This window comes from Acomys minous (genome assembly GCF_964271855.1).
Source record: "Acomys minous genome assembly, chromosome: 14".
NCBI lineage: Eukaryota > Metazoa > Chordata > Mammalia > Rodentia > Muridae > Acomys > Acomys minous.
In genome coordinates, this window is record NC_140496.1 from 47,622,763 (window position 1) to 47,750,474 (window position 127,712).

General features: G+C 47.1%; 1 protein-coding gene and 1 long non-coding RNA gene across 8 annotated transcripts; both read left to right on the forward strand.

The window, feature by feature from the left end:
• Nucleotides 1-3,554: 3,554 nt before the first annotated feature.
• On the forward strand, nucleotides 3,555-13,270 carry LOC311582591. Of its 5 annotated transcripts, none has more exons than XR_014774149.1 (4): nucleotides 3,555-3,803; nucleotides 9,180-9,547; nucleotides 11,601-11,742; nucleotides 12,824-13,270. It is a non-coding gene; the product is annotated as an uncharacterized lncRNA (long non-coding RNA). The 5 variants fall into 5 exon arrangements; XR_014774152.1 differs by lacking the exon at nucleotides 12,824-13,270 and adding an exon at nucleotides 4,574-4,662 and having other exon boundaries at nucleotides 11,601-12,375; XR_014774150.1 differs by lacking the exon at nucleotides 11,601-11,742 and having other exon boundaries at nucleotides 12,414-13,270.
• Nucleotides 13,271-22,636: 9,366 nt separating this feature from the next.
• Nucleotides 22,637-90,231, forward strand: SMAD1 (SMAD family member 1). 3 transcript variants are annotated; one of them, XM_084757527.1, is made up of 8 exons: nucleotides 22,637-22,871; nucleotides 42,681-42,800; nucleotides 50,349-50,927; nucleotides 68,771-69,028; nucleotides 71,679-71,795; nucleotides 75,956-76,177; nucleotides 82,594-82,850; nucleotides 88,847-90,231. In XM_084757527.1, exons 3-8 carry the CDS (start codon nucleotides 50,528-50,530, stop codon nucleotides 88,988-88,990), a joined length of 1,398 nt encoding a protein of 465 aa, XP_084613653.1. In that variant the 5' UTR covers nucleotides 22,637-22,871; nucleotides 42,681-42,800; nucleotides 50,349-50,527; the 3' UTR covers nucleotides 88,991-90,231. The 3 variants fall into 3 exon arrangements, with proteins under 3 accessions (XP_084613653.1, XP_084613652.1, XP_084613654.1); XM_084757528.1 differs by lacking the exon at nucleotides 22,637-22,871 and adding an exon at nucleotides 41,514-41,528; XM_084757526.1 differs by lacking the exon at nucleotides 42,681-42,800.
• The last annotated feature ends 37,481 nt before the right edge of the window (nucleotides 90,232-127,712 follow it).

A 127,712-nucleotide genomic window follows, 5' to 3' on the forward strand; every position in this document is an offset into this window, starting at 1 on the left:
TGAGCATAAGGTGGCCTTTGGAACAACAACCCCCGAGAGAGAAGTTAACAAAGTAAGCCCCGGATGATCCCAACTTAGTGCTCTTGGGAAGTTGCCAGGCTGTAGTACAGGAAGGACAAAGTGACAGCCTGGTGGCTGCTGGGGTTGAGGACACACAGATGGGCGTTTAGAGAGACCAGAGCACCCAGGATCTGTAGGCTCAAGTACTAGATCGATGGTTAATCAGAGTTTGGGACATCGGCAGAGGGAGCCCCATGAACTGTCGAGTAATTATTACATACTTATGCTGAGAGCCGTAGAAAGAGCCACCGGAGGTCGGGTGAGATGGGGCAGTTGGTAAAGGCACTTGCTGCCAAGCCTGGCGACTTGAGCTTGATCTCCAGGATTGACATGAATACACACACATACACACACACACACTCACTCACTCACACACTCACACACATACAGGTGAATAAATAAACTTTAAAAAATATTTATTTATTCATTATGTATACAGTGTACATTAGATCACATTATAGATGGTCATGAGCCACCGTGTGGTTGCTGGGAATTGAACTCAGGACCTCTGAAAGAACAGACAGTGCTCTTAACCACTGAGCCATCTCTCCAGCCCTAAATAAACATTTTAAATGAGGTTTATTTATTGTTGTTTTGGTTTTTTTTTTTCAGAAAGGGACAGAGGGTCCTTCAAAGATCACACTAAGCTATACAAGCTATACAAGGCACTCAACAGAGTACTTGAAGGAGCAGTGCTGAAGGAACAGGGCTGAACTAGCCCTAGACTAAAGTCTGTCTCTGTTCTACCTCAAAAAGCTGAGCATTAAGCTCTGCAAATTGTCAGTCTGTCTTCTGGTGCTTAAAGGGATCCTGAAACAGCATCTGAGAATATTTAAAGAAATACTCAGATTACAGCAAGATGAAATTCACAATGCCTGGTATGCCTCCAAAGTTTCCAGAAGAAAATAGCTGAGCGACAAGGGGAGTGTGATCTGTAACATGGAGGAGAAAGAGGCTGGGGATGTCAGTGCCGCCCAACAGTGTCTCCATACGTCCTAGAAGGGAAAAACCAACAAACAAAACACTGAAGCATGTTTAGAAGAGACAGGAAACAGATTTTTAAAAATCCAAACAGAACAGATATAAGAAATACAAAGATGGAGATGAAAAATGCATTCATGAGATTTAAAGAACAGTGGAAATTATGGGGGAAAGACTAGTAAATTTGAAAATGTTGTAGCAGAAGCTATTCAAAATGAAACACACAAGTAAAGGAGATTATGCAGTTAGCTTGAATATGTGACAATATATTGGAACCTCTGAAAGAGGAGAAGAAAGGGGGAAGACAGAAGACAACAAATAGCTGAAGTAACTCTAAGCAGGAAGTATCAAAATTCCTGACCTCAAATTGTACTACAGGGCTATAGTGACAAAACCAGCGTGGCACTGGGGCTTGCTCTCTCTCTCACTCTCTCTCTTTCACTCTCTCTCTCACATGCACACATGGGGACACACACATAGACAGAAACAGAGAGAATAACACATAACCCATGCAGCAATGACCACCTAATTTTTTTGACAAAGGGGTCAAAAATGTACACTGGGAAAAAGACCCTATTCAACAAATTGCTCCAGCAAAACTGAGTGTCTACCTGAAAATGAATGAAATTAATTCCACATCTATCATCCTGCATAATGATTAATTCAGAGTGGGTCAAAGATTTTTATTTAAAACTCAAAACACTGAAATGGCTAGAGATAAGCATAGAAAACACATTTTAAGATACACAAGCAGGCAAGACCTTTCTGAACAGGACTCCAACGGCACGAGAAATACCTCAAAATTAACAAATGAGACTACATGAAATTAAAAACATTGCACACAGAAAAAAACAAAAAAAAAAAAACAAAAACCATCAAACTTATCAGCACAGCGAACAAACATCACACAGATGATTAATATCTAGAATTCATACATAAAGAATTATAAAATCTAAGCATCACTCTCCCCCACAGCCCCTAGCATAGCTGTCCTCTGAGAGCCTCTACTCAGCCAGCAGCAGATCAAAACAGGTGCTGAGACTCACAGCCAAACATTAGGAGGAGCTTAGGGAACCTTGCGGAAGAGTCGGGTGAAGGTTAGAAGGACCTGAATGGGACAGGAGCTCCACAAGAAGACCAACAGAGTCAACTTGCCTGGGTCCAGGGGGCTTGCAGACACTGAAGCACCCACCAAGGACTGTGTGTAGACTGACCCTAGGCCCCCTACACAGATGTGGCAGATGAGCAGCTCAGGCTTTATGGGGCGTGTCCTACTAAAGGGAGTGGGGGCTGTCTCTGACATTGGGGGCTGCCTTGCCAGGCCTCAGGGGAAAAGGACAGGCTTGGTCCTGATGCTACTCGATGAGCTGGGGTGGGTGAGTAGGGGGGGGCTCCCCTTTTCTAAGGGATGGGGGGCAAGGAGGAAGGGAGGAGACAGAGGGTGGGGCCAGAAGGAGGGGAAGGAGGGGGGAATCTATGGTTAAATAATTAATTAATTTTGTTTAAAAAAATAAAATTATGAAAGTTATAGCATCCAAACCCAGAAAGATAAAAACCAAATGTTCTTTCTCAAATGCAGATCATGTGAGTTATGGGTAAACCCTGAAAACAAAAACCCAAACAGAACAAAAACAGAAAAGGCAGTCCAGAGGGAAAACAAGGGGCCGAGGAAGGGAGAGGAAACATCATATGATATGAAAGAGGAGGAAGGAGAAGGAGAGGGAAATCAACTAAAACCGCTCTGTTTGAAAAGACTGCGATCAGGCTGGGCGCGGTGGTGCACACCTGTAATCCCAGCACAAAGGAGGCAGAGGCAGGCAGATGCTGTGAGTTCGAGGCCAGGCTGGTCTACAAAGTGAGTCCAGGACAGACAGGACTATGCAGAGAAGCCCTTCTCAAAAAACCAAAAAAATAAAAAATAAATAAACACAAAAACTGAAAAGACTATGATGAAGCCTAACACTTTACTAATTTAAACAAACGAAAACATAAATAAACATTGTAAGCAGGGCATGGTGGTGCACACCTTTAATCCCAGCACTTGGGAGGCAGAGGCAGGGGAATTTCTGTGAGTTCAAGGCCAGCCTGGTCTACAAAGCGAGTCCAGGATAGCCAAGGCTGTTACCCAGAGAAACCCTGCTTGAAAAACCAAAATAAAATAAAAACTAAAATAAAAAATAAAATAAATAAATACATAAATAAACATTGTAGTTGAGATGCAGGGGAGGCGGTAGGGTACAACAGAGGGGCAGGAAGAAGGGATAGATCTCTGAAGGAATCCATGGAGCACTGGAGGAAAAATAACCAAGATGTCACTTCTCTGGCCCCAAGAGTGCGGAAACCATTAACAGAACTAAAGCTGTGAGGAGCCCGCTGCGGTCATGGCGTGCTAACTTTGAAGTCAAGTCGTTGCTGTGACTATCAGCTAGCTAGCTGGCACTGCGGAACTGGAGAGGTGAGTTCCTGTCAGACAGGTGAAGTCAACCTGTTTATAATTGTGGGAACTGAAGACATTCTCCAGAGAGATCCCAGAGCAGATAGAAGGAGAGAGCAAAAGCCCCTGGAGGGCAGCCCTGGGATAAAGGAGCGTCCTGAAGGCGAGAGGAAGGACCAGGAGGTTGTCACAGCTCAAGAGAACAAGAATGTTGGTTAAAAAAAAAAAAAAAAGAGGTCACTGTACCCAGAAGGCTATAGAGTGAAAAGCTGCTAGAAAGTCTGTGTGGAGGGCTTGCCTCAGGACCTCAGAGGGAATTTCGTCACGGGTGAGTCAGGCCGTGAGTGTGGGCTCAGGAACGCCGAGGAGACACTTAGCAGTAGATGGGGGCGGGGCATGTTAATCAAGTCAGACAATGGAGACGCTCTCAGACTGGGAGCAGTCCAAGAAAGAAGAGGATTCGGAGAAACTCAGAATTGAAATCAGAAAGAAACAGGTTGAAAAAGAAGAGAGGACTCTGTTGGTGTCTAGAAAATGGCATCGGTGTGTGTGTACATGTGCGTGCGCGGGAGGGGGGTGGGGAGTGGCGTGGGGGCGGATTACAATGGATGCCCTGGGGCAGTGAAGAGGCACAGTAGGCAGGGCGCTTGCTGCCAAGCCTGAAGACCGTAGTTTGATCCCCAGGACCCACACAGTGGGAGAAGAGAGCACCTTCCAACCCTGTCTACACACTACCCTCCCCCACAGCACACACCCTGAGAAACATACATGTAACAGCATTTTAAAAGGCGATGCAGCTATGAACACAAGCATAGGGATGGGACTACCTGGGCACGCAAGACTTACAGAGATGCCAAGATCTGCTCCTTGCAAGCATGCACATGAACACAAACGCAGGTGTATACACACACATACATGCACACACAAAACCCTAAAGCAGTATGTTTATAAAACGTACAGCCATTTTTATAATGGTAAAATTTTACAGGGTTTTTTTTTTTTCTGGATTTAGTGGCATTTTATTTTGTATTTATTATTCTGTATAAATTAGAAGTTTGGCATGTTTTTCTTTGTTTTTCCTTCTTTTGTTTTCTGAAGACATTTTCACAGTGTTATCCAGGCTGGTCTTGACCTCTCAGGCCAGAACCACCCTTTCACCTCAGCCTCCTGAGTAGCTGGGACCACAGGTATATGCTATCAAAAGAACCTTGAGCATTTTACAGGTTTCAGATCATAAGTCTTGCATTTCTTTTATAGTCGAAAGCATTCATGAGTTTTAAAATATTATTTGTCAAGGACACAATTTTAAACAAACTCTCCTTAAGCTATAGGCTGAAATAAATGAGAAGGCATATTTCATTTATTTCCTTATGTCTTTGTACTTTAGAATTTCTTTTTTCTTTAAACCCAGCACCTGGGATGCCAAGACAGGTAGCCTGGTCTACAGAGTTTCAGGGCAGCCAGGGCTACACACAGAGACACCTTGTCTTGAAACTAAAATTATTTTATTTTTAAATGACCAGGGTATGTGCATGTGTGCATGCTCCTGGAGGTCACAACATGGCTCCAGATCACCTGGGTCTGGAATGATAGGCAGTTGTAAGCCAGCCAGCATGGCTTTCTGGGAAACAAACTTGAGTCCTTTGCAGTGACAATGTGCTTTCTTAGCCACTGACCATTTCTTTAGCTCCCTGAAATTTCTTAATGTCCATTAACTTATTCCATAATCTTTAAACACATAAGGCTTTCAAGGAAAGCAACTTCAGTGTCCAACTGATGAACAGGGCAAAGAAAACCTAGTAATAAATACATTGAAAATCTGTTCCGCTCTAAGAAAGGATGAAACCCTTTAATTCATGACAACTTGAATGGAACTGGGGGATACTGTGTTAAGTGAAACAAACCAGGAGGAGAAAGACAAACGCTCCCCAAATTCACCAATATGGAATCTTAAAACATTGATCTTACAGAACTTAACAGTAGAACAGTTGTTAGCAGAGGCTGGGGAGGGAGGACAGTTCTTTTAAGAATAGTGCTTCATTGTAGAAGACCAGCTAAGATCCCTCAATGCTATAAAAACACGACAAAGAGACAGTCCTCCCTGTGAGCGTTTATATGTAGGTGTCCGTGGTCCTGAATGCGTGCGTTTGTCTGTAAGCAATGCCCGCCTCTCCCCTTAGTCTGCATTTGTTCCAGTCATGGTAGGATGTGGCTACCTGGCCCAAGATGCTGAGACAGACAAAACCAGTCTTTGTGGGAATGGCATTCTCCAGCATGGCGTCCTGTAGGTAGCTGGTTCTTTTCTAGCCTTGACTCAAATGGCAAAGTGCAAAGCATTATGGGCAATGGTTGAGCATGTACAATCTAAAATGGATTATGGCCTCAGAGCTCAAGTGCTGTGGCTGAGGTCTTGAGAGGAAACCAGGTGACTCTATAGAAATACCCCCAGTAGCCATGAACGAATGTTCTAGCATTGGGAAGTTCAGGTCCCATCTTTAACTTCTGGTGACAAGGACTCTTCTGATTTCTCTCTCCTCCTGGCTCTGTAATGGGACTGGGCTCTTTCAAACTCAGTAAGTTGTAAGGTGGTGGAGGAGACCTCGGGAATTCAGAGGACCTCCTGTCAGCAAGGGCAGGTGGGTACCCACACACATAAAAGTGAGGCATTGCAAAGGTCAGTCCAGACACCTGAACCTCTGCAGAGTGAGTCATCCCGCTCCTGGTCTCCTCTGAGCTCTCCTAACGCCTGCATGCAGATAATTCTGTGCACATCTCCTGCATATTGGTAGTGGGTGTAATGAAAAGCAAGCATCACCTCACCTATGAGAAAAGTGGACCCAGAGAAGGAGCGTGGGAGCCCTTGGGAGAAGCAGTCATGTTCAGTCCTTCTCTTCAAAGTGCTTTTTCCCCAGTACTAGTGAGGTGCTTCTTGGGACCCAGCTCCCTGAGTATTTCCAGGATCCACAGGACATTGGTTCTGTGGAGGCAAGAGTCCCATGTGGCTTGCTCACTTATGGCAGGCCCAGTAGATGCTCAGTAAGTATTTACTGAACAAATAAATGGTCTAGTCAGTTAGCAGACATGAAAACACCCAAGCATGACAAAGGGGGATTGGAGATGAATGCTATTTGTTTCTGCCCACTGAGGCTCTCCCTGGGGAGTGAGAAACAGGGGCTTATTTGTTGGCGTAATGTTCTTGTGGACTGTGTAGTTTACCCTTGTTCATTCAAATGCTGATTTCTCCACCCCACTATCTGGTTTCAATCCAGATATTGCATTGTGATGTTTATTCTAAGTATCTCCTGTCTCAAGTTTGTGTAAACACGTCACCATTCGTTCTCTGTACTGCCAATAAAAGCCAACTAGCCAATGCTGAGCAATACCAGAGAATAGAGTGGACATCCTGGTCCAGCAAGGGAAAGAGGAAGGGCAGGAAGGACAGGAGGGATGCACACGGAGAGGACTGGGAAACACCAAGAGAAATGAACTGGACCTAGTAGATGAATAGAAAGCAAGTGTAAAGTGGGAAATCTAAATGAGAGGTTATATTAGCTTAGAGGCTTAGGATGGAGTAATTATTGCCCAGGAGTGTGCTTTAGGCTAATTAAGCATAGTCTCTCTCTGTGGTTATTTGGGTATATACCTGGTTGAGGAGTAACACTGATTTAATAAAATAATATCTCAATATTAAATATTAATAACCATTCAACAACATTGATAAACATGCTCTGAGGAGAAAGCCCATGTGACAGAGGGCTTCAGCCACAGGATCTCTCTTTGCTAAAAGGTTTATTCCTTGTCATGGTGCACACCTGTATTCTAGTACTTTGGAAACTGAGGCAGGGGGATCACAGGTTTAAGGCATTCCTGCACTGTGCAAGAGGCCATATTTAAGACAAAAAAAAAACATTTGGGTGTAATTCAGAAAAAATAAAAGAGCAAGTGGGGGCCTTCAGCTAGGAATTGTAGCGCACAGGGCTTTGGAAAGCTGAGAAAAAAACGATAGCCTGCAACAATCTTGTGCTTAGAAGTTTGGGTGCGTTGCTGTCTGTGGGTATTCACAGTGCGGAGCTAGGACGCGCAAAGGCGACTCATCACAACAGCAGGGAGTGTCTGAGAATCAAACGCAAGGTGCGTCATTTGGCGCTGGCTCCCAGCGTTACCGTTCATATGAACTGTCCCTGTGTTGGACTCCTCCCTATGCGATGCTTGAGGGTAGCAACGTGCTCAAAACACCGTGCACAGTTAGAGCTGTTCTGGTTCCCTTTCCGCTGCGGTGATAAGACATTCTTGACCGAAAGCATGTTAGCAGAGGAAAGGGCTGATTCTAGCCTGCAGGTCATAGTCCGTCCCTACGGGAAGTCAGGGCAGGAACTCAAGGAGGAACTCCAAACCATAGGAGGGGAGTGCTTGCTGGCTCCCAGGCAGGCTGCCTAACACTCAGCTTTCTAAGGCAGCTTAAGCCCACCTGCCCAGGGAATGGTGCTGCCCACAGTGGGCAAGGCCCTGCTACAGTAAGCAGTAATCCAAAAACAAAAACAAAAAACAAAAAACCAACCAACCAAACACAACAAAAACAAAAACAAAAACAAAAACAAAAACAAAAACAAAAAAACCCCAAAACCTCACAAACACGCCCACAAATGAATCAGATCTGGGAAATCCCTCAAGTGAGACTTTCTTCTTTGCAGGCAACTCTGGGCTGTGTCAAGTTGGCAGTTAAACAAGACAGCGTTCAATATTTGTGAATGAGTCAATGTCTTTGTTGTTGAATTCATTCGATTCAACTGTGTAGGACTCAGGTTTTTGTTGCAAACTGTGTAACCTATTGCTCGTGTAATATGTGTGTGTGTGTGTGTGTGTGTGTGTGTAATATACATACTCAAGTGTATGCTGAATACATATCATAATTTGGTCGACTTTATCCCATTTGTCTACATTTCCTTCACGTTAACTCTGCTGTTATGAGTAACAGTCTCCCTCGCAGCTTACTGGTCTGCAAAGGCATTTTAGACACCTAGATGGCCCTTTTACTAATAAAATACATGTAGATTTTGAATATCATCACCTGCTGAGTTTTGCAGTCATGACAGGCATATGTAAACCTCCTAATTTCCCAGAAGCTTGTGACACGGGGGCTATTAGTTCGTTTTCAGATGAAGCAAGGAATATAAGTTTGTGGGTGAAACTCCCATGGCTCATCCGGCTCCAGGGCCCTGGAAATGCCCCAATCACAGTCTATAACAATGTTAAAATAGCCGGGCGTGGTGGTGCATGGCTTTAATCCCAGCACTCAGGAGGCAGAGGCAGGTGGATCTCTGTGAGTTCGAGGCCAGCCTGGTCTACAAAGCGAGTCTAGGACAGCCAAGGCTACACAGAGAAACCCTGTCTCGGAAAAACAAAAAACAAACAAACAAAAAAACCCAACCAACCAACCAACCAACAAACAAACAAAAAGAACCAAAAACAAAAACAAAACAATGTTGAGATAACTAGTTTTGCCTTATATTTTATTACAGTTTGAAATTCCAAATGTCAAGTATTATTAATGACATGATTGTGGAGACTAGTTTTTCTTTCTTTCTACCCCCACCCCACCCCCACTCTCTTTATCCTTAGGTTATATCCCACTAAAGATTTAAATCAGTTGACTGTATCTTTGTTAATGTTTCTTTCTTTGTTGTTGTTGTTTTTTTTTTTTCAGAAATGGTCTCAGAGTCTTGTTTGTCCTGGAACTAACTTACTGTGTCAACTAGGTTGGCCGACCTTAAACTCTCAGAGATCTGTTGGAGGATGTTTTTGTGCGCTGTGCATTCAAATGCTGATTTCTATACGCAGAGATCTGCTTGCCATCTGGGCTTTGGCATTGTCATTTTTATGAAGCCTCTGCAGTCTAGGGCTGCTGTAAACCTCGGTCTCCATCACCTTCTGATTAGTTAAATAAAGAGCTGAGTGGCCAGTAGCTGGCTGGAGCCCAGAGAGAGCTCACAAGGGTCTCAGGAGGGGACCCTGAAAAGTCGCCATTGGGACGTGGATGAAGACGGAGGTGCCAGGGCAAGACTGAGATGGCAGGTAAGGACCAGGCGGCTGGGAAGTGGGCCAGGCCAGTATTGTCGCGTTAGAATAGCTGAGTGTCTGCCCAGCTATAGTGCCTGGAGCTTTCAATAAATACAAGGATCTCTGTGTCATTCAGAGCAAGGGTGGGCGCAGAGAGTCATGCGTTTACAGAGATATGCTTGCCTCGGCCTCCCGAGTGCTGGGAGGAAAGGTGTGGGCCTCCATGCTTAGCAAGATGACTGTTGTTTTGTTTTGTGACTGTCTCTTTGTGAGACACTTGAAATAATTCCTCTCTGCTTCATAGGGAGCATTCACAAGTTGATTTATTTCATGTTTTACTTTTTTCAAAAGAGTACTTTTGCTTTTTAATTATGTGAAATATGACTATGGTTCGATGTTGTAGTCTCAAAACATGTTATAGTTAGAAAATCCCAAATTCCATTCTATTTCTCTGTTTTTAAAATCTATGCAAATTTTAAATATGTTTTGGTTCATTCTTTCATTAGCCTTTTAGTTGGGAGCAAATGCTCCCTCATGGGCCATGACATTTTTGTTTTGTTTTGGGAGGTTTGTTTTTGTGTTTTTGTTTTTTGTTTTTGGTTGTTTTTTGTTTGTTTGTTTGTTTATTTTTGGTTTTTTAAGACAGGGTTTCTCTGTGTAGCCTTAGCTGTACTGGACTCGCTTTGTAGACCAGGCTGGCCTCGAACTCATAGCGATCCACCAGCCTCTGCCTCCCGAGTGCTGGGATTAAAGGCCTGTGCCACCACCGTCCTGCTGCATGATTTTTTTTTTTTGAGACAGGGTTTCTCTGTGTACCCTTGGCTGTCCTAAACTCACTTTGTAGACCAGGCTGGCCTCGAACTCACATGATCTTTTTTTTAAAGATTTTTTTTTTGTGTGTGTGTGTGCATGTGTGTGTGTGTGCACATGTGCACACATACATGTGAGGGCAACAAGAGATAACAGAAGACACCATTTGATTCCCTGGAGCTGGAGTTACAGGTGGCTGAGAATGTCCCACAGTAGGAGCTGAGAACAGAGCTTGGGGTCTCTGAAAGGACGGCACGCACTCCTAACAACTGCGCCATCTCTCCAGCCCCAGATCTCCATGTGCAAAGAGAAACAACAGCCTAATATATACTTTTGTTCCTACTTAACTTTCTTCACTTGATATACCCTGAAGCATAGAGAAATGATTTTAATTCCTTATTGTGGCTCTAAAATACTACATTCATTAACTGGTCCTCTAGGAGTGAACAGATGATTTAATGCCAGTGTTTTAGGAAACGTTGACAGTGAGAGATGGATTGGTGTGTAGTGAATCTGGGCCATTCAACAAAATGAGGCCCGAAAAATATCCATTAAGTTTGGCGCTATGAAGGCCAAGGACATTTTAGCCGAGGAAGGATTGTAGACACACAGTCTAGCCAGCAGGATACAGTGGCCTGGCTCAGTAAGGACGGTCCACTAGCGGGGCACAAATCGAAACTGGGCTCCAGAGGGTGCTGAGGAAATGGGAGATCTTCCTTGGTCTTCTCGTTACTGTGACAAAACACCGGACAGAAGCGCTGTGAGGAAGGAAAGGTTGGTTTTGATTGACAGTGTAAGAAGGGATATAGTCCGTCATGGTGGGAAAAGAGCTTTTAGGGAGTGGCTGCACACTTGTGTGTGTGTTATGTACAGTTTCCTCCGAGATTGAAACCTCCCATCCTGCCACAAACTCCTTCAGCAGGAAGAGAAACAGCTTGAAATACCTTTAGGAAGTCCCCAAAATGGATCAGATTCATTAGGGCCATAGTGAGCAATAAAAACTGAATGTTCCTGTCAGACAAACAGCTGCCAAGAAGACTCTCCCACAAGCTAAGCTGCAAAGAGAGATGGCTCAGTGGTTAAGAGGGCTGCCCGCTCTACCAAAGGTCCTGAGTTCAATTCCCAGCAACCACATGGTGGCTCACAACCATCTACAGTGAGGTCTGGCGCCCTCTTCTGGTGGACAGGCATACATGAAGGTGAAACACTGTGTACTTAAATAAATAAATCTTTTTTTTTTTTAAATCCCTTTAAAAAGAAACCTTAAAACAAACTGGCGGCCTAGAAGAAGCAAAGCCATGCAAGCTCCCTGGAAGAGGTTCAGACCAGCCAAGACACCTGGAAAGGACACGCCTTCCCACCCTCCCACCTGTTGAGCTGCCTGCAGGCTGTGCAGTGAGGTCAGGTTTCCGAGTCTAAGGGCTGTCACCCATGCTGGGTGGGCTTTGATGAGGCAGCTGTCTTTGCATCATTTCCGATCCTATAAGTGACCTCTCATCCATATTCCCCAACGTAACCCCAAGATTGGTTCACCAAGTTGGACTTTGGTGGTGTCTGTACTTTGGTCTGTAGTGGGTTCCCTATCTGGGGTGAGTAGATGTGTGTGTGTGTGTGTGTGTGTGTTGTGTCTCCCCAGCAAATGCTTTGTCACCCAACACTGTGCAGGCAGGAAAGCAGAGAGTAGAAAGTAAACGGAGCTGGAATACAAAGCCTTGAGGCACACACTATATTTGATTACAATGTTAATGTATGTATTTGTGTTATTAAAATATTAGAGCAAGCTTATTGTTTAGTCTTCATTTTTTAGTTATGGGAAGAATGGCTGGGAAAAATAAATGTGGGATGAGTTTTTCTAAAAAACAAAAGAAAAAAAAAAACCTACTTTTCCTGAGGCCAGTGAGATGGCTCAGTGGATAATGGTGCTTGGGGCCAAGTCTGACAGCCTGCGTTTGACCTTGGGAAGAATTACGTGATCAGAGGGAACGGGCTTTAGTGCAACGTTCCCTGGCTTGCCACAGCACGGGAGCACCCTAAATAAAATAATAGAAATGATTCTTCCTGACATTCCCAGGCCACCATAAGAAGACACCGTCATCCACTTGGCTAACTGCGGCCCATCTGACGTTCTCATTAACCCACTCTCGCTGCTCTACTGTTTCTGACGCACCAGTCTCACGCACCGTTTGACGCACCGTCAAACGACCACTGGCCTACCTGAGTGTGATGGCTCCTGTTGACTGTGATCCTGATGATGGAATCTAGAGACCTGGGAGATCATTTCCAGGGCACATCTGTGAAGGGGTTTCTAGATTAGGTTCACTGAAATGAGAACCTTAAATCTGGGTGGCTCCATTCCATGGTGTGTGTGTGTGTGTGTGTGTGTGTGTGTGTGTGTGTGTGTGTATAGGGGTGGTGGTGGTGTCATCAGTGAATGGGGGAGCTGGGGACCAGCATTTATCTCTCTGGGCCTCTTGACTGTAGACGCTGTATGACCAGTTGCCTCATGTTCTGGCTGCCGGGATGCACTTGATGGACTGTATTCCTGAAACTGTGAGCCAGTGCAGCCCTCGCCTCCCTGAAGCAGCTTTGTCCCCGTCTGATCACCGTGGCAACAAGAGGAACTTATAAACACACCCAGCTGCTTTCTACTGTGTCTCCTGAGACTTTATATAAAGCGTGCAGATTTAACAGTCATGTCTTTGGGGGTCAGTACAACTTTTGGTGTTTGTAGCTCTTACTTTTCTGTTAAGAATCCTGGAGAAGGGGCTGGAGAGATGGCTCAGAGGTTAAGAGCACTGACTGCTCTTCCAGAGGTCCTGAGTTCAATTCCCAGCAACCACATGGTGGCTTACAACCATCTATAGTGACGTCTGGTGCCCTCTTCTGGCGGGCAGTCACACATGCAGGCAGAACATTGTATACATAATAAATAAATAAATCTTTAAAAAAAAAAAAGAATCCTGGCGATGTGGTCTCAGTCCTTCTTTCTCCTGCTTTAGGCCATATGACAATTTCCCATCCATGCTTAGAATAAACTCTGAAGTCCAGGTGAGGACTTCAGCAGAATCCATAGTTTGTTGGCATCTGCGTTGGCCCCACCCCAGCTCAGAGGCCTCAGGGAAGCCATTGTGATCTCCTGCTGAAACAGACCCCTGCCGGGCCTCTAACAGCCCTATTACTCACCGTGTGATTTTTCTCCACGCTTAAATGACCACATAGAGGTAAATCTATGTCCTTTGCTCATTAGGTCCCCAGTGGCGGGCGGCACAACTGCCAATCCAAAATGAAGCTTCTTTACACATCATAGACAGCCCAAGGCTGTGAGCCGCGTCCAGCATGCAGCGGGCACTCAGCAAATGCTCACTAGATAAGCCTTGTTCTCCCCGTCCCTCTCTCTCTCTCTCTCACACACACACACACATCAGCATTTCTTATGATAACTTTTCCATCTATTCTTTCTCTAATTTAATACTGATGGCTATTGCGGTGATACAACTATAACAAATTTAAATTTGTAAATAAATTTAAATAAAACAAATTAGATCTTCTAAAAACCCAAACTTTATAGAGAGATTTATTTAGGTATAACAGACTACTCCTGGGTTCATTTGGGGGGTGGGGTACCCAACACAACTAAGCAAACCTGCTGTTTGTCTCGATGGAAAAGCTCAGTGCCAGTCTGTAGCCTGTGCTAGCTCGCCTTTCCCTAGCGAGGAGACAGTCAGGGTGGGCGCTGCTGCAGGGTGGCTGCTGCTGCAGGGTGGGTGCTGCTGCAGGGTGGGCAATGCTGGAGGAAATAAGAGAACACTCTCCTGTGACAGGGAGCAGCCTGTCCCTCTGCCTCTACACTGCTGCTGGAGATGGAACGTCGCTATGGGCAGGTGAAGCTGGACAGAGAGCTGAGACCACATCGCCCGTAGGTGACAAGAGTCTCATTTAGCCTTCCACCTCTGCTTTTTTATTCCACTTCACACTTAGGAGAGGAAGCACATGTATCTGTGTACATTTGCTTTTAAAAATGAATTTTATTATTAAAAAAGTTTGGAATGGAAGCTGTAAAGCCTCACACTAAATTTTACACTTTCAACTTGGAGTAACTGCAGAAACCAGGAAAGTAAAACGGAGCCATTGTAGGGGGCTGGGAGGGCACTAGGGAAGCAATTGTGGGGGTAAGGGGGCAATAGAGGGCTACTATGGAGGCTAGGAATGTCTTGGGGGGCATTGCAGGATCTAGGTGGCATTGTGGGGATCAAAGGGGCAATAGTGGTCCATTGCAGGGGCGGGAGAACCACTGTGGGACTCAGCGAGGGGCTGGGGGGCCACTGTGGGACTCAGCGAGGGGCTGGGGGGGCCACTGTGGGGCTCAGCGAGGGGCTGGGGGGGCCACTGTGGGGCTCAGTGAGGGGCTGGGGGGCCACTGTGGGGCTCAGCGAGGGGCTGGGGGGGCCACTGTGGGGCTCAGCGAGGGGTTGGGGGACCACTGTGGGGCTCAGTGAGGGGCGGGGGAACCACTGTGGGACTCAGCAAGGGGCTGGGGGGCCACTGTGGGGCTCAGTGAGGGGCTGGGGGGGCCACTGTGGGGCTCAGTGAGGAGCTGGGGAACCACTGTGGGACTCAGCAAGGGGCTGGGGGGGGCCACTGTGGGGCTCAGTGAGGGGCTGGGGGCCACTGTGGGGCTCAGTGAGGGGCTAGGGGCCACTGTGGGGCTCAGTGAGGGGCTGGGGGGCCACTGTGGGGCTCAGTGAGGGGCTGGGGGGCCACTGTGGGGCTCAGTGAGGGGCTGGGGGGCCACTGTGGGGCTCAGTGAGGGGCTGGGGGCCACTGTGGGGCTCAGTGAGGGGCTGGGGGGCCACTGTGGGGCTCAGTGAGGGGCTGGGGGCCACTGTGGGGCTCAGTGAGGGGCTGGGGGGCCACTGTGGGGCTCAGTGAGGGGCTGGGGACCACTGTGGGGCTCAGTGAGGGGCTGGGGGCCACTGTGGGGCTCAGTGGGCAATAGAGAGGCCATTGTTGGGGTTGGGGGCAAATGGAGGGGTTGGTCATTGCAGGAGCTAAGGGGGCAATAGAACGGCCATCATGGGGGCTAAGGGGAGAGTTGGGAAGCAGAGCACAGGTCATCTGAATTGGGAAATGAAAACAACAGAGTAGAGCTCTAATTAGGGATGGTGTTGGGGGAACATAAAATAAGCAGTAAGGATGTCTGGAAAAAGTCATAAAGTGGCTGGAGAGATGGCTCAGTGGTTAAGAGCACTGCCTGCTCTTCCAAAGGTCCTGAGTTCAATTCCCAGCAACCACATGGTGGTTCACAACCATCTATAATGTAACCTGGTGCTCTCTTCTGGCCTGCAGGTGTACAAGCAGACAATACTGTATACATAACAATAAATAAATAAATCTTTTTTTTTAAAGTCATGAGGACTCAAACTACTAACTACCTAAGAATACCAATAATACCTGTAAATCAGTGTACAACATATATACATAGCTTAGATGAAAATTTCCCATCTGTGCTGAAAATGTTCCCACCAAGAGTCAAAGACCATCTAAGAAATACCCCAACTCTGGCTGTAAGATGTCCCTTTCAAATGATTGGTCTGGATTGTTCCACAGACTCCCAAAACATCACAGACTGTTGCTCTTGCCCTTGGTTGCCCCCAGATATGGAAGGTAAGTCCCCATTGCTGAATAAGGGGCTGAGGTAGGCACAGATCTGTGAGTTCGAGTCCAGCCTCCCAAGTGCTGAGTAAAGGCATGTGCCACCATGCCCAGCACAGGAGTAAATTTTGAAAGCTAGATTTTTTTTTCTTCTACACAGAGTCTCTCTGTGTATCCCTGGCTGTCCTGGAACTCTCTTTGTAGACCAGGCTAGCCTTGAACTTGCAGAGATCTGCCTACCTCTGCCTCCCGAGTGCTGGGAAAGCTAGAATTATTTTACACCGTGTGGTACGCTTGAGTCAGGTAATCCCTGTAATTAGAAAGGTGGACTGTCTTAGCGATAGTGGGACTATGGAAATCAGAGCCTGTTTCTGGCCATGTTTGGCTCTTACTGGAAAAATGGTGGTGCACGCCTTTAATCCTAGCACTTGAGAGGCAGAGGCAGGCCGGGGCCAGCCTGGTCTAGAGAGTGCATTTCAGACCTATACAGAGAAGCGATGTCTCAAAATAACCAAAACCAAACCAACAACAACAACCACAAACAAACAAACAAACAAACAAAAATCATAAAAACAGAAGAACAACCTTTAAGTGACTTGAACAGAAATGTAAACAGCTTTACAGAACTTCCAACGTACTTGCAAGAATGCTGAGCCTTCCCTAAGGGAATAATAGAAGCCACTGTAGAGGGAAGGGCCTGGACCATTATGTAAGGAACAAGGGGTTGCACCTCAAAAGTTCACCTAATTAATCGTTAATAAATTTGACTCATGAGTCAGAAACAACTGATGAAGGGCTGGGAGGGGTTGGGGGTGGGGTGGAGCCTCCATAGCAGGAAGCCCTGGTTGCTTGCTTGACTCTGGTGTGCTGGTAAATGTTTAACAACTGGCTTTCCAAAGAGAGCCAGAAGGACCTTAGCTCGTGGTGTTGTCTGTTTTGTTGTTGCAGACATCCCCACTACGAGTAACTTCTACAACTCATGGGTTAAAAATGTTTACAAAAGCTGAGCCTGGGGACATGGGTTGGTGGGTTAGTGTGCTTGCTGGGCAAGAGGACCCGGCTTTGAATATCGCCTTCCATGTAAAGCCTGGCATGGAGGCACATGTGTGTGTGTGTGTGTGTGTGTGTGTGTGTGTGTGTGTGCGCCATAGAGCTCACTGGCCAGCCAACCTAGATGAAAGGATGAGCATTAAATTCACCGAGAAAAACTGTCACCAAAACAAAACAAAACAAACAAACAAGGCAGAGAACGATAGACATCTAACCGTGATGATGATATGTAAGGACATTTGAACAAACACAGGAGCACACATCATCAACACCCCCCCCACACACACACATACATACATTCCCCACACACACACACACACACATACACACACCGCCATCAGGGATGATGAGCCAGTGCAAGCCTTCTGAGCAGACTGCTGCTGTATCTGATTTCACCTTCTTCCTCACAGGGACCATGTATCCAGACTTAAAAGGCCGGACATTCCCTCGCCTTCTTTGTGGACAGGAAAGGGCAGGGGAGAGCTGCCACCAGTGAGTGTGGGCAGAGGTGACAGGAGTGGTGGCAGCCACTCACAGGTGGCACTAAGTAGTGAGCGTCTTCCTTAAAGGGGGTTTAGGCTCAGATCACCTCGCCGACTGAGGCTGAAGCAGGCATTTTGTAGCTAGCCATGAAGGAAAAGCCAAGGGAAAGGCGGAGGGCTTCAGTTTAACGGTCTTAAGTTGTCTCACAGGTCCTGGAATTCTCCCTTGGGTCTTTAAGCCATGGCTTATTTAGGCTTTGGGTTACAAGTAGGCAGCTGCCCATATAGACAGAGCTCTCATATACATAAAATAATTTTTCTTTTTTAAAAAAGCAGGCAAAGTCAGGTTTAGTCCGTTATCATCATGGCGGGAAGCATGGCGGCAGCATGCAGGCAGACATGGAGCTGGAGGGGCCCATAGCTCTCTCTACATCTCAATCTGCAGGCAGCCCACTGTCTCAGTGGGCGTGGCTTGAGCATATATAAGGCCTCAAAGCCCACCCCCCACAGTGACACACTTCCTCCAATAAGGCCACACCCACTCCAACAAGGCCACGCCTCCTAATAGTGCCACTCCCTATGGGCCTGTGGGGACCAATTACATTCAAACTACCTCATCGTTCAAGCCTGTCTTTCTCAAACTGCTCTCCAGCTTTGGGAATGCCCCTCAATTCTAGAAACTTACAAAGCCCACTAGAGACTGCCAACCCACTGACCTACCATCTTCCCAGCATTTCACCATCTCTCTTTGCTCCTCACCGCCCAGTTCCTTGTAGCCACGCCCCCGTCTATGCTCTCTAGTGTCTGACTTTCGTTCTATTGGGCTCACCTGCAAAGCACCCCCACCACCAACCCCGATTGCGTGAAGTTCAGCCTGGCTTCCTCCTGCTTTAAAGCTTTGATTGCTAACCTCAAATGGGTACTTAGCAATGAGGCCTGGCACGCCCACCACAATTCCGCACTTCCTGAGCTTTCTGACTCTCAGGAGATGACGCCTTAGGACGCTCTTCTCTCTTCTGGCCTCCCAGCCACCCTCTCCATTCTCAGGAAGCTGCCCCGGGTCAGTTTCATAGAGAGCGGGAAGCAGAAAGAGCCGGTCCTGGGGCTCACACCGGTGCAAGCCACCAGCCTGGTGCATCTGAACCTGCCTGCTGTTGTTTCTGTCTGCACCACTGCTCTGGCTTCTGATTGGCCATGAGTCTATGAAGTGGACTTGTTCTTTCCTCTGCTGGGAGGGTCGGAAACTGTTTTGCTCAAGGTTTTCTAGAAGAACGGAATAGGATGAATATATGCTGTGAAATGAACTTATTAGATTGGTTTACATGAAGGGCTAGGTAATCCAGCCAGGCTCATAAGCAGGATAGAGAGAGAGAGAAAGAGTCCTATAGCCGCCAGTCCACAAGGCTGGATGCCTCAGTGGTCCCAGTGTGTTGCTGAAGGCTTGGAGGAGTGCTGGTTTTCAGTCCACGTTGGAGGACCAAAGAAGCGAGGCTCTGACTGCACCGAGGAGTGGAGGGAGGCAAAAACGCCAAACCAACCAAACAAGAACCAAACTAAGCCGGGTGTGGTGGCAACACGCCTTTAATCCCAGCACCCACCAGATAGTGATAAGTGATGGGTGGATGGGGTAGTAGGAGTTTCAGACACTGAGCAGGGAAGTTCTCACTGAAACACGCATGACAGGAGTGAGGGCATGGGATGGCAAAGCTTTCATGGACATGTCTGGGAAGGGCTGCCCAGGGAGGTAATGGCGAGCCATTACGATTGAGGTGGAGCTGTGTCCAAATCGTTCTGCAAGATGGAAAGTGGCCAGGATGACCTGAAGAGAACAAGAGGGAAAGACCAGGCTGGAGTGGGAAGGGATGTCACGGAAGGTCACTCACGCATGGCCTCTACACATGCTAAGGCTGTTACTTTGAGCTAAGTGGGAAGCCAGGTTTTTAAAAAAATTAAATAAAATGACTTTAATAGTGAGGTTAGTCAGAATTTACCACTGTCTCAAAAATGCCCTTTTTGAAGGAGTATCCACATTTTTTTATTATTACCACTTAAAGAAATAACTTGCACAAGGTAAAATAAAAATTTATAGTGTGTATAATATTAGTAATTATCATTTAGGGACACTAGGGGTACACTAAGAAAGGCCATCTGTACTTTTTATAAATTATTTTAATGAACAGTTATATAATGACAGTAAGTATCTCCCCTCTAGGAGTTTTAATTTATTTTTATTATATGCACATGTGTGTTTTCCTGGCATGTGTCTGTGTATCATGCGCATGCCTAGTGCCTTCAGAAGCCAGAACAGGGTGTTGAATCCCCTGGAACTGGAGATACAGCTGTGAGCTGCCATGCAGGTGCTGGGAGTTGAACCCAGGTCCTCTGGAAAAACAGTCAGTGCTCTTAACTCCTAAGCCATCCTCCAGCCCTCCCTTTAGGATTTAAACAAGAGTCACACACTGCCTTTAGTTGCCTGCCCCCCCCCTTTAAAAACAGCTTTATTGGGAGAAAATTCACAATTGTTTATTGCAGTCGTTTAAAATATGCAATTCTATGGCTTTTTACTATATCCATACAGTTGTGTAACCATCAGGCTTCATTATTAATCTTATTTTGAGTTCATTTACCACTCTGCAACCTTTGGTGAGCACCTCAGGTCCCTCAGTCCTGCACCCCCAACACTCAATCCCAGAAAAGTTTCTGTTCCCACGGATTTGTCTCCTGTGAACATCTCCCATGGATGAAGCAAATGCCATGTGGTCTTTCTTCCTTTGCTTGGCAGAATGCCTGCTGTTTGGTTGCTTATATCTTGCTTTTGAGACAGGTCTCACGCAGTTCTTGTTGGCCTCGAAATTACTATACAGCCAAGGATGACCTTAAACTTTTGATCTCCTTGCTCCAACCTCGAGAGCCTGCGATTACAGGCGAGCATCATTCCACCTGCCTTATTCTGTGCCAAGGTTCAAACCCAGGGCTCTCGTTCCATCTGTGGAGAGAGGAGCTGTGCTCCGTTCCTTCCTATGGCTGGCTAATGTTCCTGAGAGGTGTGCTGCTCCGTTCCTTCCTATGGCTGGCTAATGTTCCTGAGAGGTGCGCTGCTCCGTTCCTTCCTATGGCTGGCTAATGTTCCTGAGAGGTGCGCTGCTCCGTTCCTTCCTATGGCTGGCTAATGTTCCTGAGAGGTGCGCTGCTGCTCCATTCCTTCCTATGGCTGGCTAATGTTCCTGAGAGGTGCGCTGCTCCATTCCTTCCTATGGCTGGCTAATGTTCCTGAGAGGTGCGCTGCTCCATTCCTTCCTATGGCTGGCAAATGTTCCTGAGAGGTGCGCTGCTCCATTCCTTCCTATGGCTGGCTAATGTTCCTGAGAGGTGCGCTGCTCCATTCCTTCCTATGGCTGGCAAATGTTCCTAGGAGGTGTGCTGCTCCATTCCTTCCTATGGCTGGCTAATGTTCCTGAGAGGTGCGCTGCTCCATTCCTTCCTATGGCTGGCTAATGTTCCTGAGAGGTGTGCTGCTCCATTCCTTCCTATGGCTGGCTAATGTTCCTGAGAGGTGTGCTGCCCCAATCCTTCCTATGGCTGGCTAATGTTCCTGAGAGGTGCGCTGCTCCATTCCCTCCTATGGCTGGCAAATGTTCCTGAGAGGTGCATCGCTCCATTCCCTCCTATGGCTGGCAAATGTTCCTGAGAGGTGCACCGCTCCATTCCTTCCTAGGGCTGGCTAATGTTCCTGAGAGGTGCGCTGCCCCATTCCTTTCCCATGGCTGGCTAATGTTCCTGTGTGTGGATGTACATCATTCTTTTCATCAGTGGAGGCTCTGTAGAGGGTAGGGGAGTGACTCAGTGGCCTTCAACCAGGCCCACTCCAGCTGCTGCATGAAGGACCAGAGAACAACCAACTATGTTAAATGCTGCTTTTAAGGAAAATAAGAAGAGATCCAAGAATTGACCAGTAAGTGCTCAAATAGTTTAATGAAGAAAGGAATTTAATTAGCAGAAATATTCTTCTGTATAATTTATAAATGGCATTTTATGGGTTTATGGGATTTGTTGCATTTCCTTTGAATAATTAAATATGGAATACAGATATAATACTTAAATAATTAATAAGAATTTTAAGTGGAATGCTAGGCATGTAAAGGTACAGGAGTAATTGGAGAGTATCATTAATTTGTAGTGGTCTTTGGTATTTGGTAATGATTTTTTTTTTTACTTTTTTTTTGGTTTGTGGGGCTTTTACTCCTAGAATAGTTCTGCATTGAACATAACTCAACATTATGATAATTGTCCAAGATTTAATGCCAGTTGATTGTTTTGTGTGTATGTGTGTGTGTGTGTGTGTAAACAGATCAGGAAGATGTGAGCTCATTTTTTTGTGGTTATTTTGTCTGTTTGTTTGTTTGTTGCACCAAAATTTTACAATATTAAAAGGCTATTTCCTAGTTCAAGACCAGCCTGGGCTCTACAACGAGATCCTGTCTCCAAGCCAACAAGCAAACAAAGCGGTTGGGGGTGAAGCCCAGCCCCCTCCCCCCCCTTCTCTTTCTGAGACAGGGCTTCTCTGTGTAGCCTTGGCTGTCCTGGATTCACTTTGTAGTCTAGGCTGGCTGAAGCTCAGTTGTTAATAAATAAAACGATGTGGTATTGCAGACCAACACTTAGGATGTTGAGGCCGGAGGAACAGAAATTCAAGGTATTTTTCCCCTAAAAAAGCGAGTTCAGTGTCATCCTGGGCTACAAGAGCCCAGGTATCAAACACACAAATGGCTTCTGTCATTTGATGGGGCAAGAAACAAATGCATCTGCCTAGCTGAGGTTGGTGTCATCAATAACAGTAGTTAACAGGCCACTCAATCTGGGGCTCATGCCACTAGGAAGACCTGTAAATCACTGGGTCAGTGATTGCAGGGCCTTTAAAAGGCATTTTTTAGGACGGCTGGGTGGGTTCGGTGGTCGTGTTGGGGAACATTTCAGAAAATAACACAGGCTTTGGAACTTGACTGGCAGCTAGGCAGAGACTGCAGAGTCGGAGGCAGGCTCCGGCCCGGAATTTGGAGAGGATCCCTAGACGGCAGCGGGCGCGCGCGGTGCGCGTGTGAGCGAGGGCGAGCGGCGGGCGGGCGGGTTGTGCGCCGGGTATTGGCAGGCGGGCTGTGGAGGCTGGGCGGTTCCGACTGCCTGACGCCAGCGCGACCAGATCAATCCAGGCTCTGAGAGCGAGCGGGCGCACCACGGCAAGGCCAGGGCCGAGGCTCGGGGACGGCGGCTGGGAGCAGAGCGGAGCGGAGCGCGGGACCCGGCGCCCGGTCTCGTGCGTCCTCACTGATGGGCGCGCCGCCGAGCCGGTAAAGCCGAGCATACCCGAGCTGATTCCAGAGGGACTTGCCCTGTGCTGCACGGGGCACACAGGGACAGGGACCAGCTCCGGGGGGGGTGGGGAGGGGGTCGGGGACTGGCTCCCGGGGGCATCCGGGACGGGCTACTGGGAGGATTGGGGACGGGCTCCGGGAGGATTAGGGGCGGGCTCCAGAGGCGATCTGGGACGGGCCCCCGGGAGAATCCGGGACTGACTCGGGCACCCGCGCTAGGGGAATCTCGGGCGAGCTCCCGGACGCGGTGCCCCCCCCCCCAACCCCCATGATGGCGCCTCGCGGCCGCGAACCTGCCGCCAGATCTCCTCTCCCGTCTCCCCGCGCCTTTGTCGGGCGTGTCCAGCTCTCCCGGGACCCCTGTTTCGCATCGGGCCGCAGTCCCATTGTGTCCCCGCCCGGGCCTGCAGATCTTCGCGGGGACAGCGCTGCGCGCAACTAGGGTCTCCCTGGATGGAAGCGCGCGCGCCCTTCGGGGTCCCCACACAGCCTTGTTTTAGGGATCGAGGTTAAGGAAAGTTCGCAGCGCAGTTCCCTCGGATTTATTCAAAGGTCTGGCGGCCTCGCTTCTCCTCCCCCCCCCCCCTTCCGCCTACACCCCCTGCGTCGCCCAGTGTCGCCTCATTCCTTTCCCTTTACCGGATTCGATTGCCTCACTGCGCGTTCCGAGCGCCGGGAACAACTGTTCCCGTCCGGACCGTCTTTGTTAGTGTTTCTGTCGCGGGGTGGGGGCGGTGGGCGTGAGAGCGCGGGCCTGTGCGGCCGCTTTGCGGACTGCGTACGAAGGCTGCGGGGGACAGCGTCTTCCCGAGGTGCTTTGAGGAGCCAGGGGGTGGGGGTGGGGGGGAACCATCGCCGACTACATCCCGATCCGTGGTAGTCGGGGCTTTTGTTTATTCGGAGGTGCATGCGGTTTTTTGATTTTTGTTTTTTTTCTAAATGAACGTTACAAAATAATCCAGCCAAGAGCCCCAGCCTGTGCCACAGCCATCTGAGAGCATCGTTATAGAGTGCGTTTTGTCATCCCCCTATTCCCGTCTCTTTTTCCCTCTCTCTTGGGTTCTTGGGTGACATCTGAAGTTTTCAAAGCAGGGACCGGGACTGAAAGGAGTTGCTTGGTTTATGTAATGTCTTCCTGTTGCTGGAGTGGAATCACAGCATGCCCTTTACAACATCTCTCGCTCTAAGGGCCTGTGGTGTATAGCATGCCCACACCTCAGCACAATGAGAAAGCTGTTCCCTGACCAGGTTCATTTCTCATCATGTTTATAATTACCACTTTAAGTTGTACCGGAAGCAGGTGAGCTGTGCCGGAACAATTCACAAAGAGTCGAGGCAGGGGCGATGTTCACTGCCCTTGTTTTCAATTGGTGCAGATGTTTTTGCACCAGCCTTACTATAGTGTAGGTGTCGGGCCTGTATAGGCTGTATGACTTACGTGTTTGCCCCCCTCCTTCCCTGCTTTGCTCGTTTCAGTTACATATTTCTGTGAAGGTGAGGTGCCATTTGTGTAATTCTGCATTTCGTAGGAAACTGTAAACCAGGGTCCTGGAGAGATGATTTTTCCAAGTCTGGGGATGCCAGAGCCTTCCGAGGCCGATCCGGTTTCTTCGGTGGATAGGGATTTGCCCTTGCTTTAGTTTTGACCCTTGCAAGCATAGGTAGTAACCCTATACGGGTCTTCCCTTTGCGGTACCCTCTAGCTGTCTACCCTCGCAGAGATGGTGGTCTCTATTTTGGAGGAAATGACAGGGTTTTTTTTTAGGCGATTAAAAACATGCTAAACTCTTGTTCGTCTCGGGAGTTTAAATTCCTTCTCTGGTAAATTCCTGTGAACATGAAGAGGTAGCAAGTCTTGGGTTTCCCAGCCTCACATCTTAGTTAACAACGAAATTTCGGTTTCTACTCTTGATTCCCAGCGATTCTGGGCTCAAGATGAAATGCAGTGGGTGACGGGGAGATTGGAAGATGAATAAACCCCAATGTAATTAGATGAGCATAGTTAAGCTGCAGTCGCCTACATAATCAAGACCCAGTTGTGTGTGTATAAAGGATCTCATTTGTGTGGTCTTACGAGGCTAATGGAGGCATCTCCGAGACTTTATAAATAATGTAAGTTGTGTATAACGTAGAGTCCCCAGAGAGGCAGAGAGAGCATCATTACCAGCCTTTTCGGCCTGCTTGAGATCTTAAATTGATTTACAGCGCTGAACTGGTGCAAAATGATACATCAGGCTGACATGGGGTCAGCCCGTAAAAGTCTATGATGTCAGCCTATTAGTTCAGTCATCATAATTAAACCGTATTATAGGGGCAGCTAAGCAGGATATGGGTGGCGCGTGGATTTTGTTTATAATGGAAATGGGGAGATGGTCAGGAACCCCAGTGTTTCTCCAAGAGGGGAAAGTGTTTTGAGCTTTGATTTCTTAGGGGGGGGTAGAGGAGAGACAAAGTAAGTGATGGTGGCGCTGCATCCGGTTAAGGATGTAGCTTTTTCATTTGATGCTTTTGGGTAGTGATAAGGACCTTGGCAGGTCTGGTCAATGTATCCAATGGTTCTTAGGACAACACCAATTTTAACGTGGCCTTCTGGATCCCCTAAAATACCGGAGGACCGCATACTTCGTTGTTTCTGACCACTTATTAGCTGTGAGCTTGCACTGTGTTGATAAGTGAGTCAACATGGTACAGTTTTTAACAGGTCATAGGCGCAAGGCTTCTGCTGGAAACGTCACAGCCCCTAGGGCGGGGGAGACCCTCTCTTCTGCTTAAGTTTTTATGAAATGTATCCAATTTAAACACGCTGCCTAATAAGATAGAAATAATGTTGTCTATACAGCGAACCATTATTTATGATAGGATGTTGTCTTTAGCACCCACATTTCAAGCAGCCACATGTGGTGGCCACGTTGAATGGGATGTGCGTGGGATAGTCCTTTCCTCACAGAAAGTTCTAGACTCTACAATCTAGAGGGTTGACCCAGGACCTTCTTCTGTACAAATAACTATTCTTCAGAAAGGCGGTTTGGAGTGACAGATGAAGACAGTGGGTAAGATGCAGTTGGCTTCTCGGTAGATCTTATTTACTGTCATTCATTTCCATGATGTAGAGCAGTAGGGAGGTGGAAATTGTTGTGGTTTTATTTTTATTTTTATTTTTTTCCTTTCTGAGTTTTCACTGTGTGCCAGGCATTTTTATGGTGGTTATAACCAATTTAAGCTGGAGCACCCCAGAAGGTTGTTAGCCCCATCTTACAGGTAATGAAGCTGAGGCCGAGTGAATGCGTTGCTTCTGGCAGCACAGCTAGCAAGTTACGGTTTACACTCTATGCAGGGATGTGACGCAAGCAACCCAGTTCAACCGTGAGCCTCAGCCTTAACTCTGTTTTCTGTTTAGAACAGGGCTTCTTAAATTTTTTTTCCTCTTGAACTCTCATGCCCAAGAAGTTTTTCTGTGACCCTGAATATACAGGTATTTGAAATAGGTCTACAATTCAAATACTCACTGTTAATAAATCATAAAGGAATATGCATTGTGAAAGGCTGATGACCCGAGTTTGACTCTAGAACCTACACGGTAGAAGGAGAGAAATGAATCCCACAGGTTGCCTCTGACCTCCCTAAATAAATTAAATATAAAGACATCTTGAATTTATTTAAAGATAATTCTTTGGTATACATCTAATTTCACCACTTACTAAAGAGGAAAGTAAATTGGCTAATTAACCAGATGGATGGTCTTGTTTGTTCATTTTACATTAAAACTGGCATGATGGCGCACACCTTTAATCCCAGTACTGGGGAGGCAGAGGCAGGCGTATCTCTGAGTTCGGAGGCCAGCCTGGTCTACAGAGGGAGTCTAGGACAGCCAGAGCTGTTACACAGAGAAACCCTGTCTTGAAAAAAACAAAAACAACTGGCTGGCTATTTGACAGTGCAGGGCATGGAGCTCTGACCGATGCTTTGACTTTCTAATTTGTCAGTGCTGAGAATGCCACTTCAACCTAGAGGTGTGGTGCGGAGTGGCGGAAGTGTGTTTAGGCCTGTTTTAGAGATTATTGGGGATCTAACCTACTACTACCAAGTCACATTCGTTAGACATTTTATAAGCTCCAACATCGATTTTTTTTTAATTTTAATTTTTTAGAATCAAACATTCTAACACAACACAACACTGGGATACTAGATTTTAATACATGCTGAGGGGTGCTGTAGGGAAACACCGAAAGTTTTGTTTTCCAGAATTAAACTATTACTTTAAAGAAAAAAAAAATCCAAAACCCAAGCATTGATTTGTGTGTGTGAAGGGGGTGAGTGCACAACGCAGGAAGGCTAAGGACAACCTGATGCGGTCTGCTCTGTCCTTCACTTTATGGGCTCCAGGAATCACGCACAGGTTAGCAGGCCTGGCGGTAGATAGGCGCCTTTACCCACCGAGCCTTCTTGCTGTACCAAGGCATTGCCGTTCTATACGAGTTGAAATTTTGTCTGTAGTAAAAAATCAAAAAACAAAACCACATACACCACACACACACACACACACACACACACACACACACACACACACACTGCATTTCATAACATATGATAGTCTCAAATTTGAGCTGATGCCCTTGGTGTTTCTGTGTGGCATGAGGGTATGGGCAGTGCGAAGCATGCACATTTGCATGTTCCAGTCCAAAACTGCAGTGACGTACTATGATGCAGCAGAGGATGCCAGAAACACCTCGGATTCATTATGCGTTTGGTTTTGAATCATTTGGCTGATGCGTGCTGCCCATTTTCTTTGAGACCCTCAGGTTCACTTCCGCTGGGATTTGGAATGCCCAGTAGGCTTTGTGGGCAGGGCTCTGCTTTCCATTTTAGGCCTTTTGTCAGATTCATTTTGTGTCTTCCTCTTTCGGGGGTGGCCTTCTATCACTACCCCTGTTTAAAAGAGAGAAACTCATGTTCATACTTTTTTAGTTTTTCGAGACGGCGTTTGTCTGTGCATCCCTGGCTATCCTGGACTTGCGTTGTAGACCAGGCTGGCTTTGAACTCAGGGATCTGCCTGCCTTTGCCTCCCAGGTGCTGGGATTAAAGGAGTGCGCCACTTGGCCTTCATGTAGCTGTGATGCTATTGAAGAAAGTTGCGGCTATTGAAGGAAGTCTAGGTTATCTGTCTTGTCAGAATTGCTCTGCTTCCCCTGAGCAGCTAAACAGAGTTGTTTGAGATAAGAATAAGAGTTCATTTAGAATTCCTTGGGGTCTTTTTTTTTTTTTTTTTAAGGATGGGTGTCAGCTTTGGTAGAGAGCCTCACAGTTCACTTGTTCTTAACTCTTTTGGAGGAAGGGTCAGAGCTGGTTAAGGGTCTGACGACAGCGTCTGTTCCTACATCTTTTTTTTTTTCCTGTTTTCCCATCCAGATATCTTGATGTGCACTGGTGAGTTGGTGCGTGAGGCTGTGTGCTTCCGGGCGGAGTACACTGTTTGACTTTAAGACTGTCTTGCCAAGTGCTTCAGAGACCACAGATGCTTATTGTTAAGCATTGCCTTTTAAAGAGTTTCTAATCCGATTGGTTTCCACCAAGTTGGGCACTCTGAGGCCAAGCGAAGTTACCTGGCTTGTGTTATGTATTCCATCGAACTGATTGAAAGAGAAAGGCAGACCTGAAGCCTCTGATTACAGAAGGCTCGTTTATTTGTTTTTTCCTGTTGCGATCGGTGTTCCCGGGGGGCATCAGGTGAGCATATCCTGGATCATTGTGGGGAGGGGAAGAAAGAAGAATTTTTTTGCCATAATGATGTTTTTATACCTAGCGTTGTTTGAGCTAAGGAGCAATTAAACCTGACAACCATGGAGAAATGCTTGCTTTATACAGATTAAAATTGATTTTTTTTTCATTCTAGAAATTGAAAAGAAAAACCCCATGTCTGATTTTACCAGTGGGATCTTATTAGAAATGGGTGACCTGAAGTTGTACAAAGTACAAGTTAAATCAAACAGTCATGACATACCTAGAAAATACATGAGGTTCTCTTTTTCACTCTCGGACCACTATACTCCTTGCTGAAAGCTGAAGTTGGGAGTCTTTAGGGAAAGGAGTAGGCGGGTAATAAGAGAGAGTGGAAAGGCATGGGAAGAAAAAGGGCAATTTAACTATAAAATGGTGGGAGAAATAAAAGTCAAAATGATGTTGAGATTGGTGAAATGTCTTGGGTATTTCTGTGGTCTTATAATTTTGGTACCAAGATTGCAGGATATGTTTCGGAAACTCCTAGGCACGTCTCTTCTGCAGTGCAGCCTTTTCAGTCCGTGGTCCTTTTTGCCGTTATCTGGTTGTAGACATATTTAGTTGAATCTAGCTATCAGTGATCTGATTTGTAGCAAAAACGCATGAAGTCTTTTCAGCAATTACCTAGCTCTGCAATTGCTTCCTTTAAGGAAAGAGATGGAGCTAGGAAGCGTAATACTGTAACTACTTCAGGTCCAAACCAGGCTTCCAGGGCTGGGCTGAGAAGGGGCACAGCTAGTCCACAAACCACCCTCGCAGAGCATCTCCAGGGCGTTCATTTGCATAAAGGTTGCTGTCCTTCCCTCGAGAAGAGCTTAAACTTCCCGAACAGTTCACACTTCGGTGCCTACATCCGTTTTGGGGGAGGCTCGGAAACTGCCACATTTGGATAGTGTAGCCACTCAGCTTTGTACTCTTCCATTATAAACTAAAACCAAGGCTTGAGGAATGGGAGGAGAGCGCCAGCCCCCCTCAGGCTCCAGGGGTGTTGCCTGCTGAGCCTCTCCTGTCTCTTTTCTGTGTGGTTCCTAGCGTCTGAGATGTTTCTCTTTGAAGAACCACATCTGTGGTGTGGGAAATCAGTGGTAGTGGCTGTTCCTCCTCTTCCTCCTCTTCCTCCCCCTCATTATTATTGCTATCAGAGACACGCCTGAATTGAAAGAAAACACCTAACACATAACCCTTAATTAAACACCCATATGTTTCTTAGCTCAGGGTATCAAAGTATCTTCATGGTCATATTTGGGAAGGAGAGACATGTTGGTTCAGAAACACGTTCTTACACACCAACGTTTTGAATGCTTTCTTTACTTAGTTTTCCTTAATTTTAGGGCTCCCTTGCTATATTTTTTTTTCTTACAATCTCAGGTAGGTTTAGGGCCTAGCTGTTGAAACTGTCCGTTCTTCCTGCTGTTTGCAGGATGTGTGGGTTCTTTATTGTCTGTGGTTTCTTTACTGTGTGCCTATGCAGAGGAGAAGTATTTCAGACCTGTACAGCCATTTTCCCTTTCAGTTTCAAACACCACAAGAAGAAGAAAAAAAAAACTAGCTAATTATCTTCAGCTACTATTATTAGGCATTAAATTAAGTCATCCATTTAGTTAAATGTAAGTTCTTTTATTTGTTTACATTGAAAGAAAACTTTTTTTTAATGGAAAAGGGATCTGAGCCTCTTATTTGGTTTTTGGTGAAATGTTGTAGTTAGTGTATGCTTCATTCACCCATGTTTTTTTTTTTTTTTTAACAATTACAGTAATTGATGAGAAGACATATAAAAATGAAAGAAAAAGAATGATCAATGCTATAAGAATTGTTACAGAGCAGAATTTAGTCTTGCCGCTCATGTAGGACTCGTGTGGGGTGGAAGTACACGGGGCCCGTGTGGGTAGTAGGGAGCACAGCAGATCAGCAAGCGTGTGCTCCTGCTCCTGAAGCAGCCCCGTCCAGTGGAAATTCTGCTGCGGTGTGTTGTCCTCATCCACCTCCCAAGCCCTTAGCCGTGGGTGACCGTCGAGCACTGTATGTGGACAATGCAACCTGAGGGGTGGCCTTGATTCATGCCCGTTGATATGTGCGGCAGGGTTTTCACTAACAGTATATGGCTGCCAAATTGAGCCGCACACACTTAACTCATCAGTGAGCTGAGCTGTCTGACCTTGGTGGCCATTCCTGACAGAGCCTGAGAGAGGGCCTGGGCGGTGAGCGGGAGTTGAGATGTACATCTGAGGGCTTGCTGTGTGCCGGAAGGCAGAAGCATTGGGAAGTCACTGGAAAAGAAAAACTTGGTCATGAGCTTGGACTTGGGCTGGGTAGATGCTGTATGCAGCATTTTTTTTTTCCCTTTAAGCTTTGTTTTATAGCCCGGCACGTTGATGCATACCTGTAATCCCAGTACTCTGGGAGGCAGAGGCCGGTGGATTTCTGTGAGTTCGAGGCCAGTCTGGTCTACAGAGTGAGTCCAGGCCAGCCAAGGCTACACAGAGAAACCCTGTCTCAAAAACAACCAACCAAGAAGAAGCAACTGTACAAAAAATGTAATGCGGGAGGAGTAGAGAAGCCGGGATTCCATGAGACTCCAAAGTAGGCGCAGAGAGGGTGTGTGCCTGTCACTTGGGTTAGAGGGGAAAGGGCGTAATCAAGGGGATGTAGTTGGGGGAGAGAATGAGTGTATTAAGAAATGAGATCTACGGGACTGGAGAGATGGCTCAGAGGTTAAGGGCACACTGACTGCTCTTCCAGAGGTCGTGAGTTCAGTTCCCAGCAACCACATGGTGGCTCACAACCATCTCTGAGGTGGTCTGATTTCCTCTTCTGGTCTGCAGGTGTACATGCAGGCAGAGCATTGCATGCATAATAAATAAATAAATAAATAAATAAAATTTAAAAAGAGAAATGAGAACTAGATTCTTATACCCTGCTAGTCTCTTATTTATTTATTTTTAAATATGAGACTGTATAGAGAGGTTGAGGAAAAAGGCTAAGAGAGCAATTAAAGTGTGATTGTGATCTAGAGCACAGATGACAAAGTACTGACACCTGTAATGACTGGGCGAGAACCGGGTTATAGGAAGAAACACCCCCATCAGAGCGCACACCAGCTTGTCCCCAAACTGCTGTTCACCTGTGTTTAAGACCATGCCCCAAACACACGCACATTGTAACTTTTGGAAAACTATTACTAGCGTGTGATTCTTCCTCACTAGGAAAAAAAAACAGAGCCAGTGGTGCAACCTAAGGATGAAAGAGATGCGTGTCTGTAGTTCATCTCATTCGAGGCCTTATGTCATGTTCTGCTGAGGAAAACCACCTGCCTAGTTAAAGACAGCGGTTTGGGAAGGATACTCTCTGTATAGCTTGGAGAAACTAAAACGGTGTGAAAATGTAGGAGTTGCATCTCTTCAGGGCCAAGCGCAGAGCACATGACAGGCTCAGTGCCGGACCAGCCACCCTAGGAGCATTCGGCTCTGGTAATAAACCGATGGTTTCTACAGCTGAGAACGTTAACGAGGGCAGTGCCTCGCCCAGTCTAGTTGAGGGAGTGCCCAGGTGAGGAGTCCGATGGACTAGGAAGAGCTCAGCGTTGGGAATCATAAAGAAATGGTGGGAAACCATTGTAGTAATTGAACTACAGGTGTAGTAATTGAACTGAGCGGTGATCCCCTTTAAAAATGTTCTACATAAATTACATTGCTCAAAGCCTTTAAGATTTAGTATTCTGAGTTTCTCCAAACCCTTTTGAGTTGCCCTCCCACTCCATACTGGGATTAAATCTATGTCTTCTGCTTATTTGTTCCTTTTACACCATTGACGACTACTGTTAATTTTTCTTTCCCACTCTGACAACGCATAATTAATTGATACGGATTCTGGGATAGATTCTTACCGTCTTGGATGGGAAGAAGTTGGCATCTGGCAATCCGAGGGCGTTGCTAGTAGGTAACGGCTGAGCCTTCTATATATGGCTCCACGGGCAAAGGCCAGAGGAAGAAAGGTTTTATTGACATGACAAATGTCCTGTCAACGGGTATGCACCAAGTGTGCGGATAACCCGACAGCAGGTCTCAGCAGTGTTACCTCTGCCATTAAGAACCTTCTAGACGCAACAGGAGGCAAGCAGAGGTTGCAGGGAGGTGTACGATCCTTGTAAGCTCCACCCACTTCCTCCACAGTAGCCTGTTTCTTCCATGACAGGTCTTGGGGCTAGGGGTCACCTCACTAGAAGTTCACGTTTCTGGCCCTGTTAGGGTTCCTGCACGTGCACACTGCTCAGTCAGCTGGCAGCAGTAATGAGCCTTGCAGACACCAGTCTGCGCTAGCACATTTTGAAGTGGGCTCCTCTTCTACCTGCGCTGTGATATTTGATTTCACAGTGGCGTTCGCTCCTTTATGTGAGATCCAATGATGTTTTTGAATATGGCTTTGATTGTCAAGACAGACTGGTCAAAGCAAGAAAGCACCCCTGCCCCCCATGTCACAAAATCTCAGAAGGCATCCAAATTTAATCTCCTGATTTTTTTTTTTTTGTTATGGATAATAGTGGCCAGGGATGTAAATTGGCTTTTTAAAAAATAGATTTTATAAATTTATTCATATTACATCTCAATTGTTATCCTATCCCTTGTACCCTCCCATTTCTCCCTCCCTCTCATTTTCCCCTTACTCCCCTCCCCTATGACTGTGACTGAGGGGGACCTCCTCCCCCTGTATATGCTCATAGGGTATCAAGTCTCTTCTTGGTAGCCTGCTATCCTTCCTCTGAGTGCCACCAGGCCTCCCCATCCAGAGTACGTGTGAAAGTCAGACCCTACTCTCCACTCAACTGTGGAGAATGTCCTGCCCATCGGCTAGATCAGGGTAGGGGTTCGAAGTTTACTGCACACATTGTCCTTGGCTGGTGCCATGGTTTGCGCAGGACCCCTGGGCCCAGATCTGCCCATCATAATGTTCTTGTAGGTTTCTGGGTCCTTCTGGATCCTTCTATTTCCCCTAAACCGGCTTTTCATACACTGCCCAGAGGGGGTCGGCTGGTGGTAGACAGGCTGCTGACCCGACTAGATCAAATTCTGCCTTGCCCCAGCATAAGGTGCCTGCATAGCTACTGGACCGAATTTGTTCATCTTCTCACCTTTGCCTTTAAGTGGCCTGAAAAATATTTCCTTGCTCGGCCTGAGGCTTTTTAAGTCAGAACGATAAGTGACATGAAGAGGGACATGAATTGGTGTGCACTGGCCAGATGTGTCACTCAAACACTTTGAGCTGAGTTGGACAGGAAGACTGAATGTTGAGATGCTAATTTTGTCAATTATAGTGGCTTTTCTGCTGTGTGTGTGTGTGTGTGTGTGTGTGTAGGTCTACAGACAGCTTTTGGGAGTCAGTTCTTACCTCCCACCTTGTTTGAGGCATTACCGTATTTGAGGTAATTGATGTTTCTGTCCTTTTTTGCAGGGTGGGGGGGTGGTAGGGGGTGGTAGGGGGTGGTGGCGGTGATTGGCTTTTGGTTGGTTTGGTTTTTTGAGACAGGGTTTCTCTGTGTAGCCTTGGCTGTCCTAGACTCACTTTGTAGACCAGGCTGGCTTTGAACTCAGCCATCCATCTGCCTCTGCCTCCTGAGTGCTGGCTTGATGTTTCTGTCTATGCACTGCTTACTCCAATATAGCTGGTCTGTGGGCTTCCGAGCAATCCTCCTGCCTCCACTTCTCACCATGAGAATGCTGGGGTTGTGGGTGCACACTACCACATTTTGCTTTTTACTTGGGTTCCGGAGATGAAGCCTGCCAGGCAAGCACTTTTACCCGCCGAGCCATGTCCCTGGCCTGGTAGCTTTTCTTTTGGAAATTAGACATGACCCCTCATCCAAGCTCAGGCCAGTTGGTGGTATGTGGCCTGCTGTCTCATCTGTTACAGCTTCCTGTTTTGTAGTTGCCCCTTACAGGCTCTGCAGTCTCCACTAATGAATAACAGCCTGTTGTGTTTAGATAGTTTGTTTAGTTTGCCCAAGTTTGAAGGAATCTTTGGTAGATTTTAAATGTCTTTTTGCTAATTGAAAAAAAAAAACTTATCCAAATGATTGGCACAGAAAGTAGATGCCGTTTATTTGTTCTTGAAGAGAGTGTCATCAGATTGTCTGGGATGAGATGGTCCATGCTTCAGGAAAACCTCCTTCCTAGAGGGCACCATCTTGTGTGGGTTTTTTAAGTCAGCATGAGCCAACTCAACCAACACTCTCTGCATTTCTGCTTGGCCTCCTGCGCGAGGCTGTGCCGTGTGAGAGGGAGACAAAGTGTGTAGTTTCAGTCCAGCTGGTAGGAAGGTTGCACGGTAAGTAACAGGAGAGGCTGCGTTATAAGCTGTTGTTTAATATTATGTGGCTGAGTTTAAAGGCTGTTCACGTATGCCTGGCATAGTCTCTCAAAAACCAAGGGATTGGGAAGGAAATTTGATACAATTGGTAGGGTGTTCTAAAGTGTGTGTGTGTGTGTGTGTGTGTGTGTGTGTGTGTGTGTGTGTGTGCGCATACCATGTTGTGCCTCTGGAAGTCAGAGGACAGCATGAAAGGGTTGGTTTTCTTCTTCCTCTATGTGACTCCAGGAGATTGAGGTTAGGTCACCAGGTGTGGAGGCAAACACCTTTACCCGTCTCGAACCATCTTACCTATCTGGGAAACTGGTTCCTGCCCCCCTAAGTTCTCTAGCAAGTTTCAGGAATGCCTAAAATGTATATTTATACTTCAGCACATCTTATTCAGTTCGATAAAGTTGGGATAAAGGATCATGAACACAGGACTTGGACGGAGGGAGCTTGTAACCGCGGGGAACAGCACAAACCTGCTCATCAAGTCTGGCCTCTGTTGTAATTCCTTTTATTTCGGTTATCATGTTAAGGCCGAGTTCCTTGAGGGTATGCACGGTGTCTTCGTGATCTCTGTGTGAAAGCATCGTGGTTCCCACTTTGTCTGTTCCTCAGGGTCTCATCAACTCGCTCCATAACTGGAGTACCTGGCCCCTCCATAGGGAGCCCCACACAGGCAGCAGTCTCCCCCCCCCCCCCCACGCACTGGCTACGTTCAGAGTGCGTTCTTCCATTTTGATGTTTTTTTAAAAAAATGTGTTAGGAAATGTGCCGGTTGTGTTGTAAGTGCCTTGTGGGTATGAACCATACCTGGCTTTCATGCTTGGTAGCTCGTCGCAGGGTGTGGGATAAGTCTTGAAGCACATTGGTTAAACACTGAGGACTCTTGCTCTGTTTTTCTTTAAGGAGAGAGGAGACAGAAAGAATGTGGAGCTGGATAGATCGTTTCACAGCTTTTAAGAGCACAGGAAAAAAAACAAAACAAAACAAAACAAAACAGCACTTACTGCTCTTCCAGAGTATCCAAATTTAGTTCCCAGCGCCTGCATCAGGGAATTCAGTCACCTGTAACGTGCGCTCTAGGGGATCCAGCGCCCTCTCTTGGTCTTCGTAGGCAGTGCACTCGTGTGCACGTACACATACACATATTTAAAGAGAAAGGATGTGTGTATTGAACATCATTCCCTCTACCCTAGCCGGAACCAGAAACCCCTCAATTTGAAGAATTAGCAGGGCAGTGAAGTAAAGCTCTGGAGGCCCCAGGTGCTTACACTGCAAAGAAAACAGGAGGTGAGGTGTGGAAGAACAGTGCGTCGTCACCTGGCAACAGTCTGGGGCCAGAGCGCGGGATTGCAGCTGACTTGTAGGAGCTAGAGGCCAAGGATGCATCTCAACTGCTGTCCTGTTGGGCTGGGAAAATCTTGGAACAGGGAGGGCAGGGAGAGGAGGACGTGGAGGCAGGAGGATAACGGAAGTAGTGTCACTGGCTGGTGCCTGGCGTACCGCTTTCTCTCCACTCTCCCACTCCCCCCCCACCCCCACCCCCCACTTCTTGAGAGTACAGACAGCATTGGGACATGCAGCTGTGTCTGTGCAAGGCTGTTACAGTATTTTTATCTTACTAAAATAAGATGCTTGGAAAAAAATTCTTGGCTAAATTTTCTTCACTTCTGTGCTTGCTCAATTGGAAAAGTATTATCCCAGGAACAGGAAGTGAGCCAAGTAATTTTTTTTGGTACTTTTATATTTTTAATAAAGGACCTGGAAAATAAAGATTTCAAATTATATGTATATGTGTGTGGGTGTGGGTGGGTGCATGTGTGTCATGGTGTAGAGGACAACTTTCAGGAGCTAGTTCTTTCCTTCCATGTTGGTCTCTGGGATCATGATTGGCAGCAAGCCCTCTAGCTGCTGACTAGTATTGCTAGCAGAGAAAATGAATTTCTAAGAGGGAGTTCAGTGTCCCACGGGCGGCTAAGAGGAGGATGCCAAGAGCGGCGCCGCTGTGTGGACCGTCGTCGGTGTGGCGGTCCCTGGTCTCGCTTCGCTCTTCCTCGAAGCCCTGCAGATCGATGTGAACAGAACTTGGTCACGGCCATCCTGATCCAGCCTGGCATCTGTCCGTGCTCTAAGGAGATGGAGCCGTACCAAGAAGGAAAACGACAGCGACAGAAACACGTTAGGAAAGGCAGGGCTTGGCGGGATTAAGATAAAAGACAAAGCAAACCCTTCTGCTTCGTGCATCAAGCAAAAGGAGCTGTTGTTGAGGAAGGAGGGGTGGCCGCCCCCCCCCCCCCGACAGTGTCCCTCGGCCCACCGGCCACTCAGGTCTTAGTTTTGCAGCCTCCAAAGTAACGCAGACCGTACGAGATTCCCATTGGGACGAAGGGAATTGGTGTCCGTGGCTGGCTGAGGGTCCATTAACCTCCTCTGGGTTTCCACCATAAGGGGCGCACAGCTTAGGTTACGCAGGCAAGATGGTGGCCACGAAGAAAACGACAGCACTGCCTGTTCGGCTTGCACGGGTGTGTTCCTCCGTAGATAAGTAGCCCAGAAACGGCCGTGTGCGGGTCTCCAGTGTCCTCCCTATGTGGTGCAGGCTTCCTTTTTCATTCTTGTTTTTTTGTTGTTGTTGTTTGTTTGTTTGTTTCCTTGCTTTTGGGTCAGTGGTGCGCCCTTTAGGGATTTGTTCAGATAGGAGTTAGTGGACGCTAACACTGTCCAGTGCTTGAGCAGAGATACTGGAGAGAAACGGTTTGTGTGTACTAAGTGTTACAGGGTTACTGTGTAGGACAAGACTTACTCCGAGGCAGAAAGGCCTAGACTGTGGGACAGCCAGACCATTTGGTCTGTTTGTGTATAGCTAAAAGCTTAATTTTTCTAAATATAGGTGGAGGGGACGCTCACTAATGGGACAGAAGCCACCACTCTCTCATGTCCCTCCTGAAGTGGCCACGTGCATCAGCTCGTTCATGTATGGAAGGTGTTAAGGACTGTCGTTTATTCTGTGGGAGAGGGAAGTCCAAAGTTCATTCTCCACAGTCGGTTTTCCCAACTCGGAGACTGACTCTAGAAAAGAGACCGTCTGCTGTTGAAGATGTTTGGGTAACAGAAGATTTCCCCCTCTTTTCTTGATGATAATTGCATGTGCTGAGAATCTTGGTGTTGGTGAGCTGCTGGCGGAAAGAGGATTTAATGGGAAACAAACGTACCTCTCTATAATAGGCTGCCGTTGTGTAAAACTGAATTTTTGATCCTATAGCTGAACTGTTTAATTAAGAGGATCCGTTTGCACCCCCTGTTTATCTAGGCAAGATCGTGGATTCTAAACTGGGCGCAGGGATGCGAGCGTTTCTCTGAAGGTCCCTTTTGAGTGCTTCTTCAATTCCTTTCCTCTTTTATGTGTGTGAAAAAAATCAATTGCAGCAACCTGTTGGTCACAGCGCTGTCTGTCTTTGAAGCTGTGCACAATGAACCCTTTACCTACGTTCAGCTTTTATTATTAGGGTTTTAAACGTGATGCGAATCCGAATCTGGTCAGTGAAGTGGTTGGCTCCCGCAGCCCCAGCTCAGACCTGAAGGCCACTCACCACCAACTTTCAGTTTTGTTTGTTTCCACCGACGTTTGCAGCGCTCACATGCCCTCTGTGCACAGGTAGCTTTTGGGTTTTTTTTTTTTTTTTTTTTTGCTTTTGGTTTTTTTTAAAAGAGTTTTTAAAGAGGTTTCGAGGGAGAGACGTGGATTTGTAGCACCTTTTAACTGAGAAATTCATTTTCTCATGTGATTCATATGTATCTTTTTTTTTTTTTTTGTATATTTAGCAGTAACCACGCGTACCCAGTGTATTAAATCTGGTATTATTAGACGTCTGTGTTCTTGTTTGTTTGTTTTTTTTTTTGCGACAGGGTTTTTGTGTGTCACCCTGGCTGTCCTGGACTCACTTTGTAGACCAGGCTGGCCTCGAATTCACAGCGCTCTGCCTGCTGCCTCTGTCTGTGTTCTTTAGGCCAGGATACGAGCACAGGTCTTCACTCGTGTTCACCTGACGAACCTGCTTTCTTTCCTTCAGCTCTCTCAGCTCTCGTGCATTTCTGTCGCATCCTTTGCCACCTCTAGACCATTTCCCCCCACCCTCCTGAAAGACTGCAGTTTTGAGGGGCTCCTTCCATCCCTCTCAGCCACTCAGGGTCTCACTGTGCGTTGGTCACCTCTCTCCTGACTCAGGTTTGAGACTCCTTCTCCCGTACTCAGTCTCTTGGTCACCATAATGAACTGGCTTTTATACTTCAGAAAATTCAGTAGGTTTCTCTGGCCCTATGTTTAACTGTTTTCTGTTGGCGCATGGCTTTCTTCTCAGGACACACCCAGGATCTGACCACCTCTGACATAACACGATAGTCCCTGGCCTTTAGCACCTTATGTCGCAATGACTGCCAACCTTTTCCCCTGGGACTGTCCCACTCACAGAGTCCCTTCAGTCTGTCACAGCCCAGCAGGCTGCAGTAATCCCGTTAAACGGTCAGTCAGATGGGACAGAGTCAGCCCAGATCTTACAACATCAGTTCCCACCTCAGGCTGGTCCCCCGCTTGCCCAGGTCCCCCCCACCGTCACCTTCATCCAGGCTCCACTCCAGCCATATTGGACTGCTGGCTTTCCTGGAACATGGCAGGCAGTTCCTGACAGATGGTGTTTGCGCTCGCTCCCTCTGTTTACAAAGCATTTCCTGGATCTCTTTTCAGGGCGGGGTTCTCCGGGAGGCTTCCTTGACACCAGAGTGTGGGTGCCACAGACTTCAGAACACTGCCTTTGTATCAGTACTCAAAATAGTTCTCAGTCCACCCTTGGTGTTCGTTGAGTGAATTGAATAACCGTGGAAGCTATTTTTTTTTTAAGTATTAAAAAAATAAATAAATAAAGTTAGACCTTGATTAAACAAAAGGAAGATGAACAGGTTTCAAGAAAATCACTTGGCAAATTGCTCCAGGAACGGAATATGTTCAAATGTTTCAGTGTGCTGCCGTGCCCAGGCTGCTGGCATTACTACATACCACACGTAACCCCTGTGACCGCGGAGTAGGCTTGGTGGTGGCCTCAGCATGCTATGGTAGAGTAAACTGAGGACCAGAAGAGACAGCAAGTACACAGTGGGGAGCAGCAGTTTAAGCATCTTTGAGTTAAGGACTCTTGGCTTTTTATTTAGAAACCATCATAAAATGACAGAGAGAGGGGAGGTGGGGGATAGAGAGAGAGAGAGAAAGAGAGAGAGGGAGAGACTGACTTTATTTGAAAGCCTGAAAAACAAGCTCTGGCTAATTTTGGTTTTAGTCTGCCTTTTGTTTCCATTTTGAAAACATAAAATAAATGGCTACTGTTGAAATTCCTGACAATGTCAAAGCAACAAGTTTTATTTCTCTCACCTGTGGAGGAAGTGGCCTCCACCCAGCTTAACTGAACTCGGAGGGAAGTGATTTTTTTCAAGTGATAAAAAGAAATAAAATTCCATGCTCTTCCCACAGGAGGGGCTCAACAATTGGGAGAGTGGCGTGAGACCGTCTGCTCGTTGGCAAAAGGATATAACTTGCAAAGATGTTTCCTTTGATGCCTGTGATGGACATGGACGCGTTTCCCTTCTAGAGGGTCCTGATTCAATTAAGCAATTAAGAACCGAGCTAAATATAGGTCGAGAGTTCAGGCCGTCCTGCCCAGCACACACCATCACGCCCCGCAGATGTGCCTGTTGTTACAAACAGCACCTGCAAGTTCAGCAGAAAAACAGACAAGTGTACGATGCTAGGCAGCGGGAGTTGGAGGGAAAAGGCGGGTGCCCCTCCGGCCGGTGCTCAGATCCCTCCGCATCTGTGGGTTGCTGTTTAAATTTACTTAGTTTTTAAAACCCAGTTCATAAACTTGTAATCTTATTTCTTGCTCTTTTGGGGAGGGTGGGGGGGGGCAGTCCCATTACATAGTCCCTGGTTAGCCTTTAACTCACATCTGCCTGCCTCTTCTTCCCAAGTATTGGATTAAAGCTGTGTACCACCGAAGCCAGCTGATTATTGTGCCTTTATGTTAATCAGTACTGGTGTGTTCCAGAAGTTACTGAACCTCTGAGCCTCCAGACCCTAGGAGGGCCTGTGAGTTGCAGAAACAGCCACTGTCCTCCTGGGCAGGTACTCAGCTCACAGCACTGCTGCTGGTCACTAGTGGGGATTTGTCTCATTTAGCTTTCTGCAGTCTGTAAGAGACTGTTTAAGATGACGGTTCAAAGAGGATAGTGGGTTTGTGTCCGTCTGTCTGTTTGTCCTTTGTTTGGTTTAGACCATGACTAAAGGGCTCCCCTTTCCTGCATTTCAGGAGTGAGTACCCGGGTGAGCTTTTTCAGAGAAGGTCGCGGGGTTCGGCATCTGCCTGCCCAGGGTCCCTGCGTGAGAAAGCATGAGCTTCTAGCGGGGGTCACGGGCAATGCCAGGGAGATGGAGAAACCAAGTCTGGTGGTTGAAGTTGGAGATGGTATGGAAACTCTGAATTGGCAATAATCTCACCCAAAGAAGTAATTATCTAAGGAGATAAAGGAAACACAATGCTGAAACTTGCTATTCTTTGGGAATCTAAGTGCAGTGAGCCAGGCACCTCATTAGGTCTCGCTGTGTTGTATATGCAGACGGTAGAGTTTTCTAATGCAGGAAAGCTACCTTGAGATGCAGTCCTGATCCTCGAAGTATATAAACTCCAGTTGTACCCCAAGATGCCCCACTGTGGTGACACCCATAAACCCTTTGATTCTTCCTCATAAAGGGGACACTCCTTTTGAAGTGGTTTGCAATGTCACAGCCCCTGTAGGTTTGAAAGAGGTAGTCTGGGCCTCACTGACACTCCCTGGACCATATGGCAGCCCTGATAGCCTGTCACAACTGAGGCTGGAAGCCAGTGCTTGCACCTTAAAGGCAACTGTGCCTGCTGAGCTCTCTCTACCTCCCGGCCTCTCTCTTTTTTCACTGCCTACTACCTCTCCCCCATTGGGGAAAATCAAACTCTGGAAAGGATTTTTTTAAAAAATGAAAACAAGGTAAACTAGATACCATGAGCCATCAGTCCCGTGATTGAGTGGACCAGGGAGAGGCCTGTGGTCCCTGGACATCTTCATGTTGTTTTCTTATGTAGGAATCTTGTAAACATACCCCCGCATCCCACCCCACCCCCCACCCCGGGACTTGACTAAGAGTTCATTTTAGCTTGATTTTTCTGGCAGCGACATAATGTCTTTAAAACATGCGTCCCGGGGAGGGCGCTCAGTGGCAAAGGTGCTTGCTGCCCAGCCTGACTGCCAGAGTCCCAACACAAATGGTGGAAGGGGGGACTGACGCTGAAGAAAGGTGTTCTCTGACCTTTGCATGAATGCCCGCACGCATGCGCAAACACACACACACACACACACACACACACACACACACACACACACGCACACACGCACGCGCACACACACGCATGCGCGCACACACGCACGCATGCGCACACACACACGCACGCACACACACACGCACACACACACGCACGCACACACACGCACACACACACACACAGAGTTTAATTTTAAATTTTAAGTTAGATGACACAGAAGGAATATTAGGAGGTTGTATGACTTTCAATTTCCTTTTCTTCTAGGGTTTTCCTTCCTTATTTGGGCTAGCAGTAAGTAAGGCTTACTATCTGTGCTTGGCCGGAGTTCTGACAGGACATGTGGAGAGCTGACTGCTGTTCTAAGTGGGAGCAAGGAACAAGCAGGTAGTTCACTTGTTTCCTCCCTCGAGCAGAAACTCCTCCAACTGCGAGGGACCAGATCACAGCATCCCTACAGAAAAGATGCTTCCTGAGCCTAGCCCAGTGAGGCCACCTTCATTTTCATGCTTGGGTCACGGCATTGAATTGCATGGCGCTTTTAACTTGTCTTTTCTTTGGCCTGCCTTACCGTTTTGTTTCCCTTAATGAGAGCGACTTTTCCTACCTGACAGCTTTCTTCCTCTTGTTGGGGGAGGGGAGGTAAACGTGCCAGACGGTCACACACTCCGCCTCCATTTTGAGATAATGTGTGGCCTTAGTTCAAACTCTGTATGTAGACTAGGCTCAAACTCACATATTTCTGCCTACCAGAGTTCTGAGATGAAAGGGGCTCATGACTCTGCCTGGCCATTCCCCTCACCCCACCCCCTCTCACGGGGGGGGGGGGGGCAGGGGATGGGAGGGCGCTCTGTCAGGGCTGCCCACAATCAGCCAGGACTTCTACCACCTTCAGTTAATTGCCTCTGGAAGATTCCAGGACAGATAGACCCAGAGGTGTGAATAACTCATTTGGGTACTTCTTAACCTAATCAAGTTGAGAATTAAGATTAATTAACAAAGCCCCGTGTCTGTCAGGTGATGGGGCTGTAGCCATGTCTGGAGGCCCCTGTGCCGGCCCCATCCGATGGGGATTCTTTTGTCTGCCTTTTTAAGTAAGAAATGCTTGACTTTATTGAAAGTTTTGAGCCCTTTGGCCTTCTGAAGCTCTGGTTAATCCAATGGCCTAATCATTATAATGATAATTTTGCACTCATTTTTTTTTAACTTCCCCATCGTATTCTGACCAACAAAACTCATTGTATCTCTTCGCTGAATTATAGGTTTTGGTGTTGAGTTTTTGTTTTGTTTTATCATATATTACTGGCAGTAAACTCGTGAGGGAAAACTTTCCTGACATCTTTTGTCTTTTGACTCTGCAGCATCTGGTCTTCTGGTAGCCTTTGGTGTCAGTGAGTGTGAGGAATTAAGTTTCTTAAAATCCATTTTAGAATAATGAAAGTTACATTATAGGCCCCGCTGCGCTCCTCTTCGCCCCCTTTGGGTGTTCCAGTTTAAATATTGCAGGGGAAGCAAGACAGAACTCCCTGAACTCGGACGCTGGGCTAGGTCAGGTGTGCCTTTCTCTGATGCTGCTTCTGCAAAGGGGTTGAACTACCCTTTCACAGGAGTCAACCGAGACTCTAGGAAAGCACAGATTTACATTACGATTCATAACAGTAGTAAAATTACAGTTATGAAGTAGCAACAAAATAGTTTTATGGTCAGGGGCGGGGCGGGGGGGGGGGCGGGTCACCACAGCATGAGGAATGGTGAGTGTTGGTAACCAGGGGCGTGATTCCATCCCACCGTACAGCTTTTAACGGTGAGAAGCCTGCCCCATACAGTGGGTTTCTACAGTGTGTGCACCGCTCTGCTGTCCAGAGTCTATGGCAAGATGGTTTTCTATTCTAAAAATAAACTGGGCGTGGTGGCACAGTCTTTAATCCCAGCACTCGGGGAGGCAGAGGCAGGTGGATCTCTGGAGTTCAAGGCCAGTCTGGTTTACAAATCCGAGTTCAGGACAGTCTTAGACTACACAGAGAAACCTGCTTGGGGGGATGGGGATGACAGAACTGGAGAAGCCTCTCTGTGGGTCTTGCTTATTCTGTGTCCATAGGATCAGTCCATCTGTGTAACGTGTGTGTGTGTGTGTGTGTGTGTGTGTGTGTGTGTGTAAGTAACAGGCCCTGAGCTAGTTTATTGAATTACTAGAAACTACTTTCTTTTTTAAAAAATGCATCAAACAAAATCTTTAAGAGTTTTCTCTTGAATATCTTTACCCAGCTGTTAAAAAGTTTCAAAGTAAAAGTTACTGCATTCTCTGCGCCTTGGGGCGGGGGGCGCGGGGGGGGGGGCCCACTTCCTGCTCTTATCTGTCAGTTACTTTTTTAAAGGTAGTTCGAGCCTTCGATGTTATTTTTCTCAGTCATTTTCTGAGACTATCTTGCTAGAAAATGTAATGATCTTCTCCATACATATGAAGTCATGTGTTCTGTCTAGCCCACTGGTTTCTGTGCCCAGGTAAGAATTGACAAACAGCCTCCATGTCCTAGTGCAACCAAGAGAGGCGGTCTTGTCTCATTTCTCTCCGGCTTATTAAAGGCTGAGTCAGGCCTTTGTGCCTGTGGAGATCTCAGACTCTGGGGTTCTGAGGTAAAGCTCCATAACTACACATCTTCCTGGGATGCTCGAGTAGGCTCTCTGTTTTTTACAGCACCTAGTTCAGCAAGGATGCTTTGTAAAGAGGCCTGTTCCACCATTCAAGGAAAGTGTAAATATTACATGCCGACGAAGCTTAAAAATGAACAAGTGTGGTGGCACATGCCTTTAATCTCAGCACTCGGGAGACAGAGGCAAGTGGATCGCTGTGAGTTCAAGGCCAGCCTGGTCTACAAAGAGAGTCCAAGGCAGCCAAGGCTACACAGAGACACCTTGTCTCAAAAAAAAAAAAAACTTTAAACAACTTTTAAAAAATGAGCAAGTGTGCATATGTGTATAAGGTGTGTGCTTGTGGACATACAGGCCATGGTGTGTGTGTGTGTGTGTGTGTGTGTGTGTGTGGGTGTGGTCAGTTTTCTCTTACCAGGGGTCAAACTCAGATTGCTAGGATTTGGGGGCAAATTCTTTTACCTACGGAGCCATCTTGCCTGCCCTAGATCCAGTTTCCTACGGTATCAGCTGTTGGTTGAACCCACAGATACCGAACTCATAGATCTGGAGAGTCAGCTGTGCCTTCAGATACAAGCTAGTAAGCCTGTTAAAACTTCCTGAAGGAACTCAAGGCATTGGATGCAGAGATTTCACCGATACTTACGCAATTAGGTAATTACATGCTTCTTTGCTAGATGCGACAGAGACAAGGAAACTGTCCATTATGCAAATCAGCTGATTTAATTTCCGCTAAAACAAAGCAAATTAACGCAGCAATTAAGAGTATTTAAATTTTACCTTTTCTTATGATAAAGAATACCACTTAAGTTTCCAACTTAGCCATTTAAAAATGACTATTCTAATAACTGACTTGGCCTCCAGTGGTACGAACTGACTTTGTGAGAGAAGATCTGAACCATTTAAAAATTATCCTTTTATTTCTGGATCCCAGTCACACTGTCAATACAGTTGTGTGTGTGTGTGGATGCCTGTGAGTGCGGGGAACCCACAGAGGCTTGCGGTTAGAGACAGTGGATGCCCCTGAGGCTGGGGTCGTCCATTGTGAGCCCCTGGATGGGGGTGTTGGAACCAAGCTCTGGGTTCTGCAGGAAGAGCACTCGCTCTTAACTGCTGAGCTGTCTCTCCTGCCTCCCCTCAGCCCGTCTGAGTGCACAATACAGGCAGCTTCAGCGCCTGAATTAGATTTGTCTGTGCATGCGTGTTGTTTAATTAGCAAATATTTGCATATTTCCAAACCTTTTTGTGAAGACTTCTTGGCAAGTTTGGGGAAGTGGGAGACGTCGCTCTGTAAGGGCAGGCTGCTGTTGCTGTTGGCACACTCACAGAGTCCAGAGTCCGCTCTGTGTACCCCACTTACACTGAGAGTTTGTCTGCTTTCCAGCGGGGGTCTGTGAGTGTAGCTTCAGGGCTGATACGGCCCACACACCGGATGTGTTCTTAGTTATTGTCCAGTGATAAATAATTCTACGATGAAAATATTGATGTGAAGGGTTTTTTTGTTTTTGTTTTTTTTGGTTTTGGTTTTGGGTTTTTCCCCCCCCCCTTCCCCTTTCCCATTGAGAATATCTTTGCAAGTAAATTGAAGCTCCTGATGAGGTGGCTGCGTTAATTAGAGTGTTCCTCACTGCATGATTTTTCCCTCCTTTGGTCAGTGTGAAATGTTTGTATTTGCACAGGAGGGAAGGAAATCTCTGCTTGCTGACTCATGTTTTTACTCTGAGCTTTAAACTGATAAGGCCGGTTAGCTTCTGACATAAACTAAGGCAGGAAGTACCAAAAGGACAGGACAAAAAAATCTAGTTGTGTTGCCAAGTGCATAGTGAGCGCTCACTTTGGGAGTCCCTCGTGTGAGGTGTGTTGCCCGTTTGACTTGCACCTGGAAAAGCCTTAACTCTCTTAGGTAGCCATTGGTCACGCTGTATTTTTGTGGCTGTGTTTAGATTCCAAGGCCTGTGATCTTTTTAGTGTAATTATTGTGCTCGCCATCCAGACCTTGACTGCCCAGGTGAACCCTGTGTTGCTCCCAGCGTGGTGTTTGCTGAGACCCTGCCTTCCTGAAGGTAGTACCTTCCCTGTGTTTCTTGTCACATCCAAGCTTTGCCCCAACCTCCGCTGATAAGCTGGTAAGCCCTCCCCCGCCTTGCCTCGCCCCCCCCCCTTGTCCCCCTTTCCCTGCCTTGCCCCACCCTCCTCTGGTTTGCCCCGCCTCCTGTCTTGCCCCGCCCCTCGCCTTGCCGCGCCCCCCACCTTGCCTTGCACCCCCGCCCCTGCCTTGCTACCCCCCCCATGCTTCTTCGTTTTCTGTCACTCCACACGGGCTGACCTTTTGGATTCCTGTCCCGCGTCTGAGCCCACGCAGGTTAGGGTGGCGCTTTAACATAAGTCTTAGGGAGCAGACTAAGGGAATTAGGTGGTCAGACCTTGTCTTTGCCTCTAGGAGATGGACACAGATCGTGAAACAAAGCATGTAACTTTCCAAAACTCTACTTCCTCCTGTCTAAAGGGAAGAAAATGGAAGCCCTTTTCAGAGTTTGTGGTTCGATTGTGCTGCGTGCTAGGAAGTGCTCAGGGCGTCTGTCATAGTCTGTTGTCTGCAGAATCCCTTCACCGGCTGTCTGAGCCTTTCCTCTTAGGAAAAACTACCTGAAATCCCTGGAGTTAATTCTTCACCCCCATGTGTCTTTTCTGTTCTGTATTGGTGTTTCACTTCATCTATTCAATAAGTTTCTGTAGCCGGTAGTGTTCCAAGATCAGGAGTGACAGTTGGGGTGCTTACTCCCGCACAGCATCTTCCCCTGCACCCCAAAAGAGTTTAGTGGGGTATTTATTCCCAGGACATGACCCCCTCCCAGGGGCCACACCTCCTGATACTGTAAGGAGTTGGGGTTTCAACTTTTGGGACACACACACACACAAGTACCAGCCCGTACCCTTGCTTCCGTGTGTTTGACAACAGCATGTCGTGTTGTCCTTGGAGCTGTCAGCACTCTGGCAGAGGCCCAGGAAGGGCTGAAGAGGGCTCCTCCAGGCCTGTGGGGGCTGCCCATGGATCAGTCCGCCATTTGCCGGTTTGGAATTACCTGGATGTTTTCACCTTGTTCTTGCCTTATACCGGAAGCTCCTTCAGGGTGTGGGTCACCGCTCCACCCTCCCCCATGTTGAGTTCAGTCCCAGGTCTGTGATAGCTGTTTTGAGGGGAACAGAGATCCAGAGTGGTGGTTCTTAGGCAACCCCAACACCCCAACATTTCATACGGTAAAACCCTCATCAGAAAATAAGCCTCAAGTGACTTGAGGGTAAGCAATCCCTTCTATTTGAAAGTCATTTATTAAAATATTAAAAAGCTACTTGGGGGGGCTGGAAGAAATTCAAGGCCTCTCTTCTATTTTGCTACTAGAGACCTGGAAAGAACCAGTCTTTCCAGTCCTGAAACAAAACAAAATAACAAAACAAAACACCCCGCCCCCCTCCCTTTACTGAACACGGATTTACCATATCAATAGGTGGGCGCTAACCAAGTGTGACTGCTGCTAATGGCGTCACTTTTGTTTCCTCTCTTCTTTCCTGTTAAATGAAAGCTGCAAAGTGACTAGTAAGTTTGGGGAAAGCTCTTTAGAAAGCGCAAGCATTTCCCTGTGACTGAAGTGGAGCCTTCAGGTTGGAGGGACTTAGGGAATGTGGAATCTTTTCATCTTAGTAATAAGTCCTTCCTGGAGCCAAGTTAGTCATCCGACATTTGCAAAGAGTCTGTCCAGGACCAGGTACCATGCTGTGCTCCAAAGATAGGGACGTTGTGAGATGGAGGGGCCGGATCACTTCCTCCAGTAAGGAAGCAGGCGTGCTGATTAGCCCCACTTAGCTGAGGGGACCATTCATAACCATTGTCACTTTAAGTTTGAGGGCCAGAAAGATTTCCCCAAACTTATTCCTGTTATTGGTTATTTGTGATTCTTCTATTTTATTGATCAGTCTTGCCAAAAGATTATACACTTTTACTAGTGTTTTGATTTTTATAGGTTTTTCTCTAGTACACTTTAAAAAGAATTTCTCAATTCCTTGTACTTTTCTTTGGGCTTAAATCACTGTCCACCTTTCCATGTTGAGTATGTAGAACATAGCCTTTAGGCTTTTTTTCCTCTTCCAGTAAATGCATTTTAGCTATGAATTTACAAATGATTATGGCTTGTCACATCTTACTGTAGTTGGTATCATTTTTATAATCATCCAGTTAAAATGTTTCATCTCCAGTGTAATTTCTTCTTTGACTCATGGTTAAAGCATGGTTATTTCCCATAACAACAATACTGTTGATTTCTTAGCTATGTTAAGACTGAGGGACCCTTATTTATTATTACTGATAGTGTGTGGTTGTGTGCGCATGTTACAGACATCCAGAGCTTTCTACCTGGGTTTTGTTTGCTCATTTTCGAGACAGGGTCTGTCACCAACCTGAGCTTGCCAACCTGTCTAGGCTGGCTGGCCACAAGTTCAGAGACCCACCGTGCCCTCCTCAGGCTGGGATTACAAGCATGCAGCACTTCTGGCTTTTAGTGTGGGCTCTGGATATCGGACTCAGGCCTTCACACTCACGAGGCCAGTGTTTGAGATAGTGAGCTAGCTCCTCTGCCCCTGAAACCTGGTGTTTCAAATGATTTTACTCCTTCACATGTCGGGTTTGCCTATACATTTGGTCCCGTTTTTACACTTCATTCTTCTGTACCTGCCAGTTCTTACCAATCAGGTAATATGTCAGTCTCCCACTAGGACTGTGGGGTACAAGAGCTGCTTTGATTCTGCCAGTTTCCTGCCTGGTGTCTGTTGAGGCTTGTCAGTTGCGCATACATTTGAGGTGGCGAGATGCAAATTGCCTGAGTGGATCACTGTGCCCGAAACACTTCACATGCCCTTTGTCCAGGGCATGGGTGCTGCTGTGTGCTTTATTCGCTTCCTCTTGTAAAACAGCCAATCCTATTGCCTCAAGGCCCCGCCCACCCGGATAATCTAATTTAACCCTACTAATCCCTTAGAGGCTCCAAGCCCAAATACTTACAGTTGATACCAATGGGTACTGGCCCTTTAAGGTGTGACTTTTAAGAGACCATACTTCGTTTCCTGGCATCATAGAATACAAATGCTCATCAGGTCAGCATAAGGCGAACAATGTGAGCTGGGGACCACCTGTGCAGAGACGCGGGTTGTTAGTTCTGGGTACATAGGAATCAGCTAATTGTGACCTGTCTAGAGGTAATTTTTAAAGCCAGTTTCTCATCTTTTCTTTTGCAGGTGCTAACTGGGTCCCTTCTTGGAACAAGAAGAACGGCGGCATTTTCTACCTTTCAGAACCACAGGCCAAGAGGCTAAAGAGAATCTATGTAAATCAGCTGGCCCCTCTTTTGGCCTGGACCCACCCTGGAGAGTCCCTTCGCCCTGCCTGAGGAGTGTGGAGAACCAGACCAGGCGCTATGAACGTGACCAGTTTGTTTTCGTTCACGAGTCCAGCTGTGAAGAGACTCCTAGGGTGGAAACAGGGTGACGAAGAAGAAAAATGGGCCGAGAAAGCCGTGGACGCGCTGGTGAAAAAACTGAAGAAAAAGAAAGGGGCCATGGAAGAGTTGGAGAAAGCCCTGAGCTGTCCCGGGCAGCCCAGTAACTGTGTCACCATCCCCCGCTCTCTGGACGGCAGGTTGCAGGTGTCCCACCGGAAGGGGTTGCCTCACGTCATTTATTGCCGAGTGTGGCGCTGGCCCGACCTCCAGAGCCACCATGAACTGAAGCCCCTGGAATGCTGCGAGTTCCCTTTCGGTTCCAAGCAGAAGGAGGTGTGCATCAACCCCTACCACTATAAGCGGGTGGAAAGCCCTGGTGAGTGACGGCGTGACGAACGGTGTGTGCCCAGTGAGCCCTGCCGAGGTCCAGACAAAAGCACCTTTCTGCTTCGGGTGTAGTTCCAAAATACTGGGTGGAAATGTTGCGTGTATTCATTCGTACACGCGTGTGCAAAAGAGAAAGAGCACAGGGATGCTCGTATGTTAGCGGGCCGTCGCTCGCTGTGACACGTACCTGCAGCAATCACTGTATAAAGAGGAAAGGGTCACTTTTGTTCCGGTCTGCGGCATCCTGGGGTGGGATGGGCGGTGAAGCAGAGCTCATATCAGTAGGAACGAGAGCGCCCATGATCTCCCCTCAGTGGCTAGGAGACCTCCCACTAGGCTCTGGGGACAAGCCATCCCCAGTGGAACATTTTGGGGATGCTTCCAGGTCCCAAATTTTACCAGCCCTTGATTATTTCATGCATGTTAACAGCCTCCTTCTCTCTAAGTGATTTTCTTAGGAGCAGGCTCTTTTTTTAAATTTATTTAATTTTATATGCATTGGTGTGAGAGTGTCAGGTCCCCTGGAACAGGAGTTACAGACAGTTGTGAGCCGCCATGTGGGTGCTGGGAATGGAACCTGGGTCCTTTGGAAGAGTAGCCACTGCTCTTAACCACTGAGCCATCTCTCCAGCCCCAGAAGCAGCTTCTTAAAGTTGACTTTCGTGTCTGAAGTCGCTTCGTATGGTGCGCCTTTGTGCTGCATATCTCTCTAGCAAGTTTAGGTGTGTGACAGAAGCATAGGCTGTGGCCTGGTGCGCTGAAGGTAGGGCAGCACGGGACAGCCGTGACTAGAGCCACTTTATACTTCAGGACGGCGCTTTTTGTCTTCCATGCGGAAGTGTGTTGTGGTGTGTTCCCTGCAGGACTGTGTTCTCCTGTGCAAGGTCTTGATGCTGTTTGCTGTATAAGAATCTGTTTCCATGTGTCTGGTATTGGTGTGTGGTAAAGGCCGTGTCGTCAGCCTCTCATGGCTGTGAATTCCGCATCCAGCCATGGAGAACATGTTTGTCTCTGAAGGCGTTTTGCATTTTTGTGGAATAAGTTGTGAAAAAGTAGAGACTCAGGGAGTAATTTACCAACTTTTCTGTCCACCTCCTAGTTTAAGAAAGAAAGCAGCCAACTAAAACCAGGTGTTGTTTCCTCTGACTACATCCCCGTTAGTAACCACCAGTCTGATTTTGACATTTATCTCCCTAAGTATCTCATACTAATATATTGGTCCATAAGAGAACATATCATTTTGTGTATTTTAGAATATCACATAATGACGTTAGATTTTCCTGGAACCATATTTTGTATGCTGTGTGGTTCTAGAATGTACATTTTTAGGGTTGCTTTGTCTAGGGCTACGAAGGGCTGTCTCTTTTGCTGGAATTTCACTTGGGAAGGATAGAATTAGGCCCATCCCATAATACTGTTTAGTACTCTTAAGTCTTCGCTGTACATTGTTGCACATCTTCTAGCTTTACTTCTGGGTGACTTTTTATTGGACACGTTGAAAATTACAGGGTTACAGGTTGCTCTGGGCTAAAACGGTCCTCCCTCTTTCTGTAGCTGGCCTCGAACTCACAGCGATCCGCCTGCCTCTGCCTCCGAAGTGCTGGAATTAAAGGCGTGCGCCACCATCCCCGGCTTGGTATTGACATTCTTTACTGTTTGTCAAACCAGATGGGATATAAGGTTTTGTTTTTGTTTATTTTTAGGAACAGGCTAACATACAGACGCATGGTTTTCTTTTTTAGCCAGAAACGGAAAAGGAGATGGGCGTCTCAGAAAGCAAAGAGTACTGTGCAAGTCATACGTACAAATTAGACGCTTTGGGTACACGTGTTTAGGTCCACACGGTCCACCGGGTATATTTTACTGTTGCATAAGTAACAAAAGCGACTCCTCCAAGTCAAGGGACCTGTGTGTCAGACGTGTGGAAAGCAGAGGAGTCTGGACACGGGAAGTGCGCTCACACCCAAGGTCACTCACTGTTATAGGAACACTGTGCGCATGTGTCCTCTCAAACCACCCCGCTCTCTTTCACTGCCAGCATTTTGCGCTGCGCTGCTGGAGCCCCAGCCTCCGTCGGCTCCGTGACCTCTGCAGCTTATGGTCCGCTAAGTGGCTGTGATGGAAAAGTCCTCTTCCCCGTTGCTCTTTAGTAGAGCTAGGTCCATTCTGGTTTTTGTCCCCGTCTCCCACTTCCTTTCCCATTTTTTCCCATGCTTGAGTTCTGTGCAGGCACCCAGCGCCTCTCTGTGTGTCCGCAACTCCTTCGTCCTGCCTCCTGGTCCAGCTCACTGCTGTTTCTCCGTCAAGTCTAAATTTAGCAGAGATCCGTTTAGGTGGGACTCTTCCTTGACTCCGCCTTGTTCTTAGCCCAGAGAGATTATGCCTTTTCCATAGCAACCCACGCTATGGAGTAAAGTGAGAGCCCACGTCAGGCACTCTATGTACAGAAAGCGTAGGGCAGGCAACGTCGTACGTGCTGACGTCACTGTCTCAGGCGCCCCCCCCCCCCGCCCTCCCCCCAGTAACTCCGAGCATTGTTGATCATTGAAAGCGATGTGACTCGTTTATCCGTGTGGACATCTGTCTGTCTTTCTGAAGATGAGTTTTCAGCTCGTCTGCGGCCTTTGAGAACCATCTTCCGTCTTTGGTCGTTTCTTTGCTGGTGTAAGATAAAAAGGGAAGCCATCCCTGGCGCGACTCTGTTGTTACTCGGTCACTTGTTCTGACCAAAAGGTTTGAGGAGGAGGTGGAGGGCTGGCCAAACGTGACCGAGTTTCATGACCTTTCTCCTTGTCAGCCAAGAATGTTACCAGACGTTCACAGGGCAGTTCTGGAAATCAGTTAAGGGTAAGGCTGAGATGGATTTGATTTAAATATATCAGGGGGTTTAACTTTTATTTTTCACACTGTGAAGTGGTATTGTGGCCTCTCAGTCGGGGTGTGTGTGTGTGTGTGTGTGTGTGTGTGTGTGTGTGTGTGAGAGAGAGAGAGAGAGAGAGAGAGAGAGAGAGATCAAATGACAGCTGTGCTTTGCTGGGATTCTGACCATTGAACCCCTGATTAAGTATCCACGCCTTTAAATCCCAGCACTCCGGGAGGCAGAGGCAGGTGGATAGTTGTAAGTTCGAGGCCAGCCTGGTCTACAACAGGAGTCCAGGACAGCCAAGGCTACACAGAGAAACCTTCTCTCAAAGAAGCAAAACATAGCAAAAAGTATCCGGGCTAGTCAAGCCTCACAGTCCTGGTGAGCTTCTCCCATTCATAAGGTGCTAATGAGTCGGTATTTTAAGTCATTCAGCAGTTGGGGGTTTTCATGCTCTGATACAGATAAAAACTTGATGTTCTCTTTCTAGATTTTTCCTTTAGCCTTTTCCGTCAAGGTTAGTGAGAGGAAGAACTGATTCTAGTTTCATTTGTTGCAGATTTTGTCACCATTTCTTATTTTCACCATTTCTTTGCTCCCAAATAATTTGATCAATTTAAGTAATTACAGTTTCACAACCTGTGGCATGTATCTTGTTACAGATAAAATGATGTGAAAATGATGGTAGGGAAATCCCAGCCCTTTCAGAAACATTGCCTCCTGTGTTTACTATAGCTTCGGAGACCCTTTCTTTCTGTGGAAAGGTCCTACTCTGGCCACCATTGGAACATCCATTTCTCAAGAATGCGTTTGGCTTCCCCGCTGCACACATGTAGACACTACAGGGAGCAAACAGGTCTCAGAGGCCCCGGGACGCTAATCCTGCTGCTGGTGTTAGCAGTCCCAGTGCTGGGACTTTACTAGCCTTCAGAGTGGAGGCCGCTTATTCGTGGTTGGATTGAATATTGCTCCTCCTTTTCTTTTCCCAAAGTAAATGCTGACGGAGGCTGAGTAAGTCAGTCTCCTCACTGTGGTATTTAGAGGGCCCTTCGGCTGTTGTCGGCTGCTCCCTCAGTGACTTAATGGGGCTTTCCTGTCCACTGCCTCCCTTCTTTTGTTTTTTTCTCATGTGGTCCTTGAAAATTATTTTTGCACTTTGAACTTCCCCATGGAAGCCCTCATCAAACTTGAGCTTAAAAATTCTGAGATTTCTGTCTGGCATGCTGGTACATACCTATAATCCCAGCGTCACTCAGGAAGCTGAAGAAAAAGGTTGCTTGGGGCCACGTAGCAAGACCCTGCCTCATAAGACACCACCCCTATCCAGATACGGTCTGCGACTTCCATTCACAGTGAAAACGGAAGTCTCAGCTTAGGTGGCAGCCTAGGCGGCTGGCTGCTCAGAATTGAAACACCCTGATTTCATCTTCCTCACCTGTTGGCTGAGTATGTGCCCCAGCTGCCCGCCCAGCCTGTAATTTGTGGCACGGTACATTTTACCTGGGAGAGAAGGTTTTCAATGTTATAGAACTGAGAAGGATTTCTCTGAATGCCATAGCATCGGTGTCAGACCCTATTGGTGGCGTAGAGCTGCATATGAGTCTGTGGTGGTTGCAATCCGGAAAGTGTTCTGTGGAGTCACGCCAGTGGGTCTCACAACTCAGTCGCCCTCGTTCTCTGCCCGGAGTCATCCAGGGGGCTTGCAGCATGGTGCGGAAGCCACTTCTACCTGGTCCCAGTGCAGCCTCCAATTTTGGTTCTTTCCTGGGCTTGTAGTGAGCAGCACAGTGCTGGGGATGGTGGGAGACGCACGGGGCCTCCGTTCCAGTCACACACGCCACCACTTGAGATTGCAGAGGGGGCTGACCTCCCCGCCCGCAGTGCTGCCCAGGTGAGCTTGAGGGTTAGCTGCTTAGGTGAGCATGCCTCTCCAACTTAAGAGTATGTTGCGCTAAAGGTTTATTCAGAAGCGACCCATTCATGAAATGCCGTGTGTGTAATACGCTTGCGGGGTAAGGGCAAGGATTGGCTTGACTTGAAGGTTTTGAGGTTGTAAGTCAGATACCAAGGTTTTGGAGATTGGTGATACATTAACTATATATTAACTTGTAAAACTTAAAACGGGGCAGCATGCCCTGTGTTCTGGAACATCTAAATTTCTCTTCCTTCTGACATTTACAATAAACACCAGAGTCTACACAAACTGTGCCCACCAAAAACGACTGGCATGTAATTATAGTAGCTTGTGCCGAATTGAGTGACAGGTGTGGGCGGAGGGTGATCTTAGGTCATAAACCTCAGAATAGCACTGAGAAGACTTCCTCAATCGAAGCACACCTGAACACCGTGTTCTCGCTAACCCTGGCCCACAGTTCAGTGCGCAGATGCCCACATGTGCCCACTATCCCAAGGGGTTTTGTGTGTGTGTGTGTGTGTGTGTGTGCGCGCGCGCGTGCGCGCGCTCGCGCGCGCATTTGAAGGCTGGAGTACAGCTTCGAGCGTCATTCTCAGGGACATAGTCCATTTCCTTTGCAACAGAGTCGCTCACCAGGGTTGAGGTCACCAGGCTTGGTTATCTGGCCTGAGAGCTTAGGGCTGCTAGTGTCTCTGCCTCGTGTGTGTGTGTGTGTACACACTCGAGCGCGCTGGTGTGTGGAGGAATTGTAAGTATGAGTCATTGTGCCTGGAATCATGTCGGTTTTGGGGGTGGAATTCAGGTCTTTGTGCTTGGAAGCAGAGCACTTTATCAGCAGAGCTGTCTCCAATCCCTATACAAGGGATTGTAATCAGTTTTTAGGTGGAGAGAGACTAAAGTAACTTGAGTATTTTTTCCCCCTTTGAGACAGGGTTTCTCTGTGTAGGCTTGGCTGTCCTGGACTCACTTTGTAGACCAGGCTGGCTTTGAACTCACAGAGATCCTCCTGCCTCTGCCTCCCCGATTGCTGGGATTCTAGGCGTGTGCCACCTTGCCCGCTGTAAACGAGTATTATTATTATTGAAGCATGCCAAGGAAAGCAAGTCTAAATGAAAAGGCTAAGACCAGAGAAAATAATGAATATGAGTCCATAGGCGTTGCTGTCATACAAATGCACTACTGTGTGCCGGTCTGGGAGCCACTGCTGGTGGTGTCTGGTGGGAGTGAGGTCGCTGAGGTGTGTTCTCTTAAAGGGGTATTGGACCTGGCAGATCGTTGTGGTCCTTGCTTTCTGTGAGGTTGGGCAGCTTTGCTGCGCCGGGTGCTCCAGCTGTAGTGTGCTGTGTCACCATGGCCCATAGATCAGAGACAACCAACCTGAAATTGTGGGAAAGCCCATGACCCTGCCCCCCAGCTCCCCCACTTTCAGTGTTTTATTCTGTTAAATTTGCATTGGCAAAGGAAAGGTAACAAATTATTTGATGACCTAAAGACCTTGCACTATGCCCGCCTCTGAAAGGTTCAGCCCGACCACGACACAGGAAGAGAATTTGAAGATTGCTCTTATTCCGTGGGAGGAGCACAGAGTTGGCACCTGCCTCAGCCAACACAGAGGATGACATCTCAGGAGATGGCTCCCCTTCTCCACCTTGTTTTTGAAGCAGGGTCTTTCTTGTTTCTGCAGCTGGACTCCATGGAGTGTTTCGCTTTGTTTTGTTTCTTCTTGAAAGCCAGATGTAGTGGCCCACATCTGTAAGCCCAGCGCCGCTCCGGCAAGATGTAAAGCCAAGACAGGAACCAGACGCTCGAAGACAACACAGCAGTATTGAGGCCATCTGATCAAGAAAGCCCTTAAAACAGAAACAGATTGTAAACCATTGGTGATAGGTCAGAAATCCTGAAACTGGTAGAGTGGAATTTCTTAGGGATTCAGGAGGGAAAGTGCCACGTAAAGAAGACACCGTCTTCCTTTCCTAGGTGTGAAGACATGGTGTGACATGGGATAAGCAGGGTTAGGCTGCCATTCACGTGTCTCCCTTGAGAGTTCCTGGTTACTGACCCGTTGGGGAAAGAAGGTAAGGCTGGCAGTGGCCTCTTCAAGGCGGCTGTCTGTATCACAGTCTGTGAAGAGGCCTCTGTGGTACAATCTTGGAAATGATGTGGCCTACAGGGTGAGGAAAGTCAACGTTTTCCCTCCATCCCTTCTGTAGAAAAAAATGAAATTTGCGATGTGAGCAAGTCTGCATAAAGCGAATACGTCCAGAAAACTAGTGGTACGCGTTACAGGAACACTAGTGACAGTGAGTGCTGCGTGGCGTAATTTCAACCACACGCACTTCTCGTTTGCTTCTGACCCAAGAAGCACGTGCCAAGGGCTGCTGAGATGGAGTGTTTGAGTAACCTCCAACTTGAAACCGGAGAGATATAGAATCCAACTTCAAATATCCGCCTCTTAGCACAGATCGGCACTACTTCCCGTGACCCAAGAAACGGTGGTTTTCTCTTGAACAGCGAGCGGAGCCGGACATAGAGAATTCCTTGGTAACCGGCATGCGTGGGCTGGAAGCGGAGAGCCCGGAGCATCCACGCCTGCGCCTTGGGTGCTTAGGAAGTTCCGCTCATGCGTAGTTCCCAGGCATCAGGAATCGTTAGGAGACCAGTGCCTCCACGTCGCAGGACGTATTTGCTGGCATCCGCTTTGAGCTCAGAATAAACTGAATACAGTTAATTGGACTGTGATTGTTAATGAAGCCAGTGTCTCAGAGGTCATTGTGAACATATTGGTGGATTATCAGGTAGATGAGCCAGCTGCTCAGAAACAGAAACGTCCTTAAGACCAAGGTGGTCCGGAGTTTAGCAAGCCGGAATCCTGACTCTGCTGGATATTAGCAGTATAACCGTAGGTGATCTAACCCCATTGGGTGTTGGTTCAGTCTTCTGAACCTGCCAGTATCTCCATTTTATTATCATTTTAAATTACCTGTATGACGTTAGTCTGCATGTGCATGTGTGCATGCCAGTGCGGATATGCCCATGGAGGCCAGAGGCGTTGGATCCCCCCAGATGTAGGTGTTGGGAGCCAGACCCCAGTCTTCTAAGCCAGCGCTAAGCCAGCGCCTCAGCTCCTCGGTTTCTTTTTTATGAGGCATAGGTAACTTAGGATAATGTGTAAGAGCCCCGGAACATTTGGTTAGCGTATGACATAGCGCACCTGAGTGCTGAGTGTTGGAGAGAACCGTTGTTCCAGGGCTGCTATTAAAAAGAAAAAAGGTCTTTAAAATCTCCCGATATTTGTCTGATAAATAGTTAAGCAAAACTGTTAAGTTTGAGGATCTAAAAATAAAACTATATTGTTGTCTCATGCATTGCCTACAGTGGCTTGTTTTGGGTTTTTGTTGGTTTGTTTTGAACTCCTGGTGTGATCATTTTAGCTTACGCTCTGAAGTTATTTTCTACCCCATGGGCTCCTGGACTCTTAAAACCTAGCCCCTTTCCTCTGGGGAAGTGAGGCAGATAAATGTTCGGCAAGAGAAAGGAACCTGGGCTAAGAGCGGAAGAGACCAGGCCGTTGCCGGGAGACAGCTGTAGCCAACTCCCGCCCGTGGGATCAACCTGCGCGAAATCCAGGCAAGCGCCTATGTTGCCTAAGTTCTTGCAGTGGGGGCCCTGGGCTGCCTTGGCGTGAGAGAGACAGTGATTCCCCACCCCACCCCCCCACCCCACCCCACCCCCGTGACATTACGCTACCAAAGAAACTGGACACTGTTTTGTTTTGTTTTTACATCCGTCTGTCTGTCTATGTGGAGAGAGGCATACACCATTGGGTGTGTGGAGATCTGAGAGCAACTAGCATGGAGCAGTCCTCTTCCTTCTGCTGTGTGGATTCCGGGAACCAAACGCAGCTCCTCAGGCTTAGCACAAGCACCTTCACTTGTTAAGCCATCTCTCCGGCCCCCGACACTGCTTTCCGGTGAGCAGTAGAAAGCCCAGCTGGCCGTTCCCGTAGCCTACTGGTTTGAGTCTTAGAGATGCAAGGGGTCATCACTCGGTATTTGACACAGGGGAGAAGTTTGAAGTTCGGGTTCCGTACGTAGCTAGAGACATACAACAAGAGACCCGTGTCTTACGCCAGGGTACGGGGACCCCTTCACCATCCCTCACCCAGGCTGAATTCACCCTAATGTCCAGCTCCGGATTAGTGTGTCTGGGATGATGTTCACAGTCTGTTGCTTTTAAGTAAGGATGCAAGGAGCACTATATTCGTCAGTTGTAGTAATTGTAGTAAATTGTAGGAACTGTAGTAAAACTCTCGAGCATATTAATTGAGAACGCGTTAGGGACCTTTTTATATGTCCGACTCTGGGTGATACATGAGAAGAAACAGCAATTCTGCCACCCTTGGCACGGTGCTCTTATAGGTAAAGGAAGTCACGTGAGTGATAAAACATGGCAGCTGCCACCAGGAAAGCCCATGCAGCCACAGCAGGGCACAGAGAGGAAGGTGTGCCTGCAGGGGTGGAGCGGGTGGGGAGGTGCCTGCAGGGGTGAAGCCGGCTGAGAGGTGGAGATGCAGAGAGAGGTGGAAATTGGACAGCAGAAGCCTGGGGTAGCTAGGTGGGGAGGATGAACTGACCTCAAAGACAAGGTCATGGCAAGAACCTCAGTCAGGTCCCCAGTCATAGCCAGCATGTGTGGGCACAGTCTCACAGAGTCACAGTTCACAGGAGCCATCCATGGTGGATCAAAAATCACTGGCCTGCCATTGTCCAAGAAGTTGAATTTTCAGAAGTCGAGTTATAATTAGGCTATTTTTAAAGTAAATTGGAGGTTTGGCTTTTATTAAAACAAAAACAAAAGCCTGCTACTGGTATTGAATGCAATTCATTTTTTCTGCTTGTGTTCAAACTGTGTTTGCATTCTTGCTTTCTGTGAATATACTTCTTCATAGTAATTGCGACATTCCTACACAGTAGATACTTACAGTGTCCTCCTTAGGTAGAAACAACAACCCAAGCTTGGGTGTGGGAAGATGGCTCAGTAAAGTGTTGGCTGTGCGGACCTGAGTTCAGCCCTCAGCACCCACAGAAACAATCTGGCATAGTGGGGTTCATGGTTGTAATCTCAGTGCGGGGAGAAAAAGACAGGCGGTCATGGGCTCACTGGCGCGGCCGATATAGCCGAAACAGTGAACTCTAGGTTTTGTGAAAGAGCCTCTCGGAGACATGAGAAACAACTGAGGAAGGCAACCTCTCCCCTCTCTCATACGTATACAACACCTCTTTCTGTCTCTGTCTGTCTGTCTCTTTTCCTCTCTCTCTTACACACATACATACATACACCCCACCCTTTCTCTCCTCTCTCTCTCTCTCTCTCTCTCTCTCTCTCAGACACGCCCCTACTCTACCCTCCCTCTGTCTTTCACATACACACATCACCCACCACCACTGTCTCACATGCACACACACGGACACACACATGCACATATGTACCACTCCCTCACACTATCAGAAAGCGGAAAGAACTTCTGTAGTGACTTTCACACACTCCTCTCAGTTTTGTAGGTCTACATCCTAAAAGCCTGCTGGCTGTGAACAGGCTGTCACTCTAGCCTTGGCTCCTCTTTCATCAGGTGCTGGATCCAGAGTGAGTTACTTAGCTAGGCTGAGCCTGCTTCCCCGGAGAAACACAGATGGCAGCTGTGAAGAGGGGAAACAGCCTGCGGTGGAGCTGCGTCCTCCCACTGACTTACACAACCACAGCTCAGGAGACCTTATCTAGTACTGCAAACCCTGCCCGCCCTCAGCTCACCAGCAGTGAGCAAACAGAAAGATAAAGGGGCTTAGCTGTTGCTTATTGCTGTTAAAATTTAACCTTGGTGAAGATCCCGAGAGCCATTTCTTCAGTTTCTGAGGCATATCTTGAAGTAGGGAATTTAATTTTCTAAACAAACATACTATTAACACGGAAGCCATCCTACCCCCATGTACCCTCTGTACATGAAAGTTTCTGTCCACAAGGTCACCCAGCACACTCTCCATCAGGGACATCGGTCCTAGGCGGCTGCGTTGGCAACTTGCCCTTTTGGTAAGAATTGCCACTGCAAGGCTGGTCGGGCCACCCCACTGTTCTTACCCGAGTGAGGTGTCCTGAGACGCTGCTTTGCACCCTGCAGACTTAGAACAAGGTGCTCACAAAGTCATGGCCAAACACATGCAGAGCTTAGAGCAGGGCAGCCCCAGGGAAGTGAGGATCTTGCTTTTTTTGCAGGAGGTGAGCAGGAAGCCCCAAGAAGTCAAATGATTTGGTCGGAGTCACAAAGGTGGTCATCCTGCTCAGCTCGCTTAGCCAGCCACCCCCTCCGGCCACGCAGCACCAGCAGGCAGGAAGCGTTTGGGTAGCTTGGATCGCCATTCTGTCTGCGTGGACAGACACAGGCAAGAGGGCCTGGCAACTTCATCGCCAGAACTCTCCTGTGTTAAAGCAGAAACCAGCTGCCTTTTGGAGAACATTTGGAGGGTCACTGCACAGCTGAAGGCTCGCCAGGGTTAGACTAGAACACGTTGCCACTGACCACTTGGTGTAGAATTTCAGGCCACGCTTGGGACTCTGGACGAAGCTCCAGTCTGGGGTGTGTGAATGCTGTTGAGCTCTGCTGTATAATTTTAGCTGTTCTTGGTCGTTCCTTTCCCGTGCGCCTTGGCAACGCAGAAAAGCAGAGCCCAGTAGTAGAATCACAAATGTCTCCTCAGACTTAAGCATCCTGTAGTTTCATTCTTGGTTTGGGTTTATTGTTGCCTAGAAAAGGGAGTTTTATATTTTCAAAGAAAGAGATGCAGAGTTTGAAGAGCAGCGAGGAAGGAAATCCAACTTGTCCCCCCCCCCCCTATACCCTCACCAGAAGGTCAGGAAAGGATGGGAAGAGAGCTCATCCTACTCTCAAAGATGTGAGGCAAAGGGCTGGAGAGACGGCTCAGTGGTTAAAGAACACATACTGTGCTTATAGAGGACCCAAGTTCGAGTCCCAGCACCCACATTTGTAGAGAGAATATCTTGTGTATTGTATGGATGCATTGGCTGTCAATTTAAAAACCTATGGCCTATAGGAAAGGGTGGAATAGAAGGTGGACATCTGGTAGGCAGAAAGGATGTTGGGATAGAGCCAGGTGTGAGAGATTTGCCCAGGAAGATGTGAGGAGGACAGACGCATGGTACCTGAGCAGAGGTAACCAGCACGTGACAGAATGTCGATTAGCATAAATGGATTAATTTAAGTTATGAGCTAGTCAGAGAAGAGCCTAGCGATAGGGCCTAAGTATTTGTCAATATAATTGGAGTCTCAGGAGTCATTATTTGGGGAGCTTGGGGAAGGGAGGAAAAACACACACCCCTATTCCACACATTGCGCATTTTACAACTGCCTGTAACTCCTGCCACAGAGGGCACCAGCACTCACATGCATGTACAATGTGTATATAGATACACACAAACACCCACATAGTTAAAACAATAATAAAAATGTTTTAAAATAAAGACTTGGCAGAGGGGGGGAGGGAGATATTAGTTGACAAAGTGCTTATTGGACCTAGGTTTAGATCCCAGCACCCACCCACAGGCCAGAGTTCCCCGGGCAGCATGGGCCTTAAATCCCAACAATGAGGGGGGATTGAGGGAAGAGCCCTAGAGCTTCCAGGCCCAGCCAGTCCAGCCAGAACGGTGAGCTCCAGGTTGGGTGAGACACCTTGTCTCAAAAGGTAGAGTGGGAAACAATTGAGGTAAACAACTGATGTCAACCTCTGGCCTCCGCATGCCTGTGTACATATGTACGCACGTGCGCGCGCACGCGTGGACACACACACACACACACACACACACACACACACACAGACTTCAGGTGGTTGTCAGGGACATGAGAAAGGCTCTACTCATCTAGGCCCTTGTCTTAGGGAGAGCACAGAGCTCAAGCAGACACAGAACCTGGTCAGCTTAAAGACAAAGCTTTAGTGAAAAACCATAAGGCTTCATAGTCCAAAGAGAAACGTCGGGCCCTAAGGCAAGAAAAGAACAGATTACTGATAACATTGGGAAAAGCAAATTTGGCATCTGGCTTCTCAACGGTGTCTTGTAGAAAGAAGCATTTCCAAAAACTCAAGGAAAGCAATTCAAAAGCAAGCAAGCACACTGTGGACGACACTGCATGTGACTCCACGGGCCAGGTTGCGTGTGTCCTAAATTCACGCTGAAGCCCTAACCTCAAGTACCACAGAACACGGGTCTTAGAGACAGAAGCAGATAGCTAGGATGAAGGAAGGCATTGTGCGGGCCAAGTGTAGGCTGCTTAACATCCTGGGAGACGCGTTGGGCAATGCAGAGCTGCACCAGGAGCCGAGAACAGAGGCCTCGGGTGAAACCAGCCTGCCACTGCCTTCATTTTGGACTTGAGCCTCCTGCCCCAGGAAAATGAATTTCTGCTACTGCAGTCACCACTGCTGTTTGGTATTTTATTACTGCTGCCCTAGGAAACTAACATAGAGACAGTGTCTACCAATCACAGAGACTCGACCTTCCTGGTGCTTTTCCTTGGTACTCCAGTGCTGGAGATGAACATGGGCCCTCATGCATGGCAGACAGGCGCTGTTACTGCTAAGCTGTACCTGCGCCTTTCTCTCCATTATAACAGTGTGCACATGCGTGCAGGTGCCCTCCAAGTCCAGAAGATGGATACCTCAGAGACTGGGTTATTCATGTGGACCTGAAAGAACAGCATGTACTCTTACCTGCGGAGCCATCTCTCCAGCCTCTTTACTTTTGATTTTGAGTAGGGTCTCGCTAAGTGTCCCAGGCTGGCCTAGAACTCATTCAGCTAGCCTTGCACTCAACGTCCTCCTGCCTCCATCTCCTGCCCAGTTCTTCCTTATTCTAAAGAAGACGTTTCAACATCAGGATACTTTACTGTCAACTTGTAGTGACCCCTCAATAAGAGCTGCTTTGTTTCTGAAAGGTAGACAGAGTGATTACCAAAGCCGTTTGCAAAGAGAAGCCTGCAGCTCAATACTGAGAAGAAAAGCCAACAAGAGCTGGACCTGCCAGTTATTTAGGAAAACACACACACACACACACACACACACACACACACACACACACACACACACACACACCCCTGTTGAGGTGGCACGTGCCTTTAATCTCAGCACTCAGGAGTCAGAGGCAGACAGATCTCTGAGTTAGAGGGTAGAGGACAGCCTGCCCAGTCTACAGAGTGAGTTCCAGGACAGCCAAGGCTATACAGAGAAGCCCTGTCTCAAAAAACCACACACACACACACACACACACACACACACACATTCTCTCTCTCTCTCTCTCTCTCTCTCTCTCTCTCTCTCTCTCTCTCTCTCTCTCTCTCAACTAACAAAACAAAATGGTGGCACGGGCACAGCCTAGAGTAGAAGGAAATGTCTGGAAACAGACAGAACATTACGGAAAAGGCAGCCCTCAGTCCCAGGCCAGAGATGGACCTTAAGGGGGCTGGCTAATGATTTAGAAGGCAAAATTAGATGCAGCCCTCATATCCCCAAATTAAACTAGTAGATCAGAAACCTAAACAAATTGGAAACTCTGCATGCCCCAGAAGGGCGCAGGGATGAATTCGGCCATTCAGCATGAGTGTGCATGACTCTATAGCTTCACATTCATCACACACACACACACACACACACACACACACACACACACACACGGGGAGGGCGTGGGGTGGGGTGGGCTGGGAAGAGAGAACAAATAACCTGGGTGGCCACCCTTTGAGGACGTTAGGATGAGGGAACTGAACAGATGAGTCTGGACAGATATGTGGTTGTGACCTTCACACCAGGTTAGTGTTTTCCGGATTTACAAAGAACTGGGGAGATAAACTCCAAATTCGTAGGTATAGGTCATAAGATGGTATAAATATAGTAGTTTTGAAAAAATAAATTTAGTGTATTTAGAATTAAGGGAATTCTTGAATATATTGAAACTGGGCCAGACTTGACTCCTGCCTATAACCCCTGCCTGCAGGAAGTGGAGGCAGGAGAATCGGGAGTTCAAAGTCATCCTCAGCTACAATTTTTTTTTAATTTTATTGATGTATTTATATTACATCTCAAAGGTTATCCCATCCCTTGTATCCTCCCATTCCTCCCTCTCTCCCATTTTCCCCTTACTCCCCTCCCCTATGACTGTGACTGAGGGGGACCTCCTCCCCCTGTATATGCTCATAGGGTATCAAGTCTCTTCTTGGCCTCAGCTACAATTTTGAGGCCAACCTGGGCTACATGAGCCCCTGCCTCAAAATACTCAAGATTAATATCTATATATATCTATATCTATATATATCTATGAAGGAGGACAAATAAAAAGTTTGTGAGAGTGGATTGAACTTGGGAGAAATTGGAAATGAAGGATTTCTACCCATGTGGTGCACACACAAACCCAGAAGACACTAGAAGATTACGAGAGCCCAGGTTTGGGGTTCTATGACGTCCCTCATTACTAGGGACAAGGGGTCCAGGGATGAACAGAGAAGAGTGAGGTAGGCGCCCAGAGCACCGTGTTTAAAGAGCTGCCTAAAGAGCAGCAGTATGTTTTTAAAGGCACAAAAGGCAAATAGCGCCCAATTGTTGGACAACACGAGCCACAAAAATAGACAAGAACAGCGCACTTATCACGAACTCCACCGTACCTGATGGAGCTATGGTCAGTCACCTAAGAATGCTGGTTGGTCTCTCCGTGATGTACACTGGGGCCATCTAAGCACTGTGCCTTGAAGCTGATCACAACAAGGAGGTGACGGCAGGACAGTACAGAAGCACAGTGCCCTTTGCCCTCCATGGCCACCGCCACCTGCTGGCAGCGGGGACAGTCGAGTCCCTAGTTCTGAAGCTGTTAGGCAGTGAGAGCCGTGAAAATAAGTGCTTAATATAAGTCAAAGCTGGTCGTGCTGCATTTGGAGCAAGTGGTTAGCTGGATCTCTCGCTGATGATAAGAAAGGCAAGATGAGAAAGCCAGGCATGCTGGGGCGTGCCTGGAGTCCCGGCACCTGGAAGGTTCTTCTCAGCTACGTAGGATATTCAAAGCCAGCATGGGTTGGTTCCATGGCGCCCCTGAAAGGAAAGAAGGAAGGAGCAAGCAAGCAACGGCTGCAGCTGCTAAAAGACAGAGTGTTTACGTACACATAAGGACTGAGCTGCTTTTCATAGCACGCAGTTATTTCTCAAGACACATTTCTGCTGGCAAAGAGGGAGGCCTTTACCAGGGATTTCCTTTCCATGGTTTCCATCTCCAGTTGACTGTTGGAAGGTAGAAGTAGGAAATAAAGACTTGCTTTGGGCAGATTTTATCGCTATGCTAGAAGGAAATTTTATTATTATACTCAAACAGCAGGGGAATCCGCAAGTGTTATCATCACTGCGGGATAATTGACACATGGGGTGTGTAGTATGAGGAATTTTAGTACTTCCCCAAATCTATTTTACCAACGGTTCACAGCTTAAGTGAGCGATAATCTAAGTGTTCCTCATGCCTTCCAGCGGAAGTACTGGAAAGCAGGAACAGGACTCCCGGAAAGCACCAAGAGTCAACTCCATTTCTGATGTCACGAAATACTTCTTCAGGGAAAAGCACCAGGGGCCCTAGCTACCAGTGGCAGCAGCCAATTTCAAAGCTCCCTTCTCTCGTGCAGCTTTAAAATGTGTTGCTTTTCTCTATTGTTTTGAGGCCACAAGGGCAGGAAGGCTTCCAGAGGTCTTTGTCACTAGGAAGCCACCTGGTGACTAGCAGCATTCCCCGGGGTGGGGTCCTCAGGTCGCCGTTTCCGTGGTGGCTTTGCCAGGCTCTGGGGAGTTTCCCATGCCGGTTTCTGCCATCTTAGGCTTTTCACCTGCATCTGTCCGTCAGCACTGACAGCGCATTATGGTTTTGTTCAGGTGCCTGCCTCTTAGCCCCTCCTCACTTGAGGCTTTCAGTTAGCAAATGTGCCTGTAACCTCTTCGTCCTCCTTGGCCCTGTCATGTGGATCTCCGAGAAGTGGGTACTTCCCTCCAGATCCTCAGAGAAAGGATGTTTGGAAGTGTGGCTGCCAGGCCATCCCGGATCCTCAGAGGCCTTATAACTAACTAACTGACCACCCTCCCTGGCCTTTGAGTGTCACAGACTCACTGTGTTTACCTCTTCAACCTTCTTTATTCTGCTTCTTTTTATTTTAAAAGGAGTTAATGTGTCAATAAGAACACTTTCTGGTGAGTTTAAGGCTAGCCTGGTCTACAAAGCAAGTCTGGGACAGCCAGGGCTACACAGAGAAACCCTGTCAAAAACCAACCAACCAAAAAAACAAAACAAAACAAAACAAACAAAGACAAAAGTACCCACTTTCTGGTAAATAATATCATTCATTACATATTAATTCAGATCTTAGCAGTGAGAGTGCCAGTGGCGCTTTATAAATATGCAAACAGGGTAGCCTAGGCTAGACTACAGCCTCAGATCCCCTTGCCGTGGCTTCCTTCCTGAGTTCATGCCACTGTGCAATCCGCGTGCTCTCCCTCCTTTCCTCCCCCCCTCTCCCCGCGCACGTGTGCAGTACATATGTATAATTTGTGTGTGCGTGTGCAGTATGTATGTATAGTGTGTGTGCGTATGGAGGTGTGCACACGCCACAGACCTACACTGTGAAATTTATTCTGGAGCTCAGGTCGTCCGGCTGTGTGACAAGCTCATAAAGCCATCTGGCTAGCCAATTATGTGTATGTGTGTGTGACGAGGACAATTAAAAATGGAATAAAGCAACACATTTTCACCCGAGACTGTGATTTTGCGGCTTCCCTGGGTCAACAGGCCAGTGGCACTGCTTGCGGGCGGGGGGCCTGTGATCCGGGTTCTACATGTTCTGAGTAGACTTGCTTTCCCCCTGGTTGCTACTGTTGAGTTGGCAGTTGGGGTTCAGGTGGTTTGCCCTCACTTACTGTGAGGTAGTTACCAGTTTTCACCTTCCTCATTTGTCTCTCTCTCTTTTTTCCGTTTCCAGTTCTCCCTCCGGTGCTGGTCCCGAGGCACAGCGAGTACAACCCGCAGCACAGCCTCCTGGCTCAGTTCCGCAACCTGGGACAGAACGAGCCTCATATGCCACTGAACGCCACGTTTCCAGACTCCTTCCAGCAGCCCAACAGCCACCCGTTCCCCCACTCTCCCAACAGCAGTTACCCCAACTCTCCTGGCAGCAGCAGCAGCACCTACCCTCATTCCCCGACCAGCTCAGATCCAGGCAGCCCTTTCCAGATGCCAGGTAGGAAGGGGGGCTGTTCAAGGACCCCGGAGCTTTGGGGAAGTGGGTGGGCGTGGCCTGTAGAGAGCTCCGCCCCCCACCCCCCCACACACAAGCGAGAAAGCCCTGTGAGGTGGTGCTTCAGAGCATCAGATGCAGAGAGAAGAATCTCACAGCTAGCGAAGGGGATGGCCTGTTTGGGTCCCGCTATATTTTCCCCTTGTTTTCAAAAGTTTTGAAACAGCTGCACCCTTCTGGGAGTGGCACCAGTGTCCCCACTCTCTCTGCTCCCCATAAAAGAAAGAGGAAAGATGTCGTGGTGCCCACAGTGCTGTTCTGAGAAGCGTTTCCGGCATTGAAGAGTCCTTGCTTCTTCAGTGCAGCCGCAGAAGAGCTGTTTCCCGAGGGATGGCACCCCCAATTTAATTAGACTCATGTAGCCGGTGAGGTAATCCCGAGAAGCGTGTACTTTAAACAACAAGGGATTGCAACAGAAGCGCTGGAGACCACATGCTTGTTTAGCTCAGCGAAGACAAAAACAAAAAACAAAAAAAACCACAGTTCTTTTCCCGCTTTAGTCATAACGGATGGTGTAATAGTTATCAAAATAAGCGATGAATTAGAACGCTATAGGTTTCAAATTACAGGTTAGCAAACAAACATCTCAACTATCACTGCCTGAGTTCTTGCCAGTCAATGCCAGGAGGGACACTGAAAACGAAAGAGCTTCTTGAAATCTGTGAATGTTTTTGTGAGGGAAAATGGCTGGCCAGGCGTGTTTATGGAGCCACTTAAAAGTGCTTTTAAGTTACAATTTTAGTTCAACATCCGGGTTGAGCCTTCAGAAACTGACAAGTGGTACACCATCCTCCTCCTTTTTAAAATCACTCTTATTTTTCAACCTGTTTAATGTGGCATTATGCTTTTCTGTTTGGGATGAAGAGGGAAGGTCGATTATTTTAATAACCAAACTAAGTTACATTCGGTGGTTTCCCACCTACCTGTTCCCCAGCAAGAGTTGAGTCTGACGGATGGGTTGGTGGTGAAACGGTCATTTCTGAGGGCTTCTGGGCAGGGGCAACCCCAGTCAAGAGAATCAAAGACTACTGCTAGAATTTACTCTTGTCCTTGGCTGCCAGGCATTAAAGCAGAAGCCCAGATAATCAAAGAGGAAGGGCGTGTGCTAGTGGAGATGGGTGAGCCCCGTCAGCAGTGGCCCGGGCCCCTCTGTGGGTACCACGGTTGCTAGGGAGATGTTCTCTTTGGGTTCTGCAAGCAGAGTTAACCTTAGGGCTGCAGCAAGAGGCTGGAGTGAGGGGAGGGCAGACTGAGAAGTACAGGAAAGGTCCCTGGAGCTGGCTGGGCTCTCTGCTTTTTAGCAACTGGGTTATAATTCTGCAGGCGTTGGGAGTGGGAGGTGCCAGAGAGCCCTGAGGAAGGAGAGTTTTGTTACTTGGGTCCCACGGTTGCCACTGAGTACTTACCTGAGCATTCATGGATCCCTAAGGTAAAATTTCCTTCTCAAGACTCGGCTGTGCATGGTGGTTGGGCTCACAGGCCAATGAGGAACTTGGCTTTTGAGTGCAGGGAAACGAATGTCCTACGTTTTACAGCAAGAAAAGACCAGTCTTGCATTAATGTGTGTGGTTTCAGTGATCATATTATATGTTAGGAACTGTTAGAGAGGACCTATGTAAATTCTGGAGCAGAAGACAACTGAGTTAAACTGATTTGTTTCCTAGTATTCTGTAATTGGGGATTTTTAAGCTAGTCATTGCTTAAATAGTTAGGGCAAAAGTAGTCCCAAGAGGTTGCTTAAAGTCATAGGGAACCAAGTCTCAGTAGGTCGTAAGGAACCTGGACAGCAAATTCCTGCCCATGGTTTTAATGTCAGAGGCATTAGTTGACATAAGTTTCTCCCTACCAAGTCTTGTGGTTTGCATACCGCTGAATCCAAACCTGAGCGTTCTCAGGGTTGCTGCATGGGAGCATGCTCAGATGTTCTCAGTGGCTTGAAGGGACCTGACCCTCGATAAGGAGGGTTTTCCCTTCTCACTGAAATGTCACTGGGTACAAAATTTGGGCATGTAATCATTTTCAGGAACTGTACCTAAAGTCCGTCTAGTCTTTGACGAGAGCATGGGAGTGGGTGCGGAAGAGACAGGCTCTGAGTTTAGCCTTGACCTTCCCCATCATCCTGCCTCCATGCCCCAGCTGCCAGAACTGCAGGGACATGTCACCCCATAAGCCAGCCTTTTGTTACGGAGGTCGATTCAACTTTAGTGCTTAATAATCTCAGCACAGCTAGGCAGATCCCTGGGGCTCACTGGCCCAGCAACCTCGCCTGCTTATTGAGCTCCAGGCCCCTGAGAGGCCTTGTTTTTGCCCCCTCCCCAAGAGAGTGAGGGTCAGCCAGATGGTTCAGTGGGTAGACATTTGCTGCCATTGTGAAAACCTGAATTTTGTCCCTGGAACCTGCGGGGTGGAGAGACCTAACTGCCTAAGTTATGCCCTGAGCCCCCATGTTCCTCTTCTCCCCACAATAAGTTAAAAGGATGTGCCCAGAGTTATCCTGACTCCCTACATACATGTGCACACATGCATAAAGTTGTCAACACAGAAGAGAACATGCCTGAAGCATGTCATTATTTTTTTCTTTAAAACTTTGTAGCTGACACACCCCCGCCTGCTTACCTGCCTCCTGAAGACCCCATGGCCCAGGATGGATCGCAGCCAATGGACACGAATATGATGGCACCTTCATTGCCTGCAGAAATCAACAGAGGAGGTAAAATTGGTTGCTACTTTCTCCCTTTTACTGTCTGTATGTCCAAATGTTACTTTCACTGATACAGACCCTTAAAAAGTAGCTACTGTATTTTTTGGACCATAGGACTTACTCCCCCCCACAAAGTGTGTGTGTGGGGGGGTGATTAGGGTATGTCTTGGTCCAATTGCTGTTTTTACTAGGGTTTTTTTTTGTGTGTGTGTTTTTTTGTTGTTTGTTTGTTTTACTGCTCTAAAAACTGGGTGCGTCTTATGGTCAAGTGCGCCTTATAGTCCGAAAAATATGGTATTGAGAAACATAGAAAAACAGGGCTTTTGGTTGTTGTTGTTTTAAGCCTAATGGAAAGAATTCTATAGAACGCAGCCTTAAACTGTTACTGTCCCGAAAGAGATCTCAGAACTGAATGGAGAGATCTCGGATTTTCAGTAGTTTCTTTTTTTGTTGTTGTTGGGTTTCCTTGTTTGTTTGTTTGTTTGTTTTGTTTAGACTTATTTATTTTTATTTATTTATTATACAGTGCTCTGGCTGCATATACACCTGCAGGCCAGAAGAAAGCATCAGATCACATTATAGATGGTTGTGAGCCACCATGTGGTTGCTGGGAATTGAACTCAGGACCTCTGGAGGAGCAGTCAGTGCCCTTAACCTCTGAGCCATCTCTCCAGCCCCTTCAGTGGTCTCTGAAATGGCTTTAAGCATCCTTCTGCCAGTTAGGTGAAGTGAGTCCTCATCATTGGTGTTTAGAAAACCCAACTATCAGTGAACTCTAAAGACTACCAAACACATAGGACGCCCATCAGTGCTGGCCGTGGTAGCACGCGACTTTAATTCCAACTCTAGGGAGGCAGAGGCAGGTGGATCTCTGAGTTCAAGGCCAGCCTGGTCTCCAAAGTGAGTTCAGGACAGCCAGAGCTACACAGAGAAACCATTTTCAAAATAAAAACAACAACAACAAAAAGCAAATGTATTTCATTAGCATGCTAATTTTCTTTTACCTTTTGTAAATGGTTAAGTGAGATAGATAGACAGACAGAGATATATGCCAAAGAACTGTTTATTATTAGTCAATATGTGGTTTGTATAACTGTGTCACGTACCTGTGTATACATGAGGTTGTTAGCAAGCTCTTGGCTAGGCAGAGCCAGCAGGAAGGAAATGGTTGAGTTCTATTTTACATAACAAATATATCTGTTATTTAGATGGACTTGTGTTCAGGTCTTGAGTAATTCATAACTTGGGGCTGATGCCACAAAAAGTGTTCTTAGATGGCCAAGAGGGACAGGCCACCCACAGTAGCGCAAAGCAGGCTTCCCGTGGGTGGGGCGATCTCACTAGCAATCCATACAGCGGAGTCGCCAAACCATTGCCTTCGTGTTAAAGTAGACGTGCACATGCGGTAGAGGTGGCACACGCCTGTAGTCCCAGCACTCAGGAGGCAAAGACAAGTGGATCTCTGTGGGTTCGAGGCCAGCCTGGTCTACAAAGCGAGTCCAGGACAGCCAGAGCTACACAGAGAAACCCTGTCTCGAGAGAAAAACAAACAAAAAAGAAGAAGCCTCATGGACTTTACAGCCCTTATCTGTCATCGAAACACATAATAGTGCTCGTTTCCTTCTTTCTGTACTCGTGCCTAAGCCTAGTTACCAGAAGAAATTAAAAGATAATAACTTGCCATTCTCCCTTCAGAGATTTCACAACTAACCTGAAGTTCACCCTTCCTCCTTGGGGAGGGGCTGGTCTCACTGCCAGGTCCATTTCAGCCCAGTAGTGACTTGGTGGATGGCCCCACCTGCTTCCCAGGGCCGCAGTGGCATGCGGGGTAGGCTTAAGGGAGCAGAGAACAGAGATACTAGACTCACTGACACCCTGCCACAAACAACAAAGCCACACTAACCCCCCGTGCCACGAGGTGTCACGCTGCCCTGGCAAGCCAAAGCTCCCGGTCAGTAACTTCTGGGGGAGGCTTCCACCAAGTACTCAACCCAGTGTGAAGCGAATTGGACTTAGGAAGCCGTGGTATTGCTGGACGTGTCTTGTGCCTTGGGCTTTGTCTGAGTTGCTGATACTTTGAAAGGATTTAAGTGTTAGGCCCTGTGTTTAGTAGTGTGATGATAGCGGCGTGCCCTGGTGTGTGTTCAGACCCACAAACTGCACCCCAAGAACAAGCCCTAATGCCGTCTCTGGGGTGGGGCTGGTAATGTGCTCACATAGGCTCTTGGACTGCACTGAAGGCACCGCTCTGATGGCAGACCTTCGCGACGAGAGGGCCTATGGTGCCAATCTTGCAGTGACCCAAACCCGCTCCAAAAATAAAATGTAAAAATCACGATAACAATCTCAAAGAACCTTAGGTGTACTGTTAAGTACGTTGGAACATATATAAACCAGTAATTTCGTTTTGAAGTTTTCTTTATAGGCTCTCTATAGTTTATGGCTTTTGGTCTTCATTAGATGTTGGGGGTCAACAAGTAAAGAGTCTGAGAAGAGAATAGCCTCCATCTGACCCATTTTTGGAACTTTTATTTGGAGAGCAAGATGCCCTGTGTGGGCTCTATAACAGTACTGATGAGATTAGCTCTAATACCCCAAATCAAGACCTGACTTTTAAGATTTTCTTTTTCTTTTAAACAGCTTTTCAAACGTTCCCCATTACAGCCAATTCAAAGGGGAAAAAAAAAGTTGGCTTTTTTTTCCCTGTTGTTACCTGTGGTGGTTCTCCCAGAGCAGGGGTCAGCAGACTGCAGCCCACAGGGACAGTTCAGCCCACTGTCTGTTTTTATAAATAAAGCTTTATTAGAACACAGCTGTGCCCATTTGTTACATTTTATAAATGGCTGGTTTTTGTATGATACAGAGGCAGAGTGGCATAGTTGTGATAAAGACCATATGTCCCACAAAAATCTTCCTGGCCTTTTATAGGAAAAAAATGTGTCCGCGTCTAAGCTGGATGAATAGCATTTTGAACAGTGCTGAGAGCTGATAAAAAGGCCTGTTGTGTGACTATGGCGCAGCCTTCTCGGAGGTTTGGCACTAACGCTTTGCTCCTTGAAGAATAGGAGAGCCACTGACAGGGAGGAGATACTTAAAAAACAAGGGAAATGGTTTATTTTCAGCTAAGCCACTTAAGCATATAAGTTAGCTACCTTCTCCTCTCACTGTGCCTGGTGGGTTCACTTTTCATTTCTTCACACTGCGCACCAAGGCCCCCATCTGTGAGGCTCAGATCGGTCATAATTAGGTTGGCAGTGGTGTGGTTTGGGGTGGGGGTCTCAAAGGTGCGTTACGGGAGGCTTGCTGCACAAAGGACTCGCCTCCCAGCCCTTTTTGGTTGGAAGCGTTTTCTGTTCGGAGGTTCGTCAGTCCTAAGAGCTTGGCCTTAACAAGCTGCGTCCTGTCCGTAAAGCTGGGTAGTTTCCACTGTTGACCCATTCTGGGAAGGGAGAGAGAGAGAGAGACAAAACACCTGCTCGGCATGACTTAAAGCAAGTATAAGGAAGTGAGCGTGGAGTCTGGACGGGAGAGATATGACTCATCCAGGGAGACCGGCCAGCTGGCAAGACTTTTTCCTGAGCCAGAACCATAGCAGAATTGGAGCAGTGGCCGTCCCTGGCTCTTGGGGAGCCAGAGAGCCTCTCTATGATAGGTAGGTATTATTTTGGGTGCTTTGAGAAAGCAGAGGTTTACCAAAGCTTTGCCAAAAGCAGTTCCTTTCTACACCAGCCCCATTGGCACACCTCCCCCCCCCACACTCCCCCCCACACTCCCCCTCTCCCCCCACCATCTTGTTTCTGTGTGCCCTTCCTTTTTCGCCAGTCACTTGTTGTATTTCTTATAGGTGGTACGCCAGCAGGAGTGACTCCTATTATTTCTGTATGTTAATGAGCAAGTCATAGGCCCTTAGTATTCAGCAAATGGCTGCCGTTGGGCCTGCTCAGCTGGTGTTCTGATGGTTGTTGGAGACGATTGTTCCCCCAGTTAAAGGAGAAGGCCACCCTTAGTAAGAAGAACTTCAGCTCTCAGAATGATGACATGTGACCATCGTGGTTGCCCTTGCCTGTCTTCGTTCTGGGACACTCAGCCAGCTTTACAATGTGGTTTTGGTTTGGGGGCGCTCCAGGCGCAAACCGTGAGCGACCGAACCTTGTCTTTCCGTCTTGCAGATGTCCAGGCAGTGGCTTACGAGGAACCGAAACACTGGTGCTCTATTGTGTACTACGAGCTCAACAACCGCGTGGGCGAAGCGTTCCATGCCTCCTCCACCAGCGTGTTGGTGGACGGCTTCACCGATCCTTCTAACAATAAGAACCGCTTCTGCCTCGGGCTGCTCTCCAACGTGAACCGGAATTCCACTATTGAAAACACCAGGCGACATATTGGGAAAGGTGAGCCTTCCTCTTCTGCTCTTGCACGCATTGGTCTCTTGCAGAAGCGACTCGGTCATTCCTGTGGCAGAAGCCAGTGAATGCTCAGATGCTCAGATGCTCTTTGCGAAGTAGTTTTCCGACCCCTACTCTCTGGAGATTGTTCTAATGGATGGCCTTAGTGGTTTTCCAGCTCTTGTGATGTTGAGAGGAATTAGCTAAGACTGAGACTATTTGGGCACTATTCCACCTTGCATTTTCATTACAAAATAAAACAGATTTTAAAATCATTCTTACATTTATTATTAGACGGGTGTGCGTGTGTGTGTGTGTGTGTGCGCGCGCGTACATGTGAGTGAGTGTCTTGATCAAAGGACAGCTTCTGGGACTCAGTTCTTGCCTTCCACCATCTGAACACCAGAAATGGAGCTCAGGTCATCAGGCTTGGGGCGAACACCTTTACCCATGGAGCCATGTCGTCATCCTGCCCATCTTTCTTAATAGACTTAATTATTTATTAGCAGTAGATTAAAACAGTTCTGTCACATTTACGTGTATTTACTGACTGGTTAAGCAAATGGCTACATGTGTGGGTAGTGCTCAGAGCCCAGTGTTTTCCCTGTGGAGGAAGGACAGTGCAATCAAGCAGGGGTGTGGCCCTGCATGGAAGCATGAGTGTAAAATTGTAATTCAGTGGCACGGCATGTGTCCGTGTGCTCTTGTGCACGTGCCTGTGTGCCCGCCCATCCATAAGCCCTTGGAACATGCACAGAGCTTTTCCTGCCCTGTCTACTGGAAGGGCAAAGGAGCAAAAGTACAGCGTAGCAGTAAGCGCCCCAGGGTGAAGACCATGGCTGCTACTGTCCAGCCGCACTGAGGGCAAGCTCTCGTTGCCTGGAGGAGCTCATGCGACAACAGTGAAGGAATGCTTCTGAAAACGGAGGTGTCTCTGGGGTCCAACTCCCACCACACAGCTCTGTCCGACATAAGGACCAGAGTACGGTTGCGCTTTGGTGTCCATGGCGGGTTTGCTATGGGACCCTCGGGAGCTGAAATCCCTAGATGCTCAGTTCCCTCCGTAAAACAGCGTAGCGAATCACTTCACACAGCATGAGTCACACCTGCTGCAGAGCTCGTGTCGTGTGAACAGGTGTGCTGTGGAGTGAGTCACGAGAAGGCAAGGCCTGTGCATGTTAATGTTGGTGCTGTTGTTTTTTTTAAATCACTTTTGATCCGTGCGCAGTTGAAACTGCATCCCAGACTCACAGAGAATGAAGAGTAGCCGTAGTTAACTGCAGTAGTGGATCGTGAGATACTGCGGGGTGTGGTCCTCCTGAACACATCTCCTGTAACACCATCACTCGGGAGGCCTGAAGCAGAAAAGCAAGAGTCACAAAACAGGTTGGGCCACATAGTGAGATTCTGTCCAATAAGCGTGTTCTAATTGATACAGCCATACGAACCATTAATAGAGAAGTGAATTAATTGAGAAGTCCAATAGCTAAGTGGACAGTGAGGGACAGAATATAAAAGTCACCATTTTGCAGCCATTGTACTAAGGATCAAGCAAGAGTCATCGGCATAGGGCTGGCGAAGGGGTTTGCTGCCAAGCCTAACAACCTTAGTTCAATACCTGGGACCGCATGGTAAGAGAAAGCCAGCTCCTACTCATTGTGTGTGCGCTCTCTCTCTCTCTCTCTCTCTCTCTCTCTCTCTCTCTCTCTCTCTCTCTCTCACCCACACACACACACACACACACACACTAAAACAAGAAAATGAACGTAGTAAAGGAAAGAACCATCAGCGTATGCCACAGAGGAAGAGGGATTTTATGAGAACCGGGCATTTACATGCTTTAAAATGTTTCTCTACAAACTGTTTTAGTTGCAAGGCAGAATAAAAATAAATTATACAGTGGACAAACTTCCATAGCCAGTAAGTTGACTGATTCCTCCATCTTGACATCACCAGTGAGAGACAGGTATGTGCTGAGGAATCAGAAGCAGGCAAATGAATGAATGAATGACAAAAGAATGAATGAATGAATGACGAAAGAATGAATGAACGAGTGAAACATCTACAGCAATAGACCAGGTTAAAAAGATTATTTTAATAAGGGCCCAGGAGACATTTGAGAAAAGATTTTAAAATTTATTCTTAGAGGACACCCAACAGCTGTGAAGTGGGGCTCAGTCAACACATCCTTGGGGTCAAAGGAAGGGACGATAGAGTTGATGACCGAATAGGAGAAGGGGAAATGGTAGATGTCGGCTCATAGCACAGACAGAGGTTTCTTTCCTTCTGCCTGTGAGCCTCTGACTCTCCTGTGAGGAGTGTTGTGTTTTACTAAATTTGAAAGTGCCTGTGCCCCCAAAGTAGTAAAAAGCAACATTGTAGAATATCCTCTTTTAAGAGTCAGGAGGGGAGTAAGGATTCCAGGGTGCACTTCCTAACGTCGCTCCAGACGCCTGAATAGAGATGAGAAAGAAGCCAAGGGTCGCCATGAGTAGAAGCACAGACTCACATCTTGAACTGGAAGCAGGAAGCAGTGACGTCACGTAGACATCATCATAGACATCATGACTGATGATATTCTTAGGGTGGGGGCCTCAGAATGAATCTGGTAGGCCAGAGGCCCTCGGTTGTGTGTACTTTAAAGAGAGTTCTTACTTGTTTTTTTTTTTTAATTAATTTGTTCATATTACATCTTGATTGTTAGCCCTTCCCCTGTTTCCTCCCATTCTTCCCTCCCTCCCTCTTCCCCCCCTTCTCCCCTCCCCTATGTCTGTGATTGAGGGAGACCTCCTCCCCCTATATATGCTCTTAGAATATCAAGTCTCTTCTTGGTAACTTGCTATCCTTCCTCTGAGTGCCGCCAGGCCTCCCCATCCAGAGGGCGTGGTCAGAAAAGGGGCACCAGAGTTCATTTGAGAGTCAGATCTCACTCTCCACTCAACGGTGGAGAATATCTTATATCAAAACACTAGTCCAAGGGATCCGTCCCATGAAAAACTTTACTTACCAAGAAAGTGGGTCAGAGGAGAGGACATCCTATTGAGACTTTAGGCGAGAGTAGCATGGAAGAATGGGGAAATAGTAGGACCCACAGGGTCCTGGAAACCTACAAGAAGAACTTTATGACAGGCAGATCTGGGTCCTGGGGTCTTCCTCAAACTAAGGCACCAGCCAAGGAGAAATAGGCAGTAAACTTCGAACCCTTACCAAGACCTAGCCGAGAGTTCTTATTTGTTTGTACCTCCCACTGGACTGCTCGTGGGTGACTTCACGTCTGCCCGTGACATTCTGCTTAACCTACAAGCTTGGTTAGTTCTGTTGCTGTGATAAAACACCATGACACAAGGCAACTTCAGAACGACGGTTTGTTTAGGCTTAAAGGCTGCTGCAGAGGGGGGGGAAGCGTGGCAGCAGGAGGCATGGTGGCTGGAGCAGACACGGGGGCTCACATCTTGAACCGCAAGCACAGAACAGAGAGAGTGAGCCAAAAACGGCACAAGTCTTTAAATACGAAGCCCACCTCTAGTGCTGTTTCCTCCCACAGGGCTGTACTAAGAGAGCGAGAAAATGCACACATAGGCAACTGTTGTTCCTTAAGGGATGGCTTAATGCTGCGAAAACATTTCAGGAGGATGGTGGTCCCTCCTATGTTATTCTGCGACTTAACGCAAGTTAGTTTACAGTATGATGTTTTGTGGAAGCAACGTAATGTGATGCTGATATTACTTGGAAGGGTAAATAAGAATAGTTAAAAATGGACGAGTAAAGGAAAAATTCTTGGCCTTAAGGCCAGTAAAACTACAAGTAAAACAATCAGTGTGGAGACAAAACACGAAGTAAAGTTGGACTCTTACTGTACTGAGCTTGAGAAAGCTAAGTGATGGCCAGCAGGTTGGTGGCATCTGCCGAGGGTCCTGCAGTGCATACCAGGCGTGTGGGCGGGTCAATGTGTATCTGTAAAACGGCAAACAATTTAAAAGCTCGATGAAAATTTATTGCTCTGGAAAGTAATCTCTTTGCCTCAAGAAAAATCATAAGCAATTCAGCTAACGGATTTTAAAACTTCTCTTGGTTGAAACATCTATCTGTCCATCTGTCTGTCACCTATCTATCTACACATAATTAAAATGAGTAAGATTGAAAGACAAAGGAGTGACAAGAAAATAAAAATAAATTATTTATATCTGGCCCAGAATGTACAGCTCATAAACAAATAAAAAATAAAAATCCTACAACTCAGTGGGATCAGTAGGTGAGAAGTCAAGACAGTGAGTTCACAAGAGATGCCCAAATGGCCTCAAATCAGGAGAGCGCGCCCAGCCCTGTGTGCAAATTAAAACAATTATATGATTTTCCAGCTTTGGACTCTTTGCTCAGGATTTTTGCTCATGTGGGTCAGCTGAGCACAGCGCTCGCACAGCGCTGATGTGGGTGTAACCCACATCATGATTCCAGCCGTTTCACTTCCAGGAATCTCTTGCGGATATTAGGAAAAAAACAGGCTAGTGACATTTGTCATGACTGCAATAATAGAAAATTAGTGTCAACACTGGTGCGCTGAGAGAGACTGATGAGGTCCTTGTAGCAGGACAGTCCATTTTGTTTAGAGCTATAAAATATATTTAAGGGAAAAGATACACAGAAAACTAAAAGAAATTTCCCCCTGATAATAAAGATGATGACTTCTATTGTAGAAAATTAAGAAAGTGTATGAAAATAGAAAGATGTGCAAAGTGTTAATCCTTTGACAGAAAAAGGTTTGCTAATGGTGTGTGCATTGACAGGTTTTGCAGCGACTTTTGCATGACTTGAGGTAGAGCTAATACTGAAATCTTAGCCCTGTGTGTCCATAGAGAGGACAGGTGACGTTTCCCTGCTACGGTCACCTGCAGGGATGGGAGCCTGTTTGCTGGGTGCTTGTTACCCTCACAAGGCTTCCTCAGAGGGATTTCCTTCTTCCCGCCAAAGAGTTATTTTTACATGTTTTATGTACACAGGGACATGTGGCACTCAGAGGACAGTTTCGCAGAGTTGGTTCTTCCACCACCTTTACCTGGAGGTCACTGCCTCTGCCCTTCCCCTCCCCCTTGAAGGCCAGTGTTGCTCAGACTCTAAAAGTTATAAGATGTTTCCAGTTATTATTTTTAGTAGTTCTTTTGGTGAGCTCTTATTTCACACAGTCCTTTGTAGAGGGATGTTAATTCAGAACATGGCTGCTCTGGCAAGAGATCATATCCAAAGACCGTCTAGGTCTGTGTGATCCAGCTGGAATTCAAACATGCGTTTAATTGAGCAGACACAGGCAAGCAGATCTGAGTTCAAGGCCAGCCTGGTATAGAGCAAGTGTCAGGTAAAGAAAAGCTTAGATCCAGGCGTGGTGGTAGATGGCTTTAATCCCAAACAAAGGTAGAGTTAGTTTGTAGAAGGAAGTGCCCATGTTTGAAAGTGATGTCTAATTGAGGGGCAGAAAAGGTGATGAATCAGAGATTTGACAGAATAAGATACGCCCAACTCTCAGGAGAAGAGAGAGGAAACGGAAGCTGCTTAAGAGGCAGTTTTACAGAGAAAGGAGGCAGATTTTACTAGGATGGAAATAGGGAATTAGGTTGCAGACAGAAATCTCAGGTGAAGATGGAACGAGCCAGAGAATGAGAAGAAGCCAGAAGATTAGAGCAGATTGCTGAGTTAGTCTGAGGCCAAGCAGAGCAATTCCAGGCCGAGAGAGAAGCCAGATGGAATAAGTCAGCTGGGAGAGGAGTTTGAGCCAGAACAGCTGAGTTGAACCAGCCAGCCCAGAGCTCAGAAAGAACAAGTAAGGGTGAGCTTATTCAGCAGTGAGTCTCAGAGGCTGAAAGCATTCTAGGCCTAGCTTAGACTGTATGGAGGCTGGATGCTTCCAGGACTAGGCCTAGGTTAGCGGGCGGGGGCAGTAAGCCTCCCAGACAACAGTTGAGCCAAGAGAATAAAAGTTGCTTTTACCGTCCTTTTTTTTTTCTTTCTTTTTAGAAAGCTTTTGTTTTCAGCTAGACCTCGTGTCTCACAGCTCCCAGGACTACGTCTTCACCCCAGGCTGTGTGCCTCCATGTTTAGTAATCATCCCATCTCCCTCTCTCTGAAGTTTTCTGAGCAGTTTAGCCCTGGTGTGAACGCAGGAGACTTTAAACGCAGTGCACCCCAGTAAACACCAGCTTTTACTGCACTCTATTTTTAGAGTGCGAATATACTTTCAACTCTGGCCAAGTGGGACATTAAATACTTACCAAAATGAAAGTGCTATACTTCATTATGTTTGAGAGACTTTGTTATTTCCTAAACACACTGGTTGACACAAGGGTACCAGTTACCTAAGGGTTTTGCCAGAGTGCCTCTGCCCGGGCGCCTCTCGGCTTTGTAACTGACGGGCATGGTTTGTCCACCCGCAGGAGTTCACCTTTACTACGTTGGAGGAGAGGTGTATGCCGAGTGCCTCAGCGACAGCAGCATCTTTGTGCAGAGTCGGAACTGCAACTACCATCATGGGTTCCACCCCACTACCGTCTGCAAGATCCCCAGTGGGTGCAGCTTGAAAATCTTCAACAACCAAGAGTTTGCTCAGCTACTGGCGCAGTCTGTGAACCACGGGTTCGAGACAGTGTATGAACTCACCAAAATGTGCACTATTCGAATGAGCTTTGTGAAGGTGAGCCGCGCCCGCCCCTCCCCCCGTGCCCTCCCACAAGATGTAAATCTGTACCTTTCTGGTATATATTCCTATAAGCAGATAGATTTCCTTTCCTTTTCTTTTGTTCTTTTCTTTTTTGGTTTAAGACAGGTTTTCCCTGTATAGCCTTTTTCTTTGTTTTTTTCTTTTTCTTTTCTTTTTTTTTTGTTTTGTTTTGTTTGTTTCTTGAGACAGGTTTTCCCTGTCTTATAGCCTTTTTCTTTTCTTTTTTTTTTTTCTTTTTTCTTTTTCTTTTTTTCTTTTTGTTTTTCGAGACAGGGTTTCCCTGTGTAGCCTTGACTGTCCTGGACTCACTTTTGTACACCAGGCTGGCCTCAAACTCACAGCAATCTGCCTCCCAGGTGCTGAGATTAAAGGCGTGCGCCACCACTGCCCGGCTGGGATTTTTTTTTTTTTAGATGTCTAACAAGAGGGTCAGTGTGTCAGAGATTGTCGTTGGAACATAGCAGTGGAACATAGCTCTTCTCCCACCACGTGGGTCTGAGCGATAGAACTCAGCCCTCCAGGCCTGGTGGCAGGCGCCTCCCCCCCTCCCCCCCCCCCACTTAGCCATCCTGATGGCCCTGGTCAAGCTTTTGTCGTTTTGGAGAGAGAGGGGATAATGTAGCCCATGTGGCTGGGTAGGAGGCGGGGCTGGGTTTGGATCCTGGTCCATCAGCTGTGCGCGCTGCCACTGTCCCGTGGGAGAGTCTCTGGTGTGCTAGGCCAGTGCTCCACCCGCTGTGCTGTGTCCCGAGCCCCCATAGCTACTCTAACGCCATAGAAACGGGTGTGTATTTAACATGTAGCCTAAGCACATGATCATCCTATGAGATCAGCTGAAGAAGTGCACCTTTGTTCCTCTCGTTTTTGCTTTTAGTACTGTCAGGTTGCCCGTGCCTGTTGGTTGCAGTCAGTCAGGGCCTGTGAGGTGGCACAGTGAGAAAAGGGACCTTCTGCTAAGCCGAATCGCAGTCTGGGGCCCACATGGTAGAGAGACCCAACACCCTCAGGTTGTTCTTTGACCTCCACATGTACGTGTACACACACACACACACACACACACACACACACACACACACTCACACACACGGCTGTGAGGGCGATAAATAAATGCGACAAAATAAGTAAGTGAAAAACGTAACCACACTGAAAGTTATTTTCAGTTGGTCGCAGTTTTAAAGTATTTCTAGTAAATCTTGTGCTTTGTGTATAATTGAGAAGTTAGCAAAGGCCTTGCCCTCAGCTCTAAGAATGTTCTGTAAAGCAGAGAAAGGAGAAGGGCCAAGTCATTGCTTATAACAAATATCTCTGTCCCTTCTGACGCTAAGAATTGAAGTTTTAAGATGCCATTGAAATGTTTTTTTAAAAAACCACCTATCTGATGACGGCACAGTCTAGTAACTGGCTTGTTTCTGAGTCTCTGAGATAAATCTTTATTCCGCTTTACCTTGAGGAAGAGAGCTAATTACAGCTTGGATGAAGCAAGTCGTCTTTCATGTGCTGTCTTCAAAAGCGCCCTGACGTCTTGCTGGGCCAGTTTAGTGATGTCTTCATCACCGGGGTGATCCCAGAGCCGAGCTTTGTTCATCACCGTCCAAATCAGAGGTGCCCTTCCTCCTCCTTAGCTGAATGGGGCACCTCTTTAATAGGAAAGGAGGCTCCTTTTAGCCCCTTAAAGCCGTATATATTGAGTGGAAATATGAGCACAGAGCCTCTCCTTGTTCATTTTTCACAAGCGCCATTTGATTTTTGACTTAGCATCTTGGTTCAGACGGTTTTCAGAATGAGGCCAGCCATTTGCCAGACTGAGTTTTGTTTGGAGGAAAGAACAGCTCTTGAGGACCGGTGTCTTAACTGGGGCTGAGGCACAGCTGTTGTTCTCGGACCTCCTGCGCGGTCTGTAAAATGAGCCTGAATGGAACTCGGGCCTTGGTAATCATGCTCGCAGTCCCTTGATGGGGCTACAATGCTTGAATTCTTGCAGAAGTTTTGGCTCTCCGTGCTCTGATAATCTGTCTCCTTGGCATTTGTTTCCTATATATCATATAACTAACGAGTTACTTTTATATAACTAAAAATGCTGTTTACACTAATATTAGCTATTTAAAGATTCTCTTTTTTATTCTTAGCATAAGTGTGTGTATATGCGTAAATGCCGTGTGTGTGTGTGTGTGTGTGTGTGTGTGTGTGTGCGCGCGCGCGCGCGCGCGCCAATGGAGGCCAGAAGAGGGTGCCGTATCTCTTGTAGCTGGAGTTACAAACTGTTGTGAGCAGTTGTGGGGCCCTGGAACTAAACCCAGGTCCCCTGGAGCAGCAGCAAGGACTCTTAACTGCTGAGTCATCTCTTCAGCCAGAAGCTACAGAGGCAAAATGTATTGGCTTCTTTTCTTTCTCCAAATATGTCACCATTATTCCAGAAAGACAATGCGAAGATGGAAAACACACACAGAAGGTCCCTAGCGTCCCCTTGCACAGGCTTCCTGTGGCACACTCATAGTAGCACAGCGTCAGCAAATGGGATAAGCACTAGCATGGCAACTGTGCACGATAGGGCGGGTGTGGCTGGGAGGTTCGGACGGGCAAATCTTGTGTACTGCAAAGTTGGTGATGGGCTAAAGAGATGGCTCTTACGGAGGACCCGAATCCTGTTCTCAGGATTGCCTGTAACTCCATCTCCAAAAATCCGACACCTTTTGTCTTCCATGGGTACCTGCATACACATGCGCATAGGCCTGGAGTATAACAAGCTCCATATGGCAAGAAGCCGTATGTTAGTATCAAGAGCTTGCACACTTTCTGCAGCTCTGCTCCCTGCTGTGAGGGATGCTCACTTGGCTCCTCCTCTTCTTCCTCTCCCTCTTCCTCCTCCTCCTCCTCCTCAAATCATAGAGAAATGATGAGGGGCAACCTCACGTTGTCTTTGAGGGGCTTGATTTTGGTGTTAATATTTAAAAAAACATGCTTTATGAGTGCTAAAAACCTAAATCCTCCCTATCTGGAAAAAAACCAAATCAGCCTGGCCCAGAAAGTACATGTGGAGCTTTTGCCTCAGACTGGTGACTGTCCTGGATGTTGCAGGTCAGATGGCAGCCACCCCCCCCCCTGCCCCCATCTTCAAAGAACTCACTGTCTAAAGAGACAGGCCTGCGTGGTCACTGTAGCTGTTGAGTGGGCGTGCACGCCCGTACACGGTGTTCACGTGTCCCAACTTTGTCCTAGAAGTTCTCATATTCAGACGTATTTCTTAAAAGTCGCTGGAGAAGGTACATAGCGGAGAGCCCTTATCCTTCTTATTCATAACACCACCATTTTTTTTCACCTTAAGACAGGGTCTCATTGTATAACCAAGGTTAGCCTCAGACCCAGGTAGCCCACGCTGACTCTGAACCCATTCATGATCCTCCTGCCGTAGCCTTTCACCAGGCTCATTCTGACGCCATCTAGCAAAGCACCAGATGAATGACGGAGCCTGTCCTTCAAGGTGATGACCACGTGTCAGGAAAAACTCGGGGGGGGGGGGGGGAGGGTGGTGACTTTCCTCCTCAGATTTCACTTGAGACGGAAATATCAAAAAACCTGTGGTGTCAACAGGTAGAAGAAGTTTATCTGCCAGCGTGGCGAAGAAACAGAAAGTCAGTCTGTCTGGCGTCACCTTCACCGTATTTACTGAGGGTAAAGGGAGGATTAATGACAGCTTTAACAGGGCTGGAGATGTCACTCAGTGGTGGGGCGTGTCACTGGTGTGTAAGAGGCCTTGGCTTCCATCCCCGGTGCCACAACAAGGGGCAGAGGGAACCAGGCATGGTGGCCCACACTTGTAACCCCTGCACATGGGAGGTTCAGGCCAGATGATTGCCCCAAGTTTGCAGCCCACTGGGACTGGGGAGTAGGTTTCAGGCCAGCTGGGTTACGGAGTAAAACCCTGTCTGAAAAAAATAAAATAAACAGGGGCAAGGAGCTGGTTTAGTCAGGGGATCTCTTGCCGTGCAGTCATGAAGACCTGAGTTTATCTTGCCGACACCCATTTCTAAAAGAAAAGAATGACGAGCAGGCTGGTAAGATGTAACGCTAGTGACCCAAAGAGCTAGGTCCCTGGGAGGCATGTTGTTTCGTTGTATGACACTGTTCCTGGGGACACTCACCCCACATAGGGAACCAGTGACAAACCAAAGTATGGACATCACCGAAGTCCAGCTTGGTGAGCCAGTGAGTTTTCCTGGGGTTGCTTAGAGGAACAGAAGTGACTCAGAGACAGCCCGTGTCACCAGAAGCCCACCCCTAGCATGGGTGACAGCTCACAAAGGCTGGGCACTGGAGCTCCCTGCACAGTACGCAGGCGGCTCAACAGGCTGGAGAGGCTCTTCCCAGAAGCTCGGTTGGCCTGAGCGCTTCCGGGCAGTGTGGCTTGCCTATCTTCCTGGCAGCCCAGCTGGTGTGGGTGTCTCAGCAGCCCTTACTGCTCACATCAGCTTGGGGGGAGGGGGCTGTGAATCTGGCAAGTTTCATTAGGATTTCCTAAAGCTTTTTGTGTTGTGTGCTTCCTGGGTTTTAAGGAGTTTGCCTAGAGGGTGGAACGTTTTGCCTCCCCTGGAACGCTTGGCAATTAAGGCGCTTTCCTCTTAGATAGAAGGTTTTATCTTCAAAGAAATTGCTACACATGTAAAGGTGGGAAGAGAAAAGTGTGATTGAGTTCACAGAGCTGTTCTCTGACCTCCATGTGCACACTGGTGTGTGTGCACATACACATATGTGCAAATGTTAAAAAAAAAAAAAAGCTGGGCGCGGGGCTGTACCCCCGGTAATCCCAGCACAAGAAACAGCGATGAGAACCCGTAGGCTTGGTGGCTGGGCAGTCTAGCCTAATTGGCAAAAGCCCCAGGCACAGCAAGAGACATTTTCTCAGAAAATACAGTGGCGTGTGACTCAGTGAGACAGCCAGTGTTGACCCTCCTCTGGCCTCTCCGGGCACGAACACACACACACACACACACACACACACACACACACAGGGCCAAAGGATTACTCAGTTAAGAATGTGTAGTATTCTTGCAGAGGTCCTGGGTTCAATTCCCAGAGGCCAGTTTAGGTGGTTTACCACAGCCCGTACGTAACTCCGGGCATCTGACACCTGCTAGACCCCACAGCACTGCATTCATAGACAAATCCACACTCAAACACATACGTATATGCATGATTTTTAAAATAAAATCTTTAAAAAAAAAAAAAAGCCAGGAGCTGGAGAGGTGGCTCAGTGGTTAAGAGCACTAATTGCTCTTCCAGATGGACCCTGGTTCAATTCCCAGCACCCACATGGCAGCTCACAACTGTAACTCCAAGATCTGACACCTTCACACAGACGTACATGCAGGCAAAACACCAGTGCACATAAAATAAATGAGCTAATAAAAAAAATAAAGCCAGGTTTGATGATGCACGCCTTTAATCCCAGGACTCTGGAATCAGAGGCAGATGGATATGAATTTGAGGTCAGTCTGGTCTACATAGGGAGTTCCAGGCCAGTCAGGGTTACATAGTAAGAACTTGTTTTAAAAATGCGTAAGTAAATCAAATTTTAACACAACAATAATGTAACAGGAAATAAATATTTAAAATATCTTCATTCAGACAACTGTTCAATGTATTTTAAAGTTTTAATTATTAAAGACAATGTATTTATTTATTTGAAACAAAGTCTCACTCTGTACCTCTGACTGGCCTAAAATCACAGATATTTGCCTATCTGGCTCCCAAATGCTGGGATTAAAGATGTATGCCACCACGGCCAGCAAAATGGGTAATCTGGGGTCCTTGGATGCACTTTCAGGGGTCACTGTCCATCTCCCCAAATTACCATTAAATCATGCATGCATTCGTGGTACATAGCCATAGGTCCAAACAGAATTGTATGAATTTACGATCCCTGAGATAAAGCTTTGAGTTAAATGACTCCTGGTGTGTTTTCTTTTTCCTAGGGTTGGGGAGCCGAATACCACAGGCAGGATGTTACTAGCACCCCCTGCTGGATTGAGATACATCTGCACGGCCCTCTCCAGTGGCTGGATAAAGTTCTAACCCAGATGGGTTCTCCCCACAACCCTATTTCATCAGTGTCTTAAGGGGCCTCGGGCTTCTGTCTCTTGCAAACTCTTGAGCCTTGCATGTACTTGAAGGATGGATAAGTCAGACAGGATGAAGAGCCGACGAAAGAGCCTTGATAATACTTGACCTCTGTGACCAACTGTTGGATTGAGGAATGGACAAACCTCGGTGTGGCGTGCTGATGACACCAGGAAGCCGTTCAGTTTACATTGTGACGTTCTGTTGTAAAATCAACTAAAACGCTGACTTCTAGCGGGACTTTTGTGTATAGTTGAAAAAGATGTGGCCAAGCCAGGGACAATTATCTATTAGGGGGAAAAATCCTAAGCAATCCTTTTGCGTGTGGGCAGAGAGGACTGGCGTTGTGGTCTTTCTGAGGTGCGCTTGTCATCAGGTGCAGCGCCCACGGTGACTCATCTTCTCGTGGGTTCTCATAATATTTTAAAACTATTTGTTTAGAAATGAATGGGTTTTCTGTTTGTTTTTAAAGTAAAGGTTAATCTTTATGACACACATAGTACTCTTTCTAAGACTGTATGCTGGCTGTATTGCTGTCAGAATGACGTCAGGCGTATGCTCTTTGCTAAATATGTATATACAGAATATTTGGAGGTTATGAATAGCCTAATGGCTAGTGGATCTAGAACGGTTCTGGGGGGGGTGGGGCTGGGGGGAAATGAAATGACAACCGCAATTGTAGACTATCCCGTAAAGTTCAGTTTGTTGCCTTAAAACGAACAAGCTGGTGTCTGAATTTGCTGTGTTTCAGTTTTCTTAGAGTTTTATCTGACTTTTCTTTCTTTTCTTCTGTCTCATCTGCTCCACGTCGCAGTTAAGCAGCTGGTTAATTCCTGTAACTGTGAGAGCAAATGGGTAATTCTTTCTATTTGCAAATCAACTGGCTTTGTATTTCAATACCCAGTGTATGAAAAGTTTGAGTTTAATGAGCAGTTTTTTTTTTTACGGAGTTTACAATTCAGACATAGGCTTTAATTTCCAAATAAGTTGTTTGCCAAACCTAGTAACTCTGTTCATTTTTAAAGACGATCTCTATTGGAATCTATTTCTAATGTTTTTTTTATTTTGTTTTGTTTTTTTGTACTGTGTGCTCTTTTTTTTCTGTTAATTTTTTTCTATTCTCCTTTGCTCTCATACATTGAGTACTTTTATTCCAACACTAGCAAAGTTTTCTCTACAGGAAACTTTTAAATAAACCTGTCATTATTGCTTACTTTGATTAAAAATGTGTCGCTGTCTTTCTTTGCATGTTAAAATTTATAGCGCCCTTTGAGTACTCTGCCAGATGCAAGATGTGGAACCTGAGTCGCTAAGAGAGCAGAGTGGCTGGAATCAGAAGAGAAAGGATACATAAAACTGGGGAAAAAAAAGAGAAAAACCAGTAAAATGTGTAAACTTAAAAATAATTTGTGGAGGAAGGGACATGTGCCCCGGGGCACCTGTACAGGTCAGAGGGTGTCTGTGGAGTCGGCCTTTCCTCCCGTGATGTGGGTTTCGGGGGTCAAACTGAGGTCATCTGGACTGTGGGTAAACACCATTACCCACGGAGCCATCTTGCCAGCCCACAGATGTGTAGACAGTATGCGCTGCGGCGGTTGCCGGCGGGGACCTGAGCAGACCAGAAGAGTAGATGCCGGAACTGAAGATGCACACGTAGGGTAACCATAGAAGATGTAGCGAAGGTGCTGAGAGCTCAGGCTGCACAGGAGAAAATGATGACCTGATTGCAGACTAGGGGAGTAGGAATGACCTATCAAGAATTTTAAAAAATTTATTCAAAAAGGAAACAATTTGAGGTCATTACGTTTTCTAGTTACATAAATGCCATTGTTTCCCCTTCCATTCTTTGCTGGACTTGGTACACAACCCCAAATTTTAAGTATCTACTGTCTCTCATCATTTGAAATCCACTTTAAAAGAATGCCTTGCTCCTCTCCCCACTGAAACTACAAAATGCATTCCCTAAACGATGACAAGACTCAAATGTCTTTTTCTTACTGTTTTCCCCTATACCATCAATGGCAAACAGAAACCCCGGGCCAGGGGACCTACAGTGTGACAGTTTCCTCTCACTGCATATGCATCAGGTGGAGATAGCATCTTCACAGACTTGGTCTGGGGGACATTCAGCTAAGGTCATGAATACCTTAGAAACGTAAATGTCACAAATACAAGAGCCAACTTTTTCTTTTTTTGGTTTTTCGAGACAAGGTTTCTCTATGTAGCCTTGACTGTCCTGGACTCACTTTGTAGACCAGGCTGGCCTCGAACTCACAGCGATCCGCCTGCCTCTGCCTGCCACGTGCTGGGATTACAGGCGTGCGCCACCACGCCCGGCTAGAGCCAACTTTCTTGAACTTTGTGTGGTCTGTGTCTTTAATCAGCCTATGTCATTCCTCGTGCCAGTGACCTGGACCAATGGCAGTGACAGGTAGGATAGATGGGGATGATGACAGCGACGACAAAAACAACAACTAAAACTGGGTGGGGTCCAGAGATGGCACAGCTGGTAAAGGGTAAGTGTGAGCATCCGAGTTTACATCCCCAGCACCCTCATCAAGTGTGGATGGGTGTGGCAGCCCACCTGTAACTCCAGCCCGAGAAGGCAGAGACAGGATCCCCCAGAGCAAGTTGGCTATGGAGACTAGCCGTATCAATGAGCTCTAGGTTTGATTGAGAGACCCTGCCTTAAACAATAAAGTGGAAGAGCCATTGGGGGTGATTCCTGACCTCAGCCTTGGGCTTCCGCATGCATGTGCACACACAGCATACACATCACAAACCCATGAAAATGGCAAGTGGGAATAAAAATTACCGTTAAGTAATGGTATTACACACAGCTAGAGACCGTCTTTCCTGGTGGAAAGCTGCTTTTGCCTTCCTGCAGTTCCTATTGGCTGCTGGGCAGTTAGTGAGTTGGATATTAGAGGAGTTAGTGTCAAGTTCGTGCCTTGAAGATGTTGCCCATCCTGTCTGCTGAGACCTACTAGATGCTGGGGTGTGCAAGTGTGGTGCATAAAAAGGCCCCTTGTGCTTAAGGCAAGTAAATGGAATTGTAGTAAAATCTTAATGAAAAACATTCTCATCAGCCATAGGAGGTTAAGGAGTAAGTCTTTTGGAAATATTTTGTTAAAACAATGAGAAAAATCAAAGCAACTATTTGTCCAGGTAATGAGAAAACCAATGAGGTCAGTAAGATGGCGAAGGTAGTGGGGACCGTTTTCTGAGAATCGGTATCTGGGATGTTTAGAGAGGCTTGGCCCCACCACCTCCGTTCCGTAATTCAACACAATTCCAGCTAGAAAATGTCTTGCGTTCCTTGCACATGCCCCCCCCCATCTGTAAAATGGAGATAGGAAAGCTAACCTCATTGGGCCACTTGAGATTGGCTGGCCAAAGCACTCAGAACGCCTCAGACAATGATTAAATCATCTGCCTGGGAAAGGGCTTTGGTTCAGCTGGCAGTTGGACAAGACTTCGCCTTTAAACAGTCAGAAGTCCTGTCCGTGAGGAGCTTACAGCCCGGAGAGTGGACACTGGCAGTGCGTGAGCGCCTAGGTCTTATGCTCTAGGCGCCCTGCCAGGGGCTTTCCCCCATCAGTCCTCCCTTCCTCACAACTTACGACTCCATCCCCACCTCTTGCTATCCTCTGCAGAAATAAACCATCAAGACGGCCAGTGTATAAAGAGAAACCGCTTATTTTCGACACCCGGTGCAGAGGTTGCGGTCCATGGCCTGACCAGGGTGAGCCATTACTTTCACACCTCTGTAAGGGACAGAGGTGGGCAAGTGCCATTGCAGGAGCACAGGGCAGAAATGAGCGGCTCACTTCTTGGCTGGGCAGCAAGGAGGATGTGGGATTGGTGTGTTCACCGTCTCCTTTGAAAGCATGCCTGAAGACCTCTGACTCAGTCCCACCTTGTAAACCTCACCATCTCCTGACAGCACAGTTCTGCCAGCCGAGCCTTTGACACAGCAGCCTGCTGCGGGACTGTTCTGAAGTGCTGTCCCCTGAGCACAGCACTCATTACTACCTTAAGCAGAACAGTCCTGACTGCCTGCACGAATCCCTCCTAGTCGGTCTCTTACGTTCTCATTCTAGTAGGGGGTGAAGAGTCCTCGGACCCCTCCTGAGATTCTAGCCACGTCCCTTCATGCCAGCTGTAGGTTGTTTTGCCCAAGCTGCGCATGGTTCTGGCTGCTGCTTGAGTAGGTGGAGGTTGCGGAAGGCTAACTGAAGTAGAGAGACCCCATGTAGACAGCCGTAGGGAGGTCACCACGATGGGTGAGGCCTCGGTGATGCGGTTGTTTTTCTAGTTACCCATGCTCCTCACCATGTCGCTGTAAGTAAGCACAGTGAACTCGCCAGCTCACCAGAGCAGAAGTGGGTGGACTCGTTACTTCACTCTACCGTTGGTTCCCCTATCTGACGTAAGGACACCTGTGCACACCTTTGCAGGAAAGGTTCTCTCTCTGTCTCTCTGTCTCTGTCTCTGTCTCTGTCTCTGTCTCTCTCTCTCTCTCTCTCTCTCTCTCTCTCTCTCTCTCTCTCTCTCTCTCCTCTCTCTCTCTCTCACACACACACACACACACACGTGGCAGTAATGTTTAATAAGAGCAGAACCACACATTATTTTTTAAAAAATATAAGTAAACCAGCCTAAAAGCTAGCTATCTTGTCCAAAGTTGCCTAGTACAAGCAGAAACTTACTACAAAATAAGGGAGACACGGGGCGGGGCTTGGGGAGGAGGGGGAGAGAGCTGTGTTGCCTATTGAAGGAAGATGGACAGGGGTTAGACGGGCTGCATTTAAGTATGATCCTTGTAAGCTGGGTCACACGTGGATAACAGGAGACACCTCTAGGTAGAAGAGTCAGGATCAGCACCTGTGAGCGATGCCTATTGTTTGGTTTGGCCTCTGAGACTGCCCTCCAGTCCCCTGGGATGACGCCCCTGAGCTGTCTGTGTGCTATCTAGAGACTACACCTACAAAAGACTATGGAGGGAAAGGGAAAGCGCGTACACAAGGCAGACAATAGAAAAGTGCAAGTGGACAAGCGGTCCAGGTGTATTTTGGAGCACCAGAAAGCATAGGGGAGTTAGACAGGGGCCACACCATTAATGCTCTTGGGTACATTAGGCTAAGGAATAGGACTTCTTTTCCCTCCTAGGATTACAACCCCTTGATTGACAGGATCACTTGAGGATCAAACACACATCCAAGATGCAGCTCCAGGGAAGGATGGCAGAAAGGAACAGAGAAGAAGCAGGGAAAGAGCAGGCTCCCATAAGCAAGGGGCAAGGTTTGCTTTACAGAAGGGCCCACACAGGACAGAGAAGGGCGGGGCCTGGGAATAGGTCGATACTTAGGACTTATGGAGCCATTGCTGAGCTACGAGCTTTGGGGGGGGTATTTGCTTCTTTTCCTATTGCTGCGACAGGCACACTGACAATAACTACGGGAGAAAGATCCGTAGCTCACAGTCCCAGGAGTCCATCATGGTGAGAAAGCCATGGCAGGAGCTTGTAGCAGCTGGTCCCACTGCACCCACAATCAGGAACAGAGTGATGTACGCACTGCTGCAGCAAGGCCCACTTTCTCCAATTATACAACCCGATGCCAGGGAATGAAGCCGCCCACAGTGGGCACGTGTCTTCCTACCTCAAAGAACACAATCAACTGTGGTGGTTTGTATAGGAATGGGTGTTATATACTCGTGTGTTTGAATGCTTGGTCCATAGGGACTGACACTACCAGGAAGTGTGGCATTGCTGGAGTGGGTGTGGCTTTGTTGGAGGAAGTGTGTAACCGAGGGTGGGCTTTGGAAGCCCCAGATGCTCCAGCCACACTCAGGTCTGCCTGAGCGCTGCACTGCTTCCTATCATAGCAATACTGACTAAGCGTCTGAAACTGTAAGCCAGACCCAATGAGGTGTTTCTTTTATAAGAGTTGCCTTGATCATGGTGTCTCTTCGCAGCAATGGAAACCCTCAGACAGCAACACAATCCCCTACTGTCATGTTCACGTGCCCATCTGCCAGGTGACTCTGGATTTAGTGAGATTGACAGTTAACTCATCGTTGGGGATGAGGAAGCTGTGGTCTATAAAGTCAGCATGTGACAGTTTGGAAGTCTGAGCTGAAAGGAATGAAAGCGGTATTTTTGAGCTCTAGAAAGGTTTATTGTTGAGGAGGAGACAAAGATGGAGAACGGAAGATGGTGGCTAGGAGGAATGGTCGTGTTAGGGACCAGAGCCATGGGCACAGCTGCAAGATAGCTGTCTCCTGGTGAGTTGTGCACAGCCAGGGGATGGGGTCAGAGTGGCTGCTGTGGGAGGGGGAGGGGCCCACTAGTTAACAAGCCAAGCATCCTCAAGAAGGGCAGGCATCACTGACGTGGGCAACAGGCCTGCTGTTGCTCCAGCTGGAACCGGGGCTCAGGAAACAAGCCTGTGGCCAAGATGCGAGAGCCGAGGGTTGGCACGGCAGTCCTGGGGGCGAGTTCTATAATGCTTATTTTCATCATGCTGTGACCATGCTGTGTTTCCTTGCTGTGGCCAAATTACCTGACAAAGGCAGCTTAAATAAAGAGGGGTTGGTTGGTGGGTTGCTTGGTTTTTGTCCTTTTGTTTTATCTCAGAGTCCACAGTCCACCATGGGGACTATGGTGAGGAAGGCGTGGAGGCAGGAGCCTGAGGCAGCTGGTCACACGACATCTGCAGTCAGGAAGCAGGAGCTGCTCAGCTCACTGTCTCCTTTTTGAAGAATAAGTATAAATATATACATATATATATATATGGTTTTTTCAAGACAAGGTTTCTCTGTGTAGCCTTGGCTGTCCTGGGCTTGCTTTGTAGACCAGGCTGGCCTCGAACTCACAGAGATCCTCCTGCCTCTGCCTCAAAGTGCTGGGATTATAGGCATGCACCACCATCCAGCTTAAAATCATGTTTTCTTTGAGACAGTGAGTTATGTACCCCAGACTGGCCACAGACCCACAGTGGAGCTAAGGATGACCTTGAAGTTCTGATCCTTCTGTCTCCACCTTCCGGATGCAGGGATTACGGGGTGTGTGTGTGGGGGGGGGGCGGGGAACGACAACTCTGGCCTCACGAATGCTAGGGAAAATTCCTGGACCCTATGCTCCCAACTCCCTCTATCGGTTTCAGGATCAACCAAGCCACAGGAGCCACGCTGCTGGGCTCCTGTCACCCCCTTACCTCACTAGCTTTGCGGTTAGCAGCCTGTGGGCGTCACCCTCACCATTCCTTAAGCCATTCACCTTCAGGGTAAATTCTCCATCCCAAATGCTCACCCTTCGTTTCGTAGGTGAGGACTTACGTTGGTTATGTAACCCTATCTCCTCCAGCCAGGGCATGGAAACCGTCTCTTCCACTTCTGTGAGTGTACGATCTGTAACTCGGTGACCTGGCAGCCACTTTGCCCTGGGTGACGGCCTAAATACACAGCACATTCTACTGTCGCCAGTCGTCATATATTAATAGCCCGCTTGTATCGAGTAAGATCCATTAACTCGTCCCTACCAATGTTCTTACCTCATCCTGCACTTGGCTCCCGTCTAAATATAGTTAGAAACCTTCAGTTAGCATAGGCCCTGCTTGCTCGGAGGAAGAAGACAACGTAAATGAATTTAACATTTATGGGCTGAGTAATTCTGCTTTAGCGTAAGCACTACACGTAATATCACTCAGACATTTCTCTAAAGTTAATCCCCATCCGACAGTAAAGTGCTTTAAAGTTCAAGCCAACATGACTCCAGTACCAATGAGTTGTGACATTGATCTATCTTTAAGGTGGGGGGAGGGGGTCTATGTTTATTCCAGACCCCAGCTTTCATCTCTAGGAAACTGAATAAAGGGCTTTGAGTATAGAGACCTGTATCCAGATCCTGGCCCCTGCACTTCCTCCTGAGTGGATTCTGGAACATTCTCCAGATCTATTGAAGCTCTGTTTTCTATATGAAAAGAAGGTGGGGCTATTCTTCTTCATGAATGTTGTGAAGACTATGGATAATTAAGTGCTGTTGGCCATACCTATTAAATAGTGTGTGCATGCGCATCTGTGTTTGAAAATGTGCAATAATCACTTTCAAGTTTAGATATTAAAGTTGTTCACTCAGCATGGAAGTTATACTTAAATCAGCTTGTCAGTTTTCTATGATGTAGAAAACAGAATCCATCAAATTCTCTCAGAAGATGTGTAAGTGACTTTTAAACTGAGAAACCCTAGTCCTGTGCTGTATACAGGTGACCAATAAATATCGATTACTGAAGTCAACTGCCACTGTCTGTGTGAGCATGGGCCCGAGGCCGCCCTTCTGCGGTCTGCCCGTAGTGCAAGCATTAATTGCTCCTTTATAGCACACTATTACGATGACATCCATTCTCTGCGTTGGGAAATCATTTGAAATACAGAAAGGAGCACACCCTCGTGCTTTGATAAATGAGCGTAATTAGTTCCAAAAGTTTTAGCCACAAGCTAAAACTGGAGCCATCAATCATTAACTATTCCCATTAAAATTAATGTGTGAAATGTCAGTGCTCCTCTTGATAGAATAATTAATAGAGAAATGCTTTGTTTGATAGTATTGGGGTCCCCAAGGCTCTGTCCTGACTGTCCCTCCACCCACCCTCTCTCTCAACATAACCTGCACTCTTCAGTCAATCAATCAATCAATCAATCAATCAATCCCAGGGGCCCAGTGCCTCCTATGTACTGCTGATCTCTGGATGAGTCTCCAGTCTCAAGAATGTGTAGATCCAAGTCTTCTTTGCCAGTGTCTTTCTTGCCAGTGTCATATCAAACTTAACACGGGGACAACTCAACTCCTGCGTCCCATGTCACTCTCTCACCCACAGTGCGCTCTTCTCTTCTTGGTCACCACTGACCGGGGACATTTACCCAGGTGCCCAAGCAGCTCATCCCACATCCAGACCATTAGTAAGCCCCTCGGCCTCCACGCTCCGCCCATCCTCCGTATGCCCCTCTCTTTTCAGATCTACTTTCCCCACTTTAGCTGAGGTAACTTTATTCCTTGCCCCGGCCACAGCTTCTGAAATCGTGGGTCACAACCATACAGGTGGTCACAAAACTGAATGTTGGGGGTCGCAAAAAAAAATAAATAAATAAGGGCTTATAAATGTACAGTGACCAAGAATTATTTCAAAGTCGAATGCTTAATGAACCCAAGGCATTCTGGCTGCGCTCACCACTGTTGAAGCATGTCCCTTCCCCGCAGCCTTGGGTCAGACCACAGAACATTCACTCTTTGCTAGTGCCACCATGCCACCATGCCACCATGCCACCATGCCACCGTGCCACCGTGCCACCGTGCCACCGTGCCACCATGCCACCGTGCCACCGTGCCACCGTGCCACCATGCCACCGTGCCACCGTGCCACCATGCCACCATGCCACCATGCTACCATGCCACCATGCCACCATGCCACCATGCCCACCATGCCACCATGCCACCATGCCACCATGCCACCATGCCACCATGCCACCATGCCCACCATGCCACCATGCCACCATGCCACCATGCCACCATGCCACCACCAAAAAACATTACCCGCACCTCCCAAGCTCACATTCAAGATGAGCATATGGTATTATTAGTAACTTTGCTTTTACTGTACAGTTTCTGTTCTTATGAAAGCAAAATGGTTTAATTACAGAAAACACTTTCTTTTTTTTTCTTTTTCTTTTCTTTCTTTCTTTTTTTTTTTTTACCAACACTTTCAATATTTTCCTACTGGCGTTCCAATGTAAGTATTGAACTAATATATCCTTGGGATGTATTGTATAAGAATGTTTGATTTTAAAGTTGATGTTTAAGATGCTAAGTCCCATAGAAGTAATTGTTTAATAAAGTTTGGCTTGAGACTATGAGAGAATGTAAAAATACCAGATTGCCCTACGTATGATCCTGCCATCTTGTAGTATGTAGTCATACTGAGTGGTTCTCAGATTTAGCTATTACAAAATCAAAATATCCATTCAGCTCTGCAAACTTTTGAAGATGCTTCGCATCCAGCGATGTCAACTACTCTGCCAGATTTACCTCTTTTTGGAGAAATAAATGAGAGCACCTTTCTCATTAGTATGCACATTTCTTTTGTATTAATGAACAGTAAAACCGTGTACACTAAAGAATGGTTTTAAAACGAACTTCTTTTAAGAGAAAATATTTGCTTTGCAGGCCTTAGGTCATACACCTGCTTACCTGGGCGGGCCGTGAAACGGGCTCAGGTGCCAAGGATGCAAGGGGGAGGAGGTGCCAGCCCGGCCTGAGCTTGCCCTGGAGCTGCCTCCCTGCACACTCCCTCAGCTTCACTTAAAGCTTCACACTGAGCCCGTTAGTCCAGCTTTCAGATCTCCGTGAGTTCAAGGCCAGCCTAGCCTACATAGTGAGTTCCTGGACTGCCAGAACTACATAGCAAGATCTTGTGTCAAAAGAAAAAAAAAAACCAAAAACAAACAAACAAAATCTTCATTTACTCTGGGGTGATGTGAAAATGGGCATCGGGGCTGTAGGGAAAGGCCAGCAGTTGACACGCTTTCAGCTCAGCTGTGTGGACGGGAGTTCACATCCTTTGATCCTGTGAAAATGCTGGGTAAGTGTGGTAGCTGCCCAGAAATTCCAGTGTAGGAAGGGAGAGGCAAGGGCTCCCCCAAACAAGCTGCCTAGTAAGACCAGCCCTTTCAGTGAGCTGTGGTTTTGATAAGGAGCCCCTGCTTCTGTTGATAAAATGGAAAAGTGATTCAGAGAGAATGTCAACCTCTGACCACTGAGCATGCGCACACACACACATACACACACACACACACACTGGGTCTCCCTAAATGCTCAGTCACATGCTGTAGAGACGTGCAGTCCGTGAGCCTGCATGGCTTAGCATCTCAATCTGGTGCGTGTTGGAAGGCCAGAGAATCTGGGTTTCAGTATCAATGAAGGGTGGCAGCAGCAGCGACAGCATCAGAGTAGATTCACTCACCAGCGAGAGAGAAGGCAGGCATGCAAAAAAAACCCAATAGCTTTCCCCTTTGACCTCCTTACATCTGTGCCTGCACTGGAAGGCATCAGTCTCTCTGGAGGAGAGTCTTGTCTCAGTTAAAGCCTCTAGAACACACCCTTACAGACCCACCCAGAGGCGCACCTCTTAGTTGATCCAACCCAATTTAATCATTAGAAAACACAACACTATCTCAGGCAACAAATACTCCCAGTGTGACTTTCCAGCCACAGCCTCCAACTCTACTAATTTTAGTTTGAAGGAAGACCATATCTCATTCCTCTGGGGGTTCCAGAACTTGAAGATGACAGGTCCTCTCCAATGCTTTGCATGAACAGACAAATGAACCAGCCAGTAGCCCTTCCCACGGAGGAGCACACAGATGCTTCATCTTCGTGGTCAGCTTGGCTGCATTTAGAAACACCTACAGAAGTCAACTGTAGAAGAGTCTGGGGAGGGAGGCATTTCTAGAGAGGTTAAAATGAGAAAGGAAGGCCCACCCTTATTATGAAATGGCACCATCCGATAGGCCAGGGTCCTAGAGGGGCTGAGAGCCCGTGTCCGTCACTCTCTTTCTCCTAACTGCGAGCACAGCTTGAATGGCCGCCTTACATCCCTGCTTGCCGGTCATAACCTTCCTTGGCGGTGCCACAGTGAATTTGCGCCTTCAAACTGTGAGCCCGAGCGACTCCTCTTTTCTTAGGTTGTTCCTTGTCAGGGATTTGGCCACAGAATTGAAGGAAATACCTCTGACAAGTGTACATTCCTACTTTAAGTCTTTTGTCTTTTAGAAGTTGAGCATGGGTCTGGAGATATGGCTCAGCGCTTAAGGCATGCTTTAACTGCTCTTCCAGAGGACCCAGTGCCAGTTCCCAGCACCCACATCAGGAAGCTCATAACTACTTGCGTGCCCAGCTCCCAGGGATCGGCACCTTCTTCTGGTTTGTTTTTAAAGAGTTTAAACTCCTTGCGCTCCTGTCCTCACCTACCACTTTTTTTTAAATAGCCTGAGGGCAATGCTGTCTTGGAATTTACTCTACTAAACAAATCAGTCCATCACTGTTGATCGGCCTCACTGAAAGTCTCAGGACGCTAGGGAGATGTGGCTGGAAAGTAACAAGAGTTCGCTCAAGGTTCGCCCTGAAGCCTCAGGAATTTTCCCCTTACTATCCGTATTTCCACGGGAAGTCTGGTTTTTCACACTCCTGCCACATTTGGCCACCCAGCCCTGCGTATAGCATTCCAGTTCTTCCTTAGACAACGCCTTTAGCTCTTCCACATCCCCCCACAAGCCAGGGGCCTAAGAACGGCACGGTGAGCCTATCGTAGACAGCCCCGCTTCTCAGTACTGATCTTTTCTATTGGCTACCGTCCTTCCTATCACTGCAACCAAGGGCCTGACAAGGAGCAACTTACGGTGGAAGAGCTGCCCAGGCTCCTGCTTTGAGGGTGCAGGCATCCTGGAGGGAAGGCGGGTGGCAGCGGCAGAGGCAGAGGCAGCTTGGCCTGCATTTGTGTATCTCAACAGACAGAGGCCGGGCTGTAAATCTTAAGCCCCATTCCCCAGAGACCCGCTGAAGACATGCTTCCCTGTCCCTTCCTCCCCCCCACCCAGAGACTCACTTCCTCCGGATGGGTCCTAAGATTCCACAGCTTTCCCCCCAAACAGTACCAGCAGCTGAAGACGAGAGACGGAGTGATTAAATGCACGAATCCGTGGGGGGTGGTTTACATCCGAACCTTAACTGCTTCAAAGATTGTTGGCAGGGCTCTATGTATCCTAAATCAAATATAATATTTAAAACAGGGGTGAAACAATATGCTTATTATATTTGGTGTCCATTTCACACCAGATAATGTAACTGCACTAGGATCCTTTCAGGTCCCGTCTCCCCCATCCCCCAGCCGACTCCCCACCACACACACAATGCTAGGGACACTCTAATTCCACTTACATTGTCAAAATGCAAAATGCACAATGAAATTACTGGGCTGTGTTTGAGCTTTTAAAATCGTAGTTTCACAGGCTCTTAGTTTCTAAAGTCAACATGACGCGCTCTATTTATGCACCAGCCAAGCTATTTTGACCTCTAAAGGGGTCTGCACATTTTATTGTTGGTCTGCGCTGTAGGAAATTATTACCCAGAGCGCTTGGAAGATTCTTGTCTCAGTTCCACCTGTATCTGTTTGGAAATAAAAGCATCCTGCATCTCGGTCCAGTACAGATAAGGAGGAAGCTGTATGTTTTTGTTGTTGGTCCCTAAATGCGGTCTCTGTAGTGCTGTGACTTGGTAAAATTGCTGACGAGTGCGGCTAACACAGTCCACTGTCCAGTTCTCTGTTTTCATGGTATTTAGTTATTGTGTGTATGTGCATACATGCGTGTGTGTATGGTGTGTGTGTGTGTGTGTGTGTGTGTGTGTGTGTGTGTGTGTGTGTGCTAGAGATTGACATTGCATGCCTTCCTCAGTCTCTTATTGACTTTTTGAGACGTGTGTGTGTGTGTGTGTGTGTGTGTGTGTGTGTGTGTGTGTGTGTGTCAGAGTCTCTTGCTCAACCTGGCACTCATTGATTTGGCAGGGCCAGTCGGCCACTGAGTCCCAGAGCTCTTCCCAAGGCTGAGATCACACTCACACACTGGAGTACCTAACCTCGTACATGGGAATGCTGGGGGTCTGAACTTAGGTCTTCCCGCCAGGGCAGCAAGCGCTTTACTGAGTGAACCATCGCCCGGCCCCATCTTCTCAGCTTCAGACAACACTGAAGGATAACAGGATGCTCTTCCCGGGCTATGCACTTGTCTGTGGTGAAGCTATGGCCCTTTGGGGAAGCTGGGGAGAAAATAGCGAGAGACAGTGGCTCAGATTGAGATCCCTACGTGGTATTTTATGCTCTTGCCAAAGAATGAATTCAGAGACAATGTAAGAGATTGGGAGGAGCCTTCACCACAGAGTGAAAGTGAGGTAGGGGATGCTAGGCCCCCAGCTGCTTCCCGCCACCGTTTGGGCCACATGAGCATCTACGTCAGCTCCCTTCAGTACAAATGGCATGAACCACAGTTGTTAACACCCTTCCTGCCACAGGCGGCAGGTGCCTCCCACACTGGGGCCCCTTGGGGACAATGGAATATCAACATCCTCTGGCTTGAATAGCTTAGTGGATGACCAGAAAACCCCTTTCCAAATGGCTTGGTTAGTGGCCCCAGAGCATCCTTTTGATGTGGACAGCAGGTGTTTCCCTTGGCCAGACCTCTGGTAAGAAACAAATCCTGTTTTACAGCCTTATGGCCGGCTTAAAGCCAGATTTTGGAAAGAAACATGACACACCTGCAGCCGTGACAAGAAAACAGGATGAATAACTATCCCCTTAACTGAGATGTGTGCTTATACATCCCAGAAGCTCCTCCCTGAGGCGGTTGCATGCAGAGTGACTGGGAAGCCTCAAATTCTGAGTTCTAGCTTAGAAAGCATTTCCCCTCTTCCTCTTTCCCTTCTCTAGACTCTAGCCAACATCCTGTGCCTGCTTGCCTGAGAGGCTTCCTGGGCATCCTCGCCCCTCAGAGGCTTCCTGGCATGCTGGGCATCCTCACCCCTTAAGAGGCTTCCTGGGCATTCTCACCCCCTCAGAAGGCTCTCCGATCATGCAATGGCTTGCACGGACTTGCATTAATGTAGTTGCTGGCTTTACTAACTTCCATCTCAGAGGTTAACTTTATTTTCTTCCTTTCGCCTCTAGGCAGCTGCTAGGGTCTTTAGCTTGCGTGCTGTTGTTTTCTCCCTGCAGCCCCAATAAAGCCCTTCAGTTCCTTTCAGATTCCGTTCTTTAATTTCTTCTATGAGAGCACAGAACTGCAAAAAAGGGCCCCACACCTGCTTCTGGTACACACTCTACTCAAGGGTGACTGTTGGCATTCTAAGAGAAAGTAGCCCTCATCAGAAAATGCACCATCTATATCACGGGCAATCTTTTTCTTTGTTTTATTTTGGTTTTGTTTTGTTTTGTTTTTCGAGTCAGGTTTTCTCTGTGTAGACTTAGCTGTCCTGGACTCACTTTGTAGATCAGGCTGGCCTCGAACTCACAGCAATCTGCTTGCCTCTGCCTCCCGAGGGCTGGGATTAAAGGCGTGCGCCACCATCCCCGGCAATCACGGGTAATCTTAATGAGGGGAGGATTGTGAGCTACTTAAGGTGGAGACAGGTGGAGGGACTTTTGGAATGAGTCAAGTTTGTCCAGAACAGAGTTCATTTCCTTCTTCTGTCTTTGTGTGGGGTTTCAGGCTAGTGGTGGCCCCTGACGTGTCACGAAAATGGCCACCTCTGCAAGGCTGACACTACAATGATGTCACGATTAAGAAGCAAAGGACGTTTTGCTGTGGATCACCTTGGTGGGGCATGTCAGTGCAGTCTCCATTTTCCGTGTTTGAGTGGTCCTGTCGTGACCCTGGCCAGCCTGCCTCAGTCCCACTCACAGCTGGCTTTATTGCTAAAAATCTTACTCTCATGGGGCAAGGGAGGTAGAGAAAGTGGCCAACTTCTGAAGAGCTCTGTTATATTTCTAAAAAGCCGGGGAGGGGATGTGGGGGGGGGCAGGGGCAGGCAGGAGGTGTTCCTTCCCCTTCTCCAAGAATACTTTACACAAAAGAGATGGAGAAGAAAGAGAAGCCAGAAGAAAAAAAAAACGGATCTGAGCATTATGCAAATGTGGTCAGAGACAACATTAGCATTATGCACATATAAGGACAAATGCATGCAAATTGCAAGTGCAGAAGTGAGCAGAGGACCTGGCCAAGAGGGATGGCCTGGCAAAACCCCAACCCAGAAGGAAGAGGATGGGAAGAGGATGGGAAGAGGATGGGAAGAGGATGGGAAGGGCGGCTGGGAGGACCAGGAGGAGAGCAGGCAGCTTCTGGATGTTACTTCAATGCACGTGCATTTCTTCTGTGCACCCGTACTGAGACCCTCTGCCAAGAAGGAAGGTTTCATTTAACATTGGAGCAGGGCTGCCAGGAAATTGCAAGGAGGAAGTAAAGCCTGGAAGCAGTCCAGCAAGAGCCTTAGTCACCTGCAGTGTGTGGTCATATTCAAATAGAACCGGGGTCCCTGGTAAAATGGTCCTGTTCACTCTGGGTTCTTCACACATCTGTCAAGCTGCAGGATAAGTGGGGAAAGGCACAATAGGTCCTGACTAGAGGTCAAATTATTATTATTATTATTATTATTATTATTATTATTATTATTACTATTATTATTATTATTATTACCACCTAATTCTTGACTAGCTAGCCAGTATCCTTCTCAGGGTCCAGACCTGCTGTGTCTTGCCCGACTGACCTGTGCCCACTGGTCCCCAAACAGGACTCACGGGGATTTCGCCGCAGACACAGTGAGGTCAGTAGGAATCTGAATGACCACCCTGGATTCCCTTTGCTAATCAGATAATCATTCCCGTGTGTTCCTACGCCTTGCTTCATCTTTTACTCATTGCACACAGCTCTAGTTTTGTTTGGGACTTTTTAGTTTTTAAAAATACATTTATTTAAAATTTATTTTTATTGGGAGGCTGGAGGCTGGAACCGTGTGTAGCTGGCAGCCGGGGTCATGAAGACTGAAGAGACCACCTTCTAGCCAGACAAGACTTCCACTGGAGGGAGGGGAACAACAACCCACCCACGAACACTTCGACCCAAAATGTACGCTGCCTACAATATGTGCAGGGATAAAGATAGAGCAGAGATGGAGGGAAGGTCCAACCAACGGCTGACCCAACCTGAGACCCACCCCTTAGGAGAGAGCCACCCCCTGACGCTACTAACAATCCTCTGCTCTGCTTACAGACAGGAGCTAGAGAGCTGTCCTCTGAGAGGCTCCACCCAGCAGCCAATAGAAACAGATGCTGAGACTCACAGCCAAACATTAGACTTGTGGAAGATTGGGGGGAAGAATAAAAGGGAGGGGGACAGGACCTCCACAAGAAGACCAGCATGGCCAACTAACCTGCCCCTCTCCCCGCCCAGGTTGAGGGGGCATGCTTACATTGACTGAAGCACTAACCAAGGATCATGCACAGACTGGACCTGGGCCCCCTACACAGATGTAGCCAATGGGCAGCTTAGTAGTCATGTGTGTCCCCTAGTCAGGGGAGTGGGGGCTGTCTCTGACATGGACTCTGTTGCCTGCTTTCGATCTCTTGCCAAGAAACAGTAGAAGAAGATGCACTCGGTCCTGATGCGACTTGATGAGCTGGGATGGGTGGGGTGGGGGGGCTCCCCTCTTCTGAGGAGTAAGGGAGGGGGATAGAGTGAAGAGGCGCGGAGGGTGAGACAGGGAGGGGGGGGAGGGGCGGGAGGAGGCTAATGATTGGAATGTAAGCTGAATAAATAAAAATAACTTATTGGGGTGACATGCGTTTGACTAATTACCAACTAAATATTACAGGAAGATATCATTTTGTGCAATCCTGGGCTCCACTGTTCCCCTCTTTACACGTTGCTTCCCGAGGCAAGCCATGCCAGCCTTTGTTATTGTGTTCTTCTGGGTTGCTAGCTCCGTAGCTCTAAAGAATAAACTTCTCCATCTATTTCTGGTTTATTAACTTCAGGCCTTATTTATTGATTTCCGCCTGTGACAGAGGACTTAGCTGACTTCCACGGCTCCCACATCCCTTTCCTGCCTGCTCCTAACATAACAATGTTATGCTCACTTCCTTCCCAGCCTTCGTGTCTTCAAACTGCAGTGCGCCCTTTCTCATACCACGCACGGCACGTGGCTCCTCTTACCTGACCCCCACCGTGAGATGAAGACACAAAGTTCCCAGCTGACCCTGGGCCCTGGGACTTCCACATGTGTGGTGTCGAGGCTGATGGCATTTACTCCACAGTCTTTTCATAAAGCCAAGTCTCAGGCATTTGTCCACAGTGGATTTGAAGGGTCCCAAGGCAACGAACAGTATTTTCATGACCCTAGATATTATGTGAAGTGTCCATCTGGGGTCACGCACTGAGCTCTCTGTAATTCTTCCTTCTCCTCCCTGGCTCCAAGATCCACCTCCTGAACCCTTGAGTGGAAAATGTTTCCAGATCCAAGTTCAAGTGTATGAATGTTGCCTGTGTTGTCATTTCAATTTGGTTTGCATTCAGGTCCACACCTGTAACAACCCCAGCCCTTCACAAGTGGAGGCAGGAGGATCAGGAGGTCAAGGTCCGTGAGCTCAACAGAGTGAGCTGGAAGACAGTCTGGGCTGCATAAGACCCTGCCTCAAACACAGCCTCCTGGGGAGATGCCTCAGTAAGGGTGCCTGCCACCAAGCCTGACAACCCGGTTTAGCTCCCAAAGACCCACACAGTGGACGAGGGGAAGTGAGCATTGCCCGTCATCTTCTGACCTTCATATGTGTACTGTAGCAGGCGCATGTGCACACACAGATACAAATAAACTGTAAGTTATGGGGATGGGATTCCTCTATACAGTTCTCGATTCTTCTTTAAATTCCTCCCTTTGTTTGCCTGAGTCTTACTGGGTAATTCAGGCTGACCTCAAACTCACAAGGCCCTTTCTTCAGTTTCCATAGTGCCGGAATTACAAAGAACATCACCAGCACACCAGTTTCTGATTCATATTCTCTCTCTCTCTCTCCCTCTCTCTCTGGATACATGCTCTCCCAAGATAGCCATAGCTGACCTAGAACTCCCCATGCAGACCAGTCTGGTCTAGATCTGCTGGGATTAAAGGTGTGTGCCACTAAGCTCAGCGTGCGACCTATTTCGGAAGACTCGCTTATTTGTGGGGAGCAGAGGGTATGCACAATTGAGTGCAGGTGCAGCAGAGGCCAGAGGCAGCGGGTCCCTTAAGCTGGAGGCAGGCTGTTGTGAGGCCTGAGGGCTGGACTCCAGTCCTCTGGAGGAGCAGTTTGTGCCCTTGACCACCGAGCCGGCCTCCAGCCCCGCTTGTCCTATCTTTAAGCAGGGGAAAGCTTAATGGCTCCTTCTGTTACGTTCCACTTGCTGAAGTCACAGTCACGGTTCTGGACACCTCTGTCTCCCCAGCACCTTACTGGCAAAAAGAAACCTCAGGTGTGACTAAACTAAAACGCTTACAATGGAGAGAGTATCCAGATGTGTCCCATGCAGCCACAAGGTCTTCGAAGGGAGCAGGAAGAAAGCGGAGGTGGAGTCAGAGCAGGATAAATCGGAAGCTAGGATGAGAGAGAAAAGAAAAGCAGGCGGGGAAGGAGCAAGGCTGCTTTTAAACTTTGAAACTGGGGGGTGGGGGGGCTGGAGAGATGGCTCAGAGGTTAGGAGCACTAACTGCTCTTCCAGAGATCCTGAGATCAATTCCCAGCAACCACATAGTGGCTCACAGCCATCTATAATGAGATCTGGTGCCCTCTTCTGGCCTGCAGATGTACATGCAGGTAGAGCCCTGTATACATAATAAAAAAATAAATAAATCTAAAAAAAGAAAAAAGAAAAAAGAAAAAAGAAACTGGGGGATGGGGCAGCAAGCCAAGGAAAGCAATTGACCCCAGAAGCCAAAACAAGGCAGACGCATGGACAGTGGCTGAGATGAAAGGTTCTCTGCCTCACTTGCCATGCCTTTGGGGTGACACCAGTCTGTTTTAGGTGCTGCCACCTGCCAGCTGCTGTGCAGCTAGCATTTGTCATCCTCCATACACATTCCAGAAACTGATGATGTCTCTGCCATTTTTGAAAAAAACGATTGCTCTTTTAAATTATGATAGTAACGGGATCTGACTGTACACATATTAACCACGTCCCTCGCTCTCTCAGAAAGGCTCTGGCGGACTTCAGACAATAGAAATCCACCAAGCCCAACATGACCGCGCCTTGAAGGCGAGGGCACACTGCCACAGGCAAAAGGAGGAAGTCCTTACCACCAGATACAGAGTAAAAGTTTGTCCTGCTTAGGGTTGCTTGCGGCTCAGCGAATGGAATGTGAGCTCAGCAGTTCTGAAGATCCTGGTTCAAACTCTGCACCAAAGAGAGAAAGAAAGATAGGCGCCTACACGGAGGAAAACGGAGTAGTGTCTAGTCAGCGGTTCAGGAGCACCCCAGTGCAAAGGTGTTCTCCCACAGACAGACGCCCAGGACAAGTTACCCACATGTCCAGTAGTCTGGGGAAAGGATGTTAGTAAGGCATGATTTCCCCTCAATTGCTTGCAACAATGATTATCATTGATTCAACACACAGCTAGTTAACTATTTGTTTTGTACCAACTACCGTCTGGGGCTGAAGACACAGTGGCGGGCAAAAGGGAGGCAGATTCCCTGCCCTCCTTCCTGCAGTCACACAAGCCTCTGGAAAACGGCATCCCTGGTCCATGTTTTGCAGGAGCCTGGGCTGGGAGGGAGAGTGCTGGCCTAGACTCAAAGGGCGGGCGAAGAATGTATCCGTGTGACTGGACTTAAGACGAGCATAGGATCAGCTAATGCTGTGTGTGTGTGTGTGTGTGTGTGTGTGTGTGTGTGTGTGTGTGTGTGATTATTGCACAGGTAGGCTTGATCCAGAGTACACCAGAGACACAATCAGGAGACCTGGGAGGCTGATGGCCTTTTCAGTTCAGCTCTGAACACCAGGTCTGTGTGACCTCACTCAGCGCCACACAGCTTTTTTTTGTTTTTGTTTTTGTTTTTGTTTTTTTGGTGTGGGGGAGTGTTTTATTTTTCATCTGTAAAATGAAGGAGCCAGGTGAATGATCTGTTAGGTAATTTCCAGATTTAAATCCACCTCTCAAAATGTGTGCATTAAAAGTCAAATTTGCATTATATGTCTCTCTCTCTCTCTCTCTCTCTCTCTCTCTCTCACACACACACTTTTTGTTCTAAAATACAGCTTCTTTGCAAAAAATTTTGACCATTATTTAATTATATGTACACACATTTCCTTGTACACACACAGGAAGAGAGAGAACAGTTAAGCATGTACTTATAAAATAGAAATAATTTCCGTTTTCATTTAAAATGACAACATCATCAAACACATATTTCATTATTTCTGGGAGTCATGTTGACTAAAGAATGGCGTTTTGATTATTTTTTTAGTCATAAAGTAGTCTCATGGGACTTTGGGTCCTGGGTTTATTTTAAACTTGAAAATTACTAAAATGTTAACATAACAGTGTCAGCTACTGCCGTTGAAATGTTATTTATGAGAGCAGATGGATGAGTCTGTTTGTGCACTGTTTATGGCAACAAAAGACCTCTTTGGGAATTATGAGATTTTTTTTTTTGTCCTCAGAAATAGTAACTTTCTTAGGTTGTCCAGATGATTTGACAAATTCAAAGAAGAAACTTGCCTAACATGCAGCACACACTGGGTTCGAACCCTAGGGCAGCAAAATCAAGAACATCTAAAACCCACTTTAAGAACTGGGCTGGCTGTGCTGCTTGTTCTGTGTGATCTTTAACCCTTTGCTGTTCAGGGACTTTTGTCATGCTTCATTAGTCATATCCACAGTTGAGACCATAGCTCTGAGTGAATCAATTGCCCGTGCAATTTTAGGCAAATATATGCACTTTTGTCTTCTTCTTCTTCTTCTTTTTTTTTTCCACTTTTTTCTTCTAAGCTATTTTCAAGATATCCCTTGTTTTATTCATGCTTTTGGTTTCTTTTTTACTGTTTTATTTGAGGTACTAGGATCAAGGCCAGGGCCTCTTGCATACGAGGCCAGCACTCTGCCACAATGCTGTACTTTGTAGCCCCTCAAAGTTCTAATGCCTCACTGAGTCTAAACCCTCTTGCTCTTCACAAGTTTCAAATTAGTGACTCCCTTGACCATGGATTGTAAGTGAGTCCGTTGTTCTACCAGCGGGGAGGCCTCCTGAACAGTCACAGCTCAGGTGTGACTTTAGCTAAAGTCCAGGGAAGGTGTGACTCTACTGAGTCTTTTGTGTGGCTTTGAGGCAGAAAGCAAAGATAAGATGCCACCGAGAAGGGCTGGGGCACAAGCCATGGCGCAAAGGCAAAGGCTGGATGGTCTATTTCCTCCCTGCTTGGGAAACAAGGGCTCCTCCAGGAGGAGGAGGAGGAGGAGGAAGAAGAAGAGGAAGAGGAGGTCCTCTACCTCCTTGGGTCGCCCCGGATGTTTTGACATGTAACCACAATTGCAAATGGAGTGTGACGTGTACATGGAAGTATTTAGACAGCACAGTCCTGAGAGAATGGCTCTCTCTAAAGATCTCCATTCAGAGGCCCAGTGCGCATATTAGTTACTTTGCTGTTGCTGTGACAAACACTGTGGCCAAGGCAGCTTATAGAAGGAAATACTTGAACTTATAGTGACAGAAGGATGAGTGTGGAAGGAATCTCTTGTGTGTGGTGTAGATGCAACACCTGTCAATTAAAAAAAAAACCACAACTATGTATGGCTTATAGCTTAGGCAGGAACTAAGGGTGCGACATCTGGCAGGCAGAAGAAATTCTGGGATAGAGACAAGCACGTAAGATTGAGCCACCAAGATGTGAGGAAGATGGACAGATGGTGCCTGAGCTCAGGTAGGCAGCCATGTGACAGAATGTAGATTAGAATAAATGGATTATTTTTAAGTTATGAGCTAATCAGAGAAGAACCTAACTATACAGCATAGGTATTTGTATAATAGTTAATGAGTCTCGTGAGTCGTTATTCTGGGAGCTTAAGTATGGGAGGGAAAAAAACCACCCAAAACATAATGGCCTCCTGCTACTACAGATGAGCCCATCATGGCGGAGAAGCAAGGCAGGAAGTGGCAAGAGTGGTGGCAGGGGCAGGAGCTGAGAGGCCACACCCTCAGTCACACGTCAGGGACAGAGAGAGCAAACTGAAGATGCCTGCAGGCTTTTAGTCTCAAATCCATGCCCAGTGATGTACTTTCCCCCAGCAAGGTGCAGCACCTAAACCCTCCCCAAACAGCACAACCAACCAGGGACCAAGTGTTCAGAGGTCTGAGTCTGCTGGGGACATTTTCATTCAAAGCACTATAATGTGAGCCTTCTGTGTTTTTCCAATGTCTTGTCTTGAGCTTTGCATGTCCGATGTTGATGACCACTTACAGGCCAGTGTGCAGCGAGGCAGCAACACGCATGAATAAATGAATGTAAACTGCTCACAGGTGTCTCTCAAATGACTCTTTTTCAAGTATGTTTGAGTTATTTTTATAAAGCCAAGGTGTGGGGCTGGAGAGATGGCGTCTTGGTTAAGAGCACTGACTGCTTTTCCAGAGGACCTGGTTTCAGTTCCCAGCACCCACATGGTGGCTCACAACCACATGCAATTCCAGTTCCCGGGCATCTGATGCCCTACTCTGGCCTCTGTGGTTATTGCATACATGTGATGCACAGATATACATGCAGGCAAAATACCCGTACACATAAAATGAAAATAAACAGATCTTTAAAAAAGCCAATGTAGGGCTGGAGAGATGGCTCAGAGATTAAGAGCTCTGACTGCTATTCCAGAGGTCCTGAGTTCAATTCCCAGCAACCACATTGTGGCTCACAACCATCTTTAGTGAGATCTGACACCCTCTTCTGGCCTGCAGGTGTACATGCAGGCAGAGCCACTGCATACATAATAAATAAAGCTTAAAAAAAAAAAGCCAATGTGTTATCACTACGCATAGCACCCATCAACTGTGTGGCTACATCTAATTAGCAAAGATACAGCCATGAAGGGATGGGAAGGGCTGATGAGATTTTCTCTCGAGACATTCCCACAGCAGCAACATGGATGAGGGCGAACCTACACACCTGAGCAGACAGTCAGATCTGCACAATAAAATCGTGCTCGCTTATAAAGATGCACATTTTAACATTAAATATATTATGGCCAGGCATCATGTCACAGGGCTGTAAACCCAGCATTTGGGAGGTAGAGGCAACCAGGATAGCTACAAGTTGGGGATTGGGACAGATAATTTAAAAATCAGGCTGAAACAATGTATATCAAGTTGCGGCACTGGTGTGTACAAATGTTTTAGCAAACTGAGCGCTGAATTATTAGCAATTATGGTTAACAATGACTACCTCCAGGCAAGGAGTTGAGTCACCGATGCATTATTTTACTTCTTGCTGATCTTTTGTCTCCTATTTTCTCCAAATTTTCATTGCTTTCATAATAATACAAAAACACACCAGTCTTACCGAATGGCGGTGTTTCAGATTGCCTGACAGTTGCAGTGGCCACTAGCATTTGAGGGAGATCATAGAAAATCTCGATGTGAGTAACAACATGAACGGTTGTTTTTCACAGCTCAACCTTTTCCAGCCTTTTCACATGCCCATAGTGAGAACCAACACAGTTGACACCTCTGGGACAGGATCGGGAAGCGGCTTGGAGTGGAAGATATTACTGTCATGTTCTAGGCCCCAGCTTCGATTCCTAGCATCCTTCCCCTGCCCCCAGGAACGCTGGTAGAAAGGATTCTAAGCCCCTTTGCCAACTAAAACTGCGTTCCAGAAAGGTCTGCCGTGGAAAGCTGTGTTGCACCAAGTATTTAACCACAGGCCCCGCGCTTACGGAACCATAGGAGATGCCGCCCTCAGGTTAAGTCCACAGAGCCCCTCTGTCCTTGCGTTCTGTGGCAAAGGCCTCTTGTTTCGACTGCCTTGCCTAAACAAGGAACTCGGCAACCAGACTCTCGTGTCGACACACGCACTGAGACTAAAGTACAACATAAAGCGGCACCCCCAAACAGCAACAAAGGGGAGTCCACTCCATGGCCCAGCAATGTCTGTCACAGGACTCTCCTGGGGCAGAGGCAACTAGATCCCCTTGCGTGTCTCTTTGTCACTGGCTTTGCAGACAGAAGGGGCATACATTGCACAGCGCAGAGCGGGTGGATGCAAGCCGGGGTCTCCAAAGCGAGTCCGCGGTCAGCATCAAGGGGCTTCGCTTCAGGGTCATCCTTTCTTTCCCTCCTCCACCTGCCCTCACTTTCTCCGTTCTGCAGAAACGATGCTTTCTACTGAGAATGTCCAGAGCTGCCTTCCGGCTTCCACGGACCAGCCCCTGCTGTTTGGCTCTCCCAGGTGTCACAATTTAGGATATATGTAACTGCAGTTGTGTTATAACTTTAAAATGCTAATAAGACCGTTTTTTACTGTACTGTGTCAGCGTAATGTTCTTGTAGACTGTGCGCAGTTTACCCTGGTTCATTCAAATGTTGATTTCTCTGCCCTGCTCTCTGGTTTCAACCCAGACCTTGCATTGTGATGTTTATTCTAAGAATCTCCTGTCTCAAATTTGTGTAAACATGTCACCATTTGTTTTCTGTGTTGCCAATAAAAATCAACTGGTCAACGCTGAGCAACACAGGGAATAAGGTGGGACATCTGGGCCCAGAGGGGAGCAGAAAGTAGAGGAAGGACAGGATGGAGCCGCCAGAAAACAGGAAAACATCAGGAGGAATGAACCAGGCCTAGCAGATGATTTAAAAGCAAGTATAGCTGGGCGTGGTGGCGCACGCCTTTAATCCCAGCACTCAGGAGGCAGAGGCAGGCGGATTGCTGTGAGTTCGAGGTCAGTCTGGTCTACAAAGTGAATCCAGCATAGTCAAGGCTACACAGAGAAACTCTATCTCCAAAACAAACAAACCAACAAACAAAACAAAAACAATAACAATAACAACAAAACCAAAATAAAAGCAAGTATAGTGTGGGAAATCTGAATGGGAGGAAACTACACTAGCATGGAGGTTTAGGATGGAGTAAATTATTGTGCAGCATTGTGCTATAGGCTAATTAAGTAGATCCTAGTCTCTCTGCATGGTTGTTTGGGTATAAATCTGATTAAGAAGCAACCGCTGATTTTATTAAAATTATTATTAATATTAAATATTAATAATCATTCAACAGTACTGAAGTACGCATAACAAGGTTATTATTTTAACCACTCTTAAGAATATGCTTCATTGGCATTTAGGGTCATATTGTCATTATCAGCATCCTCATCTGTAACTTTCATATTATCCCAAAAGACACTGTGGGCCTATTAGCTCTTGATGACTGTCTCCCACAGCCCCCAGTAGCCTCAATCAATTTTACTTTCTTTCTCCATGAATGCACTATTTTTAAGCACCTCCAGTAAAACAAACCAATCAATATGTATCTGTCTTTTGTTCTTGGCTTAATTCACTTATCGCAATTTCCTCAGCATTCATTTAAAACAGAACATTTTTTTACTCACAATAATCTCTGTGAATATAATAATCATGGTCATAAGTCATCATAATTTCATATCAGGGCAGCATGGGCCCGTGTCTGATCGTCCACCAGAGATTTTTGTAACGAGGTAAGAGAGGAGGAGTTTGAGTTGGCGCTCACACGCTTCCTTTCTTTTCTCATACTGTATCTGCTACAACAGAAAGTCACAGGTGTTAGTCATCAGGATTAGAAAGGCCACCCCAGACCTCTGCTGGCTCTAAATGCTTGGCTCCACCTGACCGCAGACCATATGGCAGGCTTCTTCCTGCTGTGGTGATACGGACGAGCTGCAAAGATGGCTCGGCACTTAAGAGCACTTGCTGCACTTTCCTGTGAACCCGAGTTTGGACCCCATATACACTTACACTCTTACCTTCCACAGGCTGGAGACAGAACTGCTAAGACTTGCAGCCTTCCAGCCTAAGCAAGAAAAGAAAACCTCAGGTTAAGGGGCAGACCCTGCCTCAAAGGAAGAAGACCGAAAGACTGATGGAGAAGCACACACAATGGTCTCTTCTGGCGTCCGTGCATGCACAGGTGTGAATACCTGAACATACACACATAAGTAAGTAAATAAATTAAGTACATGGGACGTTCTGTGTTTCCCTTGGAGATGGCGATAAACAGTCTTACTTTCCTCTGTTTCCATATGGCCTTGAAAAGTGTTTCTTCAGTTGTGAGAGTATCATCTGGATTTTCTTGTCTCCTTCCCTCCACCCCTGACCCCCTCTGAGACAGGGTTTCTCTGTGCAGCCTCTGGGTAGACCAGGCTGGCCTTGAACTCACAGAGGTTCGCCTGCCTCTGCTTCCTGAATGCTGGGATTAAAGCCTACCTTTCACCCTGCTCTAGCCTAGAGCATCCGTGACGCACATCAGTCCCGGCAGGGAAGGGCTTTAGGATGTCAGAATGGCTGCCTAGCCTCTGAGACTTCCCATCATCCAAAGCCCTCAAGTGGCTACCCCATTGCTCCTGTGCTTGTGAGCCAGAGCTGGCTCACAAAACCCAAGTCAATGTTTGTTGCTATGAGGGCCAGCGCGTGGAGGGGAGCTACTGATCCAGGCTGCATACAGACCAGAAATAGTTCCTGCCTTCTCGGAGCATACGACAGAGCCTCAGGTACGCCAATAATCAGGTATGCCAATAAATCACCACCTAGTAATGCCAGCCGTGCAAGCACCAAGGAAAAGGGTGCGCTTAAACTGAGAGGCCAAAGGCATGCACAGAGAGCAGTGTGGTCTGGCTTGGAACTCCTCTGGAGAGAGCTCTCTGTAAGTAGCCACTATCCATTCCTTCCTAGTGACAGGCATGCAGGGTACCACTACCTGGGCACGGCTTGTTCTTCCCCCCTATCCCCAATTCCTTGTGTGATGGTTTTGCCTGTGTTTTGTTTCCACTCTGTTACAGGCAGAGTTCTAGCCCCTGGGTGTACAGTGGTGGGCCAGGCAGATGGGATTTCTGTTTCCATATCGCTTTATTCTGGAGGTGAGATTTCTTTTCCAGGACGTGAAAGAGGCAAATATGGCTGGACCCTGGACTGTTAAAAACACTTATAAAGAACATCATAGGTGGGCTGGGGAGATGGCGGGGTGGGCAAAAGTGCTTGCTCTGTAAGCATGGGGACCCGAGTTCAAATCCCCAGGGCTGGGGCGAATACAGGGGTGGCAAAGACAGGAAGATCCCAAAAGACCACTGGCCATTCAGCCTAGCCCCAAACACAACTTTCCATTCAGTAAGAGACTCTGCCTCAAGGCAATAGGGCAGACAGTAACAGTGGAAGATGACTGGTACACGTCTCTGTCCTCTACATGTATGCATACATGTGTATGTATCAAATGCACCACACATATACAATACCCCCCCACACACATACACACATAGAACACCAATAAGGGAGGAGAGAGGACTCAGTGGCTAAGAACATTTGCTGCTTTTTCAAACCATTCAAGTTTGGATCCTAGCACCCCCAGCAGGAGGCTCACTACCGCCTTTACCACCAGCTCCAGGTGATCTGGCTCCCTCTTCTGGCCTCTTTACATACTCTCTCATATGTGGCATACATACACACAGACACACACACACAGACACACAGACACACACACACACACACACACACACACACACACACACACACATAGATAAACAACAAATCTTTAGGAAAAGAATAGAAATATACTGTTAGCCAGTATCACGTGACTGTCTAATCACACGCTTAAACGTTTATACCCATGAGAATTTTTCACTGGCAACGTAGAATGGGCTGGTGAGTGGGGTGCCACAGCCCTGATGTCACCTCACTCTTCTCCTAAAGTTGGGCCTTAGTGGTAACTTGCCTGTAGAATGTGCCATGGGCTTCCTGATCACGCCCTCTCGTCTCTGTGACTGGGCCTAGCAGGAGTCTTTACTGGAGGTAGATCCCGAGAGCTCAAGAACTGGGTCGGCTATGAGGTAGCGCAGTTCCCCCCTGCACCCCCCCCCCCCCCCCCGTAGCTGGAGCACCCCTTCTCGGAGGCCAGCCAGGGTTCCCCAGGAGATGGCCGGCCTCTTTCTGATCAGCCATCTGAGTCAGTGGACAAGAAGGCTGTATTTTAGAAATCCCCAGTTTTCCCTAGGGAGAAAACAATGATTTAAGACACCAGGTAAGACTGGGTATCGCAAGGCTCACAATAAACCATTTTTGACAAATTGACTCATATTCTCAAAAGCTGTCAAGACAGACTAGAAAAATCTAGGACAATGAACCGGCATCTTTTGATTCTTTTATCAATGCACTTGCCTGGGCACCAGAAGGCAGGCAGGCTAGCTCATCCACTGGAGGTCTTTTAATTAAACCAACAGGAATTTCTGATTTATTCCACGAGCTGAAATAGTGCCTGAGATCAAACAGGAAACAGTCGCGGTCCGGTCCGGTCCCCTTTTCTCATGAAACTAAAAGGAAACAAAGCAAGACATTTGTGTCAGATGTCTAGGGCCTGTGAATAATACCCACCCAACACCAAAGCTCCTTTCCCCAAACTCAACAAAATTGCACAAAGAATTGGAGAAGTATTGAGTTATTCTTCAGGCCAAAGCCCAGACTACAAATGTAATCTTTTAAAAGTGTATTATCTTATTTGAAATTAAAGTCCATCACTGGATATGATTTTGTTTTGCTTTGTTTTTCAAGGCAGGGTTGGTTTCTCTGTGTAGCCCTGGCTGTCCTGGGCAGGAACTAACAATGGAGACCAGGCTGGTCTCGAACTCACAGAGATCCACCTGCTTCTGTGCTGGTATTAAAGGCATCTGCCACCACTGCCTGGGCTATCTCTTTGCTTTTTTGACTGGATCTTCTTATTCTCAGCTCCACATTATATAAACTCTGGTTTGTATCCTGTTAGCGTCTCTTGTTTTACCTCTTCTTGCCTGTCTTCAGACACTTTAATTCCCCTTTCAGGTGTTTCCTATACATTGGTAAATATGAGACATGAATTTTCATTGTTTGCATTTCAGGAAGTTTTGAGCCGGGAGTGGTGGTGCATGCCTTTAATCCCAGCACTCGGGAGACAGAGGCAGGAGGATTGCTGTGAGTTTGAGGCCAGCCTGGTCTACAAAGGGAGTCCAGGACAGTCAAAGCTACACAGAGAAACCCTGTCTTGAAAAACAAACCAACCAACCAACCAGTTTTGTTTAGTTCTTACAGACATGCTGGTTTGCTTGCTTGTTTGTTTGTTTGTTTACTTGCTTTGAGATTCGGTGTTGCTGTTTGCTATTTTCCTGGTTCTTGTTCACCATGACTTCTTCCCTTGTGCCTTCCTTACTTCTGTCAGCTACTTTTGAGTCTCCCGTGGCAAATTATTTCTGAGAACCCCTGAGGGACAAAAGAGAAGTGCCTTTTCTGCGCGATGCAGACACTCCACCAATTGAGAAACACCTGATCTCCGGCTTAGGGCTTCTCAGACCACCTTAGGTTTGCCCAGCTCGAGCCACTGAACCCTTCGTAAGGAAATGCTTTCTCAGAGCTGTTGATTTGATCTCCCAGCGCTGCTTTGTCTGGATCTGAGACAACTCTGCCCATGGATGTGCGGCATGCCACTTCCGGCTCAACCTCATCCTGAGCAAACCGCCCTCGAGCTCGGCTCTGTGAGAAAGAGTCTCCTTTTGGGTCTTTACCGTGGGCCAGCCCTGGGCTCTAATTTCTAAAGCGAGAGTTTACTGGGTTCAGCAAACACTACTAGAATATCAGTAATTTCTGTGCTCTGCCAACATCGCTGGCGTCTTCTCCATTTAGGCTTTGTTTGGAATTCCTTCCGGTCTCAGGTGTCCTTATTACTTTAAAGATTTTGTGTGTGTGTGTGTGTGTGTGTGTGTTAAGTGGCCCCCATCTCTGTGGGAATGGCTGAATAACCTAACCCATCTACCATATTGTTAGGATGGTAATCTCTTTTATAATTAAAAAAAAAGGGGGCAATTTGCTAAGTTTTTCAACTTAGCATGTGTTGTGTGTATGTGTGTTTGTGTGTTGTATGTCTGTTATGTGTGTTTGTGTGTTTGTGCCATAGCATATGTGTGGGTACCTGAGGACAACTTACAGGAGTCAATTCTCTTCTCCCACCATGTGGGTCCCAGGGCTTTAAGCTCAGAGGCAAGCACTGTCACCCACTCGAGCCATCTCGCTGGCCCTAATTCGAGGCTTTTAGTGCCCTGATATCTTATCAGTTCTACAGATCCTTATCAAAAGGAAATAATCACATTCAAAGTGTAAGTGAAGCTAGGCTGGTGGGTATTAAGCTTTAAAACTCTTGGGTTTTTTGGCTGGGCGGTGGTGGCACACGCCTTTAATCCCAGTACTTGGGAGGCAGAGGCAGAGGCAGAGGCAGGCAGATTGCTGTGAGTTCGAGGCCAGCCTGGTCTACAAAGCAAGTCCAGGACAGCCAATGCTACAAAGAGAAACCCTGCCTCGAGAAAAACAAAAAACAAAACAACAACAACAAAAGACCAAACAAAAACTCCTTGGTTTTTACCCTCATTTATTAGTCAGGTTATTGATTCATACACACACACACACACACACACACACACACACACACACACACACACACGTAATTTAAAAATAGTCCTTCACAGGAGTAACTTATTTAAGCATATCTAAATGTAAGGACGTTTTCCATAATATCATCACCTTAGCATACTTAATATTTGTAGTAACTAATATACTAGAAAGAGCAGCAGAACTTTCCATTAACTCTCAAGTTTTTATTCCCTTTATCTCTTTTGATGCTGAACACAAATGAACTGCTTTTCTGTGCTGTGTCCCTCCAGGAGGAATCGAGATGGCTGTTTGTTTGTAAAGCTTTGGCCTGTCACTCATGTCATTACTTTCCCTAGCAACCACACAACTTAAAGAGTACAGGTTACAAATGTTATGTCTAAATAGGACTTTGGAAACTTTGTTATTCTCCCCCATTTGCAAAGAAATCATGAAGTTACTTGTAATAAATGTAAAGTTGTTGTTGTTTTTTAAATTTGGACATAGAACAGATTGAGAAACCAGGAGACAGGTGCAGGCAAGTGTTCCATCCAGGGGAAGGAAGTGGGGGGTTTCAAAGGGAAAGTGGGGGTAATTGAGGGGGGGAAGGAAAGTAGTTTTGAACGGTTTATACAATTTATACCAGTTTGGAACACATTTAGCTTGGTGCTAGGAGGGTGCAAGCATCTTCAGCGGTGCATGGCTTGTTTCTGGGGACTGCGTGGGAAACCGTCTCTAGTCAATACATCTGTGGAAGCCTCAGGACTGGCACTGTTGCAGCCGTACAGCCAAAGGGACATTCTTCTCAAACAGCAGCCCACATCTACCAGTCCCTGGCTGAGGATGTTGTCTCTGGGAGGCAAACTGCAGTCTGTCCAGTATGACTTCTGTCTGTCTGTCTGTCTGTCTGTCTGTCTGTCTCTCTCTCTCTCTCTCTTCATGCTCTACTCACTTTCCTTCTCCTTCCTTAATTGTTGTGTTGATAAGATTTTTTTTTCAAAATGTAAGAACAAACTCAATTCTTATAGCAAACTGGAAACAATATCTGTATGATGAACATGCACAGGACCCTAAGGGCCCAAGAGTCAATGTGAACACTCCTGCTTGCTCTCCTCTAACAGTTTTTCTCTGTTTCAAGAAGTGAGCCCAATCTTTTGCTTATGTGATGCATGTGCACGTGTATGAAGGTGCACACTCTGAAGGCCAGAGTGTCTTCAGGTGTCTTCTATTGCATACCACCTTGATCTCTGAGATGGAGTCTCTCGCCTATCCAGCTGCACTGGCTGGCCAGAGAACCCCAGGGACAGACCCGTCTCTGTGGCCTCACACTGGCATTACAACAGACACACGTGACTGTGCCTGGCCTTTAAAAAATTATTTGATTTCGCCATCGTGTTTTACAGGTAGGTGCTTTGCCTGCATGTGTGTATGTGCCCATGAGTCGGCTTAGGGCCCACAGAGGTCAGAACAGGACATCGGGTCCTGTGGAACTGGAGTTATGGCTATAAGTCACAATGCGGGTGTTGGGAATCAACCCCAGCTATCTGTAAGTGCAACAAGCACTCTTTTTAATTACTGAGCAATCTCTCCAGCCCTCAGGGGGTGCTGGGGCTCCAAACTCAGGCACACATACTGGCCCAGTACATTCTTTACTTACTGTTATGTCACAGATATTTCGCCGGTCAAAAAGGATTCACAGAATCATGTTTAAATGCCCAGACAGTAGTCTGTAATCTTCAATGATTTTACATCCCTATAAAGCTTCAGTGAATTTTCTTTGTTTTCTTAACAGCCAGTGAATATAAGTAACATCTGACCCTGGGCTTCTGATTCAGTAAGTCTGGGGTAGAATCAAAGAACCCGCACATCTGATGACTTCAGGCGATGTTGATTCTGCTGATCCAAAATGATAAGTTAAATTATATTGCCAAGTTGTAATAGCCAAATGTGTGAAGAATTGTTTCAGCGGTCTCAAAAGGGCACTGTTCGTTTCTCCCACAGGCGGAGCTATCTTTGATTTTGCAGGAAAAAACAATGTTTTTCCTGGGAAGGAGAGGAAGCCAGCAGTGTCTGTTATGGGGTTCCGCGCCCCGTGGCCCACTGTGGAATCTTACCGGCTCTGCACGACATCACTGTCCAGCTGGCCTCACTTTGTTTTTAAAGTCACCTGCTGTCATTTAGTTCACTTCCTCTGCTGTTTTCCTTCCTGCGGAAAGTCTCTGACCTCTGTCCCACATGCCTTCTGAACACAAAGGTTCATCGCTTACCTCTTTTTAAAAAAAAAAAACTTCTATGAGTCAGTCACTCTTACCCCTTTACGGTTGTAATCTTTTCATTCCTTACGTTTAAAAAAGATACCTGTAATTTGCGGGTCCTCTTTTTAAAATTGTATTTTAAAATCCTTTAATTACATTCTATGGACATAGTTAGGCCTGATCATAGTCTCTTTAGCAGCATATGGATGACTTCACTGGCACCGTCACGTAGGAATTTTGAGTAACACTGGACAATTTGCCAGTCGGTTGCCATCGGGGTCCATGGCACCCCATAGAAAGAGCACACTGAAATCACATGATTAGGGGATCAAAATAGCTTTGTTTTAGACTCTAGTAACCCCACTGCCAAATGGGGTTTAGTAAACATCAGGTATGGGATAACGGAGTCAGCACGAGCCTGGGCATGTTACCTGTCTCCTCTCACACTCTGGGACCTGTGCTGAGCCTCCACGGACAGCAGCTTCCTTGTGTAAGATGTGGGCTCTAGTAGCATCCACTCTGCGGGGACACTGGAGGACCAGTTACTAGCATGGCACAGTGGAAATAGTGGCCACCCTACACCTCAGTGCTCAGCTGGGAAGTTGTAAACAAGATGTGGCATTTGGTTTCCCCTTCATGGTCAGACTCACGACGGGAAGAGTTTCAGAAAAGAAGACATATCCAGAGATTGTGGAAAATAGCGTAAATGTTCTCAGGAAGATCAGAAGTTAGCAGGGTTAAAACAGCACAAAACATAAGAGTTGAAATAACAGCTCAAAAATGTGTTTTTAGAAGAAGGGAAGGACATGCAGGGAGACGCTCCAGAACACTAGCTGGAAGTAAAGTTTAGGGCTGAAGAGATGGCCCAGTGGTTAAAAGCCTTGGCTGCTCTCCCAGAGGACCAAGGTTCAATTCCCGGTATCCACGCAGTAACTCACAACTGTCTGCAAAGCTAGCTCCATGGGATCTGATGCCCCCTTCTGGCTTCGGAAGGCTTGAGGCACACACACACATAGTATGTTTTAAAGTGAAGTTTGAAAAGTAATTTTGCTAAATTAAGCCTGATTGGCAGTCAAAACAAATAAGCACGAAGAATGACTTAAAACTTTGTCAAGAGTCACTTTCAGAAAGTACTTTCAAAGTGCTTTTTAACATTAATAACTATATAACTATGTAGAGTCCCAAATCTTTTTTTTTTTTTGGGTTTTTCGAGACAGGGTTTCTCTGTGTAGCCTTGGCTGTCCTGGACTCACTTTGTAGACCAGGCTGGCCTCAAACTCACAGCGATCCGCCTATCTCTGCCTCCTGAGTGCTGGGATTAAAGGCGTGCACCACCACGCCCGGCCTCCAAATCTTCTTAAAGATCTATTAAACCCAAACTTGGACCTTCATAGATCCATGGAAAGGATACAGTTAGCGCAAAGCTGGATGTTGCAATTTTTCCTTAAGAAAGCATTTCAAGTATTCTGTTGGAATAATGGGCCGAGAGAGATTTAGTTAGCAGAGGAAATGCTAGGAGTTTCTCCCTTGAAACCCTGCCTCTCTACAGAACAGCATTAGTCATCTTGTCAACCAGAACCTTAGTTTGCAATGGTAGCTTCCCCACAGTCAGCCTTGTTCAGTGAATTTTCCTTCTGCCGTCAGGTGAATGTAGTCTACGTTATATTTCAGGTGTTTCTAGAACATTCCAGCTCAGGTCAGGACCAGGTTAGTGCAACTGTTTTGGAAACTGGCACTAACCATCGCACACCCATTTCCACATGCATCCACTGGCACAGGAGAACACGCCCTGAGGCCAACAGTCTCGAATGCGCTTGTCACGTCATTTATTTACCTATTTTCATTTACACACTTTTGTAGTTTCAGAATACAGCTCCCATCTTCCATTGAAATAATTTTAAAGTATTTTTGCCACTGTTGTAAAACCTGTTGTTCCAATTGCTGCTTGCTAGCACGTAGAAATGCTTTTATACATCGTTTCTCACCTGTGCCCTCACATTCCTTCCAGCAGGGTTAAGAGACTCTCTGTGCATACAGCCTACAGGGACAGGGAGCGCCGCAGGCCGAGTTGTCTGTGTGGAGCTGTGAATAGTTTAACTCTCTTCCTTTCTAGTCTTCTGTCTCTGGGAGACTTGTGAGACCCTAGGAAAAAAAAGCTCAACAGAGGCTGTAGGACAGCCGGCCTCAATCATTGCATTGTCAGTCCTAGGACACACTCGCCAATCAGCATGCTGGTGGCCTCTTGTCACCCACAGACAGCATTGGTTTCTTTCTTCTAGTTCTACAGTTGTTTTAATAATGAGGTAGAAATAAAGATTGGGTTCATTGTTGCCGGGGTGTAAGTCTTCCTGTGTCCATCTCTCACTAAGTACCCGACTGGACCTCAACTGGCCTAGGCAGGCTTTGAATTTGCAATCCCACCTCAGCCTCCTGAGAAGCTGGGATTACAGACTTGTGCCATCGGGTGTTTGATTTATTTATGTTGGGGGAAGTTACATTTTGGAATAAACCCCCCTTTGGCTATTGTTGTTGTTGTTTTCTTCTTACTTTGCTGTGACAATCTGCTGGTATTTCGTATATGAATTCTGCATCTGTGTTTCTCTGGGGGTACCTGTTGGTGATTGGTTTTTCTAACATCTGTTTTTATAAGATTATGCTGTCATTATTCCCTTCTATTTTCCACATTTATGTACTACTGATATCACATTAAATTTTTATTTTTTTTTACAGATTTCACTAGTGAAACCATCTGGGACTAAAGGGTTTTTAAAAAATTATTTTAAAATTATTAATCCAAAGTTTCTATTTCCTTTTCAGTTTTGGTTTTGAATGGATTTATTCATTTATTCATCTCTCTGATTTTATTGGTCTAAATTAATTTATTATATTCTTCTTTTACAGTTTTAACTAGGAATTTTCAACTTTAGGACCATTATTGTTTGAGGTGAGCAAGGCTGAGGGAGATGGTTTTATGTGTGGCAGAATTACTTAGCTGCCTCCCTGACTTCACTCACTCCATTAACAGCAGTGCTTCTGACTGTGACACCAAATGTGGCCCAGCCATTACCAACATGCCAGGCCCTGGATCAACCGAAGCTTTTGTCTTACGCCTGTAGAGACGTGATCAACTCCTCCACACATGGCTAATTTGTCTCTTTATCCTTACCCCTTTAGTAGTTTCACTAGAATTTTACAGTACACAAGACAAGCTATGTACTAACTTGTTGCTTTGCCCCAGGTTGTTGGCCCTGTCTTTAATTTTTTCTCTATTTTTTAAACAAAGTCTTTATATATATATCTGTCTGTCTGTCTATCTATCTATCTATCTATCTATCTATCTATGAATACCTCAGCTACATTGCACAAATTCTGAGATAACTGGATAAGTGGACACTGATTTATTGATGGTTGTGGAGAGTGTTCATCCTTGGCACTAGCATGGGAATGTAAGTGGCAACACATGTCAATCCTACATGAGCTTAGGCAGCAAGCACAATGACATTAGTCTTAGAAAAACTAACAGACATTAGAAAAAGGTCATCCACCAATATCAGTCATAAATACAGATGTGAAATGCCTTAACGATGATGAAAGAAAATGATAAAATGAGAAAGAACATTAACTGCAGAGTAAAATCCAGTTACGTAATTTACATCTATTCTCCCAACCAAGCAATAAGCGGATACAACTTGCCAGGTGGGCAGCTGCAGTGTCCGTTCTGCTCTCCCTGAGGAAGGTCAGCCTGTCACGTCCAACATGTGAGCCAGGGCAGGAGTTCCTGCAGCTTACCTAGAGCACTCATCTGCTGCCACCTGCTGGGAGGCAGAAATGGGCTCCCAGCATCCTCACAGGGCTTGCAGAGATGACCTTGGATGGAAAGCTTTCCCCTTTCCCTGAGACTGGCCATAAAAAGATACCTTTGGGCCTGAGAGCAATGAACAACTTGAGGATAAACTGGCTGCATAGAAGATGCCACCTGAATACAAAGCGGAGGCCACACTCTTTTCCACCCATAGAAACTGGAGGGCACATTTGCACGTCTCATCCAGTGGTTTACAACGCGGGGCCCGTACCTCACAAGTACTGATCGAGTGTTTGCTTAAAGGTAAATAGTGGTGACCGTCTGACTTGGGCTAATGGAGAAATAAAATGCTTAAGACGAACCATACAGGTAAGTATGAAAACTGGTTAATCTAAAGAATATAGTAGCGGTTGTTATAGGCAGGGTAATGACCCCTTAAAGCCATCACATTCTCACTTCAGTCATGGGGAGGCGTGTCCCTGACTTTGAGTAGAAACTGCTGGGTTGTGCTTGCAACTGTTTGTGACTGTTGCTGCCCCCCCCACACCTCCCCCCTTTGTCTTTTTTTTTTTTTTTTAATTAGGGATGGTTTTAACTGCCATTGTCTCTTGCTCTGACTGTTCTTTGTACTCTGTGTGCAGAGAATTCATTTTCTAGTTTCCAGGGTCTGGTTAGGAAATAATTTTGGCCTGGACAGGAACCCAGAGTCTCACCCATATCTAATCTAGACATTTTAACTGATTCAATCTTTGGGGACGTGAGTGAGATGTTGTAATGCTTTGAAATTGTGGGGGTTCGCCTGGAGAAGGAGGAGCGAATAGCTTTTGCATGGACACACTGAATCTTTGGGGGCCAGAGGGTGGACTGTGGTAGGGAAAGCCTCCCTCTAACAAAGATGTCCACGCCTTCACCACCAGAAACTCAAATGTTTCCTTACAAAATGCAAAGAGGCCTTGCAATGGGGAATTTACTCTAAGTGGACCCCATTTCGTCCCACCAATCCTGAAAATGAAAGAGGCCTTTACTGATGCTGCTGGCTTTGAAAGTGCAGGAAAGGAGCTGCAGACCAAGGCACCTGGATGGCCTCTAGAAACTCCAAAGTGCAAAGTAACACTCTTCTCTGAGATTCTAGAAAGGCATGAAGTCCACTGAGTGGCTGACCTCAGCACAGGAAGGCTAGTTGCACCCTGACCTTCAGAAAACAGTACACTTCGCCTCTTTTAAACTGCTAAGTTTGTAGCAATCTTTATGTCGGTAATAAAAAACAAATCCAGTGATAACTGCAGTTAGTATTTCCTAGCTTTACAGTGAGAGTTCCCGATAATTGACTTGAGGAAGGAAACAAAAGACATCTGTATGCTACTCTGCCCCCTCACTGCCCAGCTTATAGACTCCCTACCCTTCACTGTGGCTCACAGCACCCACTCT

Coding starts and splice junctions, on each gene's coding strand:
- SMAD1 (XM_084757527.1), top strand. CDS start 50,528: ATGAACGTGACCAGTTTGTTTTCGTTCACGAGTCCAGCTGTGAAGAGA. Junction 50,928..68,770: donor TAAGCGGGTGGAAAGCCCTG/GTGAGTGACGGC, acceptor TTCCGTTTCCAG/TTCTCCCTCCGGTGCTGGTC. Junction 71,796..75,955: donor TGCAGAAATCAACAGAGGAG/GTAAAATTGGTT, acceptor TCCGTCTTGCAG/ATGTCCAGGCAGTGGCTTAC.